The 144,179-nt window shown below is 39.0% G+C and overlaps 1 long non-coding RNA gene across 3 annotated transcripts; it reads right to left on the bottom strand.

Annotated features, from left to right (window-relative positions):
* Positions 1-28,769: 28,769 nt before the first annotated feature.
* On the bottom strand, positions 28,770-135,344 carry LOC136879122 (uncharacterized). 3 transcript variants are annotated; one of them, XR_010860896.2, is made up of 5 exons: positions 135,185-135,344; positions 94,000-94,169; positions 70,439-70,574; positions 45,497-45,774; positions 28,770-29,255 (listed from the first exon to the last, which is right to left on the bottom strand). It is a non-coding gene; the product is annotated as an uncharacterized lncRNA (long non-coding RNA). The 3 variants fall into 3 exon arrangements; XR_010860898.2 differs by lacking the exon at positions 135,185-135,344 and adding an exon at positions 98,662-98,787; XR_010860897.2 differs by lacking the exon at positions 94,000-94,169.
* Positions 135,345-144,179: the final 8,835 nt, after the last annotated feature.

Below are 144,179 nucleotides of genomic sequence, written 5' to 3'. Positions count from 1 at the left end.
AGAAGAACTGACCACTGCAAAACCCAGGTGTGTGCATTTCATCTTCAAAATTAAGCTGCCTCTGTGGATTTGTGGTAGAGTGTCGGCCTCCGGATCCCAGGATAGCGGGTTCAAACACGGCAGAGGTAGTCGGATTTTTGAAGGGCGGAAAAAAGTCCATTCGACACTCCATGTCGTTCGATGTCGGCATGTAAAATATCTCTGGTGATACATTTGGTATTTACCCGACAAAGTTAATTAAATCTCAGCCATAGACGCCCAAGAGAGATCCGGTTTACTCTGTCTGCCATCTAACGGACCTAGAATAAAACGGAACGTCGAAATTGACGAGCAGACAGCCAGATGGCATCAAATCAAAATGTCTGCACACGGTAGCTGAGGCCATACGATTATTATTATTATTATTTATTTTTTTTTTTTTTGCTAGGGGCTTTATCTTCAAAACTGAGAAGCTACTAGGCAGCTGGGCGTGACGTGGGATGGTAAGCAACTGGAGCATTGTTTTACACCAAGGTACCTGGGTGTCACCTTAGAATGGACTTTAACACACAAGAATCACTGTGTTAACACTGGACAGAAAGTCTCAGCCCAAAATAATATCACCGAGCTCGACAGTTGCAGTCGCTTAAGTGCGGCCAGTATCCAGTATTCGGGAGATAGTAGGTTCGAACCCTACTGTCGGCAGCCCTGAAAATGGTTTTCCATGGTTTCCCATTTTCACACCAGACAAATGCTGGGGCTGTACCTTAATTAAGGCCACAGCCGCTTCCTTCCCACTCCTAGCCCTTTCCTGTCCCATCGTCGCCGTAAGACCTATCTGTGTCGGTGCGACGTAAAATAACTAGCAAAAAAAAAATTTTTTTTAAATAAAAAATAATATCCTCCAGAAACTTGGCTCGAGCAAATGGGGAGCCCATCCGACTGTTTTAAGAACCTCAGCTCTTGTTCTCAGTTTCTCTGCGGCTGAGTATGAATGTCTTGTCTGGTTCAGCTCAGCCCATACGAAACATGCAGAATAGTTACTGGGTGTCTGAAACCAACTCCCATTGACAAACTTTACTGCTTGGCTGGTATTTCTCCTTCAGACATTTGGTGAGAAGTGTTTGCAAGGCAAGAGAGGTCAAAGGTGGATCTTACAAACAACTACCCATTATTTGGGCATCGACCTCCACCCAGAAGACTGAAGTCCAGGAAAAGTTTCCTCAATCTCTAAGGCTCTGGATAAACCAACAAGAACAGCTCGTTGTGATATGTGGCAAGCAAGAATGGAGCATCTTTCTGACTGGATGGTGCCTTCTGAATCTCCATCCCCTGATCATCATTTGGAATGGACAACCTAGAAGGCAATGAATCAATTGAGGAGTGGAGTAGGTAAATCCAAGGTTAACCTAAAAAAAAATGGGGTTATTTGAAAGATCGGTCAAACTTCTGCGATTGCAAGGAGCAACAAACTACCCAACACCTGTATGACAGTCAGTCCTGCCCTGTTCATTGTACACTTCAAGACTTGACTCAAGCCACTGAAGAGGGAATTGCTGTTACCCATTTCTGGGCAGACTTTGTGTGAAATATGTTTGTGACATAAGATGTATTTTGTTTTGTTTGTATATAATACTTTATTTACATTTAGAGTTTTTTCAACACTCTGACACAAAATATAAATAAACCTTCAGCATTCTTCTGTAACACCACATTTCAAAAGCTTCTATTCTCTTTCTTTCTGAACTAGTTATTGTCCATGTTTCCCTCCAGTAGAGTGCAATGCTCCATACAAAATTTTTGAAAAACATCTTTTTAATTGAAGCGATGCGCTGAAAAGGGATCTAACCGACATTTTTTCCGAAAGTGAGAATTCATTGTGATAAGGATCTATATGGACATTTCTGCATAGTGGCGTAGTCACGTGGAAGAATTCGGAACTTGTTGCTGTGCTAGGGGGTGGAGAACATCTGTCTCACGCGGAAAAGGGATCTAACTCCAGTTCAAGATGGCGGAGCATAGTTCTTTGCTTGTGACAACGAGTGCATTAACACTAGAACGGCCAGAGCGGTCATTTTGACCGTTAGCGAATTTCAAGGTATTTCCATGCTCGTAATTTTTTACGCATGAGGTTGTGATTTTGTGACTTTTAATCTTTTAGGGTTATGTACATTCATGCCAAAAACTAAATCCGTAGATGATAAGGGAACACCGATATTGTCCCTTATACCTAGGAAGGCCATAAGCGGTCATTTTGACCGCTTCACTTCCTTGATACGGAGAGCTCTATACTGCTCACTGCTTGCTTCCTTTGATATATTTACAAGTGGCGCTATAGGGACGTATGATGTAACTAAATAGTATGCCCCTAGCAGTGGTTGCGAGTGGACGAGTTAGTGCCTGTCTCTTGTGTCGTATAGTGCGTAATAATGGCTCGGCTGCAAAAACTTACTCCTGTTCAATTATTATCAGAACATGAAAAGCTAGGAGAAGACGAATCAAGTGACGAAGATACATTATCAGATATAGACGCAATGAGTGACGATGAGGATTGTATACCTCAACAGTGTGATAATATGTCGGATAGTGATGGTGACTCGGCTGATGAAAATATGCACACAGTGGACTTTGCACCTACGACAGACGCAGTTACGCCTTCAACCAGCCGTGATCAATCTTGCAGCAGAGGACGATCTCTTAGCAGCGGGCAACCTGTTCGAAGAGGAAGGGGACGAGGTGGGGTAGGAGAGGTCATGAACTGGTAAAGTCTTCTTCATTTGCACCAGGGGATCAGTTTTGTGGTAAGGATGGAACAACTATTTGGACTGTCATCGACAGTAGTGGGAACCCCCCAGGAAGGATGGCTGCTCAGAATGTACTGAAAAAGGCAGCAGGGCCTACTTCTCATGCTAAGCGTATTGTAGAGACTAATAGCAAGGTGAGTGCCTGGAGTTTATTCATTGACGCATCCATGTTGAAGCATATAAAGACGTGCACAGAGACCGAAGCTCGTAGACAGGCAATGGATAATAATTGGACTATTTCTTTGGAAATATTACATGCTTCCATTGCTTTGTTATACGCCCGTGGAGCTTATAAACATACTAGTCTAGCCGTAGATCATATGTGGTCTTCTTTATGGGGTCCCCCTGTTTTCACTAACACTATGGCAAGAAACAGGTTCAAAGAAAAACTAAAGTATTTGCGCTTCGATCTCCATAAAATAGATCCACACTCTTGCAGGCAGATATATTTGCTTTGGCGTCGGATATTTGGAATAGATTTACTGAGAATTGTTATGCGTGCTATAAACCAGGAGCGATTGTCAGAGCTGATGAACAACTCTTCCCCAGCAAAGCTCGGTGCAGGTTCACGCAGTACATGGCCAAAAAGCCAGATAAATTTGGCATAAAATTCTGGATACTGGTAGACGTTGATTCTAAGTATGTGTGCAACAGGTTTCCTTATCTTGGGAAAGAATAAATGCGACCTGGCAATGAGTCACTGCCTGAAAATATTGTCATGAAACTTATGGACCCATCCCTCATGAAAGGACGTAGCGTGACAACTGATAACTTCTTTACATAGGTAAAGTTGGCTGAGAGACTGTAAGACAAGAAACCTAGCATTATTGGAACAATCAGTCGAACTTATGGGCCCACATCTCATGAAAGGACATAACGTGACCACTGATGACTTCTTTACATCAGTTAAGTTGGCTGAGAGATTGAAGAGAAGAAAACTAGCATTTTTGGAACAATTAGTCGAGTGGGAAGGAAATCCCGGTGTCAATCAAAGCACTACGTATGAATCTGTACGAGACTGTCGTACTTCGGAAGGAAGATCACACTACTCTCACAGTATATCAAGGTAAAGTGAACAAGAATGTGCTTCTGCTAATCACTCTACACCCAAGCGTTCAAGTCAGTGAAGATAACAAGAAGCTCCCTAGTACTACTGAATTTTATAACGGAACTAAGTATGGTGTTGATGTAGCTGATCAAATGGCGCGTAAATACACCACTAGAGCTGGAAACCGAAGGTGTACATTTTATTTTACAACATATTTGATCTAGTAGCAATAAATTCATGGATAGTCTACAAGGAATTTACGTGACAGAGAATCTCTCGACATGATTATATTCTTGAAGTAATACAAGAACTAAGATCTGATTTTGTGACGACAAGATCCCGATTGATTGAAATCCCTACACTTCAGCCTTAGCCTCAGATTCAGTTTCAATATGCCAGTCGTAAGCGACGACAATGTCAAGTGAACTCCAATTGTAAACAGAACAAAACCTCTGACACATGTTCTTCGTGCAACAAAGTAGTCTGTGGAAAATGTTCGTGTAAGGTAATAACTTGCATAAATTGCTGGTCAATAGGCTAGTAAACAAATAGAGACTTATTTTTATCATAAGTTTTCACAAAGGCATTCAATTGCAAGTTCGCCAAAGTATTTCATTGTTACCTATTAGAAGTGAGCGAATATGAACAATTATTAATATTTAACAATGGATTGATCTGGATACAACATATCCTAATGGTCAACTGTTGTTTTAAAATAAACTATTGAACATTCGCATGTTTCCCAAATCCTGGATCCTAGGCATATGTCAGTAAGCGGCAGCGGTCAAAATGACCGCCTGCGGCCTTTATAGGTATGAGGAATGTTCGGCCGTTCTAGTGTTAAAGCATGAAAATTCGACTAAGAAACGCAAACGTAATGTGAATGAATGGAAGGACATCAAGCGCAAACATTTTAGGGATGCTGGATTGGCATATACTTCAAGAAAAGATGTCGCAGTTCCAGGGAGGAAAGCACCAGAACCGGTGAGTATGCTTGCATGGACTAGAGATCTATATGTATGGAGTGGAGTTGGTCAGTCTATCGAGTACGACTTTTCAAGCTCTCAATGATGAGTGCTGTTGTTTACCGAGCTCGTGGTTTACCGTGTTTTCCAGGCAACTGCATGGATAGATCCCTTCGAACAGGCCATGGCCAATTCCTCCATAACTCCTGATCCCAACTAATATTTTAAAAAGAGTTTCACGTATGCCTATTGGAAAGCAGAGATAGAATATTGTTAACCAAGGCATTATTTCAATATGACTATTTAAAACAGGGCCGGCCTTGTGGTGTAGGAATAGCATGCCTACCTCATACCTGGAGGCCCTGGGTTCGATTCCCGGCCAGGTCAAATATTTTTACCTGGATCTTTGGGCTGGTTCCGAGGTCCACTCAGCCTACGTGATTAGAATTGAGGAGGTATCTGACGGTGAGATAGCGGCCCGGGTCTAGAAAACCAAGAATAACAGCCAAGAGGATTCCTTGTGCTGACCACATGACACCTCGTAATCTGCAGGCCTTCGGGCCAAGCATCGCTCGCTTGGTAAACCAAGAACCTTCAGGACTGTAGTGCCATGGTGTTAGGATTATGTAGAACAAGACGACACATTATTAAGCGTAAATTCCTCTATTGATTTATTCATTATAGCCTACTTAGTTCCATGCATATGTTTATATGTAATCACTAATACATTTCAGTTACTTTTTCCATTACTAAAGAAACATAATAGTATACAGATGGCTCTTACAGCACATATTTTGAAACTAAAACATTTTTCCTGTTTTATTGTTACAGAATAAAATATGTAAATGCCAGTATGAAGAATGTGATACACTCACCCCTGCACTGAAGGACAATCTCTTTAGAGAGTACTATGCTGGGAGCTATGATCAGCAATTGGCAATCCTTACTGTGGGCAAGGCACTTGTTCCAGTTCAACGTAGAACAGGGGCAGATGCTGATGAATCCAGACGAAGTGCCACCTACATGTATACAATTTCTGTAAATGGAAAGCGTTTACGTGTGTGCCAGAAAACATTGTGTGACGTTTATGCTGTTAGTCATAAATGTTTTCAAAACTTACAAAAGAAAATGAAAAGTGGAATATGCAGCCCAAAAGATGGATGGGGATTACATAAAAATCAGCCACACCAAATATTAGATGACGATAAGCAACTTATTCGGGAGCATATCGCCTCGTTTCCAGTGTATGAAAACCATTATTTCCGCAGGAAAAATATTGGGAACTCTGAATATCTCAGCCCAAACTTTTCATTGAAAGCAATGTACCAACTATTTTTAGAAAAACATAGTGACTCTAAAGTAAAATTTTGGCTCTACCGAAATGTATTCCACAACAAATTTCAGCTTAAGTTCGGTCAACTGAGGTTGGACATTTGCAAGTAGTGTGATAAGCTCTACATAAAACAGCTTACCGCTGAGACACCCGAGGAGACAGAGAAGATATACAGAGAGAGTGAGCTCCATCATAGGAAGGCTGAGAAAGGCTACACAGAATTAGCAAATGACACAATTTGTGCAAAGGAAAATTCGAACATCATTGTACTGTGCAATGACCTGCAACAAGTTATATTTTAATGCAAGTACAGGTGGAGCGAATATATTCTTATGGAATGAGACTATTGGAAAAAGAGGTTCCAACAAAGTTGCATCCTGCCTCTTAAAATATGTGAGGTCTCACTTCTCCATTCTTACCCCTCATACTGAAAGAAAATTAATCCTTTGGTTCGACAGATGTTTTGGACAGAACAACAACTGGCAGATTGTCTCTCCACTGCTCTACTTAATTCGACTGGGCTATTTTACTACAGCTGAACAAAAATTCCTTGTATCAGGACATTCATTTCTACCGTGCGACAGGGACTTTGCCGTCTTGGAACGGAAACTTCGTTTGAGTTCAGTGCAAATTCCAACTCAACTATTGGAAATATTTGCCACTGTGAGACCATAAAATCCCTTTGAAGTGACAATGATGAGCAGAGATGACTTTTTTTATTTTGGACATGTTGAAAAAGGGATAAAGAGAGACCCACACCTCAAAATCACTCCAGTAATGTGACTTCAGTTAAGTGCAGATGACGGTAATTCCATACGTGTGCGTAAAACTCACAATGTGTTCGAGCCATGGAAATCACACCACTTAGTTTCACTGAAAAGAAAGAATGCGATCACGAAAGCCCTAATTTTACCAACGGAACAACCAAAGGCGAATCACATGCCCTTACCCCTCAAAGAGGAAAGAGAAGAAAGACTTGACTGACATGCTGCAGTATATCTTGCCAGAACAAAGAAGTTAGTATGAAGGTGTTTTGTCCTTGTAAATGTGAACTGTGTCTAATGATATAGCGATTGCTGTTTTACCCCCTCTTTTGGCATTATACTCTGTGTTTTATTTTAATTTTTTTTTCTATTATTCTTTGTGCCTTAGTTGTTTTTAGCTCTAAAGAAACTTGTGCAACCATGAACAAGGTCAATGTTTTTGATATATTGTGGCTTTTTTTTATGAAAGGAGGAGAAACAAAATGATTTTTGTCCATAAAATAGCCCACATTGGAGTATCTATCCACTATGACATCTAAATCAGCCCGTATGAGCAACTATCTGTTGGTTCTCAATAAATGGTACTTGTTTGAGTAAAAATAAGTGTGCCACTTAGATCCTCTTCCACATTTTTTTTCCCCTTTTGTTATAAATAATTTATTTTGAACGTAGTTGGTGGACTGTCTATTTGTCTCAATCAACATACTAGTTATCAATCTGCACAATTTTTACCTAAATTTCGTTTAACTACGTTTTTCGCAATTTACTCATAATACAGTTTTTGGTGGATAGACCGCTTCAATTCCTATATCAATGTTTAAAGTGAGCTTTTCTTAAGAAAGGACTTCCTTGCTTCTGCTAGTCTGCATTTTATATCCTCCTTACTTCTGCCATTGTTAGTTATTTTACTATGCAGGTAACAATATTCATCTACTTCCTTTAAGACTTTATTTCATAATCTGATACTTCCTCCACCACCTGACTTCGTTCGACTGCACTCCATTATTTTTGTTTTGCACTTATCTATTTTCATCTTATACTCCTTGTCCAAGACTTGGTCCATACCATTCAGCAATTTCTCCAGATAGTCTGCATTCTCAGATAAAATAATATCATCGGCAAATCTCAGGGTTTTGATTTCCTCTCCTTGGATTGTGATTCCCTTTCCAAATTCCTCTTTGATTTCTCTTACTAGCCATTCTATATGAACACTGAAAAGGAGGGGGACAACCTTTCTGGATTACTGTTTCTTTTTCAAAGCCCTTGATTCTTATCACTGTAGACTGTATTTATACAGATTGTAGATCATTCTTTGTTCTCAATATCTGATCCTGATCTCCTTCAGAATCTCAAACAGCTTGGTCCAGTCAGCATTACAGTATCAAATGCCTTTTCTAGATCTATGAATGCCATGTACATGAGCTTGTCCTTCTTAATTTGGTCTTCTAAGATGAGATGTAAAGTCTGGATTGCTTTATGTGGTCCTACATTTCGTGTCAAGCCAAATTGATCTTCTTCCAACTCAGTTTCAACTTATCTTTCCATTCGTATGTATATAATATGTATTAAAATTTTGCAGGCATGAGATTCTAAACTAATGGTGAAATACTTTTCACACTTGTTAGCACTGGCTTTCTCGGGAATAGGTATAACAACATTCTGCCAAAAATTGTATGGCACTTCTGTACCATACATCTTACACACTAAATGGAACAAACTCACCATGCTGGTTTCTCCCAAGTCAGTCAGTAATTCAGAGGGAATGTCATCAACTCCAGGTGCCTTGTTCTTCTTTAAGTCTTTTACAGCTCTGTCGAATTTTATCCTCAAAATTGGGTCTTCCATTTCATCAGCTTCAACAGCCTCTTCTTTTTCTAGAACCACATCATCTACGCCTTTATCTTGATACAACTGTTGGATATGTTCCTGCTATCTTTCTGCCTTGTCTTCTTTTCTCAGAAGTGGTTTTTCATCTGATTACTTAACATTCATACACCTAGTTTTCCTTCCTCCAGCGGTTTCCTCAATTTTCCAGTATGCAACATTTACCTTTCCTAGGACAATACAACCTTCAACATCTTTGCACTTCTCTTTCAGCCATTCTTCCTTAGCTGTCTTGCACTTTCTATTCATTTCATTCTTTAATCACCTACATTCTTTTCTGCCCTCATCATTTTTTCATTCTTGTACTTTTGTTGTTTATCAACAGCAGGTCCAGCATCTTCTGAGTTATGTATTCATTCTTAGTTGATCTTTCCTTTCCTCCTAACCTTTCTTCAGCACCCCTACTGACCTCATTATTCATGACTGTCCATTTTCCTCTGTTGTGTTTCCTTCAGCCTTTTCATTTAGTCTTTGTGCAATATGTTCCTTGAAACAATCTCTCACACTCTTTTCTTTCAACTTACAGTATATAGATCCCATCTCCTTGCATTTCTTCATTTCTTAAACTTCAGATGACATTTTGTAACTGAAAAGTTGTGGTCAGAGTCCACATCTGCTCCTGGGAAAGTCTTGTAATCCAACATCTAGTTTCAGAATCTCTGTCTAATCATAATGATTTCTATTTGATACCTTCCACTGTCTCCAGGGATCCGACACTTCAAAAAATGAAGGTATCAACCAAAGGAGGACAAGGGCCATGAAGGGTGTGAATATGAAAAACTCCCTAGGCCTTGAGTGCTCTAATACCATTAGAGTTGGCAAAGAACAAGAATTGACCAAGGGAGGTCGGATAGAATAGATGAAAGTGAGGAGCCTGGTGTTTGTGGTGTCTGAACCAAGTATTAGCAAGGATTAAATAATGATCGGTGCAGAATTCTATCAGCAGACCTCCTCTTTCATTTCTTTGTCCCAATATAAATTCTCCTACTGTATTACCTTCTCTTCTTTGGCCTACCACTGCATTTCAGTCTCCCATCACAATTAGATTCTCATCAATGTATTAAATCTTCTATCCCTTCATATATTCTTTTGATTTCTTCATCATTCACTGAACTAGTAGGCATATAGACCTACACTATTGTGGTGGGCATTGGTTTGGTATCTATCTTGACAACAATAATCCTTTCACTATGCTGGTCATAGTAGCTTACCTGCTGCCCTATTTTCTTATTCATTATCAAACCATCTCCTGAAATTCCCCTATTTGATTTTGTGTTGATTATTCTGTAGTCGCCTGACCAAAAATACTGTTCTTCCTATCAGTGTACTTCACGTATACCAATTACATCTAACTTTAGTCTACGCATCGGCCTTTTTGGACTCTCTAACATACCACAATGATTCAAACTTCTAACATTCCATGCTCCAACTCGTGGCAGCGGTGGTGGTGGTGGTGGTGGTGGTGGTGGTGGTGGTGGTGGTGGTGGTGGTGGTGGTGGTGGTGGTGGTGGTGGTGGTGGTGATTTGTTTTATCCTCTATATAACACTAATCAGAGAAAAAAGTGGATGGATTCCGACACTTCAAAAAATGAAGTTATCAACCAAAGGAGGACAAGGGCCATGAAGGGTATGATATGAAAGACTCCCTAGGCCTTGAGTGCTCTAATACCGTCAGAGTTGGGAAAGAACAAGAATTGACCAAGGGAGGTCAGATAGGATAGATGAAAGTGAGGAGCCTGGTGCAAGTAACTTCAAAAAATGAAGTTATCAACCAAAGAAGAACAAGGGCCATGAAGGGTGTGAATATGAAAGACTCCCTAGGCCTTGAGTGCTTGGGAAAGAACAAGAATTGACCAAGGGAGGTCAGATAGGATAAATGAAAGTGAGGAGCCTGGTGCAAGTAAGTGGAAGCAATGCCAGGACTCAGCTAAGGAGCCCTTGGTCACCAAAATACACTCCCCCCAAGTTGAGAGCCCCTGGGGCCCCTTTTAATTGCCTCTTACGACAGGCAGGGGTTACTGTGGGTGTTATTCTACTGCCCCCACCCACAAGGGAGATGGTTTCAGGCTTGCAAGGGAGTCTTTCATATTCATGTCCTCTCTGTGTGTGTGTGTGTGTGTATGTGTGTGCGAGTGCGTGCGTGTATGTGCGTGTGTGCACGCGTGTGTGTGTGTGTGTCCAGCACTTGTCCCATTTCTACACAAGGCCGGGAAGTGAGTTGAATCTTCCTAGCAAGTTTTTATGATGTCAACCTCATCAGAGGAGTTTTGGAGATGTAATGCATGGTAGCAGGAAGGGAAATGGTGAAACCCAGAGCCAGCACTTAGCCTACTCCTGTTGAATAGCACCAAGGGATCTGCTGAACATCTCAACCTGATGGATGAATTACCATCAACAGTGTCATATGCCCTCACTCCAGATGAACACCATGGGGAGGTTGGAATTGAACCCAGGCTTTTGTCAAGCAATCAAGTGATTAGAAATAATTTGTATACCACCACCTCTCCTACCCTGCCAGCCAACATTCTGATGGGGAAATTTGTTTCGAGCAACGGGACTCGAAATGGTTAACCATGTTCTCAGAGCATATGGACTTCACATCTTAATGGTCATGGCCACCGTGTGGGTGATGATTCATTTCCTTTGTGGCTTTCCCCTTCTTTTGCCTAGATGTCATTCTTTATTTTTCCCTTTTGATTAATGTTAAGAAGAATGATTTCAGACAGGAACATGGAAGACTTAGGTCAGATTTACAGCTTTAAGCACTCAAGGCTGATTATATAGCCTATCACCATTCTCCCATACTGGTGTGAAGGATCCCCTCACCTCAAGCAAAAATAACTGCATGATTTGTATGAAAGACTGACTTGTTGAGATTTGTAGAGTATATCTGAGTGAAAATCAATAAACATCAATATTGAGAAATTATCAGCAAAATTATCTGCACTGTCATACACTAACTTTGTGGATGTCTGCATCCATGCAGGGCTGTAATTATAGTGTATAGAGTGATTAAATTACAGTACATGAATGTGAGCAACTGCAAAGATATCTACAATGTTGTGAGATGGACAGCGACAATGGTATGATGGCAAACAGGGTGAAAAGTCAGGTTGTAAGCTTCACTAGGAGGAAAAGTCCTTTCAGTTTTTGTTACTGTGTTGATTGATGAAAGTACCTCATGGGGATCACAGTAAGTATCTAGGTGTTAATATACAGTAAGAGATTTACTGGGGTAATTATATTAATGAACTTGTAAATAAAGGTTACAGATCGGGGTAATAATGGCTTGTGGCCTCCTAAGAGACCTGGGGCAGGTCTTTCGAGTTGACGCCGTATAGGCGACCTGCGTGTCTGTAAGGATCGAGCCCTTCCTATGATGATTTCTAATGCTGAAGACGTCACATACACCCAGACCCTGAGCCATCGGAATTAACCAATGAAGGTTAAAATCCCCAACCCGACCGGGAATCGAACCTGGTACCCTACCAGCACGCTAACCATTTTGCCATGGAGCCAGACAGATCCGGGTGTTTAGGGGTTATAGTAAGGATGTACTGTAAAGGAAAGGCATGTAAGTTGCTTAAAAGACCAAATTAGAGTACAGCTTCATTGTACAGGATCCTTGGCCTCCGGATCCCAAGATAGCGGATTCAAACCAGTCAGAGGTAGTCAGAATTTTGAAGGGCGGAAAAAAAGTCCATTCAACACTCCATGTCGTATGATGTTGGCATGTAAAAGATCTGTGGTGACACATTAGGTCTTTACCTGACAAAATTCATTAAAAATCTCAGTCATAGACGCCCAAGAGAGTTTCGATTTACTCAGTCTGCCATCCAGTGGGCCTACAGAGAAACGGAACATCGAAATTGATGAGCAGACAGCCAGATGGCGTCAACTTGAAATGTCTGCACACAGTACCTGAGGCCATACGATTATTATTATTATTACCAGGATAACTGAAAAAGATCCACTTGGGCTGGAAAGACATAAGAGTAAGGAGATGAGCTGCTTGACTAGGCAGTATTTTTTGAACTGTCAGTGAAGAGATGGCTTGAAATGACATCAGTGGACAAATAAGCTTGAATGGAGTTTTTAAAAGTAGGGAAGATGATAATATGCAGATAAACTTGGATTTCAAGAGGACATTTTGGGGTAAATATTAATTTATAGGAAGAGGAATTAGGGATTGGAATAATTTACCAAGAGAAATGTTTGATAGATCTCATATTTCTTTGAAACTATTAAAGGAAAGAGTAGGTAAACAACTGATTGGAAATCTGCTATCCGGGTGACTGCCATTAATGCAGATTGTTGGTGATTGATCACTTCTGTCAACACTACATACATACATACATACATACATACATACATACATACATACATACGCTTCTAATTATGTTAAAATTATACATATGTGTATAAGTCCTGACTATAGTGCAGAATCTTTAAAAATAAAATTTTGTGCGTTACCCTGCAGAATAGAAGAAAACAATAACACATTATTTAAAATATGGGGAAATAAAAACATTCCACCTAATGTCAGTTCAGAGCAGTTCTTCTAGTCTTTGGTCATAAGATTACTCACACTATACAGAACACATGGCAACCTTAATGACATCCAACATAAAGCAATTCATACCAGCAACATGATTCTATCAGTACAGTGCATGGTTACTCTGAATGGATCATGAAGAAAACCAACATTACGCAAAATAACCTCGAATTATATCGCAAGCATATTGAATGGGGTTGAGATTAGGGAAACAAGCCAGCCAGTCCATATGAGTGCTGTCTTCAGTTTCCATGCAGTCACACATCAATCCATGATGTGCACAAGTATTCAGCACCCATAGATAAGATCTACCTTTGCAACTGGAAACTTTGACATAAAGAAAATCAAACAACAACCAAAAATCTTGAAATAACTAGAAGGATGGTATCTTGGAACAGAGCTATAAACATGTATATTGGCCAAACATGATACTGCCCAAAAGCAAAATGCCCCCATAATAGTCCATTTTGATGGTAATAATAATTTTGTGTGGCTATTTCTAGCTGAGTGCAGCGCTTGTAAGGCAGACCCTCCGATGAGGGTGGGCGGCATCTGCCATGTCTAGGTAACTGCGTGTTATTGTGGTGGAGGATAGTGTTATGTGTGGTGTGTGAGTTTGCAGGAATGTTGGGGACATCACAAACACCCAGCTCCTGGGCCATTGGAATTAACCAATGAAGGTTAAAATCCCCGACCTGGTCGGGAATCGAACCCGGGACCCCTCTGAACCGAAGGTCAGTACTCTGACCATTCAGCCAACGAGTCGTACATTTTGATGGTGTCAAATTGCTTATACCTTCTTCTCCATTATAGTCTCATGTACAGTAATTATACTGGGAATCACTGCAAGGACCAAACAAGTACTTATTTAAACAGTACCCTGATCAAAGCTTGATATTCTTTCCATCATGATACTTGGTAGTTTTGTAGCCACCATGTCAATGGAATGCATCCTTCAGGCTTTCAAGCATACATTATACAGTCTCAATTGTCACAAACCGAATTTGGAAAAGTTGATGTCTGTGACTTCTCTCAGAAACCAGACTGTTGTATGACTGCTGGAACCTATTCCACCAAATGCTATATATATAATTGTATTTATACCACCCTCTCCCCAAAATTTTGGGATGAAAAATGATACGGAGGGAAATTATAAATGGTGGTAACTGGAAGTTTTTTAAATACTGAGCATAGGTGACATCTGGTATAAAAAGCATATGGATAGAACATACTTATTGCCCTGGTGCTAATTTTTGTGCAGTGACTGCATAATTCAATAATAACACAAAAAATCCAATGCCCAAATGCCATACATGATATGTATCAGATTGGGTTAAGTTTTTAAAAGAAAAGGCTGAAAAATTTAATACCAACTACATCTCCGAGTTGGCCAAGAGTGAAGTAATTCCATCATAGTGCGCTGGGAGCTAGCCATTGGCATAATTACAGAGACTGATGGAAGAAGGGAATGACAAACATTACGAGTAAATGTTTTCATAATTAAATAACATAAAACAATTTCCAATGAATTTTAAAAGTCTCTTCACATTGGCAAAAACTTTCACAGGAATAGCCTACAGCAGGTGAAAGGTCACCCTGTTAAAACAAGAAAGTGCCAAATATGGTACTAAGTACCGGATGTTCACAATTAAAGTTAAGGTATTCAGCACAGGCTGTAGGCCTAATGATTGTAGGTGACTGAAATTTCATAGATATGATAAATAAGCAATGCACTCACGAATTATGCCACAAAAATTATTAGTTCCAAGTTTTCCACCAGGTGAAAATATGGTGCTGTAAGCAATGGTAGGGGTTACAGAAAAAAAAAGCCAGGAAAGATGAAACACGTGATAATGGTGGTTCTGGGAGGTTTATTAGCATTTATGGTTACAAACACTGTTCAATATGGCCTCCAAAATCAGCAACATACTGCATCTATAACACGGCATTGTCGACAGATGCTCGCAGTATATCGGGTGAAATCAGAGTGACTTGTCGTCGTATGCTAGCCTTTAGATCAGGCAGACACCAGACATGTTCCTGATAGACACTGTCTTTCAGATATCCCCACAACCAGAAGTCACATGGATTTAGATCGTGGAACCTCAAAGGCCACGCATTTGGAAAATGCCCAGAGATAATGCGGTCATTACTGAATGTTTCTCAAAGCAATTCTTTCACCTGGCGAGTGATGTGTGATGTTGCCCCATTTTGCATGAAAATAACGGTGTGGTCACAGTTCCGTTCCTGCATAGCTGGATTTACATATTGAACAAGGAGGTCCCTATAACGTGCAAATGTCACAGTACACCTAACAGGCCCACGAGGGGTCATCTCCTCAAAGAAAAACGGACCGAGAATGAAGGAGCTTGTGAAACCACACTAAACAGTCATGTAACCTGAATGCAATGGTTGTTTCTGCACAACATTTGGAGGAGTCACACCCCATATGCGACAGTTCTCTGCACCCTCCAGAGTAAAATGAGCCTCATCAGTCCACAGAATATTCCCCGGCCACATGTTGTCCACTTTTACACACACCAGAATCCGAAGGGCAAAGTCATAGTGCTGTGCAAATCTTGGGGTTGCAATTTGTGAACAGTAGGTATGAAGTTTGTAGGGTTACCAGTGTAAAATGTGCCGCAAAATCTTGTGAACTGTTGACCGGGATTGCGACAATTCACATGACACAGCTTGAACACTGGTTACGGAATTGGGAGAATGTGCTGCACGGTCTGCTACAGCTACAGCAACATCCAAGGGGATGGGCCTCTACCTTCTCCTTGGTGCAACACCTAATTCACCTGATACCTCGAATTTATTAATCACTTTTCAGCCCATTACTTGTCATGGGACCTCTTCTTTGCTATTTCTGTTAGTGATATTCCCACAATGCTGCATTGCTATTGCTGCCATTTTGATAAAACAACATCACTAGTAGTGTATGGTCTCTTTTCCCAATAGGCATAACGCTTCACATGGAAAAGTTCAACTTTCTTATGTTACAACGAAGATTCACTTCATGAAAGGAATCAACATGTGTCACCAAGCAACAACCAAGGAACTGACACAATGAAATTATACTGGAAGAACATTTTGACATTAGAGTTACGGAATATTGCACATTATGACCACTAACAGCGCCATATTTTCACGTGGTGGCAAAACTTGCAACTTTTTTTTTTTTTTTGGTATAATTCATGAGTGCATTGCTTAGTTAGCATATCTATGAAATTTCAGACTCCTACGATCATTACAGCCCGTGCTGTACTGTGCTGAATACCATAACTTTAATTGTGGATATCCGGTACTACTGACTAGTAATGAACAGTAAATAAATTAAGGTTGCAGGTGCTTACAGTTCCTCATTTACTCAGTAATTTCTTCTCCAGCATCAGTGTTACTGTCCTTGCCTTCATCTTCCTTGTCACCATATCACCAGAGGTAATCATCTTTGGAATCATTTAATGCATTACTTGTGTCAGTCTTCTTAAAACTTTTCATTCCTAATGACTCCAACAGAGCTGTTTTTTCTGTAGTTTTCATTAGGAGTGAAGCAAACTCATGCAGCTCTTTTTTTAGGCACATCCCCAATGGATGTGAGCTGCAAGTACCAGTTCAACCACATACCAGCACTCCTGCCATTCTTAAATTTCTGGCAGTCCCTGGAATCGAACCTGGGCATCCAAGGACAACAGCTAATAGTGCTTGAAGTGTTTGTTAATGGACATGTCCAGTGGCTGTAGTGATGAGGAATCACAGCAAGAGTTGTGTTGCAATTAGTTAACTAATTTTTAACCAACTTGATGAGGTGGCACAAAAACCATCCCTAATAAACATCATACAACTGGAATGCATATTTCCATTAAGTCAGGCATCGTTCATCCCTTTTCTTGAACACAGACATGGATTCCTCAATGAAATTATCCTTTTCTTAAGTCTTTTCCTCTTAAATATGATGTTTTCCTCTTAAATATGACATATGGAGGAAGATCTTTCCATCTGCAGTAATAGTCAATATCACTGTGCAGTGGAGTTTCTCCCATCCTATCATTCTAATTATGACACTTCATGCACCCATTTAAATTACTGTAATGTTCTGTTTCATGTAAAAGAATACCAGTGTTTGATCTGTGTTTCTTCTATATTGTCCCATTTTCCGGGGTCGCTCGGCGGAGCGAGAGTCCCAACGGGTAGAACGTTCGCAGGGCCGTCTTCACTATTTCGGGAAAGATCTTATGAAATTTATATTTGCAGGGCTATAGGTGATTGGATAGGTGACACCAGTGTTGCCAACTTATATTTTCAAGATCCGCTAAATACTACTATAAATCTGCTAAAATTCTGCCAAGAAATCCAATCTCAAATAATGGGCAATAATAATAATAATAATAATAATGTGAGGAAAATTCTCGGCCCCCAAAAAACAGAAGATGGATATAGACTGAGGTCACGCAAAGTGACAGAAGAGCTTTCCAACATTGCAGCAGACATCCGCAAAAGATGTCTGAAATTTTATGGGCACGTCCGCAGACTGCCGGCGAGTAGACTGACACACAAGATTCTCACCAACATAGAACATCTAAAAAATATTCCATGGGTACTGGAAGTGAAGAAGGATCTGGAAAAAGCCCAGATGAACTCAAATGACACTGCGGACAGAAACCTCTATAGGAAAAAAAAATAATGGATGGAAAGTGCAATCAGAGAATGAAGTGAAAAAGAAGACTGGAGCAAAGTGGACAGAAGAACGAAAAAGGATCCACGGAGAAAGGATGAGAGCTGTTTGGCAACTCAAAAAACAGAATCGTTAGAGCTTTGCGTGATCCATTGGGTCCATACGCACATGGTGGTGGTGGTGGTGGCGGTGGTGGCGGTGGCGGCGGCGGCGGTGGTGGTGATTTTTTTGTTATGGCAGGGGAAAATCTTTTAAAGACACCACTCTGTGTGGAAGTTGGATTTCTACCAACTAAAAACCCCTGCCCTCTTCACTCAGCCCATTCTGGAACTGCTTGTCGGCATGACATCAGAATGGAGTGATGTATATTATTAAGTTCTTCCTTTCTCTTCCTTTTCCTTCATCCCCATAATGCTTGTCGCCATTGCCTTTACTGCGTTCCAGGCAAACGGGCTCTCTAACATAATCTGAACCAGATTCCCTGGTGTGAGTCGTCGGCCAAGTTGTTGGCAGGCTTTCCTTCGTTCTTCTTCCCATCGAACACAGTAGAAAAAAGTGTATTCTACTGTATCCCTTTCAGAACAGTACCGACAACCATCTCCCTGCGTCTTTCCCTTCTTCATGGCGTATACGCCGAATCTTCCATGTCCTGTCAGGATCTGCGACAGATAGTAATCTACCTGCCGATGTCTACATTTAAGCCAGTCTCCTATGTCGGGTATTAGCTTTTTTGTCCATTGGCCAACATTGGTTGTGCCATCCCATCGGTCTTGCCAGTCTAGTAAGAGTTGGTTCCTCAAGGCTTTCTTTTCGTCAGCAGATATAGTCGCCCCCCTTTCATGCCAAAGTTTTCTCTCTACAACGAGGAGGTCAATGGGAATACTGGCAGCTAGAACTTGTAAAGCTGCTGTCGAAACAGTTTGATATGCACAGGTAACTCTGAGCAGCATTTTCTTCTGTACTCTTTCCATAGCTCTTCAGTGAATCTTCCTCCTGAGTGCATTGTGCCAGATAGGTGCAGCATAAAGTAAAATGGAATATACTGCAGAGCACATAATCTGTCTCTTAACTGTTCTTGGTCCCCCGATGTTAGGCATAAGTCTGGCTAATGCCGATGCCTTCTTCTCTGCCTTTTGGGTTACTGCCTTCACACGTGCACCAAATGTGCAGTTCCTGTCAATAAGAACCCCAAGGTATTGTACAGACTTCCCTGGGATATTCACTGTATCATTTAATAAGAAACGGACATCTTTCCAATTCCTGGAACCTTTCAAAATTACAGCCTCAGTCTTATGTGGGTCCTAGGACAGATCCCTGTGGAACGCCAGCACTCATTTCAAGGTCTTCTAAATCATGAAGTCATATTCTTCGTCCTTTGAAGTACTTAACGATTATTTGTTGTAGATACCGAGAAATGTTCATCCTACGAAGTTATCTCAAAATGCTCCAAGAAGCAGTGTTAACAGAATTTTTGACATCTAGCGTTATCAATGCAGCCCATTTCTCACTGCTTTCTGCCTGTATTTGAATACCCCTCTCAATAGCTTGAGTTGTGGTTCTATCTTTCTAAATCCAAACTGGTTCGAAGAAAGTCCTCCCTGTTGTTCAAGTTCTTTCTCCAGTCTAGTTTTAATCAATCCTTCGTAAAGTTTGTTCAAGATGTTTAATAAGCAAAGTGGCCTGTACGCTGATGGGTCTAATGATAGTTTCCCTGCCTTCAATAACAGCACTAGCTTGGCTACTTTCCACTCATCGGGGAATTCACGCTTTTTTAATAAATCATTGAAGACTGGTAAGATCCAACCAGGTGCCACCTCAACTGCATACTTGATGGTTTCTGGTGGGATTCTATCTACACCTGGTGCCTTACCAGTTTTCATATTGTGTGCTACCTCTTGTAACTCAACCACAGTAAACAGTTCTGCAACACAAAAATCTGATTCCATTTCAAGTCTGTCATTAGTACAAGGGAACAACTCCATTGCTATGGCTTTCCTTCTATCAGCTGGGAGCTGAACTGGTACCCTGTTGATTATTCGACCGGTCACTATCTTATATCCTGCCCCCCAGATATCACTGTCTAGATCTTCGCATAGCTTTTGCCAGAGATTTCTCTTAGAATCTTTTATTAGCTTCATTAGTTGCCTCTTTGATGCCTTATAGTCAGCTTCTAATTGTATTAAGTTGACCTGGCTGATTTTTTTTCTTAGATCTTGTAAGAATTCATCTCTTGCGATTGCAGTCTTTCCTTTGCATGTCTATTTCATTGTTCCACCAGGATGGGACTCGTGTTTTATATTTTGTTGATCCCCTCAATTGGCTGGTCCTACAAGCATCTTTAAGAACAGCAGTTACATCTTTTAGAGTATGTTGCACTGTATCTACAGTTTGTTACATCCTCTCGATTGCAATTTTAAAAGTTTCCCAATTATAGTTCCACACCGTTTTCATGATATTATTAAGCTTCTTCGATCCCTTAACTTGAAAATAAATAAAACGATGGTCGCTGAGAGATTCATCTTCCATAACTTCCCAGTCAACAATGAATGATGCTATACCCTGCGTTGAGCAGGTGACGTCTATGAAAGACTCTGAGCTCCCTTGGAAAAAGTTGGTAAGATTCCAGTGTTATGAACCACCAAGTCTAGGGTCACTATCCATTCTGCCCAATATTCTCCCCTACGATCTGCAGTTGGTGCCCCCCACAGAGGTGACTTGACATTTAGGTCTCCCAGAATGATAGATTCAATACCTGACGCAATACAGTCCTAAACTATTACATCTACTTCAGCTTTGAAAATATCAAAAGGGATGTTAGGAGAGATATAACAACAATAAATCTGATATTGCTGAAGTTGAATACACAAATATCCTTCTTCTGCCCTTATGCTTAGCACAACTTATCATTTAAAAAATATGCAGTTACATCACATCTTTTGTCCATGAACCAACCACCTTCAGCTACTCGCCTTCTGTTTGGCTCGCTAACAAGCACTAAGTCTACTTTCTTTTCCAAGGCTGTCGCATACATAATGTCAAGACTGTCGGACTTCCTCATGAGATTCGCCTGCAGTATGTCCATTATTGGTCGTTTAAATTCAACTTCCTTGCCTCTAATATTAGCTTCCTGTAAGCAGGGCATTTCATTTGATCTGAGTGGTGGCCCTCCACTTGGCACATGGTGCAAAACAAAATGTTCCCACAATCCTTTGCCAAATGGCCTTCTTGTCCACAATTTAGACAGCTCCATGACCGGTCATCCTTAACGTCGCAGTGTGGCGCTTTATGTACAAATCCATGACATTTAAAACACCTTGCAACTGTAACTCTTTCCTTCACCATACAGGTTGCCCATCCCACATTTATTTTCTTTAACAGTATTTTCGATGGTTCCTTTGGCAAGATTATGGTAGCATTCAGATTTACGAACCTCCCCGGTCTTACGGACGTAATATTGATCTGAGATTCTTCAACAGCAGCTTCTAAGGAGAGTGCTGCTCTCAGATAGTTTTCATTTAAATCCGGATCCATACCGTACACTAGAATTGTTGTCTCCTTCCTTTTTGTTGAAACCTCTATTTCCTTGATGTTTTTAGTTATCTCACGTTGTAATACGCCAGCCTTTCCTTTGCCTTCTACAGTAGGTATAAGGTCATCCTTTGCTGTTTTACTTATTTGTTTTATTTTAACGCCAATTTTTTCGATGTTTACTCCTTCCTTTACTGTTTTAAGCAATTCGGCGTACGTTTTGCCCGCAGCTTTGCACATAACTGTTTCATGAGTATTATCATTTAAGGATTTCATTTTCGATGTTAATCCCACAGAAACAGCCTGTTTTACCTGTGTTTTACCCGATTCCAAGCACCCTATTTCAATATCACTCTTATGAAACATCCATTCCAAGATTTTCCTTATATAATTCCGATCAAGGGTATCCAGGATAGTTATCAGCACCTTCTTTCTTGCATGAGTCTCAATTATCTCTCTCCAGTGGGTGAGACATGAATACAGGCTCTGCAGGTCATTTACTCCATCCTGATTAAATGAATATGGTATTACATACACATATCGCAGCTTCTCCCGCTCTCCTCCTCGACTCGTGTATATTTGCGTAACAGTGCGCAGGAATTCCATCTTACCTTCCTCCAGATTAGAGTTCAGCAAGTCAGAGATTTCTGTATGCATATTCTTCATGCTTCTCATAATTCCATCCTCCTCTGTAAGATGTTTGGGATTTACAACCATTGATATATCCCAATCAGTCAATTTCCCTATATTTCCAGAGATGACGTGCGTGTTACTGTAAACACAGTCAGGCCATTCCTTATCCAATAGCTTCGCAAACTCGTCAAAGCACATAGCTTCCAAGAGGGTCTGCTCTATATCTAGCACTCTGTCACTGAATTGCGCCTGTGTCCCAATGTCACGGGTTATTTTCTTACTGGAGGTAGTGCCTGTTCCAAATCACTCCTAGCCTTTAGATCTTCATTCACATCAAATTGTTCCCATTCCCACAAACGACAACGAATGATTTCTGCCATTTGTCCCATTTTTTAATACCTTTCTTTATCTCCACTTTGGTATTAGGAGTCATCTTAACTAATGCTAATAAGTCTTCACTATGCTTGACTAACTTATAAATTTCTAGTTGCATCTCTTCTAATCCTACTCTTTGGTTTGTAGTCTTCGTACTCTGTAGTTCCATGATTACGTCCAGCTCCTCATCCGACATATTATCTCTTTGGTTTTCTACATCTATTTCAACCTCTTTGGATTTGACATTGTTATTCTCAGTACCTCTACTCTCTTTTCTCTTTGAGAACATAACCTTAAATCATTTAAAGGAATATAAATGACCTATTTACCTTGTCAGAATAGGGATGCCCCTTTAGCTCATCAAAGAGAGATAATACCGCGTTCTGAAGGGCAGCACTTCCACTTATAATCACAATATATTGTATCCATACACAACCTTTAAAACACCACTTAATTAAGCAAATACGTGGAGCACTAAACAACACCAGCCATTCTACCTGTAGTAGTAGTAGTAGTAGTAGCAGCAGCAGCAGCAGCAGCAGCAGCAGCAGCAGCAGCAGCAGCAGCAGTAGTAGTAGTAGTAATAGTAAATGTCTGTACTCACCTGATCTGTGAGTTCCACTGGGATTAACCCCCTGCCTGCGAGCTGGCGAGCTAAAATTTGTAGGCGTTTTACTGCCGGGTGCAAACTAGGTAAATCCCTACCTCAAGAGCTACACACAAAACAGGCCAATTCATTAAACGGTCTTCCTTCATAGCATAAATATAAATGCTACTCTCTCAGAGTTTCATTATCTGTCGTCATTCGTCAACTAAGAGATAAGTACCCTTTCCCCTCTCATTACAAATTTATGATACCACGATCTCATAACATCAAATCCAAATAACATGTTTTCCTCATGTGACTGCTAGCTCCTGACAAGAAATATGGAATAGCTCAGAGATAGACTGGAGTACAAATTTTTTTAAAAGTAAAATGGATAAAATGTTAAATTCCGCTATAATAAATCTTGAATTCTGCCAAAAAATCCGCTGTCCGCTAAATGGTGTATTTCTCCGCCGACAGTCTTCTAATTCCGCCAAATTTAGCGGAAAATCTGCTAAGTTGGCAACACTGGGTGACACAGCATAATGAAAATCAGGACAAAATAACAATAAAATTTATTAATAAAACAGCAGTCTGGATATGCAAAAAAAAAATATTTTAAAAAATTATTCACTTATATACAACTTTAACATAATATGACTGCTTCTGATCTGTTAATGTGAGCTTATATACACATGCTGCTTATGGGTTCCATTCATTACAATCATCATCACATAAACTTCTTGTCTGAGACCATGCTTCCGGTCTGAACCATTGATTTATGAACTGTAACATTGAACAGACCACAATGTTAGCAAAACGTCGTTATAACCAATATTGCTACATTTGATCATTTAATTATATCATATTTTCCTTAAAGAATAAATATCTTTCCCAATACATTCAACTTCCTTTTCAAACTCTTGGCCAATTCCTATAACTTAATTCCCAAATTCTTCACAAACTCTTTAGAAAATTCAATTAATTCTCTGGAAATTCCTTTAAGAATACATTATGAAAATTCTTGGAAAATTCATTTACAAGTTCCTGACAAATTTCTTTGGAAAATTCCTTTACAAAACTTGGAAAATTCTTTGGCAAGTTTCCCCTCCTTCTCAGATTACATCAGACTGTATTCCTACATTTGAATTTTTAAAGAATCATCCACTTTCTAAGTTACTTATAGCTGGATAGTAGAGTATCACACAAATAAATGCGCAACAAACTGGATCAAAAATCCACAAATTACATCTGACTGTATTCCTATATTTGAATTTTTAAAGAATCATCCACTTTCTAAGTTACTTATAGCTGGATAGTAGAGTATCACACAAATAAATGCGCAACAAACTGGATCAAAAATCCACATGACAAGAATCCATGAAAAATCACAAAAGAAAAAAAAAATCTCTCTACGGTTTGAAATACATTGATAGACCGTCACGCAATTTCACAATCTACCCCAATTATTATCAGCAAATTTTATCACAGCATCAAGATCATTATTATTATTATCTTATTATTATATTTCCCTTCTGGATAAAGTTGAAGACCCTTGCACCATATTCACAGATCACAGCAATGAATAACACCGTGACATGCTATAAATGACCAAAAGTGGATGAATAAAATCATCACTACCATCAGTTACGGACACTTCAAAGAATGCACTCATCTAGCCTCATGGAAAAATTATTGAGTCTCCTTTACATAATACAAGTTGTTGAGCCATATTTTATTATTATTCCCTGATTAACTAATCACATCGCTATAATCCCAAATACCTCAACGATTAACATATACCCTAGCGGTCATTATGTTGTCAAATATTCACAAAAAGAATCATCACACAATTGACGTTCATATTTATCTCTCAACAACAACTTTAAATTATTCTGACTCATTATTATTATTTCCGTGATTATTATTCCTAAGTGCATCATCTCGATGAACTGTCAACTGACCACAACTATTACCTTCCCTTCTAAGGTCAGAATTATTTCACAAGTCATTCTCTACCAATGTTTCGGTTAAATCATTCCTTTAATACTGACTGATAAATTATTATTATTATCATCATGATTTTTAATGAAATCTTTCATCATCATTATTATTATTATTAGCCTTCATTTCCCCGTAATTCATTTTGAAGACCTTAATTACACTCATACCCTCATGAAATTCACCAACAAATGGGGATTAATCAATGAATCAACACAGCAACATATCAAGAAAATCAATAAAATGAGATCAATGAATCAATAAATCAATATCTACTCTACCATCACCACTATCAAAGTTCTACTACTCAAACTAAATTCAATGTTTCTTTATATAAGAATACAATCCAACTAGCAATCTACAGAAAGAAAGGGAATTGTTACAAAGGTACTTATTGTTCCGATGTATCTCTCCGGCGTCTTGTATACAGGTGTAGATGTAGGTTCTTCCTCCGGATTATGGTGGATTATAGACGAACAAGTTCATCGTGCTGGCCCACACACGTCGGTTTAACACCTCATGATTCCTGTGCAGCCAGATAGTGTAGAATCACTCCAGCGATGTCTTAGAGTTCCCCAGGATTTCCGTCTTGGTTGGTCCATGATGACAACTGGCTCTCATAGATTTTTCTGAAACTAAAATTTGATTTTAGAATTGGATCCTCACTCGATGTATTCCAATAGTTTGCCTTACAATACTTAACTGGTGCAATGATGTACAAAGTGGTTCAAACTTATTAAAGCTCCAAATCTCGACCCTATTATCCATTTAAAGCACTTCATTGACTCGTCACAATTTCAAATACTCCACTGCAATACTTTCAAAACGATGTTCCTCAGCCAGGTTTACTCTTGAAGCTTCTAGTTCGATGATTAATTTGCCTCGTGCTGTCTACCAGAACATTCCATAAGTTACTGCAATAAAATTCCGGCGTAACATCCTGCTGTGACTGTCCGTGGTTTGTAATGTCCCTATAATTTAATTTACAGATTTAATTCTTTATTAACATCTCTTTTTATGTATTGAATGAGGTGGAATAATTAAACTTCATTATTTATTTGACTTCATTGTACATTTCAATACAGACCAAAATATGTGAATTATAACATATAATGTTTCACCCAGTCAAATGTACTGCGATGAGATATCGTACTTGGCTGACCCGTCTATAAGAAAGTTAATACTAGCATACTCGAATACTATAATGCCATGCAGTACTGTCACCTAGTCAACAAAATTCTCCAATACCATCAGCAGTGACTATTGTATTCCTCCGTCGCTCAGTCTCACACTAAAGACATTCTGTTACTCTTCCTTCCAGAAGATTTCCGTCTGTAGAGCGGCTCCATTCATTTTCAATGGTCGACAGCTATTCTGCGACATGATTCGTTGTTCCATATTGGGTGTAGATCTTTCTGGAATCCTCCTCCCCTTTCGTCATCTGGCGCTCGCTGTATGACGTAAGCCGAGTGACGTATCAATGTCCTTGACCACCTGACACAGTTTAGCTTGCCCGCAACAGAAACGGCCGGGTAACCAGCTGATGCTTGTTCGTGCGTATAGCCATGTTACATTACAAGAATTGAACCAACCTCTCTAAATCCAATAAAATACCATTTGGACGGGTACAGTATGGAAAAGAGCAGAAATCCATGTTCTTACCACTGACATACGCTGAGTGGCCAAAAGTCACGGGAAAGGGTGTTCCATTAGAAATGTGCTATATATGACCCCCTGAGCATTGCGGCTATCTGCAGCATAGCTGAGCAGTCTGTCACAGACACCAGTGTCATGAAGATGGCAACATGTTGCGAGTTAACCGACTTTGAACGTGGGATGATCGTTGGGGCATGGGTCATGGCACTGTGGAGATTACACGCGAATTCAGGTTTCCGAGGTCAACAGTGTCGAGGGTGGACCTTCAATATCGCAGAGAGAATGTTACCACCCATGTAAACCGCCGCACTGGAAGACCAAAGGTGTTTAATGAACGGACATCACATCGCCTCCACAGAACCATACTGGGCGCTTGACGGGCTACTGTGAGTCAGATCACCACCCAGTTCAATGCTGCGAGTCAGGAACCCATTTCTGCCAGCACTGTAAGGAGGCAACTGCACAGGATAGACTTCACCAGCCAATGACCAACTCGTGTTCCTTTTCTGACACCTCAACACAGCTCAACAACACGCATGGGTCCGCAAACATAGGCAATGGACCGTGGAAGAATGGCGGTATGGGGTATGGTCTGAAGAATGCCGGTTCCAGTTGTATTGATCTGATGGGTGCGTGAGAGTGTGGCGAATGAAGCTATAGATCCTGCATGTCAACAAGGTCGTGTCCAGGCGGGAGGTGGCTCGGTTCTGGTCTGGATGGCATTCTCGTGGTTGCAATTAGGCCCCATTTTCTGGCTGGAGTGAGCACTGACAGGTGCACGTTATGTGGACATTCTTTCAGACCATCTGAAACCCTTTCTGGCCCTAGAGTACCCTGATGGAGATGCCATGTTTCAACAGGACAATGCGCCATGACACCACTCTGTGGTGGCATGCAGGTGGTTGGCGGTGCACTCCTGTGAAGTTACGACCATGGATTGGCCCTTCAGATCCCACGATCTTAATCCAATCAAGCATTTATGAGATGCTGTCGATGCTGGTGTACACTCCATGAACACTGCACCAACTACACAAGACCAATTGTGGGTAGCAGTGCAAGATGCGTGGGTCCAGATCACTCCAAAACAATTCCAACACCTTGTAAAGTCGATTCCTCACCGTACTGATGCCATTTTGAGGGCTTGCAGAGGAGCAACTTGTTATGAACATCATATTCACTGTTTTCCCTTGACGTTTGGCCACTGAGTGTATAATGAGTCAATGAAATTCTACAATTTTGTCTTTTGGGAACCACAGGGAAAGAGTTATTCTTCTTTATAGGCCCAGTCTGTGATGGGTGATAAAACGAGTACTCTATGCTCTGCTGGCTTTAAATTCCCAACCAGAGATTCCTTATTCTTTTGCGACGTACCAGACCTTTATCTCTGTCATTCTATGGCTTACAGCCATTCCATTGCTTCTTAACTCAATAATGTGGCCCAACACCCAGAATGTCCAGATTTTGGTATGTGAAATAATTAATAGTCACTGGAGCTTTCACTAATTAATTTTTTTGACCATGCCAATAAAGAACCCATCTGGGATATACATGAAAATGCTCTCCATTGCCCTCCACCCAGGTATCACTTTAAGTTTGAATCCAACCATATAACTATTATAGTTCCCTGGCATTATTACTTTTCACTCACTGATATGTTCAAAACACTCTCCAAGCTGGGTCAGAAATAACCAAGGGAAGTTGTTAAAGGAAGATTTAGGCTGTTTGTGATGACGCAATGGAATTAGAAAGTGGTACAGTACTTCCCTTGATACCACTATTGTGAGTGCAAGGGTGACGAGTGTAGAAACTTGTGTGCGACCACAACTTACAGCTTGGGAATTTTGATAATACCATAATCTATCCTTGAAAATTGGAGATGAAGAAATTATGTGAGGATATTGAATATCTGAAAAAGTTACTTTGGAATATGGGATCAGGAAAATACATTATAGGGACAAATACAAGAGTAATTAACTCGTATATTAATTTTATCTTGTATAAATGTTCTGACAAGTATACAACTGTCAGAAATAAGACTCTGCTATTATTAACAGTTTTCAACTTTTAATTTTATAACAAGAACACACCAAACTTGAGAGAAAATATAGTAATTTAGGACAACAACAATTTTAAAGTTTCTTTTTATCTTCTTTCTTCGCTGAACATCTGCAAACATTTGGAGATTCTTCTCTCGTTTTGGTAAGTGATCCTTTTACTAATTTATCTTGATACCGGCAAGAACAACGACACGAAAATAACGAACATGACCTACGACGAGAAGACCTATCACGAGTGTCATTCCTTCTGCTGCAACTGGAACATTGACGACGGGTCTTCTCTCGTTTAGATTCCTTTTCTTGTTTAGATTTAGATTCCTTCCCATGTTTAGATTCCTCATTGCATCTACAACTGGACTTATTGCGGCTGCATGAGGGTCTGTGACTACTTCTTTTCCTTCTGGAATTTCTGCAAGACAGATTTGAAACAACAGTAGATAGAGTGTTATTTGGTATTCACCAGGAGCATAAGCAATTCCTCATAATTCAGTATAACTTTACTATAAGTTTTTTTCATTTTTTAATATAATCACACTTTTGAACAGCGAAAATGATTTGTTCTGAACATACATTGACTAATTTAGCCCATACTGCCTGAATAAAACCTCTATAGATGGGGGTAAAATATATTCATGATATCCCTTGCCTGTTACAAGAGGTGATTCCAGAGGTTCTTAACTTGGGAACATAGATTGGCAACCATGGGCCCCCTAGCTGAGTGTAGCATTGCTTCTATTAATTTGTGCTAGGTTTCTCACTTTGATCTCTCCTATCTATCCTCCCTTAGCCAACTCTTGTTCTCCTCCGACCCCAACGTCATTAGGCCCTGAGAGTCTTTCAATTTCATGCCCTTTGTGGCCCTTCTCTTTCTTTTACCATCAGCTTTCTTTCATTTTTCCTTCTGATTAGTGTGTTAACACTATACGCCTGGACTATTATGCCAGCATGATTTAGATCACAGTTCTGTCCGTTTTGCTATATAATCTCTATATATAAAAGATTATGTCCTGATTGACTGATTCATCATCGCCGAGCCAAAACAACTGGACATAATGAAATGAAATTTTGAGGATACATTTATATTACAATGTAGGTGCTCGCTAAGGGAGGATTTTTGGATATTCCTTCACTAAGAGGGTTAAAGGGGGGGGGGGTGAAATTTAAAAATGAGTCTATCTATATCTCAAAACTTTAAAAGTTTACAGATGTAAAAGTTGTTATTTGGAATCTCTTTTAAAAATAAAAAAATATGTAATTTTTTGTTTTCGGGGAAATCCCAACAGGAGGGGTTAAAAAAGGGTGAAAAATGGGTTGAATGCCTTTAATGAGGCTACATATATTTCAGAAACTGAAGATATTACAGACCTGAAAATTGGCATTTGGGATCTCCTTTAAAAATAAAGAAATACGTATTTTTTGTTTCTGGAAAATCAAAATAATGGGGGGTGAATTTTTAAAATGAGTGTATCTATATCTCAAACTTTAAAAGTTTACAGATGTAATAATTGGTATTTAGAATCTCCTTTAAAAATAAAGAAACATGTTTTTTTTGTTTTTGGGAAGTCCCAATAGGAGTGTGAAAAAGGGTAAAAAATTGATTGAATGCCTTTAATGAGGCTACTTATATTTCAGAAACTGGAGATATTACAGACCTGAAAATTGGTATTCGGGATCTCCTTTAAAAATAAAGAAACACATATTTTTCGGTTTTTGGAGAATCCAAATAATGTGGGGTAAAATGGTGGGGAGAATTTTTAAATCAGTGTATCTATACCTCACAACTTTAAAAGTTTACAGATGTAATAATTGGTATTTACAATCTTCTTTAAAAATAAAGGAAAATGTATTTTTTTTTTCTGTAAATCCCAATAGGAGGGGTGAAAAATGGGAATAAGGGGTGAATGCCTTTAATATGGATACTTATATCTCAGAAATGAAGATATTACAGACCTCAAAATAGGTATAAGGGATCTCCTTTTAAAATAAAGAAACATATATTTTTTTGTTTTTGGAAAATCCAATTAATGGGGTTTAAACAGGAGTGACAAATTGGGGTGAATTTTTAGAAAGACTATATCTACAGTATATCTCAGAAACATAAAATGTTACAGACGTAAAAACTGGTATTTGGAATCTCCTGTTAAAGTAAAGAAACACAGGTGATTTATTTTTGGAAACTCCACTTAAAGGGAAGTAAAAACTGGACAAAATTTTAAAATGAGAATTTCTAGAGTATACCTCAAAAACTTAACATGTTACAGAAGTGAAAAATTGTATTTTTTATCTGTATTAAAAATAAAGAAACATTTATTTTTAGTGTTCAGAGAAACCACTTGGGTAGGGGGTTAATGTGACTGAAAACGGTACAGACGTGAAATTGGTATTTGGAATCTGCTTTAAAAGTAAAGAAACACGTATTCTCGAGAAATCTTATGAAGGAGGGGGGAGGTGAAAGAATTAAAAAACTAATTGAATTAATTGGATGAGGATACTTACATCTACTAAAAACTAAAGTTTTTACAGACGTGAAAATTGGTATTTAGATCGCCTTTATAAACAAAGAAGAATGCGTTTTGGGGGGAATCATCTTGGGGTGGGGAGTGAAAAGGATTTGAATTCCTTTCATGAGGACACATATCTCAAAAAGTGAAGATGTTAGAGATCTTAGAGTCGTGGTAATTGGTATTTAGAAGATCGGAAAATTCACTTAGGGGGGGGAGTGTGAAATGAAGTGAAAAAAGTGAATTATTTTTATGGGGTTACTTATAACTCAAAACTGAAGGTAACAGATGTGAACATTGGTATTTTGGAATCTCTTTTAAACATAAAGAAACACGCCTTCTTTTGGGGGGGGGGTAAATCAACTTAACGGCGGTGGGGTGAAAATGGTGGTGAGACCACTTGATTTTACTGTTCATAATGTACTTTAAAGTAGCCTCTGTGGCTCAGGTGGCAGCGCGCTGGCCTCTCACCACTGGGTTCCGTGGTTCAAATCCTGGTCACTCCATGTGAGATTTGTGCTCGACAAAGCGGAGACGGGACAGGTTTTTCTCCAGTTACTCCAGTTTCTCCCCATCATCATTCTTCCAGCAACACTCTCCAATATCATTTAATTTCATTTGTCATTAATTAATCATCACCCCAGAGGAGTGCGACACGCTTAGGCAGCTGGCACAATTCTGATCCTTGCCGCTAGATGGGGCTTTATTCATTCCATTCCTGACCCGGTCGAATGACTGGAAACAGGCTGTGGATTTTCTGATCATAAACCGATCATTTTTAATCTTTTCTGGATTTGTTTTCAAGAGCCATCTTTACCTTTGGAGAACGTTCTTAGATTACAGTAGATTTTCTTGGCATATAAATAAAAAATTAAACACATTTGAAATAAACGATAGGAATGAGATTGACCATGCAAATGTTCACCTCTATAATAAGGTCAATAATGCACGGGAGTATGTCATTCCTATCACCAGAAATCTCGCGCACTTGCCTACGCGCGACAATGGTGCTGATCACATTGTCAGCAATGACAATGGCAGCAGATGTTATTTACCAGCAAGTAGCGGTCTTGCATCTTGCTGTGGGGTCCAGAACAATGATAATAATAATAATAATAATAATAACGTTGCAACACGTATCCTCTCTTCAATCTCTGAGGCAAAGAGAGACCAATGGGAGAAACTGATGGCAGAGTGTGATATGAGTAGGAGCAGCCAAGAGGCTTGGAGATTGCTACAGCGCCTAAATAATGACCGTTCTCGAACAAGTACACATGCAAGTGTCAAAGCTGATGAAATTGCACACCAGCTCATTGAAAATGGTAAAACTACTAGAACCATCAAGACTAGTAAGAAGACATTTGAGAGAAAACCTGATCAAGAATCCAGCATTCTATATCAACCTTTCACTCAGGCTGAGCTTGATTATGCATTGAGCAAAACCAAGAATGGTAAAGCTGCTGGCCTTGACGATATAAGAGTTGAGCAAATTAAGAACTTTGGTCCAGCCACAAAGCACTGGCTAATCGAGCTGATGAACAACTGCATCCAATCATGCAAGATCCCGAAATTATGGAGGAAAGCCAGAGTTATAGCTATTCGCAAGCCAGGTAAGGACCCAAATGATCCAAAGAGTTATCGGCCTATCTCGCTCCTTTGTCATCTGTACAAGATCCTTGAAAGACTCATACTCCATAGGCTAACGGAGAAGTTAGAGGCAATCTTCATACCGCAGCAAGCTGGATTCAGAACTGGGAAGAGCTGTACATCTCAAGTGTTGAAGCTAACGCAGCATATCGAAGATGGTTTCGAAAGGAAACAGATCACTGGAGCTGTATTTGTCGACCTTACAGCTGCATATGATACCGTCAACCATAGACGACTCCTTATGAAACTATATAATGCAACTAATGACTACCAGCTTACCTGCTTCATTAGGAATCTCCTTGAAAATAGAAGATTTTTTGTTGAATTTCAGGGGAAAAGAAGCAGGTGGAGATCACAGAGGAATGGATTACCTCAGGGAAGTGTACTCTCTCCATCATTGTTCAACATCTACACCAATGACCAGCCGCTACCCGAAGGAACACAGAGCTTTATCTATGCAGATGACTGTGCCATTACCACTCAAGACACCTGCTTTGACGCTATTGAGGAGAAATTATCTAATGCACTTTCAGTGCTGTCTACTTACTACAAGGAGAATCAGCTGAGACCGAACCCCAGTAAAACCCAGACTTGTGCCTTCCACCTCAAAAATAAAATGGCAAACAGAACTCTCAAAATCACTTGGGAAGGAACCACATTAGAACATTGCAGTACACCAAAATATCTTGGAGTTACCCTTGATCGTGCTCTAACTTACCAGAAACATTGCTCGAACACCAAGCAAAAAGTGGCTGCCAGAAACAATATTATAAGGAAGATAACAGGTACTACCTGGGGGGCACATCCCAATACTGTGAGAACCTCTTCCATTGCTCTATGTTACTCTGCAGCGGAATATGCATCCCCAGTATGGTACAAGTCAAGTCATGCCAGGAAGGTAGATGTTGCTCTAAACGATACCTGTCGCATCATTACCGGCTGTCTAAAACCAACTCCGTTGAACAAATTGTATAGTCTTGCTGGTATTGCCCCTCCTGATATCCGTCGAGAGGTTGCAGCAAAAAACGAGAGGAAGAAGGCGGAAACTTCTGAAGCTCACCCTCTGTATGGATACAGGCCAGTTACTTCAAGACTCAAATCAAGGAAAAGTTTCCTCAGAACAACAGAGGCTCTTAATGGGACACCTCAGCAATCCCGAACTGCTATGTGGCGCGCAAGCTGCACTCGCTCCGAAGAATGGTTGACACCAAGTGAAGAATTACCACCTGGTCACATGGAGAAATGGAGTACCTGGAGATCACTGAACAGATTACGGGCAGGCGTGACTAGATGTAAAAGCAACCTGCAGAAGTGGGGTTTCAACATCGAGTCATCATTGTGTGAGTGTGGTGCAATCCAGACGACGTCTCATTTGTTGCAGTGTAGTAAGTGCCCTAAAACATGCACACTACAAGATCTACTTCAGGCAACAGAAAATGCACTGGATGTCGCCAATTTCTGGTCAAAAGTAGTATAGACCTTTGTTTTTTGATAAGATTGACTTTGTATATAATGTATATAATTCAGTAAGAGTATATATGTATATGTATTTATAGTATTAATGCTTCTGATACGAATAAATAAATAAATAAATAATAATAATAATAATAATAATAATAACAATGTTCTGGACCGTCATCAAAATGTGCGGACAGTGCTGGAAACGGGTCCTGGACCGGTAATGACTATGAATGCAGTCCAGCCGCGGGTTCAGTACCACCAAGGCACCCAAGAAGACACTCCGCTGGGTCTCCTCAAAGATTTTATCCATATTAAAAATGCTTATAGGAAAATATGGCAAAGATTTAGGGACCCAACTGACCAGGTGGAATACCTGGACATAGCCCGGAGAGTATGAAATCAATTGCTGGAAAGGAAGATTGAAAAATGAGAGGAACTTTTCCACAATCTCTCAGAAAACGAGTCAGATCGCGAATTTTCACGGATTCTCTCAGAAAATGAGTCAGATTGTGAATTTCGGTGGTATACATATAAAACGTTAAGCATTCAATTATAAATTTCAGTATAATACTGTAGCAAAACACGGGTATCTTGCTAGTCTGCTATAAAATTATAAAACTTTATATTGTATTCATCTGAATTGAGGCTAAATTTTACTTGGATTAAGTCCACACGTGAGTTGAAATTTATTAGCCCAGGATGACAGTTTATCAGCTGTAAGGAAGGTCATATGTGCGTAACCTTGAACGAGCCAGTCTCCAGGTGGAATTTATCGATCTGCGCATGGAGAATTTACTATTTTTGTTATTTGCTTGACATTGGTCGAAAGCTCTTGTAACTACGGCAAGGGGTGGACTAACTCAAGGACAGCTTAACTCGGCAAGTTCTCGAAAAATCCTGTGCGCAAGGCTAGAACTAATAATCATCAAGATTCAAAACGATGTAAAATTATGATTGGTTTCAACATATCACACCTCCCCAGAATGAAAAGTAATATAAGAATGTGCAAGCAATGACCAAAATTATCTTATTTAATCTTTCTCATTTTGCTTTAAGACTTTTAAGAAGAGACTACCAATTTACTCTAATACTCACCCGTTAGATTTTACAATGTTCTTACAATTTCGCTAGCACATTTTAAAATTGACAGATTAAAGGAGACACACTTAACTCATTCAGCTCAGAGCTTAGGTCGCTTACAGTTCATTTTACTATGTTGTAATGCTGTCATATTGATAGAGTGCAGGATAACTGGGCTATTGCTCATCTACTACATTACAATGACAGCAAGGTAAGCAATTCTTACTACAGCAATTCTCCATACTGCTACGTGGTAAATTTTAGCAGCAATTTCAAAATGAACATTAATTCGACTACTAGTGACTGCATTTGTGGTGAATGTAAGCTAAGTATTTTTCTAGATGCACAATAAACAGTATAATAAACCTGGTTAGAACATGTAATAATGTGTGATGTCAGTTTCAGTTTCAGAAGAGGAATTCAACCAGAAAGCCGACAACGTTCAAAGGTGCTACAAGAAATCAAGATGAAACTCTCAAGAGGAATAACTTCTTTGAAGCAGAGGCATCCGGCAAAAGATGTACCAGCTATCATGAACCACTAAATGCCAGTGCAGCCATGACTCTAAAGGGGAATCTTCAGGAGGGATGCCAGGAAAATTGACTTCCATCAAAATTTAAGTTCAAATTGGTAAATATTATCTTTATTCTCAGTAGAGTATTATAGGATCTTTCTTCTAGTTAGACTATAGTATTTCCTGTTAGTTTATAGTATTTAGAGCTTCTTTTTCACTTCAAACTTCTGTTAGGTGATGGTAGAATTGTGGATAATTGTGTAGTCCTATCTATAGTAATGTGTGGTAGTCATAATCCTCAATTTCATGAAATTCAAATGCTTCATTGGAAATTAATAATCAATGATTTAATAATAACATACTTCATCATTAATGACTACTGAGTGAGTTGGCTATGCGGTTAGGGGCATTCAACTGTGACCTTGCATTCGTGATATAGTGGGTTTGAACCCCACTGTTGGCAGCCCTGAACATGGTTTTTCCATGATTTCCCATATTCATTCCCATTCATCCAATCCAACCTAGTGATCAGTTTGTTGTACTTGTGATGTTATTTTAGTGCATCTTGTCAATAACTGTGAGTTTAAATTTTGTTGTGTGTCTCATTCGCCAGACATCTGCCAGTCCCACAAGTTATTTTAATGAAATGAAATGGCATATGGCTTTTACTGCCAGGAATGTTCAAGGACAAGTTCGGCTCGCCAGATGCAGGTCTTTTGATTTGACTCCCATAGGTGACCTGCATGTCGTGATGAGGATGAAATGATGAAAAAGATGACACATCTACCCAGCCCCCATGCCAGCGAAATTAACCAATTATGGTTAAAATTCCCGACCCTGCCGGGAATCGAACCTGGGACCCCTGTGACCAAATGCCAGCATGCTAACTATTTAGCCATGGAGCCTGATGTTATGTTAATGCCCCTGAATGATAAACCACCTCACACGAATCACTTTTGGGATTTCTCGTGTTTTCCAATTTGATATGCATAATTATTACAGAAAATCCAGTATGTCATATGAAATCCTTCAACAGTCACATAAGAACTAGCCAAGTCCATGAACTTATCAAACGTTGTCCCTAAGAAGCAACAACAATTATAATTACTTACAAAAGATAATGATAAGTCATGACAGAAAAAGAAATTGAAGGTGATAACCTGACTAGCTGCATGCAGCTGAATTTGGAAGTTGTGGGTAGTAGCATTACTATTACCACAAACTTCCACATTTCCACATTACTTTACAAGAATTCTACACAACAGTCAGCTAAATGGAACAAAAATTTAGAGAGACCTGTATTCACAAGGCAATGGAATTATACACAACAGTCAGCTAATACCATATCGAACAAAAATTTAGAGACCTGTATTCTCAAGATAATGGAATACCTAAGCGTATCGAAGGTTGTTGCCAGAGGAAATAAAGATCCTAAGTGGTGAATACCATAAATTTCAAGAAAAGATTTAAATGAAAAAGACTGTATTTAAGGCCTGGCAACAGAGTAGTAGTGAAGAGGATCAAACTGCTTACCAGTATGCAAAGAAAGGCAAAATGTGCAATAGCATGGGCAAAGGCTGGTAGTAGAGACAATTTTTATGATACATTGGCTACAGCTCCCAATGACAAACAATTATGAGGGAATAATTTTTCACAGCAAAACACTAGCTACCTTAATTCAAATTCACTTACAGACCATCAAAGTATCCTCCCGCAGATACAATACAATGGTTCCAGTGTTTAGTCCACTGTTCAAAACACTCTCCGAAGTCCTTTCTTAATAGTCTGTTAGTTTGCCCAAAACTGCATTGTTTACTTCTTGATCACTCTGAAAATGATGACCCCAAATTCCTTTTTCACTGCAGAAAATAGGTAGAAGTCACATGGTGCTAGGTCCGGTGAATAAAGTGGTTATTGAGACTTATGTCTTGATTGGCCGATGTGCAGGTGCATTGTACTGGTGCAGGATCCGTCACGTTTGAGCAAAGTTCCATCCTTTTTCTGCAATTTTTCTTTTCACTGGCTTTTCAAGGGCGTGGAGCATCCTCAAGGTCAGTTTTACCCTTCTTAAAGCATGTGTGCACTCAAAAACTTGCATCTTTCCCATGACTTCCTCTCTGTAACCATGCTGCAACATTTCCACTGATTGTGTTCGAGTTTTGTCCAGGAGAACACAAAATCTAATTGAAACGCACTGCTGCAACTTGAGACCCATGCTGGGTACAGCAAACATGGCCTCTTTCCTTACCTGCTCCCCTGCAACTGTGAACCCTGAGGCAAGTGATGTGTTTCGCACTGTATCACTCAAGCTCAGACCTTTCCGTACTATGACTTGCAAACTCCAGCGTGGGATTATTGAAATTAAATTGAAACAAGAAATAAAGTGGCTCAACCTATTCAATACAAGGAAAATAAGAAATGTGGTGTTACATTCTTATTTGATTAAAAGCGGTACTGGTTTCGACCACCAATCTGGGTCATCATCAGTTGATTAAACAAAAATACAAAAACAATGCATAGGAAAACAAAAAAGTGAAAGATAAGTCTTTCACAAAAGCAGTTCAAGAAGCATAATTTCATAATTTCACCAATATTGAAAAAGACATAAAAATACTTAAAATCATTAACAAAGGCCCCCCTTCTAAACACTACTGAAAATTGTTTTATTCACCTTGACCAATACCTCAACCCTAATTTCAATTTAAATGACATTTCTGAAAACCCAATATTCTATTCGACTTCCTAATTCTTCTTCTCAAAAATGCTAAATTTCTAAACCTGAATTCAATTTTCCATGCCTAACACAGTTCCTACCCACATTTTCTACCTCCAATAACCCATCCTCCTAACCCACCCTACACTATTCCTCCTTTATTTCCCTATCCTATCCTTTCCAATCTTCTTTTAACTTCCAGTTCTATTAATCTTCTCTTATTTATTAATCCTCCTCCTTTGTTATCTTATCCTATCTTTTCTTTTCACCTCTCCTCTTGGAAGAAAAAAAAAATATTTTCTGAATTGAACTGTATACTATAATATCACCTACAGTTCAGATCAATACAACATTAAAATTTAAACTCTTACCTTACGCTACCTTACGCTACCTCAAAACTAAATTCTTATCTTCAAGAAATAACACGCTATGCATATGTGTTTCTCATTTGTTTCCAATAATGCGCTTTTTAACATTTTTCTCCCCACAATTGTTTTTTATGTCAACTGTTCTGCATCTCTAAAGAATCTACAAGATCCTTTTAACATTGATATATACTTTAATTATATTAAATTGTATTATATATTTTTGCGACTGGAAGCATCTGCAGACTTGATCACCGAGTTTCGTCGGCATTCAGAAGCACAATGCCGGACATTGCGTATGTTGCGCTGATCTTCAGGAGCTAGCATCTTACTTCATTTAAGTGACTTGTCTTCAACTTCTGCACAATTTTGGGGCTTCTAATTTATTAAATCGTGTTGTGATGTTGTGCCTGGCAGTGTTTGCAGGCTTCTTCACTGAACTGTTCACCACTTCTCGTAAACATTTTGAGGCACAGAGCCGGACATTACATGTGTTGTACTGCTCTTCAGGAGCTTGCGTTCATATAAATGACTGATCTTTGACTTCTTCTGGATTTTAGGATTTAAAATTGCGCAGTGCTAATCCCTATTGTGTTATAGTGCTTCTTGAACTGCTTTTGTGAAAGACTTATCCTTCACTTTTTTGTTTTCCTATGCATTGTTTTTGTATTTTTGTTTAATCGGCTGATGATGACCCAGATTGATGGTCGAAACCGGTACAGCTCTTAATCAAATAAGAATGTAACACCACATTTCTTATTTTCCTTGTATTGAATAGGTTGAACCACTTTATTTCTTGTTTCAATTTAATTGTGACACAGTTCAATATGGAACATTATGAAATTTTTATTTTTAAATGGATTATTGAAACACAAGAAATTCATTCCAGTTATTTTTTGACACTCCTTCATATTTAAAATGGTAAAACTGAGACTGTGAATCTTAAGACACAAAGATAATAAAACATATTAAGAATGAATAGGATATTTTCTCACACCTAATGAAGATGTAAAACAAAGGTGAAAAACATACTAGTCAGAATTGCTAAACAAAACATATCCACATAAGTTATGTGATAAACTGCCCCCAGTTAAAGGGCATTACCAGTTTCTACACCAAAATAAGTTAGAACGGCAGTCAGTGGGATGGCCAACAATAAAGCTACTGGTTCCAACGATATGCCAATTACCAGGCAAGTTGGCCAAGCGGTTAGAGGCGTGCGGCTTTGAGCTTTGCATCCGGGAGATAGTGAATTCAAATCCCACTGTCGGCAGTCCTGAAGATGGTTTTCTGTGGTTTCCCATTTTCATACCAGGCAAATGCTGGGGCTGTACCTTAATTAAGGCCAGAGCTGCTTCCTTCCAACTCCCAGGCCTTCCCTATCCCATAGTCACCATAAGATCTATCTGTGTCGGTGTGACGTAAAGCCACTAACAAAAAAAAAAAAAAAAAAAAAAAGATATGCCAAATGGGTTATAGAAGAAATTAGGAGCAACAGGGATAACCATTTTCACAAACTTATTTAATAAAATTCCCAACGATGGAATATTGAACGAATGGAGAAAGAGTTACATGCACCTATTCTACAAGAACAACAGTGACATAAGAATCTATAGAAATTTTCTAGCAATAAAAGTGATTTCCCACACTTTTAAAATCTGGGAAAGAGTATAAATAGATCTAAGGATGCTAGGAGAACTGTGAAAAAAGGGTGACCAGTAACCAATTATCAATGTGATTATTATGATATGGAGAGTTGAGGAGCTTTATGATTTTACAGAGAAAGAGGGTATAGCAATGATAGGACTGAGTAAAGTGAAAGTGGTGAGGTGGTGGTGATTATTATTTTAAGAGGAAGTACAACTAGGCAACCATCCTTGAAGTGAAAGGGGGAAATGAAGGGAAAAAATAAGATACATGCTATATTGGAATGGTGGACAAGAGGCAAGAAATGGAATGAGGGTGATAATTAAATGAACCCGTGAATATTATGCAGAAATGGAGAATTGCATAAGCATCCAGATAATCAAAGTTCAGATGAGTAGGCAAAATGGAAGGACGTTAAACAAGTGGATGCACTCCAAAATGGAAACAGAGAAGAGGATATTGAGGTTGTTCTGGAGAAACTGGAAAGAGGAATTAATGGTTGATTTAAGTGGGCAAGTGGGAACTGAAAGTCTAGGGAAGGAAGAAGTAATTGGACCTTATCAATATAGAAAAAGAAATTATCAAGGAGAAAAACTGGTAGATGTTTGTAAAAGAATGGTGTGGTTGTGGGCAATAGGTAATTTAGAAAGAAAAATAGCAGGAAGATTACAAGATATGGTTGGGGTGAAAGAAAGACAGACAAAGATAGTAATTTATTATCTTTTGATCAAAAAATGAAATCTTGACAGTAAATGAACATAACAGATCTTCCAAAAGAAACTTTTGATAGAAACTGTCGAGTAGTGGTAGCAAGGATGAAAATGGAAAAAATTGAAAGAATACAAGAGACGAGAGAGAAGAAATTATAAAGTATGGAAATTAATAGACAAAAATTACAGGGGATCCTGAAACATAGCATTCCAGGCACAGACTTTGTTGGGAAGTTGTAAGAGTAATGGTTCAAGTTTAAAAGAGCATTTTTAAGTTGTGGACAGAAGATTCTTTGGTAAAACATCCACAAGAGTGGAAAAAAAGAGCCACAGCGTTGGAATGAGATGGTGAAGGAAACAGTGGAAGAAAAGGAGAAAGCATGGCAAGAATGGAACAGAGACAAAAGAAAAAAATGCAATTATCAGGAAAGTAAAAGGAGATGTAAAAATGTGTGATAGCTGAAGAAAATATGGGGGAGACTCGCTCGAGAGAAGGAAGAGGACGTTAACACGCTGGCGACGGTGTATTGTTTCCATAGTTTATTCTTACTTTCAGTAGAATCAAAATTGTGTATTACTTATATTTTGAGACATATTACATAATATCGGTTCTTACAAAAATATATATATATATCTAATTCCCTCCATGGGAACTTAGAATTTTCCATTCGGAATTGCTAGGCGGGCAATAATTCCATTGTGGAGATTTATCTCCCGTATGCAGTTATCAGACTGTGCCTCTTATAATGGACTTCTGATAAGTTCACCTGCATACACCCCAGCATCAGTGGATAGGGTCTGACACATCCCACTCTGATGAGTCTAGTGTCAGACCTAAGACAAAACACTGGTTGATAGAGCAAACGCCTGAAAAGCCTTACATCTGATCTGTTTTTGACATGCTCTATTGGTGAAAAATATCTAATTCCCTCCATGGGAACTTAGAATTTTCCATACACGGCGTCAAATCGAAAGACCTGCCTGCACCAGGCCTCCTCGGAGGCCACACGCCATTATTATTATCATCTCTTAAGATGAAGTATTAAGTTTATTCAGACATGTTTCGACTACTTATAAGTCATCTTCAGTGACCTATATTAATTAAACTCTTATCAGATTAATATATATGTATACACTGTAAAGTCCTTATTATTTGGGATATTTATAGTCCAGTAAAAGACCATATTAGTGTTAGTACATAACATTGCAGGGCATAGCCTTTTGTCTGTTGTAAAATTGCGTCTTGTTGTAAATTATAAGGACTATTAAAATCTACTAAAATCCTGCCACTCTTCTATAGTTCAAACAGTATGCTGCTGGTACATCTTGGTTCTATGTATATATTGAAGTATGTATTGGGTAACTTATATTGCAATATTTTTCCTTCTAGAGAGTGTAACCATCAAAGAGGTACCATCTGTAATGGAAATTAAAAAGCAGATAATTATGCATGTCAGAAACAAAAGCTAAGGTTTAAACCATATAGATTTAACTTAAATTTTTGCCCACTTGACTGTCCTGGATTTGTTGTTTTGGAGTCTGCCTCTCAAGTGCCATGTTCCTATCAGTTTACTAAGGTTACTGCTGTTATAGGGAGAGGTCTTTCAGGAAGGGGCGGAGTAAGTTCTGTGAGTGTAGGGGAGGGTGTAATTCTTGTAAGTTGTAAACAGGACTTATCTTTGTTGTAGTACTGCTTGCAAATGATTGGCATGAAGTTTCCACTAGTATATTTTTTTTCATTTATTTCATTTAAATTATATGAGGGATTCTTGTAGTGATCAGTATTAATGTAGATGCTCTCTAAAATATCGAGTAAAGGGCTCTTTCATTCATTACATAGGATTACTAAGTTTTTATTTATTGTGGTGCATTAATGACTGGAATCCTTATGATGGTTTCACTACCATGAGGAATATCCTGATGTTAAGAAATTAAGCGATGTTCATCTGAATGGATGATGTGAAGGATATCAAGGATATCCCTCAAAGTTCCAGTAGTACACTGTTCTGCAGCTTTAGTATTATCTTTATATATATATATATATATATGCATGTTTAAATTTTATTCTTACATGGATTCAACGGACAATAAGATAGTGTCATTTTTCACATGAAAAACTGTTCATCAAGACCAAATATCTATATATGGATGCACTGAATGATCTTAATTGTTTAATTGGGCATCCCTTTCACAAATTCAGATTTACATCATGACTGGTCTCGTTTCTGTTGACCATCAATGGACTGTCCGGGAATTATCCGTAGAGGTTGTTCTCAGTCATCAAACGGTGTGGTACATACTGACAAAATGTCTTAACATGAGGAAAATTGCATTGGGCTCGACATCAACTCCCCCTGTGAATGGGGATGGTAGAATAACATCCAAAGTATGCCCTGCCTGTCGTAAGAGGTGACTAAAAGGGACCCCAGGGGCTCTCAACTTGGGAGTGGGGGGGGTTGGCAACCATGGGGCCCTTAACTGAGTCCTGGCATTCCTTCTTTTTTAATGAAGGGCTTTTTATTAACCAATTCATTGGACCAATTCATTGTCATTTTTTTAAGATTATGGTCTTAGTTGACTTTTAATTCATTTTTCACATGAAGAGCTATTCATCAAGACCAAAATATCTACCGGTATATATGGATACACGGAATGATCTTAATTGTGTTCATATATATGTTTTCTTTTGACCAATCCATTTGTTATAGTTTTAAGATTATAGTCCTAGTTGATCTTCAATTCAATTTTTTAGACATAATGTTCTATCTTAGATTATCTTACTGAGAATAGCTGAAGATGATCGTTCTTATCGGTCAAAATCGTGGTTAACCTACAAAAAGTTAAAAATAGAACAGGCGTACTGAAGTACAGTTCGCGCAGGTCATAATTGTCATTCTCTCTTTAGATGTTTTATGGCTTGGTGCACAACACTCCTGTTGGAAAGCAAGAGTATGAGTTGGTAGACATTTCCAATACAGGCTAGACTCATCTGCATCGTAAATTTTTTTCTGGGACCAAGCCCTCATCTAGAACAATTTTTTCAAATTCAAATGGAACTGTTGAGCAGCTTCTGTATTTCTACTTAACAACTCACCTTTTACACTGACATCATGGATACCATGTCGCTGTTTAAAGCGTGTAAACCATCTGGATGACGCATCAGAATCATCCTCCATCCCAAGAGCTACGAAGAAAAACTTTGCTTTAGTCATACAGATCGGTCCCGATACTGGAATCCCTTGAGCTCGCTGCTGTGTAAACAACTCTGACATGCATTGGTCAAGCTCCTCAAACGTACATTTTTTCATAGTTTTTCAGTTTGCCATACCACTGTTTGCATCAGATGAACAAGCAAATGATAGAAGTTTTTCTTTGTTACGTAAAATATCCCATACCGTAGAATCACCAACGTTATATTGGACACACACCTGTTTAATGGTAGAACCTCGTTCTATATTTTGTACAATATCCAACTTCTGTAGAATCATCAGAATGACACATTTCCGTTCGGTTGCCATTGTTTGCGAACTGAACAAAAACAAGACAATGACTGAGAGTGGGGCGATGTAGAGTAGAACAGGTGCTTGTGGCCAGAGACACACCAGCTACAAATAACTTCAAGGTCGCGCCACCCCTGCTACTATTACAACTCAGCAATATTATTCTGACCCTTTGTAATTCTGTATTATTGTAACTCCTAACACTCGTGCATTTTTAGTGTTTTTGATATCATGGTATATCATGGTATATAACACTTGTAGTACTAGAATCGGTAAAATATGACAATAAAACATGTAGAAAATGTGAAGTATATAACATTTATAGTACTAGAATCAGTAAAATAGAACAATAAAACATAGAAAATATTAAGTATATAGTAACCTGCATTTGTTGGTATATTTTTACAAAGTTTGAGACAAAAATTTGAAGGGTACAGACAAAATTATAATTTGTGTATAAAGAAAGAATTAAATACTTGCAGTCTAGAAAGTAGATAGATTTAAAAATTTACCTCAGTTTCTCATTCCTGGGGTCAAATTGACTTCTAAATATAGAAGAGGAGTATATTCTATTGCAGTGGGTCCCTCTCTCAGTTGACTCAACCACCTCTTCAAATCGATTCATTACATTTTCCTGTTGGCATGGGTTCAGTGTTTTCACTCTTCTACCCAGCTTCCTGAAAAAGCTGTCTATTTCTCCTGATGACTTTGGACGTGCATGACAGCTTGAAAAACCCATTTTTTTGAGTTCACGTTCAGTGTTAAAAGATAAACTTCTCACCATCAATTCCTACAAAGAATTTAAGGATAAGTTAGAAAACTAATTAGAATTGACATCAAGAGAGAAGACACATTTTTTAAAAATATGAGAGTTTACGTTAGACTCTTTTCTTTTAAGAAGTGATCACCTGAATGGGTGTTAGTATAGTTTAGTTCTAGCTATATCCTGTCAATGTCATGACTTTTTTGTGGCACACTGCTAGATTCTTATTATCTATAATAATTCAAATAGAAATGAATTAAAATTATTGAACAAACAAAAATACAAACCAAAATCTTGAATGGTACCTAAACATACTTGACAGACCTATCCAGGTCTATTTTTTTCTGGCATTCCAAAACCTCTGTGTGGAAACAGAAGAGAAAAATTATAGATTCGTAAAAACATTTTTCAGGTTTCTCCATGTTCCATTCCATTTGTTTTGAAGTTGTCAAAATTAGTAGAGTTTAATCATGTGAGATACTGCATAATGAATTATTCTTGAAATACAAGGGTTGGAACTTAAAAGTGGCAACAATGCTGTGGAGACGCTATGCAACAGAATCTAATATTGTCGCTGATAGCACATGTTGGTTACATACCTACCTTACCTCAGAGTAAATGGACTTGCCCTTCCCACATCACCTGCGTGCGCACAAGCAAGAGAAACACAGTCACTTGTGAGCTAGCGGTCTAATGTAACGTTGACCCTATGTTTTCCAAACAGGAACAACGGAGTTGGATCAAGATTGAATGTGCCAGAGGTCGTACAGCACAACAGTGTCATCAAGGTCTTCAAGAAGCTTGTGGGGAATCTGCATTGCCTTACAGAACAGTGCTACATTGGGTAAAAGCCTTCACCGATGGTGGGAAACTGTGGCGGACGTTCATCAGGCAGGTCGTCCATCGAGCATGAGTGAAGAAGAAGTGCATGCTCTTGCCGTGTTACTGGACAGTGATTAAAACCAGATGATTTGTGAGCTTGCCCAAGAAACCGGATTAGCGCATACGACTGTGCTTCACATCCTGAAGGAACGCCTGGGCATGCGAAAAATTGCATCACGATGAGTTCCGCATGATTTGACGGAAATCACAAATGGTTGCATTACGATGCTGCTAAGATGCACTTGGAGTGCTACGAGCACGAAGAAGAGACTTTCTTATGCTGTATCATAACCCTGGATGAGACATGGGCCAAATCATATGAGCCAAAACTGAAACGCCAATTGAACGAATGGTGTCATTATGGGTCACCACGAAAGTCTAAAGGTTTTCAGTGCCCCAGTACAGTGAAAGTTATGGTGATCCTCGTGTACAACTGTGATGGTGTTATCCTAACGCAATACATTCCTCCCCGGCAGGCTGGCAATGCACAGTATTACTGTTCATTTTTGGAGCACCACCTGCGATCAGCTTTGAGAAAGAAGTGGCAACACTTTCTTCAGAAACCACCCATCATTTTGCATGACAATGCTCAGGCCCATACAGCGCAAGCTGTGGCTGATTTGTTGAGTGAAAGACCATACTACAACATTTAAAAACAATGATAACAGTTGACAATGTCCATATCCCGATATCGTCTAACAAAGAGTGTATACATTTTTCTGGTGGACTCTGTATAACTATTCAATATAGACTGTCAATAATTACAATTCTTCTTCTTCTTCATGTGCTGTGTCTTTGTAGAGTGTTGATGATCAGTAGCATGATCTGCTGTTTATTGATGGCTGTTCTGAACAGATTAAGCTTCATCACCCCAAACGACTGGCTCAAGTTGCTTAGCCATGATGTTCTACTTCACCCCAGACCACATTTACCATTAATTATCCCTTGGAGTATTACTTGTACATGGTTGTATTTACTGTTTCACATCATGTGGCCAAAGTATTCTAGCTTCCTTACTATAGAAGGTGGTGAGAATTTCTGGTTCTTTGTTCATTTGTGCAAAACTTCTATATTGGTCATTTTACCTGTCCAAGGTATGTTCAGCATCCTTTGGTATGTTTACATTTCAAATGCTTGCAGTCTCTTTCACATTGTCTCAGTTAGTGTCCATGCTTCAATGCAGTATGGTGGGATGCTGAAAATGTAGCACCGGAGTAGATGTGTCCATAGTGCAATGGAAACGTCACAGCTTGTCAGAAGTTTTCTACATTTCTGAAAAGAAGTCCTGGCCTGCTCAATTCTGTATTGGATCTCATGAGCAAGTTCCAAGTCATCAATGTGACATCCCAGGTATTTAAATGTTGCCAGTCCCGCAGTCCAGTCCTTTCCTGCTTTGAAACTACCCCAAATCCAAATACCATCTTCTCTCCTACTTACGACCATCCACTTGGCCTCCTTTACATTCAGCCTCAAGCCTATGGTGTTGCTGGCTTCTAAGTAGTTCCTGTATATCCTAGCAGTACAGTGTCATCAGCATATCTGGTGTTATTTCTCCATTAACCCCAGCTCCTTGAATCTTACATAAAGAGCATCTCAAAAGATATTTTCTGAATAACACTGATAAATATACATTTCCATTTATGTAGGAACAATGTCCTGTATTTACAGGCTGCCACTAAGTACAAGGTAAAACATATAAAATTTTCTGTACAGTTCTATTAATTGAAGCATTTCAGAGCTGTAGAGGTGGTGTCTCAGGATCTTGATGGAGCCTCAGAGGATGAGGGTCACAATTCCGAGGATGAGCTTCATTGGGAGTTGGAAGCGCTTCCATGTGGTGACAAAGTGACAAGGTATGGTACCGCAAGCTCCGACCATTTGGCGAACTCCTTTCATAACTAACACTTCTTCTGAGACACAACCATCAACTATTATGCCAGCATTCTTGTTCCAGTAGAGATTACCAAAAATACAGATGTCCCACTCATCAAGCTATAACTGTCCACAAATGTACATGAGTTTGTTATGGTGGACTGTATCGAAAGCTTTTTCATACCAATATAGTTGGTCCATTATTGGACATTATAAATTTTCCAGTTAACTCATTCCTGGTTGACAGCGTTTCGCCCCAGTGTGCTAAGTTGGGCTCATCAGTCAGTAAATAGCACACCCACCAAGATGCATGGCTAGTGCATACCATGGAGGCCACTGCATAGGCTACTTGGAGCCATCGGCAGTGCCAAAGCACTATGAGAGACTTCGTCTCATTTTCAAAACTTGATGCCTGCCTGGCCATCAGATGATAAAGATGTTGATTCCCATAGGGAATCCTAAATATTTGTTCCAAATGAGTAAATTTATATTACCAATATAGTTGGTCCGCTATTGGACATTATAAATTTTCCAGCTAATTCATTCCTGGTTGCTAGCGTTTCGCTCGAGTGTGCTAAGTTGGGCTCATCAGTTTGTAAATAGTTGGGTGTGATATAATATTGTAAAAAGGAACATTATTATGACCAGGGCTAGAATTTATACGAAATAGATATTACTTTATAAAAATGTAACATATGAGTAACAACACAGTAAAGGTTTCCACCTATTCAATACAAAATATATTCACAATATTTTAAAATTACATGGTACTAGTTTCAACCCATCTAGGGGTCATCATCAGCCACATCTTTGCTTTGAGATGTGGCTGATGATGACCCCTAGATGGGTTGAAACTAGTACCATGTAATTTTAAAATATTGTGAATATATTTTGTATTGAATAGGTGGAAACCTTTACTGTGTTGTTACTCATATGTTATTCTCAGTTCAATACGGACCAACAACATGAAATTTATAACCCTTAATTATAAAAATGTATTCATATTTTTAAATTTATCTTCACAATTATGTTCTTTGTAATTTCCGACAAGAAATAAATTTCATAATTAATCCGGGCACTGAGCTGAGTCCCGGCATTTCTTCCACTTACTTGTGCCAGAGCTCCTCACTTTCATCTATCCTATCCGACGTCCCTTGATCAACTCTTGTTCTTTTCCGACCCCGATGGTACTAGGTATTGGGGCCTAGGGAGTCTTTCATTTTCACGCCCTTCGTGGGCCTTGTCTTACTTTGGCGAATACCTTCATTTTTTTGAAGTATCGGATCCCTTCCATTCTTTCTCCCTGATTAGTGTTATATAGAGGATGGTTCCGAGTTGTACTTCCTCTTAAAATAATAATCAATATTATTATTATTATTATTATTATTTACATTTTATGGCCTTCATTGGACCACTCTAGCCGACTTTATACAAAGAATTTTTCAGTTTCTTGTCAGCCCAGTACTTTTTCATTCTCTCTGATCTTATCCTTCTTTCTTCATCAGAAATCACCCTCCCTATTGTCTGTTTGTTGATTCTGATTTGCAGTCTGGTTTGTTTGTCTGTGAGTTTCTTGATTTTGTCAGTTTTGTTTCTTAGGTCTTCCACTGTAATTTGTAGTTCATCCATATCTTCCTTGATTTCTGTAATCCACTTAATGTTGCACTTACTACTCCATAATTTTTCTATTATTCTCCTGATGATCCCGTTCTCTGGTGTCCTGATTAGATGTCCAAAAAATGAAATGCGTTTCTTCCTGATTGTGCTCATTATTGGTCCTATTTCCTTGTAGACTGTTTCATTAGAAGCTACTCTCCAGTGTCCATTTTTTTGGTATGATTTGTTGATGCACGTTCTAAAGATTCTTCTCTCTATCTTGAGTATTTTGTCTATTTGTGCAGTGTTAGTTGTTTTGAAGATGGTTTTGCTTGTGTATGTTATTTCTGGTTGAGTGACTGTTTTGTAATGTTTTAATTTTGTTGCTATGGACAGGCCCTTTTTGTTGTAGGTATTCTTGGTAACGTATTGTGCTCTGGTCAGTTTATTTATTCTGTTATGCCATGCTCGCTTTTCATTGAGGTTATATGTTATGATTTCTCCCAGATATTTAAATTTATCTACAATTTTGATTTCTTGGTTTCCTATGGCAATTTTGTTTATGAGTGGTGGGTCAGTAAACATGATTACTGTCTTTTCAAAAGATATTCCAAGACCAATTTTCTGTGCTATTTCCTGTAGTGATATAACTTGCTGTCTGGTTTCCTGAATATTGTGGGACAAGAGAGCAAGGTCATTGGCAAAACCTAGGCAATTTAAACTTATGTTGTCTTTGGGTCTTCCAATTTGGATGTTCTTTGGGTTACTCTTGTACCATTCCCTCATTATATATTCCAAGGCACAGTTGAACAGCAGTGGTGACAAGCAATCTCCTTGTCTTAAGCTTGCTTTTATAATGAATGGCTCAAAGAATTCCCCACTGAACTTGACTTTTGATTTAGTGTTGGTTAAGGTGAGTTCAATCAATTTGATTAATTTTGGATGGAGCCCAAAATTTCTTAAAATTTTCAACATTGTAGGTCTATGGATACAGTTGTAAGTTTTTTTAAAGTCCACGAAGGTTATTGCAAGAGGTTTGTTTTGCTTCTTGTAATATGCTGTGGCTAATTTTAATATGATGATTTGTTCTGCACAGTTTCTCCAAGGTCTGAAGCCTCCTTGGTATTCACCTAATTCTTCCTTTAGTTGCTCTTTGATCTTCCTGTATAGGATTCTGGAGAAAATCTTGTATGTGCAGTCTAAGAGAGAGATACCTCTGTAATTATCTGGATTGCTTTTATCTCCTTTCTTTGTGGAGTGGGTGGATTATAGCTGTGGTCCAATGTTCAGGGAACTTTTCTGTTATCCAGATTTTTGTTAGGGCCATGTGTAAGGATGTTTGAACTGTATCACTGGCATATTTCCACATTTCTTATATATTATATATTATTCCATTTTATTTTATTTTAAAAAGAGGCGTGTTTCATCTCTTCCTTGTGAGACATCTGGCCCCTATGCTCTGTGGTCACCAATCCACACTCCAAAGTTCAGAGTCTCTGGGGCCCCTTTTATTTTTTGAAGTATCGGATCCTTTCCATTCTTTCTCCCTGATTAGTGTTATATAGAGGATGGTTCTCAGTTGTACTTCCTCTTAAAATAATAATCACCACCACCACCACTTGTGAGACATCTTCAGCCTAAAAATATTATAACAAGAAGCACATGATATTCTTGGTAATGCTAAAAACAATGTCTTAACCTTCAATTGTTTAAGAGTCAAATAAAACAAAAAGGAATAATATTGTACAGTATTGTAAAGGTGGAAATGAAATGTCATATGGCTTTTAGTGCCGGGATATCCCAGGAAGGGTTCGGCTCACCAGGTGCAGGTCTTTCTATTTGACACCCGTAGGTGACCTGCGCGTCGTGATGAGGATGAAATGATGATGAAGACAACATATACACCCAGCCCCCGTGCCATTGGAATTAAACAATTAAGGTTAAAAGATCCCTGACCCGGCTGGGAATCAAACCCGGGACCCTCTGAACCGAAGGCCAGTATGCTGACCGTTCAGCCAACGAGTCGGACTGTAAAGGTGGAATTACACAATTATTCATAAATTTATTTTACATGTTTTTCCATATTTCTGTGTTCAGCACATAATAACAGATAGCACCCTTATTTGTGGCAAAGTTAGGGTTCAAGGTCCTCTCTTGTACTTTACCCCTGATACAGTATGAAAAATAAATGAGGAGTGTCTGTTCAGAAGGTGCTATTTTCACTTCAAAATAAAAATTAGTATTTCTTCCATGTGCATTAAAGTAGTTGAATACTACTGAATGTCATGAGCAATACAGAACAAAAATGTAATTCACCAAAATTTGTACCTTGCCCAATCATGGTACATTCCATGTGCCTTTCATTCTAGATACCTTTTTCTTTCTTTTTTTTTTTTTTAATTTCTCCTGCAATTTTCTTATGATGGAAATAGTGCCTTTTGAACAGAAACTCCTCAAATATTATTCCATTCTTAGTAGTTTTAATGTAAAATGCATACTTTTTTTCTGCTACTGTAAAGATAACCAGAACTCTCCTCATCTTCAATGACAGAAAGTATGGCAAAACAGGTAAGTTTACACTTCTATAAAAAGATTTTTGAGCTTGAAAACTTTGAGAGTTGGTGGTGGTGATTGTTGATTAAGAGAAATTACAACTAGGTAACCATCCTCTCTAAGATTTTGAGAAGGCAATCAATGCTATATGTGGCTGCAACTTGAACAATAGTGTGGTAGAGAAGATCACTGGCATTATAATCCCTCACTTCCAATGCATGCCATTGATACTTGTTCCATAGAAACAAAATCAAGACCTGAAATTTAGATAAGTGGTGAGTGCATGTAAATTGTAATAAATATAATAGAATATGACCGAGCTCAATAGCTGCAGTCGCTTACGTGCGGCCAGTATATAGTATTCGGGAGATAGTGTGTTTGAACCCCACTGTTGGCAGCCCTGAAGATGGTTTTCCGTGGTTTCCCATTTTCACACCAGGCAAATGCCGGGGTTGTATCTTAATTAAGGCCACGTCCGCTTCCTTCCCACTCCTAGCCCTTTCCTGTCCAATCATTGCCATAAGACCTATCTGTTTTGGTGCGACGTAAAGCAACTTGTAAAAAACAATAATCGAATATGAATAAAGACTGTGGACAATTTCAACTTAACGTGATGTTTATTAAATTTGTTTAAGATATTTGTAGCTGAGCTTCGAATATAACTCTCTATAACCACTTTTCTTTGCATATTCTTACCTGATGTGATCTTTATTTCAATTTGTCCTTTATTTCTGGGTATGTGGGATGATAATGAAAATAAGCCTCTTTTCAGTATCCTGTATATTAACTCTTCCCGAAATATGTATTTCTATATGTGTTCTAGTTAGTACAAAATGAAATCTAGAAAACAGAAGGTTCATAATATATTTAACAGTCAAAAAAGTAATCAATAGCATAGCTTCATATATTTCTTTACTCGGAAACCCAGTAACCTCTTCTTCACTGCATTTCTTAATTTCCACCAGATGTGCCAGAAATTAATTTTCCAACCAAAACAGTATCTTGTCACTTATGTCAAAAAATGGCATTTTCTCTTTATGGTGATGTGCATTAGTGCTGTTTACATTCTTAACATCAAACCATTTCTTTATGAATTTCAATGATGCAATGGTTGCACTGTAATTCTGGAAAGCTGGTGCTTTGAAATCAAAAGTTTCCTTCAAATATTCTAGAGGAGCAGTGAGAATGTAATTTTCTCTGTCAAGTGACTGAAACATCTACCGCCAAATGTTTTTGAACAACCTTGAGCAACTCGGCCAAAGTGAGATATCACCTGTGTTAAAGCAGTGTTTAGTATGCTCTAGTGCCTTTTTCTCTTTATCTACCCTATCGAGGTGAAACCTACGTCAGTCTGTAAATAGTGGAGAGTTATTTGAATGTCTTAGTAATTTATTGCTAATGGAATGTTCCAATCATGAAATGTTAACCAATGAAGATTCAGCATTCACTGTAGTAACCAATAGGACATGTGTGCTGTATTACGCCAGACAGCAGGGTAAATGCATATAAGCATGTGTCAAGAGCATTCTTTCTCTCATTTCTGTTCAGTGTACTGCTTAAGTAACGTTCACATCACTCTACATCATCAATTAGCATGTGATTCTGGACGCACACTGAAAATTATTATTTTAGTTTCAGTTTCCTGACAAATCAAGTGTGCTCTTCAATTCTGTTCTAATATCAAGAGGATGTCAATTCAATGGAGTAGATATTAATTAGCACCCTTGTCTAGAATAGAAGCACAGACCTGATTCCAGAAGTAGAGACCCCGGAGTGACGAAGCCACCATGGGGTCAAACACCACTGCCCAAATATATTAAAATGTTATAATGCAATTTCTTTGCAATTCTTTCCAAATGATGTCACAATCTCTTAATTTTATACTATCAAATTTTCCCTATAAAGAGTATCGAACTTTCCATTTCTACTTCTTACTTGGGTTTGTGGTAGATTTGTGATCTGATGTAATTATGGTATTAGACTCGTAGTCATGTATGTGAGAGTTATTTCTTCAAGTGCCAAGTATTTCCTCAGGTCAATGTGGGCAAAGGTGATAATTTTACCCTAATAATCAAAGTCCAAAATGAGAAAAACATATTTTCACTGCTAATTTTGACTTATAAAATTGGAAGAGGAATTAGTTGAATTCTTTTAGAATTAAATTATACTACATTGAGGTTATTTTTGTGCAACATCAAGACTTATTCTCAAATGATCTTGGCATGGCTGGGTAGTAGGAATAGCTGGAATGTTGTCCATCACTGGGATAATAAATACATTTAAATAATACTAAGGTGCACGTTGGTGATAGCCTTTGGTTGTGGCATCATACGCAACCATTAACCCAGCTCAAGGGAGAGAGGGTCACCTTCCCTGTTCTCCACTTGAGTAATTCTTGCCTGGCGCATCCACGCTGCGGGGGTGGGCATCCTCCATATCAGTAGGCTGGTGTGAAAGGATGGCTAAGTTCAGAAAGGGACCCAGCACCACGGGGTATAACGTGGAACCCATGCCCAGGGTTACGGGTGAAGACCTTAACGGCATCTTTGGCAGAGAAGGAGACCTTCGGAATGGCAGAGATGGCGGATGAGGCAACCCATCCTCCCTGGGGAAAATTAGAAGAGGACACCACTGCCTTGTGGAGAAGAGGGATCTTCAAAGGCTAAGGGAGTAAACCCCGAAAGAAAATCCTCACCTGTGTTAGGCTTAGCAAGTCAACAGTTGAGTATGAATATACTGCTTTCAAACCTAAAATAAGCCTCAGATGGAAGAATAAATTAAATACTGGACATGACAGTTCTTCTCGTACTGTCCGAATTTATGATGGCCAAAAGCGTGATGCTCATCGGAGATACCAGAAGACACAAAACCCTCCCAAGAAATAGCAACTGAAAATTGGTACACTCAATATCCTTACTCTCATCAACAAATATGAAGAACTTGTGGACCAGAGGCGTAAGCTCAAGGTATTGGGGTTGAGTGAGACAAAATGGAAAGGATATGGGAAGAAGCCCTTGAGAAATGGATATGTGCCGTACTGGAGTGGGAACAATGATGAATCCAAAAATGCAGTTGGCTTCCTCCTTCATAAAGATATAGACACACAGACAGATGTCAAATATGTGAGTGAAAGGATCATCCAGATGAGACTAAGTGTTGGTAATGCACATCAAACTATCCTGCAAGTATATGCACCGCAGACACGATGTACCACAGAAGAGAAAGAGCAATTCCTTATCGAACTTGAGGAACAAATAACAGAGGAGAACACAATCATTATGGGTGATCTGAATGCCCAAGTTGGTAAAGAAAGACTAGACTGTGAAAACATTGTTGGCCCCCATGGCTATGGTAAGAGAAACTCTGAAGGAGAGAACCTGATTGATTTCTGTGTGCGAAACAACTTAATCATCCAGAACACATGGTATGAGAAGAGGGACAGCCATAAAATAATGAGATACAGCTGGGATGGAAAGCTCAAGACTATGATCGACTTCATCATCACTGATAGAAAAGCGGGTCAGTATGTTACAAATGTTAAAGTCATACCCAGCGAGTGCCTAGATAGCGACCATCGGCTATTAATCGCTTACCTAAAAGATGTTCATGTGCCCAAAATTAAACAAAAGAAAATGCCAAAGATTAAGACATGGCTGTTGAAAGACATGGAGAAGAAAGGAAACTATGAAGCAAGGATAACAGCTAAATTACCCAAAACTGAGAAAGAGGGAGTAGAAGAAGAATGGTCCTTATTCAAAGAAACCCTTGTAAAAGAAGCCACAGAAATTTGTGGAAAAACAAGTGCCACACCAAAAGAGAAGGAAACACCTTGGTGGAATGACCGAGTGAAGACAGCAGTAAAAGATAGAAATACAGTATACTGAAAAGAAAATTAGACCTCAAAAAACAGAAAACAGATGATAGACAAAATGAATTAGAAATTGAACATCTAGCACAGGAATACCGAAAAAAAAACTGGCTGTAAAAAGACTGATCTAGGAAGTAAAGGAAAAGTGCTGGGATGACTTTACTACAAGGATAGAAGAAGACTGTCAAGGAAGTAGGAAACTACTATACAAAATAGTAAACAGTAAAAGAAATGAAAATATAAACATCCTTGCACTGGTAACAGATGATGGTAGCTTAATACGAACAGAGGAAGGGATCAGGGATGAAATGAAGATGTACTTCAACATGTTGTTAAATTGAGATGGGGGCAACACCACCACCAATGATTGTAGTGTAGATGAAGCCAAAAGCAACAAATACCCATTAACAAGGCTTGAGGTAGAAACAGCACTAAAGAGCATGCAAAATGGGAAGTCCCTAGGCTTTGATGATCTCAGCTCAGACATGATAAAGGCAGCTGGAATACCAGGCTTGAATTGGCTATATAGAGTGTTATCAATGATTTGGGAAAGTAACAAAATTCCAGAGGATTGGAGTAAAGGATTCATCATCCCGCTGTTCAAAAAGGGCAACCAACAGGAATGTGGAAATTACAGAGGCATCACGCTGTTGTCACACTCACTGAACCTGCTGGAAAAGATCATAGAAACAAGACTTAGGAAGATAGTGGAACCTTTGCTTGAGGAAGAACAACACGGGTTCAGGAAAGGTCAAAGTACTGTGGATCTTATCTTTGCAGTAAAGATGCTGACAGAAAAGTGCTGGGAATATGGAAGAAATCTTGTGATTGCGTTTGTGGACATTGAAAAAGCATATGATAGTGTTCCTTGAAACAAGATATGGGAATGTCTGGAAGACCTAAAGGTGCCAAAGTACTTAATTGACAAAGTCAAGATGCTATACCAGAAGTGCTACAGCTATGTCCAGATAGGCAATGGATGATCAGAATGGTTTGAAACAAAGAGAGGTGTCCAACAAGGAAGTACTCTGTCACCACTCCTGTTTGTAATAGTAATGTACAAGGTCATCAAATCTATCAAGAAAATGGACAGCGAACCAAATGCCCTGGTATTTGCTGATAATGTGCTTTTATGGGGAGAGACAGAAGCTGAAGTTCCGAATAAACTTAATGAATGGAACAACACATTCAAAAATTTTGGACTGAAGATGACAAAAACAAAGACAGTGGAAATGACCATCAACAGGGAAGGAAGAAGCTCAAATATATTTCTGGAAGGAGCAAAAATCGAATCAGCTTCCCACTTCAAGTACCTCGGAAGCACAATATTGAAAGACAATACTGTTAGGCAGGAAATACTCAGCAGGACACAGAAAGCATCGAACTTCTACAGTTTAGTCAGGAATCTCCTCTGGGACTGCAAAATACCACAGAAAGTTAAAACAATTGTGTACCACACTTACTTCGTACCAATCCTCACATACGGTTTAGAGATATGTACCCTACTAAACAAAGACTTCAGTAGAATTCAAGCAACTGAAATGAGATTCATTAGAACCATGAACCAAACAAGCAGAAAGGACAAGATCAGAAATGAAGTGAATAGGAAAGTAGCTGGTATTGAGGTTCCTATTATCAGTGTCATAAAGAAACGCAAACTTCAGTGGTATGGGCATGTAATGAGAATGAACAGGGAAAGACCTGCCAGAAAATATTTCAACCTTAATCTCGTAGGAAGAAGACCACAGGGAAGACCAAGAAAACGTTGGATAGAGACAGGCCCCGATTTACAAATGGGTGGACTGGGCATTTGCCCAGGGCGCCAGTTTTTGAGGGGTGGCGGCCGGCGGATCAAGTAATTATGGCCTGCATGAATTACGTTTTAAATTCATTACACTCAAATTAATTTTACATTCCACAAATTATTCCAATTATTTTATTAGCCTATATAAAACACTTTAAATTATTCTAACTTTAAAACCCGAATTTCATCTATATATTTAAATTTTATAAAGAAAATGTGTCTTATTCCTAAAATTATTTACTTACGTACAAACTATCAAACTGAACCAATGGCTTTTTAAATAAAAATAAAAACATCCAGATTCTTATTTGGCTGTTACCTGTATTTGGCTTGATAAGTTTAATTATGAGAATTAACTGTATTTGCATACTGTGCTGTTTTAAAACTCATAATCCTGAAAACTGTAATATTTAATTTGTAAACAATTATTTTTTAGGGGAACAGGAAAACGAGCAAAGGGGTGGGGTGACAATATAATGTTTGCCCAGGGCACTAACTACTTGAAATCGGGGCCTGGATAGAGACTGTAAGATCAGATGTGGAGGAGAGAGAATACAAATGGGAGGATGTACTGGATCAGAAAATGTATGAAGACAGAAGGAGATGGTGAGCGCTTGTACACCACACCTGGGGAACCGGAGTTGGGAAATGATGATGATGATGATGATGATGATGATGATGGTGATGATGATGATGTTGGTGATATATGAAAAAAAATGCAAAGTTATGTGCTCAATTTTTTGTGAATTGCTGGTAGAATAAACAGTTACTTCATTATGCCTAAAATTATTTGAATTATGGAGCAGATTGTGGAGCACATGATTGTTTGCCATCACATTGATGAAGTGATAGGAATTTTTAGCACATGCAACTCAAATTAAGGTGGTGTCAGTAAGGGACAACCCCATGCCAAACAAGATGAAGGTTATTTAAGAGCATTGGAGTCATCTTTTGACTTACTGCTACTGTGTAATTAATTCTTGTGTGCACAATTTCTATTATTTGACAAAATAGATCAAACAAATGACACATTGTTAATTCTGTCACACATTTAAGAACAGACAACAAACTTTAGAAGCTAAAATTTAGGAGATCCTCGGTTAGTCACATCTATACTTATTAAATGATTAATTGTTTATTATGTGATATAGATGTTGATTCCCATAGGGAATCTGAAATATTTGTTCCGAATGAGTAAATTTATAATACCAATATAAATGGTCCATTATTGGACATTATAAATTTTTCAGCTAGCTCATTCCTGGTTGCCAGTATTTCACCCTTGTGTGCTAGGTTGGGCTCATCAGTTGGTACCTAGCACACCTACCAAGATGCAGGCTAGTGCATACGGTACCGTGGAGGCCACTGCATAGGCTACTTAGAGCCACTGGCAGTGCCAATGCACTATGACTTTGTCTCTTTACCAAAAATTGATGCCTGCATGGCTATCAGATGATATAGATGTGTTGATTTTTGGGGCATAATTTCTGTTTTTTCAAATGATATTTTGAGGCCAATTTTATTTGCAATGTTTTGAAGTTGGTTAACAATTAATTTAACAATTTAATGAGTATAGTGAATTTCAATACGGTTTTACAATGATACTAATTACTTGCAATAGTCACATCTAGCCTATTCACTGAAGAAATGATATAAATAAGACTATGCTGAATAACTTGTAAGTTAATTCAAAGAACTGTACTGTCCCTATCATGAGCCAGAGGCTTGTGGGACCATTTTTCACCAATTTATAAATAAATTAAAGTAAACTGAGTTAGGAAGAGTGAAGAATTTGATATATATTGTACATTTTAAGACTGATAATCCTCTCTTCTTTTAAATGTAGTAAACTCAAGGTTATTTCAGTTATTTATTGCCTCACTAAAAATTTTGCCAGGACTTCAGCTGAAATATATAGTTTTTAATAAGCTATTGTGATCGTAGTAATGTTTCAATAAATTCATCTGCAATGATGAACAATAACATGAGGTTTGATTGACACTCATTACTTAATCTATAATCAAACTCAATGTTCTAGGTTTAATTTAGTTTATTTTAATGGCTGAAGATCATAAAGTAGGTCAAATTCAATTATTTTTAAAGCTAATTTTAAGTATGCCATACATTGAGAAAACTTGTTAATACATTGAATCTGTATTTTCAATTTATGTTGATTTAATTGGTTTTCAGGTTCATTATTTAATGTAACATAATTACCGTACTATTATTCAATAAATGCTATTTCCATGTCTGTTGGTTATTATTTACATCCTTGATGTCCCTATGCTATCAGGCCACCAGAACAGCACCCTGTGAGATTCTTGTGTCTACCGCTGAGCTTTAATGAGCCTAGAAAGTGTAATGTGCTTCCTTGTTAGGAAAGAAACAGGCTTCATTATTTCTTTTGCTTGCAGTTTATACAAGTTTTCTAGATGCCTTCTTGTAATTTCTTCATGTTCATCAGTCACTGTCTTTTTTACAAAATATATTTATGGCTTTATTGCTCTTCCTACTGACAATCATTCCATTGTGTTTGCATTAGTTTTGATTTGTCAGTACCTAATCTCAGTATTATGAAAGAACAAGCCTTGTTTTATTACCAGCAGTGTAAGGGCATGAAGTTACAGACCAGAAAATTTCTTTGAGAAGAAATATTCCATAGGAATTTAGTAGTTATTTGATAAGCCATTTATTAGGCAGCACAATAAATTAACTGCAAGTATGGTAAAACGTCAATTATCCATTCTAATGCCCGGAAGGGGTGGACAGTTAATAAAAATCCCAGATAATACGTATTACTAATTTTAATGGACTTTAAAACATATATTGTCCAATCAGCATCATCTGCAGTTTCCAGCTGTTGGCCGGTTCTGCTTTGAACATAATCCTCTCCATCTCCTCTTGTCTTGCCACCACTTCTCCCTAGTCACTCTTGCCCAGTCCTCACCTCTTCTCTGTACACACTCTTCCACTCCTTCTATCCACCTGTCTCTTGGTCTTCCTCTTGGCCATTTACCTGTTATCTCCATTTCGTGCCTCCTCGTATCCTTACCTCTGTCATTCTCTTCACATGTCCATATCATCTTAGATGCCTCTACCCTATTCTGTAGTGGCTCTTCTTTTACTATATCTTGAACCTTCTCATTTCTCATCTTATACAATCTTGTCACTCCTATCCTGCTTCTCAGAAATTTCATTTCACTTGCCTGTATGCTATTCATGGCTCTCTGCCTCATTACCCAAGTCTCAGCTCTGTATATCAGAATAGGTATATAGGACATCCTGAATATCACCCTTTTACTTCTCTGAGGGACATCCTTGCTCCAAACCAGGCTTCTGACACTTGAAACCCTCTACCTTCCTAAGCTGTTCCCCTCCAAGCAATCTCTCTCTCGTAGGTCTCTCCTTTCTAGTAGTGATCACTATCTCGCAATTTTGGGCATTAGATTTCATTCCATATTGTTCCACCTCATCTACCCAAGCATCTAACTGGTCCTGGATATCCTCTTCCTTTTCTCCCCAGACTAACAGTTCATCTCCAAACATCATCACTTTCGTTTTTCCTTCTCCAATTTTTCTTGCCACTTTTGTCATTATCTCGTCCATTATTACTTAAATTGCAGTGAATTAAACCCTCCTTAAAATCAAAATTTAGTCAATCCAACAACAATACTTACCAAATTTTCACATAAATTACCAGTAGAAGATGAATAAATTAATATACCTCGTGTCATTTAAGCTGCTTTAAAAATCCGTTACTTTTTTTTTTTTTTGCACTCTCCTACAAGTTATTTCTTTGTGTTCATTCCGAGCTTTCTGATTTCAAGAATGTCTGAAAAATCCATATCATCATCTTACTCAGAGAATTCCATTAAAGTTTCAGCCACCGGGCGAGTTGGCCGTGCGCGTAGAGGCGCGCGGCTGTGAGCTTGCATCCGGGAGATAGTAGGTTCGAATCCCACTATCGGCAGCCCTGAAAATGGTTTTCCGTGGTTTCCCATTTTCACACCAGGCAAATGCTGGGGCTGTACCTTAATTAAGGCCACGGCCGCTTCCTTCCAACTCCTAAGCCTTTCCTATCCCATCGTCGCCATAAGACCTATCTGTGTCGGTGCGACGTAAAGCCCCTAGCAAAAAAAAAAAAAAAAAAGTTTCAGCCGACTCCAGTGCAGTCTAAAGCGGTATGTGATTGTTTGTGACACACTCTTCTCCCCATACCCCTCACTTTTGCTCTTCACTTCACAGTTGACTGCTAAGTTTCCATTTGTGCTCTTAGTTACTGTCTCATCATCAGTTAAAATGTGATGCTGAGGCAATACATCGTTAGTATGAAGTCACTCCTTAATGAATGTTATTTTCAATAGTTTTCAGGATATCTTTGATCATCAGTATGTACTTCATTTTCATTAGGGAACCCATGAAAATCATCAGTGAGCTCTTCGACATACAATTTTCTCCATGATTGAGTGATGTTCTGAGTGGTTACTAGATCCCATGATTTCTGGGCAAGATAAAGCACTTCTTTATGATTTAGTTTTTTCCAGAACTCAAGCATCAACATTTTTTCAGAAAGTAAGAGGCTTAGAATTACCTATTTATAATGCACCTTACAGGTTGCGATGATGCCTTGGTCCATCGGCTGAATTAATGATGTTCCATTAGGAGGAAAATAGGAAACAAAAATGTTTCCGTCCTCTAATTTCAACTCTGTATCAATAGGGTGAGAGGGTGCATTATCAAGAAAATGGACAGCCTATGATTGCAAGCCTTTGGACGCCAAGACATCTCAAACCCGCGAAACAAACTTATTATGGAACCAAGTCCTGAAAATATCATGTACCATTCATGCAGATTTGTTTATAACAATAATCTACTGGAAAACATTTCATCACTGTTCCTTTGAAAGAATGTGGATTTTTTTTTTTTAACTTTACCAACAGCAGCTAATTTTAATTTATGGTTGCACTAGTGTTTCCACAGCACAAGATGGTAATGCACTCTTCACTAGATTTGTGACCAGGAGCTGATTTTCCTTCAGCAGCTGTTAGTGTTTTACTGAACAAGTACTTCCAGTAATGTCAAGTTTCATCGGCATTGTACACTTGACTTGAAACAAAACTGTATCTCTCCATTATGCACTTAAACTCGTCCCAGCTTGGCAGGTTGGATCCTGGCTCAGTCCGGTGGTATTTGAAGGTGCTCACATACGTCAGCCTCATATCGATGGATTTACTGGCACGTAAAAGAACTCCTGTGGGATGAAATTCAGGCACCTTGACATCTCCAAAAACTGTAAAAGTAGTTAGTGGGACATTTTCTGCTGCACTACTGCTACTCTCAAATGCCATGTCTGTCCTTAAATTTCTGTACCAACCATTAGATGCTGGCGAGGACCCTGAGAGCCCCATCTTTTCATGAAATATGAATACTCAAATAGGAGTATCAGATGGCAAATATATAAACACTAATTTTGTATTGAATAGGTCAACCACCACAAATAAATTATTATAAACAATTTTATTATAAATGATTAAATCAATACAAAACCAGATATGATATTCATTACTTTACATGTGTTGTTAAAAATTTAGTTCAAATGGCTTTAAATTCTGCACAATAAGCAGAAGGCAAGAAAGTATGTAACACAACCACTACTCATAGCAAGAAACCAATGAGTAAAATTTTCTGGTGGCACCGTGAGAAGCAAGTAATGATATGTGTACAGTAGATCTGAGTCTGATATTTAGGTCTGTAAAGGAAGTCACTAAATTCTTTATTTGCTTCTCTATGGCTGAGATGTGGTATTCTTGTTATTTCTCAGCTCCTGCTTAACAGACTGACATAAGCAAAGTGCAAACATTCTGCATTTCTCTAATAGTGGAAAGTTTCATACAAAATGGATTAGGAGTTTCTGTATTTGTCCATATCAAATAGAACAGAGCGGCAGACTGACATATAGACAAAACATTAAAAGTTCATGGATGTTGTCTTCGCATCGCGTATACTAGCAGTCTTCTCAGAAGAAAAAACAAAACAAATATGTGAAAAATACTAATGTTATTATTATATTAGTAAATAAACTACATACAGTAAAACCTGTCCTTAGCAGAAACCCAAGAGACCAGAAATATTTTCCACTGTATGCAGAATTCCATTTCATGACGGTGGTTAACCCTAGACAGGTGGCGCTTGTTGGTGCAATGTGACAGGTGACCACTATGATTGAACTTGCTGTACCGAGCTCGATAGCTGCAGTCGCTTAAGTGCGGCCAGTATCCAGTAATCAGGAGATAGTGGGTTCGAGCCCCACTGTCGGCAGCCCTGAAGATGGTTTTCCGTGGTTTCCCATTTTCACACCAGACAAAGGCCACGGCTGCTTCCTTCCACTTCCTAGCCCTTTCCTATCCCATCGTCGCCATAAGACCTATCTGTGTTGGTGCGACGTAAAGCAAATAGCAAAAAAAAGAAACAACTTGCTCTAATAACAAAATTACTAATTTTTATTGTTCATATATTGATATATTAGGTATATCAACTCAATAGCATGATATTTTATCAAAAAATAAATGTACATATCCAATACTAATTAGCTTCAGAGCATATAAAAATAGAAATTGCCATGCATAGGAATAACATTTATGCTTGACAATACCGAAATATAAATATTATATGCCAGAAAACTGAATCTTAATGAGGCTCATTATAATTCAAGTTTCATTATGATACAGGTTCTCAACCAATCAGAGTTCAGATTTTCATTATGATACAGGTGTTCCACCAATCAGAGTTCAGATTTTAATTATGATATCGTACAACTGTTTGACCAATTAGGTAAGGATAGCAAAATCTACATGTTGAACACACATATTAATATCAATGCACCTCCTACTTCCAATATTCAACAGCCACATGGCGCATTCCTGCAAATTCACTTCACCAACTGTACAATTAACAATTTGTATTTGAAACAGAGCTAGGTTATGATAAACATCTATCAAAGCTTTGAAAACATATGAGATTGTCAAATTCTCTGATCCACTCATGGAAAATCAATAACCCAGCACATGTGCTCTGCACTCTCTTCAGTAAACTCAACTGTCAAGCGACATCTCGACAGAAATTTGTGAATACGGTATTTAAAAAATAGAGTTATAATTATTAAGCATAAACAGTCCATATGCAACTCGCCTATAATGGTAATTAAGACACGAGTATGTTTATAAAACGAGCGAAGCCATTAGTGGCTTGTTGCATAACGTACTGAACACATTATCATGCATAATACAGCTGACAGTCTTAGATTCTGCTAACTACGTAATGTTATTCCTGCAGCATATCCCTGGGTCGTGGGGAGGGGTTCTTCTAAATTACGCTACTGGAAATAATTATCTTCTTCATGACAATTCATATCGTGATAAGTTATTCGTTTGCATATCGTCCATGTCAACTGATATCCGTCTATTTATCAATGAAAATAGGAACTGTCTTTCCCCTCCCTGTCGAGATAAACTTCCCCGTTCATTGTTATTGTGCCTTTATTAATCTCTTCTAAAGTGTTCTTGAAGTAAACAGGATTGTAATTACAATATCCACAGCTGCGTAATGTTTTCCTGTACGTTCTTGGCATGGCCGAAGTTACCCTGGAAGAGGACAACTTTTATCACAAAACTATTCCCTGCAAAACCTATTTGAATAAAATGCATCAAATTGTGTTGATCAGTTACCAGACGAACTTACATTTTGACTGCATAAACCACTGGAATGGGGAATCGAATGCTGGGGCTAGAGAACAGTTTGTTTTCTGCAGTTACCAGAGAAGACAATTGTTAGAGCTGCAGAAAAAATCGATTGACTCAACAATGAGCCTGCCAATGTTATTTGGACTACCGAGTGTTGATAGAGCATTCTATTGTATGTGCATTTTAGTTGTTACAAGTGGTTTATCTTTTCCAGTATAGGAGGCAGGAGGAAATAAATGTTGCTATTCGTCAGTGGCCGAAGTTACCTCACTTTACGGTATAATTTCCTCTGACTCTTTCAATTTCCAGGTTTGTACAGTTTATATTGAGTTGCAACATTTTATCATTTGTGGAAACAATGCTCAAAAGTTCTTCAGTTGATGATGCACTTCTTACTATGAACTTCACTCACGATAAATGAGTGACAATGTTGTGGATTCAAATAGGTGAGTTTTTAGGAGCAGGAATTTTTATCCAGTTTGTAACACCATCCTTTCCTATTGTGGTCCAAAACCATTGAGAAAGAGGTAAATCATCATCACTAATATTTAATACTTCTCTATTAGCACTCTGTCAGGTATCACTGTTAGAGTCTACTACTTCTAATTCATCAGCACTCACTAAAACTCCTTCCTCTTCCACATACTGTGAAAGACAGAACAAAACACAGACAACACATCAGGTTACACATCGAGCACCTTCCAAGCGCAGGAGCGAAAACGCATAACAACATGCCCGAACTTTTTCGGCTGGGTGGCCATCACCTTTAATCGCCTACTCAGTCGGCCCAATATAAACATAATCAGGCAGACGCCTAGTTTGCAGTCGCCTCCCCTCATCATGACCTACTGCCTCATCCCTGGTGTGGAACTCAACATTCCCAAAGACCACATATATGAAGACCTCCAAGCAGCCAACGTTCCAGTTATTAACGCCTTCAGACTACAGGACGGCCAGACCGCAGCACCATCTACTCACATTTTAGTCCAACTAGAAGGAGATGATGCCCAACGCCGCCTGTTCACCACCGGAGCAAACATCCATAATAAAACCTACGCAGTGGTGCCAACCCCCCATTCATCCTGAACCAATTAAAAGCCAACCCTTATCACGTCCCCATCCTCCAGGTGCCCCCATACCAGAAATCGCTCCTACCAACCTTACCTACCTTCTCAACAACAACAACAACAACAACAACAACCACCCTCACAACCATAACTCCGTCAACATGTACCCCCTCCCCAGACATAGTCACCACTGTCACAACTTACCACCCATCCCCAGTAATGTCATCATCTTGCCTGACATCATCATCCCGCCCATCCCAGCAGACCCCAGTCACCCCACCACCGCTATCTCCGCCAGACGCCGAAGTCTCACCACCAGCCAGCTGTCTTCAGCTGCGTCCTACGCGGGATATCTCCGAATATCACCGAGAAAGAAATAATCCAAGAACTATGGAAAACTGGAGTCAATGTACGTAGAGCCATAAGAATTCACAGCACCCATGGACCTACCTTCATGATGCTCCTCCAGATGCCCAGCACAGAAGATGCCCAGCACCTCATCAAGACCGGCATGCAAGTATATGGTCACCGCTATCGAGTGGAGCCCTCCCACTCCCCACCCCTACAGCCACCCAGCCGCCATCCATCAAACAAATCACACCGCCGCCCCCAGCCAACCCTCCCCCGTGTTCCTCCATATCTACAACAAACTCTGCTCCCTCTCCCAACTGGACCCATCCCCCTCAGAACATACAACCAGCACGCTAAACAAGCTTCACTACCCACGTTGAGCTGAGACAACCTTATAAATCAACCTTATTCAACCTCACAAAGTCAGGTGTCCCGGCCTTAGACAAATATTTGATGGTCTTGCCAACCACATACATCACTGGCCCTGGACTTATATATGTCTCCATTGAACAACAATAGAAGAGTGGACAATTTTATTGCATCATTTTATTATCATATGAAGACTTTTATTCGCATTCATCATGCCAATTTTATTGTATAATACTCACTTGCCTCATTAGACTATAACGCCTTTATGTGTTATACTATACCACCATATTTTACACATCATTCTTCTAGCTTTTAATGAGAAAACAGCCTATCATTTGTATTTTGCAATGTATGTATTATCTATATAACTTTTATGACATGTACTATGCCCACTTTGTGATTTCTAGCTGATGATGACACCATTAAGCGTCGAAACCGGTACTAGTAATAATAAATAATATGTTGTGAACACCTTGTACAACACATTTTGTATTGAATAGGTTGAACCTTCTTGAATTCTAATTGTGAATCTCAGTTCAATACGGGAAAATGAAGTTCTTAACTTACAATTAATTGGGACAGTTGATTCGAGTTGTTGGAGTATTTCGTCATCTTGTAAATTCTTATCAACTCCCCGTATGAGGGCTACACGTAATACGTTAGAGGAAGGAATATAAGCTTTTACTTTAAGAGTCTCAAGAATAGGATTTCACAGAAAGGCATTTGTCTGCGCTGCTGATTGAAAACTCACTTGAATACGGTTTCGACCCTTACGCTGCAGGGATTTTATATTTAAATAATTCTCATAGAAATGCCTCCCTAATGCCATAGGGTGCAACTGACCGGTATTTTTGTCATTTGATGATTCCACAAACACTATATACGGGCCGTAGTGGAACTTATTGTAATACTCTGGCACATTTGTAGCCTGGGCTACTTTATTAAGTTGAGCACTTTGTTGATCAGATGGAAGTTGACTATTCGGAGGCATTTGTCCCATTTGATCTGTCGGTGGTAATTGGGTTTGCGGCTGATTAGAAGATTCTGAAGAAGAACTGCCGATAGAATCATCGTCCATATGAACTTCAACCTCTTCACCTACTAGTATCTGATCACTCGTCAGTAGCCTGTCCCCCCGCTGGAGGCGACCATCCTTCACTCATAACACACTGTACACCACGAGAGAGAACAAGCAACTAACTCGCTGTTCGCGATGTCAAACACAGATGACCTTCGTGCCTTACGGCGAGCGAGCGACTGTGATTTTGGTGTACTTCTGACGAACATGAACAGTATTGGTGGCGCGGGGTCTAACGAGACACTTTACTGCACAGCTGGAAAATAATCCCTTTTTCTAAGACTGAACACTCCTCACTACAATGCCACTGACCTCAGACAGAATGCAAGGAGTGTGGGGAAAGGTATGTGGCAGCCAAGGTCTCTAAGTTTAAAAATAAGCGCAATCAAACAAAATAAATTTGTGCCAGGTCACAAAAGACCCTGAGCTACTACTGCTGGGTTAAAAAATAAAATAAAAATCATAAGTACATACCTCAATTAGATAATCCAGCAGTAGATGTATATGATTTTGTGTGGTAATGGATACAATAATGACACTAATACACACTTACTTCATCAGTACTGACACAAATCTATTCTTGCTTAGAACTTCCTCACAGTGCACAGTAGTACAATGCAGACACTTATTAGATACATACTTAATATTTTATAGAAATAACACTAATAGTATTACTGTACACTACTGTCATTTTTTCCAGTAATCCAGAATTGTACGCTGGACACAACTATCCCTGGTAGCATGGTTCTCAATTAAAATGTGGGTATGGCAAATAGTATCAAACAATTATGCATCATTTTTCGCTAGTGAAAAAGACAATGCACTTTAAGCCTGATAAGGCATGTTGGTAGGACTTCACTTTAGATAAACCATCGTCTTCATCATCTTCATTGTCTTTGTTCTCAACATCATCACCGTCGACATTTCCATATTCTTTCTTGGAGGTAATGGGTGATGAACTCTTCATTGTTTTCTAACGCCGCCTTTGTCTTAACTTCTAGATCAATGGCAGCATAACCTTTTGCACTGAGATTGCAAAATTACACTGTTCGAGAGTTTGTTGTAGCACATCAGTATTTTATGTTATGGTTCCTTTGTCAGGGTGTGAGACAAACTTGCCTCTGTGAAAGCACTGACATACCGTATTTGGCAACACTCCTTTCACTGCTTCTGCAATCCAAGTTACAGCATCGAGCACAGAGACAGGCATTTCCTGGCCGAATGCTAACTCAGCCATCTTAGATCTATTCGGAATAAACATGTACTGAAAAGGGTTAGAAAGAAAATTAAAATAATTTTTCCATTATTAGTAGTCAAATTTCCTTCTGTTTCTGCATCAGACAGGTTCCGCTAAACACAAGTAAAATTACATGGATATTAAATCATAATTCACAGGACCAGAAAAATTTTCCGATATGGACAGTTTTCCAGTTCATAAAGGTTCCGCCAAAGGCAGGTTTTACTGTATGTTGCTTATTTTGTTGTCTGTTTGCTATTATGTAAGTATCATACCTGTAATTCTCATGAAATGCAGACCAGCGTTGCCTTTATAGCATAGTAATCCAAATAGAGTTAAGAAGTATAAGCGTACACCACAGGAAGGCTACTGTTGTCACCAACATGGAACTAGATGAGTATAACTAGGAAACTGAAAGAGAAATGGATTGTCTTACATAAGCTAATTACTGTATTTACTTCATCATTATTCCAACATTACCACAGAACTGTGGTAAACAGAAAGAAAGAGTTTGATAACATGAAACTTTTCCAACATCCCATTACTGTATTCTCTCAAATATTCTCTTTGGAAAAGATGTACCAGATTTTGCAAAAGCCCTACGACTTTGTTCAGTTATCAGTGGTGGTAGTGATTGTTGTTTGAAGGGGAATTACATTCTTAACACTAACTAGAGAACAAATTTAAACAGTTTATAATAACGTAACAACACAAACCAGTAAATAAAAAATATTTATAACATATTTCTATCCAAATTCACTCACTGTTTCATAGAAAAATTTCACTTATTCCAAGTATTAGATACCAAGGGATTAAGTTCACATGTTGTCCTTTTATTAAAATTGCCAAAATATGTATGAGGTGTTGGTTTTTCTCTGATGATCTAACATCGTACCAGCACATCAAAGGTTCTTGGCAACACAAGGATGGGATGGTGGTGATTTTTGTTTTAAGAGGAAATACAACTCACTGAACAAATTAAATGGAAACAAAAATGAAAAAGTAAAATAAATAGATGTGTTCAATGGAGGAATTTAAAATTTTTTTAAATGTATTAAGCTGAAAAGGACACAAATGCATCAAAAGTTCCCCGAGTAACAGAACACTTGAAATTTATACATCCATGATTAATCAACTCTCGCACATAAAGCGAAAGACAAGATCAGCAGTATTCTCATCATCAGCTAGCATGAGTTTGAGTGTCTGGAAGATGAGAAAGGGCTAGTATTGGGAAGATAGAAGCCATGGCCTTAACCCGCCAGTGGTGGCTGCATGAGCAAAATGCTCACGGTAATTGAAAATCATCTACCCTTTTATACAGCATGTAGTTTTGAACCTAAACCCTATTGTACCTTCGTACTGCAGTTTTGAGAGAAGGATGAATGCATTGAAATGCATATCTGCAACTTTGAGAAAGGACAGGGAGGAAGGAATTATCAGTGACCGTTAACGGTGAGCATTTTGCTTCACGTGTGACCAGTCATGTTAATGCTAATTTCCATGTGTGTTATAGTTTTGCTATTGTTGTATGTTGTTTCATAGTTGAAATAGTTCTTTGCAATTTATTGTATTAATAATGTGTTGTGTAATTAGTGTGTGATGAAGGCTTTAAGTCGTGACATTTTAGCTTGCTTTGATGAAATTCCCAGTGATCAATTCGAGAGTGAAAACAGTGATTCAGTCTGTAAAAGTGATCACAGTGAATATAATACGGATACTGAACAGTCCGAGCCAGAAGATTGTGATGATGGAACCATACCTGGAGAGCAATCTGTAGCTGGCGAACAACATATGTTGGAGGTAAATGAGAATCGCATGTTTAGTGACAATGTTTATATAGGGAAAGATAAGGGGACAAAGTGGGGCAGACACCCACCAAAAAGGAATCCATGCTCACATACTTGTGCTGAAAATATAGTGACTCATCCTCCTTGTGTAAGGGGCATTGCAAAAGATGCACACACTATTTTAGAAAGTTGGGAATTGTTTTCTCTAGATACAGTTATAAACATTTGAGATTTATTACTATTGTTGTAACTTTATTTGTTATTTTTAGTGTTCTTTATAATGATTTTAGATTTATTCTCATGTTCATGTAATGTTTTAATACATTTACGCTTGAAATTGTTTGGTATTTATATTGAAAACACATCATATCATACTGTGAGCATTTTGCTCAACGTGCAACCACTCGCGTTACTTTCGTCCTAGCAACCACTGGTGGATTAACTAAGATGCAATCCCAAAATTTGCGTAGAGTGAAAATGGGAAACCACAGAAAACCATCCTCAGTGCTGCCAATAGTGTGATTCAAACCCACCACCTCCGGAATGCAACCTTACAGCTACAGGACCTTAACTGCACAGCCAACTTACTCAGTTTTTATTATTTTTATTAGCTGAGGCACCTGAGCTAAAGGTCACTGTGGTGCAGTACATTATAATATTATCATGGCTACAGAGTATTTATAAAGTAAATTAATACACTCCAGTAATAAAAGTGTATTACATCAAATCAGTTAATAATAATTTTGGTTACATGAATAGATCTAAGTACTACATATCACACATAAGTTACATTAGTTTCATAAAATATTAATATATCCTATAAATATAATCATATGTATATGTTTTATATAATTGGATTGTTTCATAATGATACACTGTAAGAGTAAACAAGCAGACACACTAACTATTAAATATACAAGAAGGAAAATGTAAAAGCCAGTTTCAAAATTTATTAAATCTACATTTTTCAACTTAATATAATTCTTTAACTTCTTTTTGAACATTTTTATTGAAGAGGTGCTCTTTATATCTCCCGGGAGTTTATTGTAGAGACTAACAGAATAATACCATATGGAATTACTTCCATATTTATTTGAATGGATAACAGTGCAGTGGATATTATTAGCATTTCTTGTATTATAATTGTGAATTACAGAATTTGTTTTACATGATGTATTTGAGTGTGCCAAATTACGAATAATTTTATATATCATAACCAATGAAGATTTCTGTCGTAGGCTATCAAGTGAGAGAACATTACATAGTCTGTACAATTGTTCAGTAGGAGTTAACAGAGGCAATTTAAAAAGTATTTTCAATGCTCTTTTATGCAGTATAACAACTTCAGTGAATAATTCTTTAGTACAACGTGCCCATATGTGGATCATATAAGTAATATGGCTCTCAATTAGTGCTTGGAAAACACTTTTCAATAAATCATGAGAAACTTTGTATTTCAGTCTATTTAGAATGTCAGTAGCTGGGATCAGTTTGTCTCAGATAGATTCAACATCATTTTTCCACGTTAGCGATTCATCAATAATTAGTCCAATAAATTTAGCAGCCTTTACTCCAGGTACTAATTGCCCAAAAAACGTCAGATGTAAATCTAAAAAATAATTATTTATAGGTTTATGAAATGAAATATAATTGGTTTTTGTCAGGTTGACTGTAAATCAATTTTTTCAGAACCACATTTCAATTAAATTTGCATCATGCTGCATATTTTGTTCAAATTCTTGAATGTTATAACTGGCACAGAATATATTGGTATAATCTGCAAAGAGTGATAATCTACCTCTGAGATGTAAGTTACCAATATCGTTAATAAAAATAAGAAAAGTAACGGTCCTAACACTGAGCCCTGTGGGACTCCGATTGAGATTGTTTGGTAATTACTGTTGGTATTCATACAATTCACAAATTGTTCTCTATCTGTGAGATAGTCTATAAACCAGTCTAGTGGAATAACCCTTACGCCAGCTGCTTCCAAATTTATTGATTAAAATACCTCAATCAACTGTATCAAAAGCTTTTTTGGTATCTATAAATATGCCCTATGCTAACTGATCTAAATCTAAAGCTTCTTGTAATTTAATGACAATATCTTCAACAGCATTGTAAGTGCTAGAATTTTGTAAAAACCCCTATTGGTATTTGTAGAAGAAATTATTATCATCTAGAAATTTCAATAATCTATCTTTAATTATATGCTCCAAAATTTTTAGCAGAATAGGAATGATAGAGATAGGCTTATAATTATTAAGGTCAGTTTTGTCCCCTCCTTTTACAGATAGGTAAGACCTTAGCTATTTTAAGTCTTTTAGGGACTTTACCCCCTTGTATAGATTTATTGATTAATTTTGTTATATGAGGAATTAAATGATATGCCAATTTCTTAATTGTATTGTTGCTAATACCAGAGCAGTCTTCACTATGACTATTTTTTAATTTTCCTATTATATTAGCAACTTCATTTTCATTGGCTGGACTCAGAAACAAAGAATTAATCAATCCACTTCCCAAATTAGGAGGATCATTAAATTGGATATTGCTGGCCATATATTTTGCTACGCTAGTAAAATATTCATTGAATGTTGAAGAAATTTCTTTTGGATTTGTAACTACTGGTACTTTATCATGTATTCTCAAATGAATATCCTTGCTTTTGTTATTATTTCCTGTTAATATCTCATTCCACTGATTACTTGTGTTCCTTAAATTATTAATATAGTGTGAGTTCTCTAGTTCTCTCTTAAGTTTGGTAACCCTATTACACACCCATGTGTAATCTCTCCTCAATTGTTGTGATACATAACCACATCCCATTTTTAATCTAAATTGTTGCCTCTTAATTTTACTGTACAATTTATTTTTGGTTAATAAGATCTAAAAGTTCAGGAGTTATCCATGGGCAAAAACGTCTTGTTCTTTTAATATTTTTCTACCTATTGTTTTGATTTGTAGCCTCTACTAGCTTTTGTTACATACTCAACAATTTTGTTAACTATAGTATCACAACAATCGTCTTCAATAATCGTTAATGGATTTTTGGACATATACTCATCCACTTTATTAACCCTCCAGTAATTGCGCGGATATTTGTCACGCCAGTGCTCGCGCGGGGTAAAATATTACCCCATTATTTCGTGTATATTTACTGTAACTTAAAAATGAAATTATGCTCTTTTCATGACTCATCTGACTGAGGGCCCTATAAGTGAATAAAACACAATCAATCATCATCATCTTCCTTCCAAGTATTGGGCCATGTGACCCGTTACGGTCTTGCATTTTACTTTTTGCAAGACTTGAAAGCAGTCAAATGTCCTTCCGACGGGTTGCTAGCCTGAAGGAAGTAAGACCATTGGTGGGGCTGCCACCTCTCAGCTAATGGACTAGCTGAAATCACAGCATTTCCTCCATAATGGATGTAACGGTTATACCGCCGTGACTCTGTCAACAGGGCTGGGAACAGGTTTTCATCTCGGGAAGGTGAGGTTGGCCTTTGGGCAGGAGAGGTTATGTCATAATCATCATCATCATCCTTCCAAGTACTGGGCCATGTGGCCCGTTACGGTCTTGCATTTTCTTTCCATCGCTTCATTGGACGTCCTATAGATCTCTGTCCTCTTGGCTGATAGCGTAGGATCTCCTTTGGTAGTCTTCCAGATTCCATCCTTTGAACATGACGTTTCCAGTTTTCTTGGTAATCATAGATGTAATTGATTACTGATTTCACATTCAGTCCCTTAAGCACATCTTCATTTCTTATACGATCCCATTTCGTATAGCCTGCTGTTCTGCGCATGAATGTCATTTCACGTGCTGTAATTCTGGAAATGTCTTGAGTTCTTATTGTCCATGCCTCACTGCCGTAGCAAAGGGTTGGTCTGGCTAAAGTGTTATAAAGACGTAAGCGAGTGTGTTTCTGGACAAGAGATGGCTTCATGATATGATTTATGATTCCTGTTGTTCTGGTAAATTTGGTTATTTTTGCAGAGATATCAATTTCTCCTTGGTAAGATAAATTGTATCCCAGATAATTGAATTCGTTGACTCTTTCCAAAATTTTATTATCTAAACAGATTTTACTCGGGATAGGGTCCTTCCCCTTAAAGGCCATTATTTTGCTCTTTTGTGGTGAAATGATCATGTCGAATTTTGAAGAGACTTTCTGTAGATTAAATACTGACCACTGAAGATCATCTTCTGATGATGCTACCATTGCAACATCATCAGCAAAGAGTATGGCATCTAGATGTGTGAGATATCTGCTGGCTGGGATTGATCCATGCCTTTCATGCCTCCATTCCTGTATTATGTTGTTCATATAGATTATGAACAGCAAAGGAGAAAGTCCACAACCTTGTCTCACACCTCTGCTGATCGGTTTCCATTCAGTCTGATGATTACCTAACTTTATTGCAATAAGGTTGTCACTGTACATGTTGTATATGTTATCTATTAACTGTTGTGGGACATTATCTTCTGCTAAGATATTAAGAAGTCTGTTCCTGTTAACTAGGTCAAAGGCTTTCTTAAAATCAACAAATGCTATGTGAGTTTCCAAGTTAAATTCCCTGCGTTTTTCGACTAAGATTTTCAAGGTAAAGTAAGCATCAGCACATGAGCGCCCCTTTCGAAATCCATGTTGTTCATTTCCAATCACATTTTCATAATATCTGAATAATTTTTCTCTGACAATATTTGAGTAAATTTTGTAACCTGAGTTGAGTATACTTATCCCTCTGTAATTTCCACAATCTTTCACACTGCCCTTCTTATGAAGAGGAATAACTATAGCTTTTTGCCAATTCTCTGGTGGTCTGTTGCCATTCCAAATTAAATTGATGAATTTGAGAAATCTTTGCTTGAAGATGTCAGTGGAATACTTGAATAATTCTGCATTTATTGAATCTTCTCCAGATGCTTTTCCATTTCTAAGTTTTCTGAGTATTAGCTCCAGTTCTTTGAGTGTAATGGTTTCCGAAGACTTGTTAAGAGATGTTGGCAGAAGAAATGGCTCAATATTTGAACCTCTCCAAAGGTTCCAGAAATAAATGAGCCACTCCGTTAGAGGTATTGCATTAATGCGTATGTCTTCTTTTACATCATTATTTAGTTTCTTGAGTATTTTATAGGTCTGTGGTTGTGGTCTTGTTATATCAGTCTCCAGTTGTGAAACAAAGTTTTCCCAACTCTTTCTGTGCTTTTTCTGCACTTCCCTTTTTGCTATTGCTCTCTTATGGTGATACTCTATTTTATCTTCTAATTTGCCAGTTGACAAAAATTTTTTATAAGCATTTCTTTTGTCTGAAATAACCTTTTCAATCTCTTCATCCCAGATTCTTAAACCCTTTTTCCTCTGCCATTTTTTCTTAACTCCCAAACTCTCAAAAGCAGACTGCTTTAAAATTGAACACAAATTAGACCACTCCATTTCCACGTTGTCACTAACTGGTGTCATCTGTGTAAGTTCATTAAGTCTGTTCTGGTACAGCCATTTTATACTGGGGTCTCTTAATAGGTTAACCTTGTAAGAAGTTTTAATTTCTTGTGTTGTTTGTGTGTTTCTTTTATACCATCTAGGCCTCAGACGAATAGGTGCTACTAATAGATAGTGATCAGTTTCCAATTCAGGGCCTCGATAGACTCTTGTATCCAAGACTAAATCTGCCAATTTACCATTACAAATTATATAATCTATAATCGATTTCTGATTTCGTGCAGACCACGTATACTTGTGGGTGTCCTTGTGTGGGAACATTGTGTTCATAATCGTTAACTGATTGAAGACAGTGAAATCTATTAATTTCGTTCCATTGTTATTACGGGTTGTTTCTCCATGGATTCCGATGTGATTCTGAATTTTCTCATTAGGCCTACCAACTCTGGCATTAAAGTCTCCCAGTAATAGTAGCATATCTTGTTTGTTAATTTTATTGACTATCTTTTGCAGATCATTATAGAACCCATCACTTTCGTTTGAATTGCCCTCCACTGGAGCGTATACCCCTATAACTGTAAGATAACCCCTGAATAGTTTTAGTCTTAATTGGATAATCCTTTCATTCCAAAAAGTGTAGTTATCAATTGTTGATCTTAATCTTTTGTGTACCATGAGCAGTACACCCGCCTGTGCTCTAGTATCTCTGTCAACCCCACTGTAAAACTGTAAATAATTTACTGTCTCTTTTGATCCCTGAAGCTTTCTTTTTGTTTCTGAAATGGCTGCAATTAAAATGTCTTTTTTTGCGAGAATGTCGTCCAGCTGGTCATCTTTGTGTGAGATACCTTGTACATTCCAGGTAGCACATCTAAAAGTATTTTTCTTCTTCCAATCTTTGTCCATTTCACTGTTCTTTTCAATGCCAGGAGAGGTTATGCATTCCACATAAAGTTAATTTTAGATAATATACAGAACAATAACAAATAGGTTAATATGCCAAGTTCTTCATGATATAGATAAAATACATATAAAGTGTATAAAATATCATAATTTTAAAATATTCACCGTATGAGGAAACTTCAATCTTCAAAGAATATAAAAGACTTGTTTATAATAACCATAGCAACTGTCACTAATCCTTCACAGCACCATAATTTTCATATTTTCCAAAAAAACTACTATAAAATTCAGGACACCAGTAAGTGTATATTACAAAGATGACTTTTAAGTTTCATAACAACAGCATCAAATCTATATCAATTCAGAAAAAACAGAATTATAAAAGTACTAATACAGAGCTTCTCATACATGTAATGATATAGTCATGGCCACCTACAATTATTCCCACAATCAATTTAACTCCTATTATTGCCATTAATATATATACCATGCTGAAAATAGGTATCTTGCATAACTTCCAAGCAGACAATTTCGTTCATAATAACACTCAAGTTCATGTAGTTTAAAAATTAGAAATATGAAAATCAATCACACTTCATTACTACTTGAATACTAACGTTTAGTCTCTTTTAGTCACTATCGGTTTTTTTGTTGACATTCTTCACGCACGGTACTAAAATGGTCTTTGCACATGTATTTTTCACAGAGCACACAAGAGTTTCCACTTTGTGTACATATTTTGAGTGTTATCTTATTGTATTTGTGTTGAGTAAGTGTAGCTAGTGATAATAATGGTGGTATTATATTTAACTACATTACTATATCTGCATTAATATATAAACCACCTTATTTTTTCACACTCTGAAGTTATACTTAATCTTTACATTGCTGCACTTTCAATACTGCGAGCGCGGAGAATGAACGCTGCTGTGCTGCACCCATAATATTACGAGTGAGACATACATATTATAACTATGCAATACTTGCAATATTGATATCAGAAATCAGTCAAACTCTCTATGGGCATTAATAGCCATCTATCTGCAGCACATAGAAAATTGTATAATGATTATCTGTTGATTCATTCACGAGTTATTACTACAAATACAACTTTTTTCAACTGCAGGATGTTCAGCACGTAAGCTGGCAGGGAGGCTGTGACAGGAATGAGTAAGTTATGTCGTTTGCCAGCAAAGAGTGCACTCTTGCCAAATGCAAGGTTATAAGGACGATATCCGCATTAGGATCAGAAGTTGAATATTCTGATTTTAGTGATTCTGAGGATGATGATAGTAATGTCACTGATTAAATGAAAGTGCAGATGTTGACCAACGAAAAGAAAAAACAGCCCTACCTATCCTCCGATGTTCCAATGGCAGGGTAATATATATAGTCCAGTTGTGCACGATTTTGATAACGCAAATTGTGTTATTACTCTAGTCCTGTTACAGAACGCACCAATGGCTTAGAATATTTTTCAGTTATTATTTTCATAAATTCTTATGCTAGAAATAGCACATGAAACAAATAAATGTTATGAGTTTGTTTTGAATAAAATGCTGCAGAGTTCACAATCACATTTGCAACAGTGGAAAAGCAGTGCTCCAAACACTTCCAAAGGAGACATGCATTTTGAAACATATAGGCTACTTGCATTTTTAATGATCAATTTTAGACAGTCCTTGATTAATCAAAAATGGTCCAGACTGATTAAGCGATTTTGTACCAAGATGCATAGAAATTCTTAATGCATTCTCAGTGTTTATCTGAGAAATTCCGCATGGGGCTTTTACAAAAGAGACACGATCTCACCAATTAAAAGGTTAACAATTGTTCATCAAGTCATATACGTACAGAGAGAATGGGAATAAAAGAGGAACACATAACAGGATAATCACAATGGTAGATCAGTGAGAGAAGAGAGAGAGTTCATGTTCTGATATTACTGTACAATTTAGATATATTTTAACTCAAATTGGGCATCCCTGAAGTTATTATATTCAGTGTAGTTACATAATTGTGTTTGAAAGTGGACAGTTAAAGGCCTTTTGTAACCAATAGAAAGATATGTGTTGAGTTCTTTATTTTTCTTTCATTTTGATGTTTATTTAATTAGTGGCCTTTTATATTGGACAACCTTGAATTTACTAGACATAGCGTAGTTATATTTTGTGTAAGAAAGTGATTCAGTTGAGGTCTTTCCATTGTCAGTGTAACAACTTAAGACATGAAATCAAGATCCTCTCTGGTTTTCCCATGTTATTGTTGACGTTTATGTATCCATATCAGTTATTAAAAATAATTCAGCATGGGGCTTTTACAAAAGAGACACGATCTCACCAATTAAAAGGTTAACAATTGTTCATCAAGTCATAAACATATAGAGAGAACGGGAATAAAAAAGGAACACATAACAGGACAATCACAATGGTAGATCAGTGAGAGAAAAGAGAGAGTTCATGTTCTGAATTGGACGTGGTGTCACTTTTAATGTGGAAGCTAGCTCCCCCTGATTCCATGACTGTTTTCCATGCAGTAAGAGAATGAAATTTTATGCTTGCTCCTCCTACTTGTAAACTTTATTTCTCGCATAGGCATTTGGGGTGAGTTAATAATTTGGTGCTTCATTTTAAACATAAGCATAGTTAGTGAACATTGGTTAAGCAGTTTGGCAAAGTACATTTTCACTCACCATGTAGTGATTTGAATTGTTCCTAAAATATTATTCCCACTATCGGCAGCCCTGAAGATGGTTTTCCGTGGTTTCCCATTTTCACAGCAGGCAAATGCTGGGGCTGTACCTTAATTAAGGCCACGGCCGCTTCCTTCCAACTCCTAGGCCTTTCCTATCCCATCGTTGCCATAAGACCTATCTGTGTCGGTGCGACGTAAAGCCCCTAGCAAAAAAAATAAAATAAAAATAAAAATAAAAAATAAAAAATAAAAATATTATTCCACGAGTGATAACTACCTCTGTGTTATGTTAGAATTAATATCCATGTAAAACTGTGTGTGAATTATATTCCTGACTAATTCTACAATGGTGGCTTATAATGAACAGGACACAGTTTCTTTTTACTTCTCAAACTGTAAAACTACATATCCTCGTGCATGTGACGTCATTATAACCTGTCACTTATCCTTTCGCCCTACCTAGACCTTGCTTAACTTGGAGTCAACTTCTCCTTTGATACATGTAGCTAGCATTTATTCTTACTAATTTTAAATTTTGTTCATGAATTGTTGAACTATTGTCTACAGATATTGTATGGCTGAAGGAAAACTCCCCCAGCTCTAGTTTATTATCACTTGTATTGAAAAATCTAAAGATTTGGTAATATGTTACTTCCTTAAACAAAAATGGAAACGCTTTCCTTTGCGAAAAGCTAATAACCATGAATATGTCTTTTAATACATGAAACTCAAATACTGGAGCGATAGCCACAGCATCTTTTTCTACCAAGGCCTATGGTAACAACTAACGGTCATCACTTCCATCAAATATTTGGTTGTGTTACACAAATTTTTGAATGACCCCAACCATGACATATTCATGTCAAAAAAATTAGGAGTACAATCTATTCTTCATCAAAGAAAACCATTGTAATTTTTAACATTTTCCCTTATGGGATTATTTGCCCTTCTTCACCTGATCTATATCAAGTCTATATATAAGGATGATGAACTGTTTGCTCTTGTTGTTACTCCAGGAGATTAATTTGTCTAATCTGGAATTAGAACTAATATTATAAATTACATACACGGTATGTTAAAAATTTCTTCTCTCATTGCCTCATGAAATTTGTATATTTACACTGTATTTTTCTCTTTGTACTTAAGTCCACAGCAACTTCTTGGCAGCCCACATTCACACTCTGTGTAGGTAGTATCAGTCCACGTAGTGGAATCGTCACTCCAGTCTGCCATGTAACTTCTTTACCTAAAGTTACCAGATATTATATGGAAGCACTCATTTGAACTTATGTTCTCTAAGCCTTCCAAGTCTAAGACCGGGTCGTCGCATAAATCCTTCCATGTCACACCATCATGTTATCTTTAGCTGACTTTTTGTTAAATTCAGTTTCCTAGCAAGTTCATTCAGTCTCTCCTTAATTCCATAACTAATAACTCTATTTCTTTCTAACCTGCATCTTCTTCCTAAACACTTTATTTTCCTATTATAATATAGTGGGGTCTTTCTCAGTCCTCACCACTTTTAAAAATACATATCACTTTTCACATTTCTCAACAATTGCTTTCAACCCATCCCACAGACTGTTTACATTTTTATGTATCACTGATCATAATAATAATATTTTAAAAACCTCTCCCATGCCTCCCTTATCCACCATATAGTATTACAAGGGCTGATCAACAAAGACTGAAACTGTTTTCCACAGATTTTTATTACTCCATTTCAACGTTTCTTCTTCTTCACAGTACTATATCAGGTCCCCTTGATGTTGGCGATCACTGTGGCGAATGCAGTACGATCTCTTGCTAGGTGGAAAAGTCTTTCGACACTGTAAATTCCAGTCCATTCTTTGATGTTTCCAAGCCATGATGTTCGCCTCCTACCGACACTTCTTTGACCCTGTGTTTTGCCGTGTACAATCCGCTATAAGATGAGGTAACGGTCATTTCTAAGGATGTGGCCAAGGTAAAAGATCTTCCGGTGTTTTATTGTTTGAACAAGTTTCCGACTTGCTCTTGCCTTTCTGAGTACTTCTCGGTTCATTAGTCGTACAACCCACTGAAAGGCTTCCAAACGTTTCACGAATATGTTCTTGAGAGTCCATGTTTCCACACCATATAGCAAGGCCGACCATATATAGCACTCGACCATCCTCCGTCTAAGTTTAAAATTTAAGTAGTCATTGCAAAAGAAATATTTCATTTTTGTAAATATTTTTCGTACTATTGCTATCCTCTGTTTCACTTCTTTCTCAGGATCACGTTGTTGAGTGACACTGGCACCTGGATATTTAAAAGTGGTTACTCTCTCAATCTGTCGATTGTTGTAAGGTTGCCTCAGCATTGGCACGTCTGCTGAAGATCATGAACTTGGTCTTGTATACATTTATTTTTAGTCCCATGTCCTCACTTACTGCACTAATATTATTGAGCAGGAGTTGGAGACCATTAAAATTGTCACACAGGATGACTGTATCATCCGCATATCTTATGTTGTTAATTATGTCACCATTTACTTTTATTCCATATTGGTGATTTTCTAAAGCTGTTTTGAAAATGTTATCCGAGTAAAGGTTGAATAACAATGGAGATAAAACATGACCTTGTCTAACTCCTCTTTGGATGGCTATCTCTTTTGTGGTTTGATTTCCAATTTCCGATTCGGAACAACGGCCTTTTGTCTCCAGAAAAGATTTTCAATAATGCGGATATATTTGCTGTCAACTCCTATATCCTTTAGGACTTCTACAAGTTTTGGATGTTGTACTCTGTCAAATGCCTTTTCAAAATCAATGAAACAAGCGAACACTTCTTGCTGTTGATCTAGACTGTTCTGAATTACGATATTTAGTGCAAACAATGCTTCCCTTGTACCAAAATAATTTATGAACGCAAACTGTGTTTTGTTGAGATCTTGTTAACACTTAGTCTTGATTCTGTTATGTATCACACAAAGGAATAATTTAAGTGTGTGGCTCATGAGGCTTATTAGCCTATTATCAATACACTTACATGCCTTTTTCTCCTTTGGCAACATGATGAATGTAGATAACAGCCACTCGGACGGGATGTATCCAGTATTATATATAGTACTGAACAACTTTACCAAGATTTGGACATTGTCAATCGTCAATCATTTTAAGAAGTTCTACAGGGATGTTATCTGGACCTGATGATTTCTTGCTTTTTGAAACTTTTACAGCATATAGCACTTCTGATTCAAGAATGTCACGGCCCTCACAATTAACTCGTTGGTTAGTTTCCTCACCTCTCTGATCACAGAAAAGTTCCATCAGATAATTTTCTCAAGTATTTAAAACTTCTTGTTCATATCAGTCGCATCAACCAGTACAGAAAGGTTATGTTTTATGCACATGCCAGCTATTTCCTTTAATTTTTGATGTATATTGAACAGATCATGTTTAGACTGAAAGATTTCCATTTCCACACATTGTTCTTTCATCCAGTTCTCTTTCGCAGCACGTATTTTTTTCCTTATGTGGCGTTGTAATTTTTTTGCATTCCTCTGCATCATTTTTTACTAATCTTCGTTGTTCCATTAGTTCAAGAATATCATCTGTCATCCATTTCTTTTTCTTCATTGGATGTATCTTTTGATCTTTGTTTTGAAGAAGTACATCTACTTGACTTTTAAACTGATTCCACAAATCATTTACCGTACTGTTTCACAGTTACTGCTATTGATTTCTTTTAAATGCCTATTCAAATCCTGAGCAATTTTCTGCCGAGTTTCACAATTTTATAGATTAGCGATATTTAGTACATTTTTTCTAGGATTATTCTTCATAATTTTCAGACGAACTCTTACATTAGGTATCAATGGATCATGATCCGGGTAAATATCTGCTCCTGGATATGCTGCGACACTTTTGATGGAATTTCTGAAACGCTTAGTTACCAGAATGTAATAAATTTGGTTCCTTGTTGAACAAGGATTCTGAGGATCATCTTTAGGAGCTTTCCATGTGTATAACAATGTTTTGGAAGTTTGAACCATGTATTGGTGAGAACCATTTGATGTTTTACACAAAATTCGTACAGCTTTTCTCCTCGGTCATTGCATTTACCAAGCCGAAATTCGCCTACCTAGTCAGAACGACGTCCTTGACCAATATTTGCGTTGAAATCACCATTATGGCAGTTATTTCATCCTTCTTCATGTCTTTAAGAACAGTTCCAAGTTGTTCATAGAATGTTTCTACTTCGTCATCATACTTTTTCCGCTGTTGGTGCATATATCTGCAAAATGTTTAGTTAAAAGGTGAGCATGAAAGTTGTAATAACATGATTCGATCAGAAATTGGTACAAAGGTGCTGACATACTTCGTAAGTTCAGAATTTATAAAGATTCTGACTCCATTTCCATTAACTTTATCGTTATCTTCGCTACCAGAGTAACAGAATGAACCATCATCATGATGACATTTAGCTGCACCAGGCCACCGAACTTCACTAATTCCTATTAATGGTGTTCTTAATCTAACCATTTCCTTGATGAGAGTCAAGCTTGCCAGCTGCATAGAGACTTCTGACGTTCCAATTCCCCATTCTTACCGCGGAATTCACTAATTTAACCCGGAAGTTTCGTAGCACCCCTCGCCCATTTAAGGGCTGCCCGGGACTAGGGGCCGTTTCTTTCTGATTTCTCGCCATAGTGATTTCCTGGTAATTTATACCAGTGTGGTTTCCCCTTGCCTTCACTGGTGTAGACTCAGCTGCCCCTAACATGGAGAACAGACGCTGTTGGTAACCGCTCCTAACATGAAGTACAGGTGCTACCTGATGGCTTTTAGTGGCATTTCCTCCACTAAGGGACCATCACCCTCCTAAGGGAGCTCTTCCGCCGTAAGCCGTTGGCTCCTTTAGGGTGTCAGGTGTACAGCGGCGTTGAGTCGCTGGCTGTACTATCTACTCCATGCCATAGCAGGATAACCTGGTCAGACAGGAATTTCAATGTTTACAAGATCTTTTTCAAAGTAGTACCCTCCTATTTCAATGCGCTTTTTATAGGATATCTGCCAGTCCTTGAACACATGCTGCAGACCATTCATATTCAGGTCCTTGAGAATCCCCTCACTTTTCTTGAGCACTGCTTCAGAGTTCTCAAATCGAATGCTCCTAAGCTTTGCCTTTAGTGATGGGAATAAAAAAATCACAGGGTGCAAAATAAGGGCTATAAGATTGATGCAGTGCACAGGCAATGTTGAATCTAGCCAGAATCTGCATGACTTGATTTGCGACGTGAGGCCGTGCATTGTCATGATGAAGTCACCACCCAGTCTGAGAAAGCTCTGATCGTTTCTTTGCAATGTGCCTCCTCAGTGTAGGCAATATTTATGTGAAATATGCTGCTGTAACAATAGTATGAGGGGGAACTGCATGCTGGTAAATCATTCCATTACAGTAAAAAAATGTGAACACCATCACTTCCCCCGCAGATGGAAACAATTTTTGCTTTTCATGGTGTTGGAGAACCTGACAGTTTTACACTGTGCTGGCTTGTTTTCCTTCAGGATCATAATGATGCAGCCATGACTTATCATTGGTGAAAATCGATTTAAAAAAATACATCCTCTCCATCAGCAAGGAGACGCAGCACCTCAGGGCTTGTCTTCATTCGCACAGCCTTTTGTTCAGGATTCAATAGGCGTGGCACCCAGGGGGCACAAACTCAGGTCATATGGAGATGACCGTGCATAATCGCACAGACATTTCTTTGAAATCCTTAAACCTACGGTGAAGATTCACTACTATGCTTGCTTCAGCTGTACTGATCCTCTCGCATCACCTCCACTGTCTGGTATACGAAATGCATTACTACCAACCTACCGATATGAGAGTGCTGCCGCCTACGGCATTATACATAAAAACCCACTCTTTTCAAATATTTATGTTACAGCTAGGAAACTATCATGGAAGCTACAGAAAAAAATCTGTCTCAATTTTTGTTGAACAATCTTCATTCGTAATACCGGTAATCCTAATTTTACAACCTTCCATTATACTGTATTCATTTTTAACTATGACAAAAGCACCTCCATGGTCACGAATACCACCTGTCACTTTAGTTTCTCTGTAGAGATCATCTGGTTTTATCAGCACCACATCAAGAATACCTTTTCCTCTAGATGGTTCAATTACTTTCTGATTCCCAGATTAGCTTACTTACTATTTGTTGGACATGCTTTCTGTCCTTTGCATTTCCTTCCAAGTTAACACTTGATAAATTGAGATCATGCTCTATAATAATCTTCCCTTCTGTCAATCAATCACATTGACTTGTATTTAGGGCAGTCGCCCAGGTGGCAGATTCCCTATCTGTTGTTTTCCTAGCCTTTTCTTAAATTATTACAAAGAAATTGGAAATTTATTGAACATCTCCCTTGGTAAGTTATTCCAATCCCTAACCCCCCTTCCTACAAATGAATATTTGCTCCAATTTTTTTCTCTTGAAGTCTAGCTTTATCTTCATATTGTGATCTTTCCTACTTTTAAAGACACCACTCAAACTTATTTGTCTAATAATATCATTCCACGCCATCTCTCCACTGACAGCTTAGAACACACCACTAGTCGAGCAACTTGTCTACTTTCTCCCAAGTCTTCCCAGCCCAAATTTGCAACATTTTTGTACCGCTATTCTTTTGTCGGAAATAATCCAGAACCAATCGAGCTGATTTTCTTTGAATTTTTTCGAGTTCTTGAATCACGTAATCGTGGTGAGGGTCCCATATACTGGAACCATACTCTCATGGGGTTCATACCAGAGACTCATATGTCCTCTCCTTTACATCCTTACTACAACCCCTAAATACCCTCGTAACCATGCACAGAGATCTGTACCCTTTATTTACAATAATATTTATATGATTACCCCAATGAAAATCATTCCTTGCATTAACACCTAAGTCCTTACAATGATCCCCAAAGGAACATTCACCGCATCAATGCAGTAATTAAAACTGAGAGGACTTTTCGTATTTGTGAAACTCACAACCTGACTTTTAACCCCATTTTTCATCACACCATCATACTGTCAATCTCACAATATTATCGAGGTCATTTTACAGTTTTTCACAATCTTGTAACTTATTTATTACTCTAAACAGAATAACATCATCTCCAAAAAGCCTTATCTATGATTCCACTTCTTTACTCATATCACATATATTTTAAAAATTATAAAGGCCCAACAATACTGCCTTGATGAATTTCCCTCTTAAAAAAGCTTCACCTACTCGTCTTTCCCCATATAGATAATTATCTTATCAAATAATTCCACATCAGCATCCTAGTCTGAGCACACCAAATATATAATTATGCTTATTATCTTTAGAGATGTCCGCCTCTGTGGTGTAGTGGTTAGCGTGATTAGCTGCCACCCCCGGAGGTCCGGGTTCGATTCCCGGCTCTGCCACGAAATTTGAAAAATGGTACGAGGGCTGGCACGGGGTCCACTCAACCTCGGGAGGTCAACTGAGTAGAGGTGGGTTCGATTCCCAACTCAGCCATCCTCGAAGTGGTTTTCCGTGGTTTCCCACTTCACCTCCAGGCGAATGCCGGGATGGTACCTAACTTAAGGCACCGGCCGCTTCCTTCCCTCTTCCTTGTCTATCCCTTCCAATCTTTCCCATCCCCCGCAAGGCCCCTGTTCAGCATAGCAGGTGAGGCCGCCTGGGCGAGGTACTGGTCATTCTCTCCAGTTGTATCCCCCGACCAAGAGTCTGCAGCTCCAGGACACTGCCCTTGAGGCGGTAGAGGTGGGATCCCTCGCTGAGTCTGAGGGAAAAACCGAACCTGGAGGGTAAACAGATGATGATGATGATGATGATGATGATGATGATCTTTAGAGATGAGTCTTAGACCTAGAATATTTCATGTTTCTCATCCTTAAGTTTTTGGTAGCTTGCAACTTCTCCTTTCATCAGTATGAATACTTTCCTCCTGATGTCCTATCCTGTCTCTATGATTAACACTCAAGTTCCGTGAGAAAATTTCCAATCCGCAATATCACTTCTCAGCCACGATTCAACTCGTATTACAATGTCTGGTACCGTAAATATATTTGTCCATTAAATTACCTCGTTCTATTCCTTTCTTTACAATACTTCTACATTAAACACTAACAACTTTATGTCATTCTTACTTGACTTCCAGCTCCCTCGTCCTCTCTAGTTCCCTGAATGTACCACCCTATAACTTTTCTATTAACTACGACAAAAGTTGTTATTCCGTACCCCGAAGGGGTGGCCGAGCTCTATACTAGGAACAGTCCAAGCATTCACCTCAGTGCAGCAGAATGGAAAACCACGGAAAACTATTCTCAGGACAGCAGACGGTGGGGACCAGCACCTCTCTATCTCTTGAATATAGAGTCACAGACCCACGGTAGAGCCACGCTCACCGCTCCTCTGCGTGATTGGTCAGTTGGAATGCAGAGCTGTCAGAATACAGACCAGCCATGGCCACTTACTTGTAGGCTGAGGCTTACTTTGCAGCTGCCAACCTAACTCTTCTAAATAAATCCCATAACTCATACATTTCAGAACAGTTCAAGGCCATCTGAGTGTAGATTCCTATGTCGTATTCACCCATTAAGATCTGCAAATGAATTGGGAATTGCTAAAAGGGCGTAAGTCTACATTTTGGCAGTTTTCACTTATATATGAATCTGTTCCTCTGGATTATACCCATCCTTTAGTATTAAAAATCATTAAATCTGGGACAATCTTGAGCTTATTCAGGGTAGTCAGTTCTTTCATGGAGTGTTAAAAGGTAGTAAGTCCTGGATGTGTTGTTGTTTCTCTCTACATTGGGAGTTTTATAAAACACACATTTAAGCTAATTCAGCCAGGTGTAGGAGACATTATGCTTCCACATAACTTGGCCTACCCTGAGGGTTCTGTTCCCATCCACATTAAAAAGTTGAAGGATGTTGAGCAGCTTCTACGATACATTCCGCAGGATAAGGAGGAAGATGACTTTATAAAGATACTAGCTAATGTACACGTGCTTTGCTATGGAATTCTACATTGTATAAAGAACTGTAGGTTAGGTAGAGTACACGTTGTGAGCAAGACTGTATCAAAATGTAGGCCTATAGCTTTTTACATTACCCTGGAAACGCGACGGTGAAATCACCAAACGTCTTTTCTCATACGAAGACTGCGTTAAGGAATTTTCATTTTAATGGTTGGCCCGCTTGCCTACCATCGGTCACAATCATTATAATGGCAGACACTCACTCTCCACCTGCCTTTTTACATCCTCAGAAAGACTCTCTTAGTGGTTTTTCAACTGAAATGAACACAGGTCATTACAATGATATCAGTAGGAATGGCGCAAGTACAAGCAATGATTTCACATGAAATACTTGATCAAATGAAAAAAACCCACATTTTCTCATTTTTAATGAAGAGTACTACGCTGCCGATCTAACAGTCCAAAGTTCCAGAGCTGAAATTACCAGGCCGCAGACAGCCGTGATCCTTGAACACTATTAGTCTTTTTTCGGAGGAGGGGAGTCGAATATTGGAGAGTCCCAGGGCAAAAACTATGCTCTTGTCACTAATCTGTTTCCTAGGAGTACCCGATGAGTCGGAAAATCTCAATTCACTACTCTGGCGGCGAAAAGCTCCAAGCCAGAGGAGAAACCCCCTCTCACTGACAGTTTTGAATAAAATGAATGTAGAATTTAATAAAAGTGAAGAGGAAGAAGCACTTTCACTTTTCAGGGTTGATTTATTTAGTGAATTGTGGTGCTATAATTTGGAATATGCCTAAATTGTAATTCTGGACCAGGTCATACTACTACCACTACTATACAACTACTACTACTAAGTGAGCCTCTGCCTTAAGAGTGCACACTGCTCATTCAAAACAGCACGTCAGAGTAGGGATCGAATAGCTGGAATACTATGATGAACCAGTGAGTTACGTACCAGCAGTACGGTATCAGAAAATGTATGAACCAGAGGAATGACATGCTAGGCCTAAAGAAGAAAGTTTTCTAACTCCCCAGCTATTTCCTACCAATAATCAGTCAGGCTATTATACTTGGTATGCAGCAGTAATCCCATCTATCGAACTTGTGCGTCAGCATAAGGGACAAAGAACATCACCACAAACAATGGTAAATCTAAAGTTAGTGTTGATCAATGTTATGCGCTTTCAATATTGTAGGCCTTCACATACATTTACTTTTCTTCCGACTCTGAAATACCACTCTTATCATAGCCGGTACGGTAACATTGAATAAAACATAAATGGTCGGAAACTGTATTCTCTATGACTTTTGTTATGTAGTACTTTTCGATAGGACCAATAACATAGGTACTTAAAAATTAAATTTTAGGCGCTTCCCCCTAAACTGCAATTTCATACAGGGCGAACGAAATTGTTTATAACTTAAACTGTAGTTTCTTATTCCCCGACTCTATATACCGACTTTCATTAAATTCTGTTAACCCATTTTCTCGTGGCTCAGCATTGATATGGACTTGGCAACAAAAATACAAATTCATGAATATCTGTGTAATCAAAGCAGGTACGGTAACAATGTATGACATAAATGTCAGTATCCTTCTTGCACACTATCCTGCAGATAACAATCTCCACTACCTTAAACTTTTCCCGTGCTGTAATAACCATAACCCATTCATCCCCAACTATGTAGGTGCATATTCCTGTTTGCCTTACATTGTTGATAAAATGAAAATTTATCACCTTCTCTTTATCATCCTCCTTCCATTCTACCCTTCAGAAGTTCAACAACAGAATCTGTAGGAAAAAAATAATAGATCACAAATGACAGTGGATGATAAGTCGCACCAGAATAATAATAATAATTTTTATGACCACATCACACATATGAGCTCACAGAGATTAACAAAGCGGATTGTTCCTACATTGTAAAAAAGAAAACTAAGGGACCCAGGTTCACTGAAGTTGAAAAAGACTTTCAAAAAATAGGGATCACACATGAAGACATCCAGGAACGTGTTTCTCTCCAGAAGAAAGTTCGAGCATATCACCCGTTACAAGAAAAGCGAAAGTTGGAAACAGGCAAAAGGTGGACTGGTAGAAAAAAGGAGGCTTACAGAAAGCGAATGGGGGAATGTTGGGAAAGAATTAAAGCTCAAGGATTCAAATGGTTGAAATAATGTGGTCTACAACTGGCCGAAACGAAGTAGAAATTTAATAATAATAATAATAATAATCATAATAATAATAATAATAATAATAATAATAATAATAATAATAATAATAATAATAATAATCTATAAATAAAGTTGTAAGGGGTCCGCTGTATGTAATTTCATTTTTTTTGCCAATTTTTCAGATATTTATCTGTTTGAGGCCAACTCAGGACCGCATCAGTGGTTTTTATTATTGTGCCTGTTTGTTCCACCATCACGGTGAAATGGTTGAATAGATCTTGACCAAACTTCATACTTAGGGTCTTGATATGCATATGGTTTTAAAATCTCTTAATTGACGTGGATTTTATAGGAAAACCTTAACAGTTTTCTTCCATTTTTCTCTTGTACTATTGATTTTCTGTAAAATCCATGGACTATATGTGAAACGACCCTCCATTATAAAAAACTTTTGTTATGTTCATAATTTCGCTTACCGGTACTCTTCAAATGACGGAGAAAATGACTTTTTTCTGTGGGGTCTCGTGCTCTGCATTCAGTGACCGACAGACCGACAACAAACCTACAGGTTACCATGGCAACACCTCTGACTGCTTGCCAGCAGGGACATAACCTATTGCCATTTTCCTCATCATTCCCGTAAACTCGTTGTTGTCCTTGGGTAGAAAGCAAGAGAGACGTCAATTGAAAATTTTGCGGGATTTTGGTGAACACCGTTGGAGGTTACAATTGTCCTTGAATAGCACTAAAGTGTGCTATAAATATGTGAACAGTAACGAGGAGAGTCCACTTGTTTCACACCGTAAGGTGTTTTCTGGCATTATCTATAATTTTTATTGTATTTCTATTCTACTTCGTTTTCCGCTTTAATTTCTTGCCTCTGCCTTGCCTCTTTAGGCTAAAGTAATAACACCATAAGTCACCTTCTTGTGTGTTTACCTAAGAATCCCTGAGCCTAAATTTCTCCTCTGTTGCTGCATTCTTATATCCGTAACTCATACCAACACAATTTGAGGGACATTTTATTTTCCAATACATCCATTTGGTATTTACATATTTGTCCTATCCAACTGTCCTCAATTATAATCCTGTTTTCTACTAATTTCAACTTTCTTAACTGTATTACTTTCTTCCTTAATTACTCCGTATGTATGCGAGTGCTAATCCCAAAACCTGGACACACATTTGAGGAAAAATTCCAGAAAAAACCTTTTGGACCCAGAAAATATTAAAATATGGATGAAATTTAATGATGGTGCAGGTCTTAATTTCGAGAAAATTGGTGGCTAAACGGTAAGTCCTGTTCAATTATGAGAGTTCTACATTTGTCGTGTCTCGATTGTTGATCAGTTAGATAGCGCTGCATTTCTCGATTATTATCAAATCTCTCCAACTCCATTATAACTGGCATTAGGAGAAAGGGCCTGTCTTTATAACGAAAACTCTACAGCTCTATTGTGAATGCCAGTTGCCATGTGAACCTCTCGTTATAGTAGAAACTCCCGAACTCGACAATGATTGGCAGTAGGAAATGTGGCCTGCCGTTATTCTCAAAACATCCCCAATGCTTATCTTACATCAGAAATGATGTTTGGCGTCCTGCCTATTTTGTTTCTCAGATAGTGCTACAACAGATGCATTTTAATATAATCTTAATATCTGTCTTTACAGTAATTTATGAAAAATCCGTATACAATGTAGAATACCGTTACGGAGCAGGGTACAATTGCTAGTAACAACAACAATAATATAGGTTCGGTACTTTCTTTATAATTTGTCACAGATAAATATAGTTGTAAATAATTGAAGTCAAATCCATTTACCTGCAAATTTTAATAGCGCAGCTTTCCAACATGCAAAAACTGCATTCGTCTTTTGATGAAATTAAACTTCGTCTTAGCCATAACGACAGACCTCTCAAGAGTACGAACTTCTTTATCCAGTTTATGAATACCCTTCTCCAGTAACTTCACAGTGGTGACCATATCAGTAACTGGACAGAAATTAATACAAAACAGCTTATTTTAATGTAATTATAGGATGAAACACTCCAATAAGGAGGGTATGATTATTTTAATTGACCTAACACTAAAGTTATCAGCCAAGACCAACACAAATATTTGACATTCATACTTAAATGTTTTGTGCTCATTTAATCCATCATGGGTCTGTACATCTAATACCGCACATAAGTTCTGCAAGATTGGTCATTTCAGCTCTTTCCTTGTTTGACTCATTCCGTAAACTAAAATTTATAACATATAACCATGTGAGGCCAGAGAGAGCCATGAATTTACTGAGGGAAGATATTTAATTGGATTGTGACTGTGGCCTAAGTCGTTTGAGATACGCTGGGCGGGTGAAACTATTGATTATTTGAGAGAGATACTTGTCTCCCCGCTGAGTGAAAGGAGGCCCACTGGAGGCTGTAGAATGAGTAGCTCCTTGAGTGAGGAATGCAGTCAGCTGATGTCCCACTAGCTCAGTGATGGTGAAAGTGTTTGGTCCGCTGAAGACCTTCCCCAAGCAGCAGACGAAGCCTAGAGTATCGATCCGTTTTGTTGTTTACATTTGACAACAAGCACCTGGCGTTTAAGAGGACGGTTATGTGCCTTGTGACACAATCACATGGAGTTGTGTGAATACGGGATTGTTACCTGATGCCTACATTATTTTGATATGTTATATACTTGTTTTATTTTCAGGATTGCGTTATTGCTGTGTGTTGTGATATGTATGTCTTGTTGTTTAATACGGGATACAGTTCGTAAGCTGTTTGATTGTTGGTTCCCAGCTTTTGACTGGTCTTTTGATGTGGGCTGCGTGTCACAATTAGAGTCTGTGGTTTTGAATAGTGATTAACCCTGTGCCAATGTGTGTTATATTGTTGTACCCGTGTATAACGCATATAAGTATAGGATAGTCAGTGTATCACTAGTATAATAAAATAGAATAGAATACTCCCATCTCCCAGTTCCGGATCACCTGAAACTGGGGAGAGAGCATTCCATTGTTGCAATTCACTAAATTTGATACAAGACTTACATTTCTCTCTCACAATTACTTTTTTTTAATTTTTTTTGCTACGGGCTTTACGTCGCGCCGACACAGATAGGTCTTATGGCGACGATGGGATAGGAAAGGCCTAGGAGTTGGAAGGAAGCGGCCGTGGCCTTAATTAAGGTACAGCCCCAGCATTTGCCTGGTGTGAAAATGGGAAACCACGGAAAACCATGTTCAGGGCTGCCGATAGTGGGATTCGAACCTACTATCTCCCGGATGCAAGCTCACAGCCGCACGCCTCTACGGGCACGGCCAACTCGCCCGGTTCACAATTATTTGACTATTATACTAAATGGGTATAATTTATTTTGTCCTAGACGTTAACAATATTATATAGTCTAGGACAACATGTATCTTCCCCTCCCTTACCTTATTTAATACAACAATTTCTATATTACTACATTAAATATTAATTAAACCTACTAGTGGTGCTAATCACTTTTTGTCTCCTTCTGCCACACACTTCTTAAAATACAGAAAAACTTTGCTATTCATCCTGGAGTGATCCGTTCTTTATTTAACAATTTAGTTATTGCATAAAATTCCTTTCCTCTTTCTACTTTTAATTTATATTCATCACCAAAATATTTAGTTCTCAGTACATCGGTCCCCTACATACTCTCAGTAGATGAGCCTCTTTCATTATTTCTCCACAGAGTAAACAATGATTTTCATTATGTTTCTCTCTCAGGACCTTATTTTTATATAGTCCCATTAGCCACCACACCACGCCTAGTAGTTCTCTATTTGGGAGTCTTTCTTTCCTTATTGCCATATTTTGAATAATTCCACAAAATTCTAACAGTGTTCTTTTGGTTTCACATTCTGCCCTAATCATCTGTTTCTCCATGTCCCTCACTCTATTCGTTACAATTTTTATGAATCTCTTCTTTTTACTGTTCATCTTTTCATCCCAGTATTCTCCTCTTTCTCTTCTGTCTAGCATACTTTTCACTTTTGACACCCAATAATCATCATCTAAGTGTTTCATCTGGTGTCGGTATGCTAGGTATAATATTTCCCTCCCATCTCCCCTTCTTAGCTTTAACCAATATTCCTGCGTATATCTGCTCAGATGCTAATATTTTCACATAGTCTTCTAGCTCCACTATTTGCTGCACATTCTGGAAGACCCATTACTATTTTACAGAATTTATTACTTATTACATCTAATTCTTTATTGTCTACTTCGATACCCCATATTTCTGCCCGTAGAGTGTTCTTGATACCACAAGAGCATTTAGAATATTTTTGTGCAGCTTTTATTCCATATTTGGCATCTTCCTCTCTAGACACCTTATACTTGATAGGGCGGCCACAATCCTTTCAATTTGGCACGTTTTATTTGTTCCTTCCATATCCCATTCGATGATATTATGATTCCTATATATTCTAATTTATTTACAACTTCTAGTTCTACACGTTCTAACTATTAGCGCCTTTCATTTGTCTTTAATTTATTTCCTCTTTTACAAACAATTACTTTTGTTTTCTTAATATTTATTTTCAAATTCCATGTACTGCAGTATTCAGCCGTTTTCTTAAGATTATTTTGCATATCGACTGTTGTTATTGAGAGCAGAAGGTCGTCTGCGAACACTAGGCCAGGAATTTCTTTGTTAATTAAGCAGGGACCTGTCCTATCATCCTTCCCCTACCAGTCCATTACATCATTAATAAAGAGTACAAACAATATTGGTGATAATTTACAACCCTGCTTAAGTACGATATTCGAGTATATCCTGCCTAATATTAGATCTTCCTTAACTTTAATTGAGCATATCACATCTGCATATAATTCTTCTATAGCTTTAATCATATTATTTGACAACCCTATTCCAGCCAGCTTCGCAACGACAGCCCATCTGCTAACCGAATCAAAAGCTTTTTGCAGATCTATCACTGCAATATATAATCTACCTCCTTTCTTCCTCATATATTTATCTATTATTGTTTTAACTATAAATATATTATGTGTAGTTCTCATTCCTTTCCTAAATTCTGACTGGTACACTGAGAGTATAGAGTAATCTTCTGCCCATTTCATAATTATTTTTGCTAAAATACTGGTGTAAATATTACTGACTGTATCCAACAAGATGATACCCCTATAGTTATTCATGTTCAATCTTTCTGCCTTTCTTTTATAGATGGGGCAAATTACTCCTTCTTGCCAACAGTAGTATAAGTCACGGGTTCGGCGGCCGCCGCCAACACATGCTCTCGGGAGGCCTCCGCCACATCAACTGCGGTACGGCTGCCACCACCACCACACGCTCTCGGGAGATGCCTCCACCGCATTGACTGTGCTGGCTAAGACTGCATGCTTAACCTCACATCCGCCACCTTGGAGAGGCTTAACCTAACTTTTGACGTGTAAGACAGCAAGCCTAGCCTTGCTATATATAGGCTCTTAAGAGATGCCCTAGGGATGCATGCGCAAGATGGTGGCTATCTAATTCTACTACATGGCGACTATACATAGCTTCTTATGAGACGGCCTAGGGGTGCTTGCGCAAGATGGCTGCTATATATAGGCTCTTATGAGACACCCTAAGGACGCTTGCGCTAGATGGCTGCTACTCTTATGAGACGGCTTAAAGGCGCTTGCGCAAGATGGCTGCCATACATAGCCTCTTATGAGACACCCTTGGGACGCTTGCGCAAGATGGCGGGTATACACAAGCTTATATGGATAAAGCTAGCTTAGAGGCTACTGCACAAGATTCCATGTGCTCTTCAAAGCCACGTGCTTTTTTGACAGCGGCCATCTTTTATCAATGAAGCATCGTGCTGCCATCTTTAACTACTACCCTTGAAATGTGGTGGCGGACTCGTGCTCTTGTTTGTATACAAAGCCACGTACAATTTGAAAAATTCCACGTGCTCTTCTGACAGCTCCCATCTTTAATCCACAGAGCATCGTGCTGCTATCTTTACGGTACTAAACCTCATACCTTTGAAATGTGGTGGCGGGCAATTTGAAGAATTGTAAATGCTATTTTGACAGCTGTCAGCGGCCATCTATTAACAAGACAGCATCGTGTTGCTCTTTTGGCACTAAACCTTATATCCACTTAGTAGCGGGCAATTTGAAAAAAAATCATGTGCTTTTTTGACAGTTGTCAGGCTGACAGCTGCCATCTTCAAACAACAGACGATCGCAAACTTCAGTGCTGGCATCTTGACGGGACTAAATCCACATGCCTGCAACCTTATGCATGTAGTGGCGGGCAATTTGAAAAATCCACGTGCTTTTTGACAGCTGTCAGCCGCTATCTTTAACTACATGCATATGGTTTACTGCCATATTGACAGAAGTAAACTTTATAGCGCGGGACTTAGCCACGCCGCAAGCAAGTAAGCTGCCCTTCCTACCATTTCTTAGTTATAAAGCAAGCCGCCCTTCTCAACATACTTACCGAGCTGCCCTTCTCAAAATGCTATTATCTTAGTTTTTAAACCAAGATACTGTTGGAGATGCCGGCTATGGGCGATTGCACAAGATGGCATCTATGCATGAGCTCTTATGAGACGACATAGGGGCGACTGCGCAAGATGGCTACTATACATAAGCTCAAGACCAACTACAATATCTCAGACCTTAACCGACCTATCGAAACTGTCCATAATGGCGGCAGCTGGAGTGCTAGCAAATATTGTTGTTGTTGTTGTTGTCAGAGAGGTTATGGGCTCTATTATTTCACCCAGCCACTACACTTATTATCGTGATATTACACTTATAATGTGAAATCACACGCAATTAGTCCACAACGAAGGTCACACGCAATGAATTTCACTACGAAGGTCTCAAGAACAGTTGAGCATCAGGTCTATGTGCACATCTTACGTAACGCGAAACAGAACAAAGGAAGTGCGTAGAAGCAAAAAAAAAAAAAAAAAAAAAACAGTGGAAGCAGGAGTATGTAACGGTGCAAACAAGAAACAGACAGTAATTTACAAATGAATATGAGAGTCATCCAAATATTGATTGATAGCATGTATTAGAGCAGGAGACATATCGGTAAGCAAGCAGGAGACATTGGTGGGGAGAGCTTTCTGAAGACTGAGAAGACGAGAAATAAAAGCCGGACGAAAAGAATCATACACAGGGCATTGGAATAATAAATGATTTACATCAGCACTCAGAGTACCACATAAACAGGAAGAGTGGGGGGAGAGGTTAAAACGATGTTTATACAGAGGAGTAAGAGCATGGTTAAAGCGAAGACGAATAATGTTGGTAATGTGACGGCGAGAATAGTTACCCTTCAAATACCAAGGATAGGGAGGAATACAAGGCTGAATATTGTAATAATAGCGACCTTTATAAGAAGCTGATCTAGTCCAATCTTCTTGCCACTGACCATAAGCATAATGTTTAAGAATTGGATAAAAATCGGGTAGAGGAACTGCAAGTTTAAGTAGGGATTTGCCATCACGAACAGCTCGCTTAGCGAATAAATCTGCCTGTTCATTCCCATAGATACCTATATGACTAGGGACCCAGACAAAAGTGAGAACCACCCCAGATTGATGCAAAGTATAAATGAGACTTTTAACATGATACAAATACCAGTTAAAAGAAAGATGAGATGACTTGAGCGACTGAACCGCACTGAGGGAATCCGTATAAATAGCTGCGTGAGGTATAGAATGATGCTTAATGTACATGAGAGCTTGACGAATAGCAAAAATTTCCGCAGTGTAGATAGAAAAGTCACTGGGTAAACGATAGAGTTCAGCAACATTGGTATTGACAATATAGAACGCTGCTCCAACGCCAGAAGAGTTTTTTGAGCCGTCTGTATATATGTGGACGCCAGAATCACTTGGAGCAAAACGTAGCTTCTTAAAAGGAGGGCCAGTCAACGAAGAACCAGGAAGAGAAGAGGAAAAAGAAGATGTAGGGGAGATAATGATAGAAGGAACAAAAAATAAACAATCAAAATTTACTGAATAAACGGGGGAAGAAGCAGTGCGTAAGATAGTGTTTTTATAGGAAAGAAGAAATTGATATGCATATAACAAAGCAGGCATCTTACGACGGCGGGCCTGTGAAAGAAGAGAATATTCATCTAATAACTGCAATTTAGGAAGCAATGGGTGTTGAGCCAGAGCAAATCTTTTAAGTAAATATTTAGATGTGATCATTTTACGGCGAATGGGAAGAGGGAGTTCACCGGTCTCGACAAGGAGAGCATTAGTAGGGGTAGACAACAATGCTCCAACACAAGTTCTCAGGGCTTTAAATTGTAAAGTATTTAAGTGGTTAAGAACAGAATCCGACGCAGTATCTATAACATGCGCACAGTAGTCGAGTCTAGAGCGAATAGTAGCGGAATATAACAACTGAGCTGTGCCAGGGTCAGCACCCCATGATCGTCTAGTAACCACTTGGAGAATTTTAATATACATATCAGAAGAATGACGTAACTGAGTAATATGATGTTTCCAAGATAATGAGCGGTCTAGCATAACACCAAGGTATTTATGGGAGGAACAAAAAGGAATGACATGTGAATCGAAAACAAGTGGCTCAGAGTTAAACCTACGCTTAGAGGTAAAAAACATTGCACAGCATTTGGAGGTAGAAAGTTGAAGACCATGGAAAGTAAGCCATGTAATGACTTGCTCCATTAGCTGATATATATGGTGACGACACACATCGACATTACTATGAGAGTAATAAAGAACTATATCATCAGCATAAAAGAGAATGCGAGCTTTTTGGGTAACCAATTGTTCAAGATTACTCATATACAGGGCAAAAAGCAGACCACTTAAAATGTCTCCCTGAGGAACACCGACAGATGACAGACGACAAGGAAGAGAAGAATAAGCAGATTTAAGTGAAAGTTTCCGATACGTAAACAAATTACTCAAGATGTGGAGAAAATGAGCAGGAAAACCTTTCTGTGCAAGATTAGTCCAGAGAAGATGAAGTGGTATGGAGTCAAAAGCTCCTCGTATGTCCAAAAAAATAGCAATAAGACAATCCTTACGAATTTGCGCTAATAAAATATCGATAAGTAAAATGTTAATAGCATCTTGAGCACAACGACCTTTAAAGTAGGCAAATTGATATTTGGGAACCAAATTATAATATTCAAGAGACCACAGGATTCGTTGAAGGAGAATTTTTAAAAACGTCTTGCGGATACACGAACCAAGGACAATCCCTCGAAAGCCGTTAGCGTCAGTTTGAAGGTGACCAGGTTTGGGGATAGGCACTAAAAAAAAATCATTCCAAGAAGTAGGGACAGAAGTAGTGAGAAGTATATTATTATAGAGAGCTAATAAAGCTTGTTTAGCACGTAGAGGGAGAATCCGAAGCATATCATATGATATATAATCAGGGCCCGGAGACGAACTCTTTGCATTACACAAGGTGGCCTCAAGTTCAGAAAGGTGTATAGGTTGGAGTAATACAGAAAAGCGGGAAGAGCATGGAGACAGGGGGATAGTAAAGTCAGGCACGACATAATCAGGAGTGAGGGAGTTGAGAAAAATAGATAGAATCTGAGGAGGGGTGACAGAGGGTGGAATGTATTGAGAAGCTCGGGTAAGGGAACGAATTGCACTCCATAAGTGAGAAGACGAAGTATGAGCGTTTAGGGAGGAAATAAAAGATCGCCATGCAGCACGGCGTTTAGAAAGAAAAACTCGTCTAGTATGAGCAATATGTTGTTTAAGACGGAAATAATGGTGGGGGGCTAATGTTTTCCTATATATCCGGAATAAACGGCGTCGTTTAAGAACCAGATTATGGCACTCCGAGTCCCACCATCGTAAAAAGGAAGAGGGGCGAGCAGAGTGGGAAGAAATAGGTTGATAGGGATGATAAAGATCGAGATAATCTTGTATAAATTGAAAGAGAGTAGAAAAGGACAAAATATTATCCGAAATAAGCTCAATACGATGGGTAACATAAGAAATAAAAGATACTCTATCAAAGTGACGGAAGGAGCGAACATTACTGAGACATGTAGGAGCAGAAGAAGAACTAGGAAACCTACCAAGACCATACGTAAGAATAATAGGGAAATGGTCGCTAGAATGTGTATCAGTAAGACGGTGCCAAGTTACAATCGAAGCCATTGCAGGACGACATAATGATAAATCCACAGCGCTGGGAGGAGAGCCAGGGGGAGTGAGGCGCGTGGGAGAACCATCGTTTAAAATGACAAAGTCATGCAATTGGGAGGCGGTGAGGAAATAAGAACCCAGAGAAGTATCACTACTGCTTCCCCACATAGAATGATGATGATTGAAGTCCCCTAAGAGGAGAAGCTCGTTATGAGAAGAAAATTGCTGCAAGAAGCGACACCATTGAATGTGAGAAATAGAAAGATCTGGAGGGCAATAAAGGTTAATAATGGAACAGCGATTATATGAGATACCAATAACAAATGTATGGGGTAGACAATACGAGATATGAAGACGTTGATAGGATAAACTATGGTGAATAAATAAAGCAACACCACCGTAACCAACACCATCACAGCGTTCAACATTAAAGCCATTTAAATAAAACTCAGAGGAGGGGGAAAACCAAGTCTCCTGTAATGCTATAATGAATGGGGAAATTTCATTTATCAAAAATTGTAACTCATACCGTTTAGAAGAAATACTCCTAGCATTCCACTGCAGGATACGTAGCATCTAAAGAGAACATAGTGTGCACACAGTCACGAAGCTTATAAAGTGTATGTGCGACATGCGGCTGGTCCCCTAATAATTGAATAAGTTGTAGAAATAGTTGATGAATACCACTTTGGAGATACGCCTTTTGGCGTAGTACAGGGGAACTAGATGATTGAGAAGGAGCTGAAGGTAAACACTGAGAATTACGGGACGTAGACGGAATCGGGGACGGGGAGGATGAAGATGAAGTGGATGGAAGGACCGAGGTATGTGAAGACTCTGGAGGGGGTCGGATGAGATTAAGATACCCAGACTTATCGAAACCAGGTGTTGGAATGGGACGGGGCTCTGTCATAACCACCTGAGTAAATTTACGTTTCCTCGGGGTTTCCACAGGTGAAGTGGAACTAGTAGAAGGAAGAGGTGGAAAAAGATGGGTATTATTAGACATGTCAAATTGGGTCGAGGGTATTCTAGCAGACGCCTCGGAAAAGGATAGATTTTCGGTACACATAAGCTTTTTAAGGGCAGTTTGCTGTTGATGAGTAGGGCAGTTTGATGAGCCAGTATAATGTTCCTGATGACAGTGAACACAGCGGCGAATATTTTCCTGACACTCTGATGTAAGATGATGTAACGCGCAATGTCCACATCGGGGTGACTTAGCCTGGCAATTTTTAATCGTGTGTCCATATCGCTGACATTTTGAACAGATAATCGGGGAAAATATGAAAGGGGAAACCTCTAAATGCACTTGAAACAAAGAGACATATTGAGGAAGAGTCTGAGAACGAAAAACAATCTTAACTGTGCCAGTAGGAACATAGTTCACTCCACTGGGCTCCACAACCTTGCGGTTAAGCCGCTTGACCGATTTGACCCGAACATCAGATTTGAGGTATTTAAGAATGTCAGCATCGGAAACATCCTTTTCCACACCGCGTATAAGTCCAACACGAAAGATATTAGAACTGGGAATATATGCTTTCAAGGAGTGAGTTGCAAGTATTGAATGACGTAGAAAGGAATTAGCTTGGATCGCGGAACTAAATTCCACCAATAATCTATTGCGTCCTTTGGGCGTTAGGTATACCTTTCACAAAAATATCATGATCGTAAAACAAGCGCCCAAGCGCCATGGGATGTAGCCCACCAATATTTTTCGACTTAGTTGATTCAACAAATACAATAAATGGGCCAAAATGAGCCTGTTGATAAACCTCCAACTCTTCAGGAGGTGGGGGAGGTGGAGGAGGCGGCTGAGCGGCATTAGACTGTTGAGGTTGTAAAGGCTGCTGTAATGAAGTCGTATTTGAAGTGAGATTAATCAAATCGGTTTGCATCGGCACAGTTTCTTCACGACCAACATTGGCATTAGATGAGGGATCCGGTGCCTCATCTCCTCCACTATCAGTATCCATCACCAAAGCGTACACAGACACACACTCGCCAAACGGTCACACACTACTTGTCACCGCAGGCAAACACCAGACTGCGTGCTAGCAAATACAGTAGAGACAATACTTACTTGCTTACTGATGCTTATTGGGCTGTGTCTACGACATTTCACCCAGTCAATACTCGCTTACACATGTAAACACACTAGTATAAATGAAAACACTTCAATTCAATAACTGATGCCTGAACTTGCAAGTAGAAAACACAAAACACGAAACTTCACTATATCACATAACTACCCCATTTTGCTAGTATAGACTGTTGTCATACAGGAAACTTCCAATCTTGCAATCACACTGCGTTTAAAGCGTCACCCACACGAAGAATCCAAAATAGCACTCACAAGTAATACACTAATGATATGAAGAATCACTCAAATGGAACCTGAGAAAGCATGAGTAATTCTCACTGGATATTATAGACAAAATTATAACACGATCTTGGCTTCATCTAGAAACAAATTTAGCACTCTAATAATCTCTTCTGTAGGATTACAGAGCAAACAAGAAACACTGGTAGGAAAAACCTGCTTAAGTCGCTGGAGGTTAGCCATAAGTTTTTTACGTTGGTTAGCATACAAAGAACATTCAAAGAGGATGTGATTAGAATCGCCATTACGGATATCTGTACCACACAAACAGTTGGTATCTTGCGTTAAATGGAACCGTGATCGATATTGTGGTGTGAGGGCATGATTAAACCGTAACCGAATGCTGTTAATAATATGTCGTCTAGTATAAGATCCTCGTATAAACCAAGGTTTAACTAAAAGGCTTGGTTGTAAATGATAATAAAATTTACCTTTGACTTGTGCAGTTTGTCGGAAGAAATTCTGCCAGTCTGAACGTCCCTCCTGTCGAAAAATAACTACATAATCAGAAGCTGGAACCATATTGTTAGTATTCGGAACAGGAAGACGAGAAGCTTGTTTTGCAAAACAGTCTGCTTTTTCATTACCGGCGATACCCACGTGACCTGGTACCCATACTAAAGTTATGGAAATACCGACATTGTCAAGCATATAAAGGATACTCTTGACATTGTAAATATACCAATTATAGGATAACTCATCAGAAACCAAAGATTGTAATGCACTCAGCGAATCCGTATAGATTGTAGCTCGCGTATATCCCTTTCGCTGAACAAAAAGTAAGGCTTGCTGTATGGCAAATAGCTCCGCCGTAAAAATCGAAACGTCACTAGGCAAACCATATTGTTCACTAAAATTTAGAGAAGGTATATAATAAGCGGAACCGACTCCATTAATGTTCTTTGCCCCATCTGTAAAAATGTTTATGCTTCGTGGAATATGAGAAAATTTCACTCGTTTAACTGGACATATCTCGATCCCCTGCAGACAAGGAAATGTAGTAGAGCCATTACGCATAGGCCAAATGATTTGAGGCTTAAAATAAGAAACCGGATAGGGTAAAGTATAGGGTAGTAAAGTAGCACTGTGTATTAAGGTACACTGCTTCGACTTTAATGTATTAAATGCATGAAACAATGCAGGCAATCTGCTTAAACCCTGGCGCCTAACTGAATAATACTCCGAGAGTAACTGTAACTTCGGAATTAGAGGATGACTTGTGAATGAAAACTTTTTAAGTAAATATTTCGTTGCAAGTATTTTTCTACGTACTTGTAAGGGAGCTTCGCAGGCTTCAACGAGGAGGGCATTGGTAGGTGTGGATTTTAAAGCTCCAATACAGGATCGTATTGCTTGATATTGACAAGTGTTAAGAATATGTAAGTTAGTAGAAGATGCTACGTCGAAAATATGTGATCCGTAATCCAATATCGTCCGAATAGTGGTTTTGTACAGAGATAGCACCACAACGGGATCTGCCCCCCATTGCCTACGGGTTACGGCCTGTATAACCTGAATATACCTTTCACTCTTCGAACGCAAATATAAAAAATGATGTTTCCATGTAAGTTTTTGATCGATAAATAACCCAAGATATTTATGGTGGCTAACCACTGGTATTTCATACTGATCAAAGGCAAGTGGCGATCGGTCATAGGTTCTGCGATGTGTAAATATCATTGCTCGACATTTCGCTATGGAAAGATTTAACCCATGGGCCTCTAACCATGTTCTAGCTTCATAAAGCGCGAGACTAATATGTTGTCTACAGAGCTGTAAATCTTCGTGTGTACAATAAATCAAAAAATCATCAGCATACGCCTGTATGCGAGCATGACGTAAAATGACCGTTTCAAAATCTTTCATAAAAAGAGCGAAAAGAATACCACTCAGAATATCGCCCTGAGGCAACCCATTACTTACCTGCCGGGGCTGGAGTGTACAAGGCGTCGATTTAAATCGTAGTGTTCGATAAGTCAGAAGTTGTCGGAGAATGCTAATAAATCCCTCAGGAATCTTAAGAGTTGCAAGTTTTTCCCATAAGATGTGCAAAGGTACGGAATCATAAGCCCGTTGAATATCAAGAAAAACCGCTATGGTACTATGTTTTCTATGACGAGCTAAAAGTAAATCGATAACAAAACTATTAAATGCATCAGATGTACTGCGTCCCTTAAAAAAGGCATATTGATATCGAGGCGTCAAGTTATAGTATTCTAATACCCATAGGATTCTTCGAAGTAAGATCTTTAGAAACACTTTACGGATGCACGAACCGAGGACTATACCGCGATAATTACTTACCTCTGTGGGTAACTGCTTGTTTTTAAGAATGGGGATTAGGAAAAATTCATTCCAACTAACAGGTGTACTGTGATTGCGAAAAATATCATTATACCTATTTAGTAATACCTTCTTTGCGCGAATAGGTAGTAATTGGAGCATTTGATAGGAAACATTATCTGGACCTGGGGAAGAATTTGAGCATGAGCGGAGTACTGCTTCTAATTCCTGATAGTCGCAGGGTTGTAGCAATACGGAAAAACGTGTGTCTAGTGGGTCTTGGTAAGGAACATACTGTGGCACTACAAAATCTGGCGTTTCTCTAACAAGAAAATCTGATAATACTTGACCTGGGATGGTCTTGGCAGGGGAGTGCTGCGTCACTCTTGTGATTGCCCTGATGGCATTCCACAAGTCTGCAATCGGAACCTGGCGCGTGAAGGACGATATAAACTCCCTCCAAGCGTCACGCCGTTTTTGATGGAAAAGTCGGCGGGTTTGTGCCATGTGTCGTTTGAGCCGGAAGTAATGCTCAGGTGTTGCGTGCTGCCTATATTGTCGAAACAGTACTTTACGAGTTTGAATCATCAAATGGCATTCTTCATCCCACCACTGAACATGCACAGGTTTTCTAGAAGATAAAGGAGGTGAAGCGCTGATGGGGTGATGAAGGTTAATATAAGCTGTTAAAATCTGCATTAGAGTTTGATATGAAAAAGTATTTACCGGTATTTTTTGTAACGCGTCCTCAATGTAGGCGGTATATATTTGTGGTTTAAAACTCCTTAAAGATCGAATCATGTTATGTGAAACAGTGTGTGGGGGTGGAGAAAAAGGTCTGCCTACTCCATAAGTAATAACAATAGGGAAATGATCACTGGAATAAGTATCACTCAAAGTATGCCATGTAGCGATAGACACCATATTTCGCTTACACAATGTTAAATCTACTGCGCTAGGAGGGGCAGAAGGCGCAGTCAAACGCGTAGGAGAGCCATCATTCAAAATAGCGAAAGCATGGTTATTTACTTCATTAAGGAACTGTGTACCTTGAAGGGTATCCAAATGTCCTCCCCACAGGGTGTGATGAAGATTAAAGTCCCCAAAGATAAAAACATATGGTTCGGTAGTAAATTGTTGAAAGAATTGGTTCCATTGTCTCTCAGTAATGGAAAATTCAGGAGGACAGTAGATATTCACAAGTAAAAAATGCATATAATATAATCCTATAACATATGTATGGGGTATGGCCTGAATGTTCAAATGGATGCTATATGTCACGGATGAGTGGACCAAAAAGGCAACCCCCCCGTAACCGGGTCCATCATTACGTAAAACTGTGTAATTTGGATACTTGATGCGAGTCTCTAGATGAAACCAAGTTTCTTGTATAGCTACGAAGTGAGGTACTGTTTCCTGTATTAATTTATATAGCTCATGACGCTTGTTCACGAGACTTCTAGCATTCCATTGAGTGATTCTGATCATAGAATTGTATAAAATTACAAATCCTGTCCCTTAACTGGAATACATTATGCGCTAACGCGGGGTGATCACCCAATAGTTGTACTAATTGCTGAATAGATTGATAAAGACCACTTTGAAGATGTTCTCTTTGCCTATGAAATGACGAAAGTGGCTGCGCCATGGATGCGCTACTCGTGGCAACAGGTTCGTCAAAAGGTGCCTCCATCCGACGGTTTGCGCCGCCGTAAACAGGTGTAAGTCTTGAAGCCGCCATCTCCATGCGGGGAAGCTCGCGAACCAAATTTTGGTAACCTTCCTTATCATATCCTGGGGCTGGTGCTGGTCTCGGGGATTTTAAAATTACTTGAGTGAATTTCCTCTTACGGGGATTCGACTGTGTAGGAGTCTGCCCCTCCCCATTTAAAGGGGGAAAATTTTGAGAAGTGTCCACTAGATTATATTCCCTAGGTTGGACTTTTTGAACAGCGTCCTTGAAAGATAAATTCTGGTGGCTCATTATCTTTTTAATGTGGACCTGCTGTTGGTGCGTTGGACAATCCACATTGCCAGTTGAATGGGAACCGCGACAATGCACACATTGAAAGAAAGTTTCAGTACAGTTCGCCGTAGTATGGTGCAATGCACATTTCCCACACCTGGGACTTGTTGCTCTGCAATGCTTATCAACGTGCCCGTACCGCTGGCATTTTTTGCAGATGATGGGAGCAAAAACATATGGCTCCACCTCTAAATGCACTTGATATAAAGACACGTACTGTGGAAGTTTCTGTGCACGAAAAACCACTTTGATAGATCCAGTAGGTACATACTGTGTGCCTTCTTCGTTAACAACTCGACGGTTCAAACGTTTTACAGATTTTATTGTAGCAGGAGACTTCAAGTGCTTTAATATGGCATCCTCAGTCAAGGTCTTCTCTACTCCCCTGATGACTCCTACCCGCAATACATTAGAGCTAGGTATGTATGCCCGTAACTGCAGCTCGACTAATATAGGGTGTTTCAAAAATGAATTTGCCTGTACAGCATAGACAAATTCTATTTGTACCCTATTGCGTCCCTTGCGGGCCACTGATTTTATGCCTGGAATATTGTTCTCATAGAAAGTCCTACCTAGGGTCATAGGATGCATGTTACCGACATTGCCTGATGCTGTGGACTCCACAAAAATAATGAAAGGTCCATAATGAGTACTAGGATAAAGTTCCTGCGACTCAGTCTTCGAATTCGAAGTAGCAGTCTCTTTATTCACTACCTCATTGGGTGTATTAGGTGTACTCACTGTACTACTATTCTCACTTAGACTATCATCCTCATCCTGTTCCATTTGAACTGTCTCTTCCCGAGCAACTTTGAGGGTTGAAGGATCAGGAGACTCCTCACCACCACTTTGCTCCCCCATAACTTACGTATTACACTCGCAAAAGCACTACTCTATACCGTCCACGCTACCTCCTCACAGCAACTGTCAACTCAACTGCACACGAGCACTGCTAAGAGGGAACTGGTGTGGCAGAACGAGTAAATGTCCGTAGAGACAATACACGACACTTACGGATTTCGCCTTGCTAAAATGGGAGACAATTCGACGGTGGCGCTCCTAGTGACTTGACCTGAAAAATCGCGCTAAATTCAAATATGAATGGAAATTTATATACGGAAATGGATAAATAAATTACGTCTAGAAAGAAAGTGGTACTGAGATATTAACTTCGAATTTGCTAAAGCAATTCTGGATAAATGAATGAAGAATTATTTAAAAGGTTATTTATTATTCAAAGACTGAAATTAGACACAGAAACAAGATATGAAAGGGGCTGCTGTGAAATGTCTTGATCTTTCATTTATGCATTACTTTTTTAGCTTTAGCATTCCTGCCTGAACTTTTACGGTTGGATTTGTATTTTTTCTCATTTAAAAAACATTGTATGATCACATTAAGACACTTGTCAATAAAAATATCGGCACATTCCTTACACACATGATGCAATGAATTACGGTAACATTTAAAAGCTGGACAATTTTCCTCCTAACATGGATCCTACTAACAGAAAGAAAATCTATAAAATTCCGGCTTTAATCTGAGAAGAGGGATTAAAGAAAGAAAAGTATGAAAATGTTGTCGATAGTGTTGCTTTGAGGAATATTTACGTACAATTAGAGTAAAAATGTAACATACCCTTGGCTGTATAGTCGAGGATTTATAAAGTCGCTGGCCTGGAAATGATCTGAACAGATCTTATAATTCTTATATAAGCGTAACGTCCCTTCTTTCTTGTACACTTTATCCAAATCACTTCTGTGACATTTCAAAACCCACAGATCCCACCAACAACAACACATCGGTATTGAAGGTTAACTGCTGCACTATACAATAAAATATGCGTATTACATTTTATGCCAGTCGAGCAGGTCAGAAGATTATGAAGTACTATAAAAATCTCTGTCACTGGAAGAATATATATGCAAACACAATATCACTTACATGTTCTTGTCACGAGGGAACCTGAAGAACGAGCGCGCATTTTTCCGTACTTCGTAATTACTGCAGCCAAACACAGCACATACCTTTCCCCTCATGTTGAGAGGAGATATCAAGGAATGACACGCTACTATTTAATTATGTCAACTCACTGAAAATGCATAAATAACACCAAAAACTTCACACAAAAATACACGTGCTCTTATGAGAGAATCAGTACCGTTCAGGTCTATCCGCTAGAGTGAGCTCCAATAGCTGTCCCTCGATATCTCGCTCAGTGTTGCGTATTGTCTCTACTGTATTTGGTGCTAGCATGCGTTTGTTTTGATTTGTGTAAGCCGTGTTATTACCAAATATTTATGGAAATTTGAATATTATTAATCGTACATGATATTTATTTATGGTCTTAAGAAGATTATGGATCCTCTTTTAGTGCCGTAAGAAGCTGTTTGTTCTCAAGGAGCTTATTTATTCCATCAATGTCGGTGGTGATTAGGTTAATTTTGATTCTCGTGTTCTTCTCCGAAAGTACTTTCTTTATTTTTAGTTACCTATGCAATATGTTTATAGTTCAATGTGCTGTGTGCCTGGATGTAAGTAAGAGCTTCAGTGTTCCCGTTTCCAATAGACCTAGTATTAAGGCAAAATTAGGTTAAGAGCATTCGTAAGGAAAACTTCGAAACGAATCATAGAATGTTGTGTGCATTAATGATTTTATCATTTTTGAAATCAAATGTATTCTGAGGGAAGACATATACATATAGAAGGTGGTGATCTAATTCCAGTGCCGCGCAAACTTCCCAAGTTAAAACTAATGATGCCTATCCTAGCATTTACCCTATCAGCCAACGTACCTTACTACAAAGAAAATTAAATCAGTCCCAGAAAGATCCGGAACATCATGACCAAGATTTATGATTTAGAAACTAAATTAATCTTAAACGGTGGTGCAAGAATGATGTAACTTAATTAATTTTAAACGTTTTACAGTGAACATGCGTAAACTAAACCTAACCCCATTTCCCGTGAGTTAACGTGAGGATTATGGTTTTTTTAATATAAAATACAATTATGCCATCAGTTCTGATGAGTTTTAAGGTGACGAGTGTTTTAGACGGTCAGGTTTATCATACAAATATCGCTTGAACCTACTCAACAATACAGGTGGATTTTGGAAGGTTGAAATTTTGTTGGGGAAATTTGTTTGCGTGTTTTATATAATGGGCTGTGGTTAATGGTGGTGTTACATAGTATTTCATGTAAGGTTAATAATGTACTTTGTTGACATCTATATATCGTATTTGCTGACTGGAGATTCATATGTGAAATATTTTTATACTCTGTGTTTCAACCTGACGTTGATACAATAATTCTCCCTTCGTTTTTTCCCCTCTGAAATTTCATTTAGACTTACAATACGCGATAACGCTACTTATGGTGTTTAATTATTCATATTTTGAGTTAGTGAGGTTCGACTTGTGATCTTTTCTTTAGGTGACTCGGAATAAACATGCATAACCTTTCCCTCAACCTCTCATATCGCACGCCGATGTCCGCCATGTTTTTTCTGCATTAGGGTCTGATGTAATTGTAGTTGGTCTTGATAAGCTCTTATGGCGGCTGCTGTTATGAAGAAAGCTATCTTAGAGGCTACTACACAAGATGGCAGCTATACGTAGGCTGTTATGACCTTCTCCTCTTCCTCCTATGTTAAGGCATGGCGTTATGTCTCTATCGAACAAGTTTAAACATGCATCCCGAAGGCAAAAGTGTGCACATGTTTTTTAACCTGCAGCGATGACGTCTTCATAGTTGTGCATGTTTAGACTTGATCGTTTTCTCAAGCCTTTATAAATAGAATGAGTATGTGTAAGGAGGTAAAGGAGTGCAATAAGTACAACATTTTGAATGCAATGAAATATTTATTTACAATATACTACAACAGTTTTCGTTTTGCTGTTGACAAGGTTAGTATGCTTCTTAACAACTATCTGCGAAGAGCTAGCATGCGGCCGAAATTGTAATGCCTCCTGCAACATTGAAATTAAACAAAACATTTAGAAATATATTACGGTATACTAAGTATGTTGTGTTTTACAATGAAGATACTGCACTTTTTACCTTGTTGTTATTCGTGTGGTTTGTTCCTTTTCTGAATCATCATCAACATGTATTAGGAAAAGTTCATCCATACACTGTGTGCAGTGTTCAATCCTCGGATTTGGTCCATCCCAACCATCATCACTATTTTGTTCTCGATGCTTGTAATGATGTTGACAGGTTCTGCATAAAGATACATCGATTGACAACTTACTATGGAGAGGAAGAATGTCCCAATAATTGTTTACGTAAGGAGCAGCGTACGTACTTAAAAATCCTGGTGGTAAACATTGAATCTGATGTTTCGGCATCTGAGATAATGTTCCATGTATATAGAACATCTTAATAGCCATACTTACTCGTGAGAGTAAATAAGATGTTGCGTATGAGGATGCGAACAGCATGCACATTGACAGTTTTGTTTGTTGTACTCTTTCTGTTCCATAGTGTACGATGTCGAAGCACACACTAATGTTGATGATAAAGGACTATTCCGTACGAGAAGGGATTGAACTAACATCAGTAACTGCGAAGAGGAGGACGAGGAGGAGGAACGTAGCTGGCGTGTGGAGGTTGGAGGAGGGGGAGGAGGAGGCTGTTTCGTCAAGGCAAGTAACAATTAGCACACACTAGAATTGATTGTAGAACAAGACGAAATATGTTGGCTATCAGTGTTCAGAACAGAAAAACTTTTAACGCAAAACATTATAAGATTAATCTCTCTGTTGATACAGTCGCACTCTTATGCAATCAGCGCGCACACATAGAATTGCAAATGTTGTATATCTCTATCCGACATACTTCTTTTTATTCACTGCAGATAAAATAATTTTACTACTTTGGACAGGATACTTTTGTCTTAAAGAGATACATTTTGCGGGATTCGAACACATGCAACAGAAAAAAATTCTGTGTAGAATTCGAACTCTGATTTAGTTACAATAAATTCAAACCCTGTTCTCTCATCGCAAACACGGAAAGTGAAATTAAACAGAACGCTAGTGCTAGAAGAAGTGCACTTATTACACAAAAGTCCCTAACAGTCGAACAAATTATCGGATAAACATGTAACTTGAAATTTCGGTTCGGAAACATATAATTTCAATCTGTTGGCATGGGTTACAAGCATGTAACTTCTGCAGGAGAGGGCTACTATGCAAGATGATTTCAAAATGCTGAACCGAAAAATAATCGTGCTACACACATGATAGGGAATAGAACCCAGGTGTCACGTCTTATCAGAAGCGCAAAAGGATGAAAGGACTCTTCCTCCTCCTCCTCCTCTCCTAAACGCGTCGTCCTCCTCTTCCTCCTCCTAGGTATAAAGGGCTAACAGGCTAAAGGGGTAAAGGGCTCCTCCTCCTCTACCCTTCCGCGACCTCCTCCTCCCAGAAGAAGTTGGCTGAAGTTAGTACATTTTTGACAGCAGCAACACCCTCATCGATTGTTATCTGCAAGAACGCTTCTTTTTTGTTGGATGTAGCAAACTAATCTCTATTGGTAAATGGTTTATATCTTCTAACTTCAAACACTTGACGATGTGTAACTTCTATTGTTTATGATAAATAACTGTTTACAATGTATCTTACAGTAATGTAATCTATTCGTGTTGTGTAAATCTGTGGTTATTCTTCAATAAACAACTGCATTGAATGATCTACAGACTTATGGTTTTGTTATAGTCTTTCTACTATGAGTGGTTAAAACCTAAACTGCTTAACATTTGTATTCTCTTACTACAAGTACGTGGAAAAACTGATAACTATCTCGACCTAAAACAAAAAGGTTGCCGTGCTAATGATCATGAGTTAAAAATTTGTGTTCAGAACCGAAGAAATTCATGTCACACATAACAGGGAATAGAACTTGCGGGTCATGTCTTATCAGAATTACCTAATAAAGAATAAAATTCCCAACCTATTAGTGGTGCACTGAGTTGCGTTTGTCTAACAGAAATCAGTATCTGCTTGATAGTTTTTGTGTTTGGAACACTAAACGTTTCAAGATAGCAGCAGTAAGGTTAGCGATTTTCTGCTGTTTAAAATTCCGCGCCCACGTGGATAAAGAAGGCAGCTGTTATCTTGACAGGTGTTAAAAATGCACGTGGATTTTAAATTCCGCGCTATGACCTGCCTAAGGTGGCAGCAATGAGGTTTAGTGCCGTGAAGTTAGCAGCAGTGAGGTTAGCGTTGCTCTATTTTCCTTAAAAGCGAGGTTACGGTCCGTCAAGCTGACAGCTGTCAAAAAGGCATGTGGCTTTGTTTACAAACAAGAGCACGTGGTCGTAATGTCACGGTCACGTAGTATGCTGCGTCATCACGCAAAGTTCAAAATCTACGCCTACGTGGATAGAACTCGTCAAAACGTGTACTTGCTTTAAAAACCGAGTGTAGGAGAGTGTACCTTAAACAGCTGTAAAGATAACAGCTTCCTCCTACTCCTCCTCTGACAGGGCATGGCGTACCTTAAACAGCTGTAAAGATAGCAGCTTCCTCCTCCTCCTCTGACAGGGCATAGTTCCTCCTCCTCCTCCTCTATATTAGACGCAGTTTTACAGATAGATGGGCAGTTGTTATTTGCCGATGTTTTTTCCGGTTGCAGTGTAAAACTATACATCATATCTACCCGTAAAACATCTATTATGTTTATGTATGATATTTGCAGTGAGTTTTTCAAGACTTGACGACATAAAGCTGTAAAGCATAACATTGAAATATATGCACGCAAACAATGTACTGCTATGTTCAACAGACGTGACAATCTCACATGACATGTAAATTCTAAACACATTTGTTTAAGTAATTTACCAGTAGAACACATAGAAACATTAACGAAATATCGAAAACGCGATATAAAGAAGCGTAATCGAAATGATATATAACGTCGTCACAGCTTACTACAACTTCTCTTACTAACCTCACACTACCAGATAAAGAGGAGATACATAAGGAAGACAAATAAGAACATAACATTTCTTTTCCATCAGAGCTTTTATATTTCACTTTATTTTCTAACCCAACACCATGATCTGTAGCTGTGCAAACATCTCAAGTAGAGAAGCAAGATGCATCAGTAGAAGAAGATTTAACCGCTTCTTTTCAATTAAACCATGTTAAGTTTTTATCTGCTGATAACATTGCAGAAGCACATACACATCAAAACAAGTTCTTCCCTTTTCTACATATCAACTGTCTACACGTATTAGCAAAACTCTGTTACCGTATGCACATGTAAGATACTGTAAAGACGTTAACTTACTCGTTGACGATTACAACTCCTAAGAGCTTATCAAGATGCTGGATACACAGCGTATGTACGACAGCTTCAACAAATAGAAGACGAATTACAACGTAAGCGTATTATTGTGTAACATAATCCCTTCCCGACACTATTTTTTAAAATGTATCAGCTGTTAAGATAACAGCTTCCTCTTCCTCCTCCTCCGACCGGACATAGCCGTGTTCGTTCTCCTCCGCCTAACAGGTCAGCTACGTTCTCCTCCTCGTCCTACTCTTCGCAGTTACTGAGGTTAGCTCAATCCGTCCTCCTACAGAATAGTCCTTTATCATCAACATTAGTGTGTGCTTCGACATCGTACGCTATGGAAAAGAAAGAGTTCAACAAACAAAAATTTCAATGTGCATGTTGTTCGTATCCTCATACGCAACATCTTATTTATCTCACACGAGTAAGTAAGGCTATTAAGATGTTCTATATATATGGAATCTTATCTTAGATGCCGTAATATCTAATTCAATGTTTACCACCAGGATTTTTAACTATGTACGCTGCTCCTTTCGTAAACAATTATTGGGACATCCTTCCTCTCCATAGTAGGATGTCAATCGATGTAGCTTTATGCAGAACCTGTCAACGTCATTACAGGCATCGAGGACAAAATAATGATGATTATTGGGATGGACCAAATCCGAGGATTGAACACTGCACACAGTGTATGGATGAACTTTTCCTAGTACATGATGATGATTATTCAGAAAAGGAACAAACCACATGAATAACAACAAGGTAAGAAGTGCAGTATCTTCATTGTAAAACACAACATACTTAGTATAATATATTTCTAAATGTTTTGTTTGATTTCAATGTTGCAGGAGGCATTACAATTTCGGCCGCATGCTAGCTCTTCGCAGAAAGTTGTTAAGAAGCATACTAACCTTGTCAACAGCAAAACGAAAACTGTTGTAGTTCATTGTAAATAAATATTTCATTGCATTCAAAATGTTGTACTTACTGCACTCCTTTGCCTCCTTACACATACTCATTCTATTTATAAAGGCTTGAGAAAACGATCAAGTCTAAACATGCACAACTATGAAGACGTCATCGCTGCAGGTTAAAAAACATGTGCACACTTTTGCCTTCGGGATGCATGTTTAAACTTGTTCGATAGAGACATAACGCCATGCCTTAACATAGGAGGAAGAGGAGAAGGTCATAACAGCCTACGTATAGCTGCCATCTTGTGTAGTAGCCTCTAAGATAGCTTTCTTCATAACAGCAGCCGCCATAAGAGCTTGTGTATAGCCACCATTTTGCGCAATCGCCCCCTATGTCGTCTCATAAGAGCTCATGTATAGACGCCATCTTGTGCAATCGCCCATAGCCGGTATCTTGGTTTAAAAACTAAGATAATAGTATGTCAAGAAGGGCAGCTCGGTGAGTATGTTGAGAAGGGCAGCTTGCTTTATAACTATAATAGTAAGAAGGGCAGCTTACTTGCTTGCGGCGTGGCTAAGTCCCACGCTATAAAGTTTACTTCTGTCAAGATAGCAGTAAACCATGTGCAAGTAGTTAAAGATAGTGGCTGACAGCTGTCAAAAAGAACGTGGATTTTTTCAAATTGCCCGCTACTACAGGCCTGAGGTTGCAGGCATGTGGATTTAGCCCTGTCAAGATGCCAGCACTGAAGTTTGCGATCGTCTGTTGTTTAAAGATGGCAGCTGTCAGCTTAACAACTGTCAAAAAAGCACGTGGAATTTTTCAAATTGCCCGCTACTAAGTGGATATAAGGTTTAGTGCCAAAAGATAGCAGGACGATGCTGTCAAAAAAGCACGTGGATTTCTTCAAATTTCCCGCCACCACATTTCAAAGGTATGAGGTTTAGTAGCATAAAGATAGCAGCACGATGCTCTGTTGATTAAAGATGGGAGCTGTCAGAAAAGCACGTAGAATTTTTCAAATTGCCCACCACCACATGCATAAGGATGAGGTTTAGTGCCGTAAAGATAGCAGCACGATGTTCTGTTGATTAAAGATGGCTGCTGACAGCTGTCAAAAAGCACGTGGCTTTGTATACAAACAAGAGCACGGGCCCGCTACCACATTTCAAAGATTGTAGTTAAAGATGGCAGCACGATGCTCTGTTGATTAAAGATGGCCGGTGTCAAAAAAAAAAACGTGGCTTGAAGAGCACGTGTAAATTTTCAAATTGACCGCCACCACATGCCAAAGGCGGCATCCATTAGCTTTAGTGTCGTTAAGATGGCAGCACTGAGGTTAGCGATGCAAGATGGCGAATGACAGCTGTCATAAAAGCATGTGGAATGTTTTAGATTGCCCACCACCACGTGCCAAAGGTCTATGTATAGCACCCATCTTGAGCAAGCGCCCTTAAACCGTCTCATAAGAGCAGCCGCCATTTTGTACAGTAGCCTCTAAGCAAGCTTTCTCCATATAAGCCTTGTATGGCCGCCATATTGCGCAAGCGTCCCTAGGGAGTCTCATAAGAGCCTATGTATAGCAGCCATCTTGCGCAAGCACCCCTAGGCCGTCTCATAAGAAGCTATGTATAGTCGCTATGTTGTAGAATTAGATGGCCACCATCTTGCTCAAGCATCCCTAAAGCGTCTCATAAGAGCCTATGTATAGCAGCCATCTTGTGTAATTAGATAGCCGCCATCTTGCGCAAGCACCCTTAAGCCTCTCATATGGAGCTGTGTATAGCCCCTCCCTAGGGCGTCTCATATGTATATCAGCCATCTTACGCAAGCACCGCTAGGCCATCTCATAAGAAGCTATGTATAGTCGCCATGTTGTAGAATTAAATAGCCGCCTCATGATAGGCGTCTCATGGGGAGCCGTGTATAACCGCGATCTTGTGCAATTAGAGTCGGGAAGGGCATCCGGCCGTAAAACTGAGGTTTGGCTCCTCCATGCTGTTAGCTGTGCTCTGTTATGCTAATCTCCATTGCCCTACTACTCAAAATAACGTCTCGAGAATACCCATTGCCCTACTACTCAAGAAAGCGTCGGGAAGGGCATCCGGTCGTAAAACTGAGACTAGGCCCCTCCATGAGGTTAGGCTTGCTATCTTGCGCGTAAAAAGTTATGTTAAGTCCCTCCAAGATGGCGGATGTGAGGTTCAGCTCACTCTCTTAGGCGTCAGGACGTGCATCCGGCCGTAAAACTGTGGTTAGGCCTCTCCGTGATGTTAGGCTTGCTCTCTTGCGCGTCAAAAGTTGGGTCAAGCCCCTCCAGGATGGCGGATGCAGTCTTAGCCAGCGCAGTCAATGCGGTGGAAGCCTCTTCCGAGAGGGTGTGGTGGCGGAGGCGGCCGCCGAACCGGTGGCTTATACTACTGCCAACATCTTGGAATTTTTCTGCCGTCAACGATTTTGTTAAATATTTTAGTTATTATTTCTAGCATTTGGCTGTTATTCCCTAGCTCTTTCCCGAATTCATACGTAATTCCATTCACAGCACCTGATATTCCTCCCTTCCCTTTCTCAGTGTGTCTAATACCTCATCTGTGGTTATTATACCATCGAGTACATGCAGAGTGAACTCCACATGTCTCGGCATACCAGTCATAGCTTTCTTCTTTTCCCATGCATCTTTACCACCTATCAGACCCTTAAAATACCATAACTATTCCTCATCGCGAATGCTCACTTTGTCACAGCATATTGTACTAATTATTTTCCATATTTTCTTCGTTTCATTTTCCATACAGTACCGGTACTTATGTAATAATTTTGCCTCTTTGGCTTACCAGTTCCTTTTATTTTCACCCAATAAATCATTGCATTCCTTCCTCCTTTTGAAAAAAAAATTGCTCGTAAATCCTGAGATCCCACATTTCTGTATGTTTGTAACGCCTTCATTACTTGATTTTTCTTTTCTTTACAATCATCAGTATACCATACGTTTTGTTTATATTCCCTTCTCTTTCTCACAACCATTTTTTACCATCTACTTCTACTGATCTTTCAACCATTCTTATTGCTTCATCTATGTTATTATCCTCTATCATATTCTCAATACCTATCTTCAAAATTTCAAAGTCTTCCGCCTATAATAGTCCCTAAATTCGTTTCTATGTTCCTCACTCCACCTGTACCTTACAAGTTTTCTCTGTACATAGTTAAGTTGCTGTTTTCCTTCTTGTTTACTTTCGCCCCTCAGTAATCGGATAGCCACTGGGAAATGATGAGACGCTGTCCAATTTTTTACCTGAATGTCCTTAACGTAATTTAAAGCCTCCCTGGTTGCCAACACCAAGTCTATAACACTCCCTCCTAACTCGCCTACCGGTATGTTAAGTTACCTGATTCGTCCCCCAACCAGCTCCCATTCAAGATGTACAATTCCTCCAACGCACTCATTTCCATCAATTTCTCTCAATTTTCGGTACACTATTTTTGTTTTTACTTCTCCTTCTTTCTATTAACAATGCATCAATTTCTCTATCGTATAACGGACTCTTTTCGCCAATCCTTGCAATAAAATCACCCATTATAATTATTCCCGCTTCTTCATATTCTAATTTAACCCTATAATGCCCGGCGTGACAAATTTGTCACACGAATTTCAGATGCTATCAGAAGCTATAATACATCTCTTTTATTCTTCCCGAACCACAGTTGAAGAAATATCCACTAGAGTATGTTCACAACTGTGTGACAAATGTGCTACACTGGGCAATAAGAATAAAAGAGATGTATTATCGCTTCTGATAGCATCTGAAAGTCGTGTGACAAATTTGTCACGCCCTGCATTATAGGGTTAATCTGGTTTACAACATCAATAAGATCTGCAAAGAAGTTTTCTTCTCAAACGGGGACCCCGGAGGCTGATTGTAACCGAGATCTTTAAGAATCACTGATCTCCCTCCCGGGTAACGCACTTTAGGCTCCTCTTATGTTTCACTCCAGACCTTAAAACCCGATCTCTGTACATTGAAGTCCCCCGGCAACAAAGTCTCTACCATCGCAAGAATGTCACTATCTCGCATTAGATCTCTGACTTCATCATTTCCCAGTTTGCTCAATATACCTTCAATATTTACTAATCCCACTACCAAGTCTAGCTCTTTATTCGTGGATACATCTGATGTCACCAAGGCCTTGCTTCTCGTTATTCGTGCTTTTTCTAACTGCATAATGGATCCACTTGGGGAACTAACTATTTCCTCTTCCAACCCCCTAGCTTCCTCAGACTTTATCAACCCCTTTTTGTCCCAAATGTCTTCTAAGCCTTCCGTATAGCTGACACATCAGGGCAATGCACTAGCTCGCGTAGCTGACTAGCAGTCCATGAATCGCCCCCTGTTATAAGTCTGTTTCCACGGATAAGAGATTTTAGACCCGAATGACGCGCCTTTCCTTTGTGAAAACGTAGTGTTCTCATATTTTCCATTTCTCCTTGATCCAATTATTTTTAATCCTTTCTTGTGCCCTTCAAACTTTTCGCACTTTCCAACATTTTCGGGCCTTCAAACTAGATACCATACCGTATATACTTTCACTGGCCTTCTACCTATATTCCTCCCTAATCTAAAGGCACTATCGGGATCACTGTCGTTACACTCGATTTTCAACTTCTCCCTGATTAAGGAAAGTACCCTAACACATCATTAAAGTTCTCTCTTTCTGTTTCTGCCAGCCCATAGATTATTATGTTTCTCTTCCTATCTTCCTTTACTCGTTTTCTTTCCTTTTCTTCGAGCTTCCTTAGTCTATCTGCTATATCCATGATTTTCTTTCCTAATTTTATCTATCTCGTTCTTGTTCTGCAGTACGCTCTCTTTGATATCCTTAAGTTATTTTATCATGAAGGTCTTCAAATCCTTAAGTTCCTTTTTTGTTCCATTAACATTTCTTTGGTCTTCTCCGGCTGGCATTCTTGCATGACCTCCTTGAGCTTCTCAATATCTTCCCATGACAGCCCAGGGCCTGGATTCATCTCCTCTCAACAGATCACTAATAGCACCATCACCACAACTAATGAAAATACAATTTGCGTGATGTTGAAGCTATTTTTCACCATTTTCGTTGATTTCACATTCCATCTGCTCTGCCATCTGCCAATCGCACATCTATATTGATCAAATGAAAATCCCTTGTTAGCACACTCCTACACTATTCACTCACTCAGCACATCGCGTACTTTCACCTCGCAAGCTGAATTGCAACTTTATCACTAGTACTGAATTAATGCTTGGACGGTATTTATCGCGGTCAATAGATCACTTGACATCAGTACTTAACAGACGCTCTTACATACACCTATGAACTCGCAAACTCAGTGACATATCTCCGTGTACATATTTTAACGGTTTGTGATTTGTCTTTGGTCGTTGCCCAAATTGGAATATATCCCTATTTATATAGATTTGTATCTCCATATCATTTTCTTTGCGATGTGCGTATCACATTTGTTTGGGGCCGTTTTGAGACCAAATTTGAATTATTTTTTGATATTTTTGTCATGGATCATCTTATTTTTATTAATAAATCCATCTTATCCCCTTAATTGTATGTACATGGAGATACGTCACTAGACCGAAATCGCGGTATTAATTATTCAAAATTTCACTGTTCACACAAAAGAAAAACACTCCTCGTGGCGACCGTACTGCGTCACGTACAACTCTGTCGAAGTCCAACGGAGAAATGGGGATGCTTTCACCTCGCGGAGAGCTTAAGTAACCAACAGCAAGTTCGTTGGCTTTGGGGGTTCCTGTTTTCTATTGCAAAGGTGGATTATGAAACATTTCCTGTTCGTTTCCATTCACCGATTTGCAAGCCACAACACAGAAGAGAGTAGCCTAAAAATGTAATCTGGGAGAGCGATCGTGACTATGTTGAAAACTGAAGGCAAATGTGTTCTTATTTCTGAAATAAGTTTTATGTTGATCACAAAGTGTAATCCGAATTGCAAATGTCCAAAATTCTACGACTTCATTCTCGGACAACTCAGATTTATAAATAATTGGCTCGCTGATTGTTGAAGAATAATAATGCTGAATTGTGTTCTGTAATACTGGTATTCACCACCACCACCACCACCAACACCATGGCGCAATTTCCCCGAAGGGCCATGGTCAACCAAGCGACCGCTGCTCAGTTCGAGGGCCTGCAGATTGCACAGTGCAACAGTGAAAAATACTTTTTTCACAAAAGTATGTGTACTTTATGTATTTCTGCCTCCTGAATTCGAAAATGACAGTGAGAATATCGTTATCACACAGCTTTGGCACAAAATGTATACTTTGCTAAAAATTATATCACATATTGAAGTAGTACATATATATGGCACACGAAATATTCTAAACTAGAATACAAGTTTAAACCAAAAACATATTGAAATATGCATACTTTGAACAGGTGCATACAGAGAATATGGTAGAAAACATGCACTAAAGTAATTCATTCCGGGCTTTCTTAGTTGTCATGGCTTTTCCTCTTATGGGGCATTTCCGTGTGCTCACAGTGAAGCATCCAGCAGTAGTCGCCCATCATGCGAACATCCCAAGTTCCCTGGTATCATCGTTCCATGTGCTTTATATTCTGATGGAACCTTTCACCCTGTTCCTCACTTAGAGCACCCAGATTTTGAGGAAAAAAGTCAAAGGTGAGAATGTAAAAGATGAACTTAAACTCATTAAGCATCCCAGCATTTTCAACTTCGTCAGCATGATCTCCACTGTCTCGACATACTCTGGGCTTATTCTTTGCCAGGAAGTTTTGAACCACACACTTAAAGGCAGTACAGGCTTCTCGCTCCACGGCATTCATTGAATGAAGGAAATTTTCATCTACAGTCCAAATACTTTGTAAACGTCCTGCGCGGGAATCGCCCGCGCATGCGGGGAGGGACAATCGAAAGGGGCTGCCTCATCTTCCACTAGTCTCGCTGCCCTGTCTTCGTCTACACATCGTGCTAATCACTGTACGCATTAGCTGAACACAACGAGTCAACAAGCGAGTTAAGAGATAGCTAACCGGGAAAAGAGAGAGAGAGAGCGCTAATCAGACCTCCCACACTACCTACAAGACCACGCCCCGCCGGTCACCCAGAAGGACATTTACTAAGTATTTAGACTATAGGAGTACTTTCCGAATATCGGGACCAGTGAACATGCCCTCCTTCAACCTAGCGTCTGACAGGTTGGGGAACTTGTTACATAGATATTGCAAACCGTTGCCACACCTAGATAATGCTTTGACGAACTGCTTCATTATGTCCAGTATGAGGTGCAGAGATGGCAAGAGTATTCTCTGTCTCTTTCCACTAGAGGACCACACTTGATATTTTTTGTCCCCTGGAACCAATTCCAACCTCGGGGCCACAGATTTGCATATTATATATATGTTATTATATTATATATTATATTATAAGAAAACACCAAAACACCATATGAAGCTCTGAATACCAATCAGAATATTATTATATCATTAAATTGCATTACCATTAATTACAAATGTACGCTATTTTTGCAAAAAACTGAGGGTCATACGATGTTTTCAGTATCATTTTCGAATCCAGGAGGACGAAATACATAAAGAACGTCTACATTTTCGAAAAACGTTTTTGTGACCTTAAAATCCGTTGCATTGTTAGTTCATCTCGGCTTTATATACCGAGGCCGCCGTATCAATCAATCAATCAATCAATCAATCAATCAATCAATCAATCAATCAATCAATCAATCAATCAATCAATCAATCAATCAATCAATCAATCAATCAATCAATCCTGATCTGCATTTAGGCCAGTCACCCAGGTGGCAGATTCCCTATCTGTTGTTTTCCTAACATTTTCTTTAATGATTTCAATGACATTGGAAATATAATTAACGTCTCCCTTGGTACGTTATTCCAATCCCTAACTCCCCTTCCTTTAAATCAATATTTGCCCCAATTTGTCCTCTTGTATTCCGACTTTATCTTCATATTGTGATCTTTCCTACTTTTAAAGACGCCACTCAAACTTAATCATCTACTAATGTCTTTCCACGCCATTTCTCCGCTGACAGCTCGGAACACACCTCTCAGTCGAGCAGCTCGTCTCCTTTCTCCCAGTTCTTCCAGCCCAAACTTTGCAACATTTTTGTCACGCTACTCTTTTGTGGGAAATCAACCAGAACAAATCGAACTGCTTTTCTTGGAATTTTTTTCCAGTTCTTGTATCAGGTAATCCTGGTGAGGGTCGCATACACTAAAACCATACTCTAGTTGGGGTCTTACCAGAGACTTATAAGCCCGCTCCTTTACATCCTTACTACAACCCCTAAGCACCCTCATAACCATGTGCAGAGATCCCTATCCTTTATTTACAATCCCATTTGTGTGATTACCCCAATTAAGATCTTTCCTTATATTAACACCCAGATACTTACAATGATCCCTAAAAGGAACCTTCACCCCATCAATGCAGTAATTAAACTCACAGGGCTTTTCCTATTTGTGAAACTCACAACCTGATTTTTAACCCCATTTATCATCATACCGTTGCCTACTGTCCATCTCACAACACTGCCCAGGTCATTTTGCAGTTGCTCACAATCTTGTAACTTATTTATTACCCTGTAGGGAATAACAATATCCGCAAAAAGCCTTACCTCTGATTCCACTCCTTTACTCATATCATTTATATAGATAAGAAAATATAAAGGTCCAAAAATACTGCCTTGAGGGATTCCCCCCGTAATTACTACAGGGTCAGATAAAGTTTCGCCTACTCTAATTCTCTGAGATCCATTTTGTAGAAATATAGCAACCCATTTAGTCACTCTTTTGTCTAGTCCAATTGCACTCATTTTTGCCAGTAGTCTCCCATGATCTACCCTATCAAATGCTTTAGACAGGTCAATCGCGATACAGTCCATTTGACTCCAGAATCTAAAATATCTGCTATATTTTGCTGGAATCTTACAAGTTGAGCTTCAGTGTAATAACATTTCCTAAAACCGAATTGTCTTCTATCGAACCAGTTATTAATTTCGCAAACATGTCTAATGTAATCAGAAAGAATGCCTTCCCAAAGATTACATACAATGCATGTCAAACTTACTGGCCTGTAATTTTCAGCTTTATGTCTATCACCCTTTCTTTTATATACAGTGGCTACTATAGCAACTCTCCATTCATTTGGTATAGCTCCTTCAACCACACAATAATCAAATAAGTACTTCAGATATGGTACTATATCCCAACCCATTGTCTTTAGTATATCCCCAGAAATCTTATGAATTCCAGCCGCTTTTCTAGTTTTTAACTTTTGTATCTTATTTTAAATATCATTGTTATCATATGTAAATTTTAATACATCTTTAGCCTTAGTCACATTCCTCTATCTGGACATTATCCTTGTAACCAACAATCTTTACATACTGCTGACTGAATACTTCTGCCTTTTGAAGATCCTCACTTACACACTCCCCTTGTTCATTAATTATTCCTGGAATGTCCTTCTTGGAACCTGTTTCTGCCTTAAAATGTACCTATACATACTCTTCCATTTTTTCACTAAAATTTGTATGACTGCCAATTATGCTTGCCATTATGTTATCCTTAGCTGCCTTCTTTGCTAGATTCAATTTCCTAGTAAGTTCCTTCAATTTCTCCTTACTTCCACAGCCATTTCTAACTCTATTTCTTTCCAGTCTGTACCTCCTTCTTAGTCTCTTTATTTCTCTGTTATAATAAGGTGGGTCTATACCATTTCTTACCACCTTTAAAGGTACAAACCTGTTTTCACATTCCTCAACAATTGCTTTAAACCCGTCCCAGAGTCTGTTTACAATCTTATTTAGAGTTTTCCACCAATCATAATGACTTTTTTAAACTGCCTCATGCCTTCTTTATCAGCCATATGGTACTGCCTAATAGTCCTACATTTAAAACCTTCCTTTCTATCACATTTATTTTTAACTACGACAGAAACAGTTTTGTGATCACTAATGCCATCTATTACTTCGGTTTCTCTACAGAGCTCATCTGGTTTTATCTCACCGTCAGATAGCTCCTCAATTGTAATCACGTAGGCTGAGTGGGCCTCGAACAAGCTCTCAGGTCCAGGTAAGAATCCCCAACCAGGCCGGGAATCAAAACCGGGCATCCGGGTAAGATGCAGCCACGCTACCCCTACACCACGGGGCCGGCAATATCGGTATCACGGAATGAATATGAATATGAACAGGCATAACAAATATGTACAGCTTTACACTCATAACGAGATTACATTATTTCTTGTTATTAACAGTTTGGAATACATTACTCCACATTGTTAATAATTAGGACTACCGGTACATTATTCCTTTTATAACAACTGTAGGCCTATTTGTAAATTTGCCTTGTTCTAATCTTGTTTACCGTACTGGTTTATGAATAATGATATCGCAAATAGAAGGAGCCTAAATCAGCATTTCCCTTGATCTCCTGGAGGAATAGGTCAATCAATCACTTCAATCAAACACCACTGATCTGAATTTATGTCAGTCACCCAGGTGACAGTTTCCTTATCCGTTGTTTACCTAGCTTTTTTTTTAAATAATTGCAAAGAATTTGAAAATTTACCGAACATCTCGGTTGGTAAATTATTCCAATCCCTAATCCCTCTTCCTATATAAACGAATATTTGTCCCAACTTGTCCTCTTGAATTCCAACTTCATCCTGATATTTTGATCTTTTCTACTTTTAAGAACACCACTCATACTTATTCGTTTCCTAATGTCGTTCCACGCCATCTCTCCTCTGACAGATCCTGTTTCCTGTGCCTGAAATTCTTAGTCACCCTACCTTAAGCGTGAAGTGTACATCGCCGTGCTCGGCTTTGAATGTGAAGTACTGCGTAATCATATTTTTAACATCACGATATCATAAAAATGAACTACCCTACTAACGATAAATTAATTAATGAAATATTAGAGAAATAATATTACCATAGTGTTTTACCTGATTGACCAATAACTATAGCTTTCTCTTCCTGCGATGCTCTATACACCTTCTTCTGCTTTCGAGCCATTTAAATAGCTTAGCATATATATACACTCGTTAATTTTCTACACTGCACTCAAATATAATTTCAAAACCTAGAAACTATATTTTCTATTTCATGCTTTCTTGAAATAACAGGAAATTTGTTAGCCAAAAATAGGATAAGTTTCTAGACCATGATTTATAATGAAGTTCGTAGGTTGGCAACGGGCGTCTTGTGAATATAATTATTGCCGAACATTGTAGTCAAGACGCAGTAGCCTAATTGACGAGCTCTCTGGTGTGATCCTGATATAATTATTATTAGAAAGGGGCACCCGAATGGCATTAGGATTTTTCAATATTCATTTATCGACATGATTCTCTTGTTGCAAGTCGTGATGTGATGCTTGTCACACTGTTTGTCACATAAAACGTATGCACAATTGTCATCTGGATTATGAAAAAACTTCACAGTGCACATCTTGTGGTGAAAAATATGAATGGAGAGACGTGTTATGATGTGTCTTTGATCTTGATCTTCTTTGGTCCACTTTCTCACCAACATGGCATCTGAGGTATAAAAGTCGGGGACGAGATTTCCTTGTTCTTTTCTTCCCTCAATGTAAATATTTCTTTGGCCAATTCATATAATAGACGCGATAACGCCGATTTTCCAACTCGTAAAGTACATTTATGAAAGCGTGCTTTTACTTTCTCTATCCTTTCGAGATCTCTGAGTTTGAGATGATCCCAAATTAATTCCAATCCGTAAGTCAAGACAGGTGATATTACTGTGTGGAATAACATTATTGCCGTAGATAAAGATAGTGCTGCGAGATTTTTATTTTGTAGATGGCCCTTATCGCTGCCGCAGTTCTTTCTTCTGTTTAGTAAGTAAATTACAGTGCTGTGGTTTGAAGAGTTATTCCTAAATACTTAAATTTGTTAACTGTTATTAGATCGTTGTTAAATAGAGTAAGAGTGTCTTCTGTTGAAGGTCTCCTTCCTTTTCTAAAGGTCATTTGGGCCGTCTTCTAAAGATTGATCGTGGCCTGAATTTCGTTAACCCGCTTTTCTAACTCTAATAAGGTGGCTTGTAAGCTGTCTTTGTTTGATGACCCTAGTACTATGTCATCTGCGTAGAGGATAACTGTCCTGTCGGGTGAAGATTTTACTATATTCGTAATGTCAGCAGTGGTAGTGTTGAATAGTAAAGGGCTCATCAGGTCACCATGCAGTACTCCATTCTTTTGTCTGACCGACTCCATCTTCAGTCTCTATGTAGTCCACCATCAAGATGTTATTTAGCAACTTAATAAGGGGATGAGCTTCACTGATCATGTTTTTGTTCTTCGTTAGGAGATTTTCTCGATTTACTGATTCGAAGGCCTTCGTGAAATCCACGAAATCTGCATAGTACTTTCCTTTGGGTAATCTTAATGCATCTTCTACATCCTGTGACAGAAATTTTACAACGTGAAGAGTGCTTCCTCCGGCCATAAATCCAAATTGGCATTCCGGAACTATTACATAATCCTGTAATTTCTTTGTAAGAATCTTCATAAATATTTTGAGGATGTTGTTTTTCAATGCAAGGCCTCTATAAGAATTGGGATCATTTGTCTGTCCTTTACTCTTGTATAGGATTTTCACTGATGATCTCCTCCATTCCTCAGGTATAGTTCCAGATCTTAGGCAGGCATTGAATAAGTTCGTCCAGTAAGGCAGTAACATTTCTTGAGTTCTTTGAGTTATTCTGTATGAATACCATCTGGGCCAGGAGCTTTCTTGACTTTCGACTGATTCATAGTTACTCTGACTTCATCAAGTGTAACCTGGATTATATTTCCGTCTGAAGTCGTGTTGATTGCAAGGAACGCCTGAGTTTTATTTTCCACATTCAAAACGTCTTTGAAATGTTCTTTCCATTTATCCATAGGGATTTCTTGAGACCTTGAAACGATATTTTTACTAAGGACTATAAATGGGTCATGTTTTGCCGCCGTAGCTAGTTTCTTTGCGTCGGCTTCCAAATATTTATCTCTCTTGGAATGTAGGAGTAGTTTGTACTTCCTTCTGCCTTGTGCATAAAGATGGAAATAATTGTCTGAGCCAACAGTACGGGCATTGTGTAGCTGTTCTAGGGTTTTCTTTCGTTTGAGATAACACTCTTCGTCGAACCAAGGTTGAGCTATTCGTTTTATGTTTGGTAGTGAGGCCTTATGTAGTTGGTCAGTTACAATTTCTAGTGCTTCATCTATATGTCCTTCAGTTGCAAGCTGTTCTGCCTTGATAATTATAGTACGCGAACCTTTTCTTGAGCCCTGAACTCCATAGTGCTGAATGGGAACTAGGGCTCAAGAAGAAGTTCGCGTACTATACCGGTACCGGTACGTCGTGATTGACAGTTCTTGTATCTATTCTTCTGGAATAATTTACCTTGTTAATGCTCGATGTTGAGGTATGTTGTGGGCAATGGAGAATAATATCTATTACGATTGGTATATATTTTTCTTATAGGAGAATCACGTGTGGTCCACAGTCCTCCTTGATTTTTTATGACGATTCTATCCCCTTTAAAGGAAACGAGATCAATAGTGCTTGATCCATTGTACTCAATGTAGGCCTTCTCTTTTATTTATTAGATTATAGCCTACTTCTGTTAACATTTCGAGCACAAGATCGGATTTTCCAAGCAGTTTATCAACACGACAGGTTAGATCACCTGCTATGATAATGTTGATGTTATTGTTTGTGTTTAAGATAGCAGTAGAGAGTTTCTCTATGACGTCCCCTGACGAACTTTCAGGACTGATATATACGCCAATTATGTTTATGTCAGTTGTGTTTACAATTACCATATTGTCCTGTTTGTATATTTATTTTAATTGACCAATCTTAGGTTTCAGAAAGCATGAAACCAGTGTTGCCAAATTATATTTTCAAGATCCGCTAAATACTACTAAAATCCCCTAAAATTCCGCCAAGAAACCCGATCTCAAATAATGAGCAACAATAATAATAATAATAATAATAAAATTAATAATAATAATAATAATAATAATAATGATAATAATAATAATATTAATAATACATTATCATTATAGACTGTTAAGCCTTTCAGCGTTCAGTCTGCAAGCCTCCAAGAATTTACTAAACGTCGCCACAATCCTCGATTTACAACTAGTGTTGTGGCCTCATTTAGTTCTATACCTCTTATCTTTAAATCGTTAGAAACCGAGTCTAACCATCGTCGTCTTGGTCTCCTTCTACTTCTCTTACCCTCCATAGCAGAGTCCATTATTCTCCTAGGTAACCTATCCTCCTCCATTCGCCCCACATGACCCCACCACCGAAGCCCGTTTATGCGTACAGCTTCATCCATCGAGTTCATTCCTAAATTAGCCTTTATCTCCTCATTCCGAGTAACCTCCTGCCATTGTTACCACCTGTTTGTACCAGCAATCATTCTTGCTACTTTCATGTCTGTTACTTCTAACTTATGAATAAGATATCCTGAGTCCACCCAGCTTTCGCTCCCGTAAATCAAAGTTGGTCTGAAAACAGACCGATGTAAAGATAGTTTCGCCTGGGAGCTGACTTCCTTCTTACAGAATACTGCTGATCGCAACTGCGAGTTCACTGCATTAGCTTTACTACGCCTTGATTCAATCTCACGTACTATATTACCATCCTGGGAGAACACACAACCTAAATACTTGAAATTATCGACCTGTTCTAGCTTTGTATCACCAATCTGACATTCAATTCTGTAGAATTTCTTACCTACTGACATCAATTTAGTCTTCGAGAGGCTAATTTTCATACCATACTCATTGCACCTATTTTCAAGTTCCAAGATATTAGACTGCAGGCTTTCGGCACAATCTGCCATTAAGACCAAATCGTCAGCATAGGCCAAACTGCTTACTACATTTCCACCTAACTGAATCCCTCCCTGCCATTTTATACCTTTCAGCAGATGATCTATGAAAACTACGAACAGCAAAGGTGAAAGATTACAGCCTTGTCTAACTCCTGTAAGTACCCTGAACCAAGAACTCATTCTACCATCAATTCTCACTGAAGCCCAATTGTCAACATAAATGCCTTTGATTGATTTTAATAATCTACCTTTAATTCCATAGCCCCCCAGTATAGTGAACATCTTTTCCCTCGGTACCCTATCATATGCTTTCTCTAGATCTACGAAACATAAACACAACTGCCTATTCCTCTCGTAGAATTTTTCAATTACCTGGCGCATACTGAAAATCTCATCCTGACAGCCTCTCTGTGGTCTGAAACCACACTGGTTTTCATCCAACTTCCTCTCAACGACTGATCACACCCTCCCTTCCAAGATGCCAGTGAATACTTTGCCTGGTATACTAATCAATGAGATACCTCGATAGTTGTTGCAATCCTTCCTGTTCCCTTGCTTATTGATAAGTGCAATTACTGCTTTTGTCCAATCTGAAGGTACCTTACCAACACACCACGCTAATTTTACTACTCTATGAAGCCATTTCATCCCTGCCTTCTCACTATACTTCACCATTTCAGGTCAAATTTTCATCTATTCCTGCTGCCTTATGACAATGGAGTTTATTTACTATCCTTTCCACTTCTTCAAGCATAATTTCACCAACATCATTTTCCTCCTCCCCATGAGCTTGGCTGTTTGCAACACCACCATGATGATTTCCTTTTACATTGAGAAGATGTTCAAAATATTCCCTCCACCTCTCCAGTGATTCCCTGGGATCTATTATGAGTTCACCTGAATTACTCAAAACACTGTTCATTTCCTTTTTCCCTCCCTTCCTAAGATTCTTTACTACTGTCCAGAAAGGTTTCCCTGCTGCTTGACCTAGCCTTTCCAGGTTATTACCAAAATCTTCCCATTACTTCTTTTTGGATTCCACAACTATTTGTTTCGCTCTATTTCTTTCATCTACGTACAAATCCCTGTCTGCCTCGGTCCTTGTTTGGAGCCATTTCTGATAAGCCTTCTTTTTACGTTTACAGGCTGTTCTCACTTCATCATTTCACCAAGATGTTCGCCTTTTCCCATCTTTACACACAGCTGTTCCTAGGCATTCCCTTGCTGTTTCTGCTACAGCATCCCTGTATGCCACCCATTCACTTTCTATATCCTGAGCCTACTGAGTCTACTGTTCGAAACTTCTCACTAATCATATCCTTGTACTTCTGTCTAATTTCCTCGTCCTGGAGATTTTCTACCCTTATTCGTTTACAGACAGATTTCACTTTCTCTACCCTAGGCCTAGAGATACTTAGTTCACTACAGATCAGGTAGTGGTCTCTATCATCGAAAAATCCGCGAAAAACTCGTACATTCCTAACAGATTTCCTGAATTCAAAGTCTGTTAAGATATAGTCTATTATGGATCTGGTACCCCTAGCCTCCATGTGTATCGGTGAATAGCCTTATGCTTGAAGAATGTATTCGTAACAGCTAAATACATACTAGCACAGAAGGCCAGCAAACGCTTCCCATTCCCATTAGCTTCCATATCTTCCCCATATTTACCAATCACCCTTTCGTATCCTTGAGTTCTATTCCCAACACTCGCATTGAAATCGCCCATTAGCACTATTCTATCCTTGCTGTTGACCCTGACCACGATGTCACTCAATGCTTCATAAAACTTGTCAACTTCATCCTCATCTGCACCCTCACATGGTGAATGCACGGACACAATTCTTGTCCTAATTCCTCCAACTGACAAATCTACCCACATCATTCGCTCATTTACGTGCCTAACAGAAACTATGTTGCATGCAATGGTATTCCTGATAAAGAGCCCTACTCCAGACTCTGCCCTTCCCTTTCTAAGACCCGTCAAGAGCACTTTATAATCTCCTATCTCTTCCTCATTATCTCCCCTTACCCGAATACCACTTACTCCTAGCACATCCAGATGCATCCTCCTTACTGACTCAGCCAGTTCTACGTTCTTTCTTCCATAAGCCCCATTAATATTGATAGCTCCCCATCGAATTCCATTTCGTTCGCCAAGTTGTTTCCAAGGAGTCCCTCGCCTGTCAAACGGGAGTGGGATTCCATTACTCCCATAGGTCCGAGGCTTGCTTAAAATGTTCTGAGCTCGGTAAATTCAAGAAGCAGGATGTTACCCTACTTGGCCATAGTTCAAGTGAGGATCTCTCCTCTAACGGGTTATGGGCCACGGTGAATTGTATAGTCCTAGCCGCCAGAGCACAAGGAGGGCCACGACTCAGAATATGTCCGAGATGCCAACTCCCATTCCATAGCAACTGGTATCCCGACTCTCAGGACCACTTACTAGGCCACTCAGCCGTTGCCCATGGTTCACGAACTAGGAAATAATAATAATAATAATAATAATAATAATAATAATAATAATAATAATAATAATAATAATAATAATAATAATAATAATAATAATAATAATAATAATAATAATAATAATAATAATAACTAAAGAGATCTTTCACCTTTTTGATTCAAATCCCAAAACCACAATTCCCTGGTTTAGAAATACCAAAGAAGACCTGAAAATGCTACATATCTCAGCAGAAGATGCCCTTAATAGAGATCGCTTCCGCAAGAAAATATTGACGAACGGGCTAAACCGAGACGAGCAACCGAAGAGAAGACACGGTGCCCCTTGGACAGGGGACCGTAAGCAGGCCCACTCACAAAGAATGAGGGAAATTTGGGCTCTAAAGAAGGCCAAGTTCAGTGTCAAGTGCAAGAAGACTTAACGTGGTCCTTGATAGCCCCAGCGAATTATATAATAATAATAATAATAATAATAATAATAATAATAATAATAATAATAATAATAATAATAATAATAATAAAAAGTAAATGTCTGCACTCACCTGATCTGTGAGTTTCACTGGGATTAACCCCCTACCTACGAGCGTTTTACTGGCGGGTACAGACTACGTGAATCCCCTACATCAAGGGCCACACACAGAACAGTCCAGTTCATTAAACGGTCTTCCTTCATAGCAAAAATATAAATGCTACTCTCTCACAGTTTCATTATCTGTCGTCATTCGTCAACTAAGAGATAAGCACCCTTTCCACACGCATTACAAATTTATGATACCATGATCTCATAACATCAAATCAAATAACATGTTTTCCTCATGTGACTGCTAGCTCCTGAGAAGAAATACGGAGTAGCTCGGAGACAGACTGGAGTACAAATTTTTTAAAAACGTAAAATGGATAAAACGCTAAATTCCGCTATAATAAATCTAGAATTCCGCCAAAAAATCCGCTGCCCGCTAAATGGTATATTTCTCCGCCGACAGTCTTCTAATTCCGCCAAATTTAGCCGAAAATCCGCTAAGTTGGCAACACTGCATGAAACTCTCCCTTCTGGTCTGTCTTCAGTTGGTTTTGCGAGAGCATGAATTCCATTGAAGTCTGGAATGCCTATTGGTTGAAATAGGAGGTATCTGCAATTACCAGTGCATCTGCTTGATTTATCGATTCGTGTGGTGTCAGTGAAAGTGCATTTTTCAGGCCTTCTGCATTCCATAATATTATCTTGACAGCCATGGTTTTACTCCAGGAATGCCCTATCATTTCTTCTCCATGAGAAACGAAAACGTCTCACTAGTATTCCTTTAGGCCCGAATTGTGGGTCCGATGTTTCTTCCAAGTAAGTGAATGGGACACTAATTTTGAAGGCTTTCTTTTCGCCAAGCGTCTTTAATTCTTCACACGCTATTTGTTCCTCAAAGCCATTTTTGATAAGGGACGACTTGATTTTTTCTGTAGTGATATTATTGTTTAGTTTTCCTACGTATAACTACGCAGTTTTTTTCAGCTGCTTGTAAACTGTCCTCACCTCACTTTATTCAAATTATTGCCTGTGTGCGGTGTTTTTTTTTCCTTCTGAATTGGGCCACGGTCCAGAGTTGATTAGAGTTTTCCATTGCATCATTATCAGGTTCATGAGGTTCTTGGAATTTTTTCGGATTTATCACGCCAAAGTCGGTATGAGACGTGTTGATTGGTTCGAGTTGTCTGAATTGATACGAACAATTATTTTTGTTGTACAAGGGCGTTTTAGTGTTTCTCAAACATTCGGGTCGTTTAAGACGATCATTTGGCACCAAATCGGCGTTTGATTTTTGAGTCTTCCATTACAGTTGAGTTTGGTTATAGCGAGAAATTTTCCAGTCCCTCTCGGATCGTGCGTCTAATTAGTTCCTGAATATTAGAATCATTCTTCACCACATGCTCTAATATAATGTCCATTTTCTGAGTTAGTTGTAGGATTGTATTTTCAATGGCGTCTATTATTTTTATCTTGGGCTTGCATATGTCACATAACCAGGTGAGTTTCCATTTGTCTCTAATTAACTGACCAAACTCACCTTTGGTCATACAGCATTTCCAGTGAGACTAAGAATTGCAACTTTCGCATTCAACTGAACTGTCGTTATCGGAAAAGTGTTTACGACGTGTAATGGACTCTTCCAAATCCTTGGGCTGTTTCTTATCTGACATAGTGTTACTTACTTTTGTTATTTGCAGACGATACGGCTTTTTATACATCTAGCATGCTCGGGCAAAACTGTACTAGTCAAAAAATGTAACTTGTCAGTAGAAGCATTTTTCTTTATTCAAGTACTATACTTTCTACAAAGCATGTAAGTATTTTAAAATGTTAGGTTCTTAGTCTAAATGCTGTAAAATGAATGAAAATTTAATTCAATGAAACAATTTAGGAAATTGTTGACTTATACTAGTTTTACTACTTACGGTTTTACAATTATACTGTTTGGACCATTCATGTTTTCAGTTCAGAATAGCTAAAAGTACCTAACATTTTATATGTAAACATAATGAAATTGCACTAATTTCAAACAAGAAATATAAAATTGTCACAAAATTAAAAGCATTAAAATTATGCTAATAAAATGCTGTCAGTAATAGTCCAGGGGCATTCGGTGACTTCGATCTATATACTGGCTTTCCTTCTTCAGCTATCACTGAATTACTGCCTAATGTTCGTTTCTAGTTCAGTCTTCATCCTCGTTTCCTTCCCATCTGGATAAATGTCTGCAATACTGGATGTTTGTATATCTTTATAGAACTGATGGAAAGCACTTGGAATAAGAGGAAGCAAGTCTAAAATGTCCTTTCTCTTCTCCTTAGAAACAGTGAGTTTGCTGTTGTACCACCTACCTTTTTTTTAAATGATGTTTGTTCGTGGCGTCGACCTCTAGAGATCTTGCACCATATGATATGAACCTGCGGGTAATTTTAATTGCGGAATTGTAGAGGTTGAGGAAAGGAACGTTAAGAACGACACAAATATCCAGTCTCCAGGCCAGGGATATTAATCATTTACAATTAAGGACCCCTGACCCGGCCGGGAATCGAACCCGGGGCCGCCGGGTGACAGGCGGACGCGTTGCTCCCTACACCGCGGGGCCGGACTAGCACCTACTTGGTCTAAGCAGTTCTTCTATGCATCCTTTACTTTTGAGGACCAAGGTTATAAACGAGTCCTCGTTTTTCATTGTAGTTTTGAAGTACATTACACCCCAACCCAATTGAAACGATTACCATCAGTAATCTTTTGCAGTGCATAAATGATTTTCTGTACAGGCCTTCAAAATCCAGAAAGTCCTTGTGGGAAATTTCGATGACTTGAAACTTCTTTTCCCTTCCCACACAAAGCATCAGGTGGCTCCAGTCGTCGGGATAATAGATAGGAAACTGCAGTCTCTTCTTCTGCTTCTCTATGAGCTCGTGGTCAACATCACAATCTAAATGACTATGGCGGCTAACCATGAATTTATCATCTATCAATTCCTAGTTTTTGTAATCGTTCAGTGCACAGAAGAACATAGCGGAAAATGGGAGTTCTTATTTTGCCCCCACTCCTGATTTGTCCGAATACATGGTAACCTACTTAACCTCTGAGGGAAGGCTTATCAATTGTTTGTAAATGCAGGTTGCGACCTGATTTTCCCCACGTCCTCCTTCAGTCTCATTCCACAAGTAGCATGTTACATCGTTCTTGCTTGTTTCGTGCATAGTGAGATTAAAGTTCCACAATCATTCTTTGTAAAAAGAAGCCGATGTCTGAAAAAGTGGTGTTGGTAAACACTATTGCATATCGAACGAGTAGCACCGGGCTGTAAAGTCTTCTTCGCACAGCTGTTTGTCTTCGTCCTTTGGTAAATAAGCCACATCTGCTTCTGTATGATGAAGTGCAAGTTCTTCTTCCAGTTTTAACTTCCCTTCTTGGTCTTCCTCAAGTCTTTTGTGCGCGTGTGTGTAAAATAAAACATCACATTTGTGGCATGTGTCTACTTTGGTTTCTTAAAAGATATGTTAATTTTATGGAACTCTTTTCCGTATATTGGACGGGATACCAGGTCGCATGTGTTCTCACATTACAACTTGAACATTATTTGCAAATTTAGGTGGGGGTACATACAGACGACTGCTTTTCTCCGCCTCGTGTAGTGCGATTCGTACGCTGGGAAAGATGAGTTGTGCTGCTTACATTCTTGTAATTTACTGTCATTGAGTTTGTAAGCTGGTGGGTGTCACTCCCTCCTACCTGGCAGGATTGCATCGGACACACTAACACTTTGATTTGCGATAACAACAGAAACGAACATCTGCGGCACATCAAGTGTCCGCATGAAGCAGTCTCTACAAAATCTAAATCTTTCACCATCAACTCTGAAATGAAACATGTGAGTCATTTTCCTAGTTTTTTCTCTGCCGGGCTGAGTGGCTCAGACGGTTAAGGAGCTGGCCTTCTAACCCCAACTTGGCAGGTTCGATCCTGGCTCAGTCCGGTGGTACTTGAAGGTGCTCATATACGACAGCCCCGTGTCGGTAGATTTACTGGCACGTAAAAGAACTCCTGCGGGACTAAATTCCAGCACCTCGGCGTCTCCGAAGACCTTAAAAAGTAGTTAGTGGGACGTAAAGCAAATAACATTATTATTAGTTTTTTGTCTGTCTGGATCATTTGTATGTGTCCGCAGTAGACGGGCTAGGTGCGTTCCAGGCCGGAAATGAGTCGGCAATTTTCTGCTGCATCAGCACCCGAGGCCATTGACCCCGGCCAAAGGTCATTGAACCCGTGACATCATGGCCACGTGACCACGACGTTACGACCACGTGCTCTTGTTTGTAAACAAAGCCACGTGATTCTTGACAGCTGTCAACCTGATCCTTAAACAAGGTAGCATCGCTAATTAGGGAAGGAAATAGAGTTCAAACTCACAGGGTGTTCCACAAGTAGGTATACTATTTTCATGCAACGTCGGCACCTGAGGTCATTGACCCCATAGGGTGTTCCACAAGTAGGTATACCTTTTCAATGTCAGCACCTGAGGTCATTGACCCCTAGTAGTTTGTCTAGGCGGGTTCTGACCCCGAGGTCATTGACCCGAGATCATTGACCCCTGGTAGAGTAGAAGGGCTAGGCCGATTTGGGGATTTTGTGTAAAAGGGCGATCCTAACCTCACAGTCGCCATTTTGAAGGGTGTAACCCAACTTTAACGGCTAGTTTCCCTTCCCGGGGCTTAAGAGAGTGAGCCTAACCTCACATCCACCATGCTGAAGGGACAATACTTGGTTTTACTGCAAGATGCCCTTCCCGACGCCAATTCTACAAGATAGCGGCTGTACAAAGCTCCTTATGAGACGGCTCAATATGTAAGCACATGGAGGAGTCTAACTACACAGAGCCGCAGATGTTCGGCAAGATGCGCTTCCCGACGCCAATTGTACAAGATAGTTGCTATACTCAGCTACTTATGAGACGGCTTAATAAGTAAGCACATGGAGGAGTCTAACTACACAGAGGCGTAGTTTTACGGCAAGATGCCGGTCCCGACGCCAATTGTACAAGATAGCGGCTATACACAGCTCCTTCTGAGACGGATTAATAAGTAAGCACATGGAGGAGTCTAACTACAAACAGCCGTAATTTTACGGTAAGCCTTTCCAACGCTAATTGCACAAGATGGCGGCTATACACAGCTTCTTATGAGATGGCTTAGGCGCGCTTGCGCAAGATGGCCGCTATACATAGACCCTTATGAGACTCCCTAGGGACGCTTCGCAAGATGGCGGCTATCTAATTGCACAAGATGGCGGCTGTAAATACGCTCTTATGAGATGGCTTAGGCGCGCTTGCGCAAGATGGCCGCTATACATAGGCCCTTATGAGACTCCCTAGGGACGCTTCGCAAGATGGCGGCTATCTAATTGCACAAGATGGCGGCTGTACATACGCTCTTATGAGACGGGTATAGGTGATTGCGCAAGATGGCTGCTGCTCTTATGAGACGGCTTAGGGGCGCTTGCGCAAGATGGCCGCTATACATAGGCTCTTATGAGACGCTTTAGGAACGCCTGCGCAAGATGACATCTATCTAATTGCACAAGATCGTGGCTATGCATACGCTCTTATGAGACGGGTATCGGTGATTGCGCAAGATGGCTGCTATACATAGGCTGTTATGAGACTCCCTAGGGACGCTTGCGCAAGATGGTGGCTATACACGGCTTCTTACGGAGAAAGATGAGGCGGTGGGCGCTTGCGCAAGATGGTGGCTATACACGGCTTCTTACGGAGAAAGATGAGGCGGTGGGCGCTTGCGCAAGATGGTTGTTATACATAGGCTAAGAGCATCGTGCTGCCATCGTTACAGCACTAAACCTCACGGCTACTACCTTTGGCATGTGGTGGTGGGCAATTTGAAATTCCACGTGCTCTAGTTTGTAAACAAAGCCACATGCTTTTTGACAGCTGACAAGCTGACAGCAGACATCTTTAATCAACAGAGCACCGTTCTGCTATCTTTACAACACTAAACCTGACGACTACTACTTAGGCACGTGGTGGCGAGCAATTTGAAATTCCACGTGCTCTTGTTTGTAAACAAAGCCACGTGCTTTCTGACACCTGACAAGCTGACAGCAGCCATCTCTAATCAACGGAGCACCGTGCTGTCACCTTTACGGCACTAAACCTCACGGCTACTACATTAGGCACGTGGTGGCGGGCAATTTGAAATTTCATGTGCTTTTTTGACAGCTGTCAGCGACCATCTTTAAGCAACAGTCGACCGCAAACTTCAGTGCTGGCAGGGCTTAATTCCACATGCTTGCAACCTTAGGCATGTAGTGGCGGGCAATTTGAAAATTCCCACATGCTTTTTGACAGCTGTCAGCCGCTATCTTTAACTACATGCACATGGCTTACTGCTATCTTGACGCAAGTAAACTTTATAGCGCTGAATTTAAATTTATCTTAACGGGTCTTAGCCACGCCACAAGCTTAAACAAGGAAGTATCTTGCTGCCATCATGATGGGGCTAAATCCTCATGGATGCCAGCTTAGGCACGTGGTGGCTAGCAGTTTGAAATTCCACGTATTCATTAAAGCCACGTGCTTATGAAGAAAGCAAGCTTAGAGGCTACTGTACAAAATGGCGGTTATGTATATGCTGTTATGACCTCCTCCACCTGCTCATCATCCTCATCCATATAGCAAAAGCGCATGGGACACTGATACCCTCCTCCTCCTCATCCGTATAGAAAAACGGGCAAAAGGGCTCCTCCTCTTCGCTATACATAGGCTGTTATAGCCATCTCCTCCTGGCAAAAGGGCACCTCTTCCCATCAAGAGGGCAAAAGGGCTCCTCCTCCTAGCCAAATTGTTCCTTCTTATCTGTATTGATGTGTTCAGATCACTAAATAACTTATTAAAATAAGACAAGACTAGAATCGAACACTGTACTCGACGTCGTTAACTACAACATGTGTTCAGAACATTGATTGATGTGTTCAGATCTCAACATAAGTGATTAAAACATAACAAGATTAGCATGGAACACGATACTCGATGTAGTGAGAAAATGTTTACTGGTTAGCAGTGCTACCTTTCTTTGTTCAATCTAGTTAAATGATGCAATTGTAAAAATATAGAATTGACATGCTGTATGTTTGACAAATCATGTTGACTATTAAATAAAAAACGTTTATCACTACTGTGCTATATTATATGTTCGTCAAGACAAGTTGCAATTAGAACACACTAGAATTGATTGTAGAACAAGACGAAGCATGATAGCAAATAGTGTTAGTAGTATAATTGGATGGTTCTGCCGCCTCCTCCTCCTCCCACAGGAAATTTGAATTTTTTGGGGGAAAGTATAATTTTGGCGGGAAAAATGAATTTTGGCGCGAGATTTGAATTTGTAAACAAAGCCACGTGCTTCTTGACAGCTGTCATAGACAACAACGCATCGCTAACCTCACTGCTGCCACCTTGATGGGCCTAAACCTCAGTGGTACCAACTTAACCTAACTAGCGCCAGATTTGAATTTGTAAAACAAATCCACGTGCTTTTTGACAGACAACAACGCATCGCTAACCTCACTGCTGCCATCTTGACGGGCCTAAACCTCAGTGGTACCAATTTAACCTAACTAGCGCGAGATTTGATTTTTAAACAAATCCACGTGTTTTTGACAGCCACGTGCTTTTTGACAGACAACAACGTATCGCAAACCTCAGTGCAGCCATCTTGACGGACCTAAACCTTAGTGGTACCAACTTAACCTCACTAGCGCGAGATTTCAATTTGTAAACAAATCCACGTGCTTTTGACACTTGCCATCCGCCATCTTTAAACTACAGAGCACCGTGCTGCCCTCTTTATCGCAGTAGCTGCAAATTCGTCACCTGTCATCGGCAGTGCTGCCATCTTGGCGGGCCTAAACCTTAGTGCTACCAACTTAACCACACTAGCGCGAGATTGAATCGGTAAACAAATCTACGTGCTTTTCTGACAGATGTTATCCGCCATCTTCAATCTATAGAGCACAGTGCTGCCCTCTTTAGCTACTTACCTTTGAAATATGGTGGCGGATAATTTGAAAAATGCTTTTGGACAGCAGCCATCTTTGAGCACCGTGCTGCCCTCTTTAGCTAGATACCTTTGAAATGTGGTGGCAGACAATTCCACGTGACAGCAGCCATCTTTGAGCACAGTGCTGCCCTCTTTGTGGTGGCGGGAAATTCCACGTGCTCTTGTTTGGAAACAAACTCACGTGCTTTTTTCTGACAGCTGTCATCCGCCATCTTGCATCACAAACCTCAGTGCTGCACTCTTTAGCTAGATACCTTTAATGTGGTGGCGGCAATTTGAAAAATTCTACATTCTCTTGTTTGGAAACAAACCTATGGGCTTTTTTTGACAGCTATCATCCGCCATCTTTAATCCGGAGAGCACCGTGCTGCCCTCTTTAGCTACTTACCTTTGAAATGTGGTGGCGGCAAATTCTACGCGCTCTTGTTTGGAAACAAACCCATGTGCTTTTCTGACAGCTGTCATCCGCCATCTTTAATCCAGAGAGAACAGTGCTGCACTCTTTAGTTGAAATGTGGTGGCGGCAAATTCCACGTGCTCTTGTTTGGAAACAAATTCTACGTGCTCTTCGGCTGTCATCTACCATCTTTAATCAAGAGAGCACGGTGCTGCCCTATTTGTGGTGGGGGATAATTTGAAAAATTCTTTTTGACAAGCAGCCATCTTTAATCCAGAGAGAACAGTGCTGCCCTCTTTAGCTACTTACCTTTGAGGCGGTTAATTTGAAAAATTCTATTTGACAGGCTGCCATCTTTAATGAAAAGAGCATCGTGTTGCTATCTTGCGGGTAATTTTTACGTCACAGCTGTCATCCACCATCTTGCATTGCTAACCTTAGTGCTGCCCTCTTTATCTACTTACCTTTGAGGCGGACTATTTGAAAAAATCTATTTGACAAGCTGTCACCCGCCATCTTGCATCGCAAACCTCAGTGCT

Source organism: Anabrus simplex, chromosome 8 (assembly GCF_040414725.1).
Source record: "Anabrus simplex isolate iqAnaSimp1 chromosome 8, ASM4041472v1, whole genome shotgun sequence".
Classification (NCBI taxonomy): domain Eukaryota; kingdom Metazoa; phylum Arthropoda; class Insecta; order Orthoptera; family Tettigoniidae; genus Anabrus; species Anabrus simplex.
The sequence above is the reverse complement of the archived record's forward strand: the minus strand, read 5'-3'. Positions and strand labels throughout refer to the sequence as shown.